The 138,405-nt window shown below is 42.9% G+C and overlaps 2 protein-coding genes across 4 annotated transcripts; one reads left to right on the forward strand and one right to left on the reverse strand.

Annotated features, from left to right (window-relative positions):
• The first annotated feature begins 22,293 nt into the window (after positions 1–22,293).
• On the forward strand, positions 22,294–121,607 carry tnni4a (troponin I4a). 3 transcript variants are annotated; one of them, XM_079494433.1, is made up of 9 exons: positions 22,294–22,348; positions 23,898–24,042; positions 102,628–102,695; positions 108,653–108,685; positions 110,124–110,189; positions 110,382–110,513; positions 116,261–116,350; positions 118,609–118,770; positions 121,445–121,607. In XM_079494433.1, the coding sequence occupies exons 7-9, from the start codon at positions 116,318–116,320 to the stop codon at positions 121,535–121,537; spliced, it is 288 nt and encodes a 95-aa protein (XP_079350559.1). In that variant the 5' UTR covers positions 22,294–22,348; positions 23,898–24,042; positions 102,628–102,695; positions 108,653–108,685; positions 110,124–110,189; positions 110,382–110,513; positions 116,261–116,317; the 3' UTR covers positions 121,538–121,607. The 3 variants fall into 3 exon arrangements, with proteins under 3 accessions (XP_079350559.1, XP_079350558.1, XP_079350560.1); XM_079494432.1 differs by lacking the exons at positions 22,294–22,348; positions 23,898–24,042; positions 102,628–102,695 and adding an exon at positions 105,061–105,151 and having other exon boundaries at positions 108,653–108,689; XM_079494434.1 differs by lacking the exons at positions 22,294–22,348; positions 23,898–24,042; positions 102,628–102,695 and adding an exon at positions 105,061–105,151.
• On the reverse strand, positions 69,034–69,777 carry LOC306916353 (CTD nuclear envelope phosphatase 1A-like; the record flags this gene model as incomplete). Its single annotated transcript, XM_079494187.1, has 1 exon — positions 69,034–69,777. The coding sequence occupies one exon, from the start codon at positions 69,775–69,777 to the stop codon at positions 69,034–69,036; it is 744 nt and encodes a 247-aa protein (XP_079350313.1).
• Positions 121,608–138,405: the final 16,798 nt, after the last annotated feature.

The following is a 138,405-nucleotide window of genomic DNA, read 5'->3' on the forward strand; positions in this document are numbered from 1 at the left end:
AGCCCTGGTTGCACTTTATATTTAATGTAGCATTTGTATCTTGTGATAATGTATACGTATGTCTGTTGTTATGTATGTTGTACTGTTTGTAATGTCTTGAGAGCTTTTATTATCTGCTGTAAAACGAAGTGCCCAGTTTGGGACATATGAATAAACTTGACCTTGACCTTGACCTTGCAGCTGAATGCCGCGACGGCCAGATTCCCGGAAAAGCTTGCCCCAGCGGCATTCTGCCGTGTGGGTGGAGCTTCTTTTCCATCCACCAGCTGTCTAAAAACCCGGAAGAGACTAGGCTATCATGTTTGTTTTAACTTTTTTTTTTTTTTCATGAATGATGTTTTAGCAAATTCAACATAAACAAGGCGGAACCAGGGCGGAACAAGGCAGAAAGAGCCTGCTGGTTGGTCAGTCAGGGACCAATCAGAAGGCTGACAAATGGTGAATTAGGTGACAACTGGGAGGGAAAATGTCAAATTAAAGATTTATTTTTTTACATAACATCATCATGTTTTGATCATAAGTCCAAATAACTGAATGTTTCGTCAGGTAGTGAACGTCTGCGTCATCTTCAACATCCAATGGAACAGATTTAATGTCTTTCTGTTGTTGTTGTAATGGCTGCCAGTTCCCACCTGATGTTGTGTGGGAGTCCAGACTGCTCCAGACCGTTCTGGATAACTGCTAGCTTGCATAACGTCTTCAGGCTAGGACTTAAGTGTAAGATATGTAAGATGACTCCTGTTCCAAAGAGGATGATGTGATCTCCCACCTTGCAACAGCACATGTTACCCGGCCAATCCGGTCCTTTCCCCTTGGGCTCAACCTTCTTCCAGGAGAAGGTCTTGGAATTACATTTCCACAGATCATTGATCTCCCGTCTCAGAACAGAGTTGTGGCCACCAAATATATACAGTTCTTCATTGTAGGAAAAAGCTTCATGACTGTAACGTTGTTCTGGTTCAAGCTGTGCAGAAAGTGTGCTCAGCCAACAGTTGGTCTCTGTGTCAAACACTCTGATGTTGTTGTCCTGGTGCCCATATCCCCCAAATATAAACATCCTTGTTCCAATGATGGTGGCAGAGTGTCTTGATGAAGCAGGTGGTGGAGTTCCTCTGGTGTTAATGACAGACCAGACCATTGTGGTGGTGTCCAACTTGTAGATGTCATAATAGTATCCAGTCAGCTGGTTGTATCCTCCATGGATAAACATGACCTTCCTCAAGACACAGGCTGAGTGGCTCCGCCTCGCCTCTGGAACAGTTCCAGATACGTTGGGCTTTAACCATCTGTGGGTGTCGACATCAAAGGCATAAAGAATGTTGTCATAATCCCCTGTGATGGTAAACCACTTGTTGTCAACCTTTGTCTCACAGTTCACCGCCCCTCCCCAGATGTAGATGATATCTTCTATCAGTACAGCTGTGTGTCTGTAGCGCATGGAAGGAACCTTCTCTCTTCTTCTCCTCTTCCTCTTCACCGGGGGCAACGTCATCCAGCACAAAGTCACTGTGTTGAAGACGTGAACATCAATCTCATCCTTGTTGCTGTAGGTCTTCTCTTTATAGAAGAACCCTCCAAAGGAATAGACCTTGTCCTCCACTGGTCCAGCAGAACAAGCACAGAAGCGCTGGGATGTCTGTGGTCCTCTTTTCAGAGGCACTGACCAGTTCAGCATCTCTATCTCGAGTTTCTCGTATTGGCTTTCTTTGTCTGTCTCTTCTCTGTCTCTTGCTGTTAGTCTCCGTCTCTATCTGCTTATCCCAAACTCTGTTCCTGTCCAACTCTCTGGATGTGAGCGACATCTTATATAGGCTGACACAGCTGTGGTCTGTTGTCACTCACAACACAAACTGACGTCATGCATGTGGAACGACACTGATTTGTGCAGGTGTTCTGTCTTCATACGCATTCATTATAACAACACTCTCTGTAGCGTAGCTGATAACATGGACACGAAATCCACTGTTGTTATTCCGACAGCGGACAGACACACCGCTAGAAGGCCAAGTCTAACAGAGGACAGACACACCGCTAGAAGGCCAGGTCTAACAGACACACCGCTAGAAGGCCAGGTCTAACAGACACACCGCTAGAAGGCCAGGTCTAACTGAGGACAGACACACCGCTAGAAGGCCAGGTCCGACACCTCTCTTCCCGGCCGGTAGTTGCGGTGACGCACAGAAGGAATTTGAGGGACAGGGGCTGGAATTACAAAAGGGCACCATTTTTGAGGGGTGTTTGTTTTTAGTTCAATGTTTGTTTTAAAAACGCCATTGACGATGCAGGGAAAATGTACGTCATATTGTCTCTTTATTGTTAATGGCATTTAATGTTTGTGTTGGCACCGTTTGTTTTACATCACCATTACATCACCTAATCAACATGAGTTACTTTCATATATTAGCGCCCCTCACTTCACACAGGTGTGATTTTATTATTTTACATTTATTCTCCGATGTAGAGGAATATCTCCTTTTAAACACTAGGATTATACTGAGGAAAAATAAAAATAAATAACTGTTTGTTTGTTTTTTGCAACAATTTTCTTCATTGTGTTGAGGAAATGCAGAGTCAGATCACTCATAGCAAGGATAGAATTCTGGATGAGCAGGACATGTGCAGCATTTTGTACAAAACGGGCCACTCCTGAAGACTTTGGAAGGCAATCTTAGCCAATCAGTGTAGAATCTGAGAAATCAAACAGACTCGTCTTGATCACATGACTACAGAGATCATGTATACCGATTTGCATGACATTTGGATGAAATCTGTGCGACTAATATAAACAATGTGTTTTGCAGAAATCGGCCTCATGGTGGCGCTATAACCGGCAGATGTGGAGGGATGCAGGGAAAATGTTTTTCCATGCCTCTAGGGAGTGCGCATACAAAGTTGTACACAGAACGATGCAGTTATAGGTAAAAACAGGAATTGCTCTGTTATAGCGCCACCATGAGGCTGGCTTGGAAAATAAATTGTGTCATGTCGTCCTCAGTCTAGTGGAAATGTATAATTTCACGGAAATTGCACACTGTGTTTGTGATTTGTGGCATTTTGTTCGAAACGGACCAATCATGTGAGCTTTGGAAGCGAATCTTAGCCAATCAGGAAGGAAGATGGGAAATGGTGCAGATCCGTGTTGATCACATGACTATGGAGATAGTGTATACCGAATTGTGTGATGTATGGATAAAATGTGTACGAGTAATCTACAGAAATGTGTTTTGCCTAAATCGGTCTCATGGTGGCGCTATAACAGGCCGTTGAGGAATATTTGGGGCAGAGGTTCGTCGTTGGCATCCAGGGAGTGTGTGTGCAAAGTTTGGCATGGATCGGGCCAACGGTGCCGGAGATTAGCTGGTAACAGACGGACAGAAGGAAGGAAGGAAGTACGGACGGACGCACACACACACACACGGACGGAGTGCAAAACATACTCTCTCCCCATGCCTTCGGCCTGGTGGAGACAATGAGGCGTCTACCTTTCCATGTCTATGGCTCCAACCAATGAGGCGTCTACCTTTCCATGTCGATGGCTCCAACCAATGAGGCGTCTACCTTTCCATGTCGATGGCTCCAACCAATGAGGCTCCAATGAACTGCTATGTTGTTCTTCATATCCATGGCTCACAGCCTGAGAGGGGGAGGGGGGGGCAGTCCCTGTATAATTAAAATCAGTTGTGTTTGGAGGAACATGAGCTATGGCAATCACACCTGTGAATGCACTTTAGTTATATTTGTTCATAAGGGCTTGTATATGTCATGTTTTATTAATTAATGTTTTTATTATTTTTTAACAGGGACACGCCCACCAGCAGGCCTACTGCACACAACACCAAACAAAAGTGTTTCTCCAACATTTCCTAATAGGAGCCCCAGACTGATCCACTGTATTTACTGTATGGCCACAGACCCGTAGCTGAAAAGATGTACCATCTGTCAAACTAAAAGAAAGACAGATGGAAAAGAAGCTCCACCCATGCACCACCCATGTCCACCTGCTCCTCAGAGCAGTGTTATTGATGGCGAGTCAGTAGAGTTTGTAACTAATTACAAATATCTCGGGACAATAATAGACAATCGTCTCAAATTCGACTGCAACACTGAAATGGTGTGTAAGAAAGGCCAGCAGCGCCTTTTCTGCCAAAGAAAGTTGGCCAAATTTCAGGTCGATAAATCACTGATGGTTTTATTTTATAGATCTTTCATTGAGTCTGTCCTCACCTTTGCTGCCATTTGCTGGTATGGTAACCTTGGTGTCAGACAGAAAAATGCCCTTAACGGGGTTGTTAAGGGGGCCAGCAAAATTGTGGGGGAAAAATTCAGCTGCCTGACTTATTTGTATGATGAGCAGGTGTTAAGAAAAGCATCATGTATTAGAGCAGACAGCTCTCACCCCCTATACCGGGAATATGAATTCCTGCCATCCGGCCAATGGTTAAAGACCCCTGTTACAAAAACAAACAGGTACAAATTTTCATTCATACCTACCTCCATCCGAGCTATCAACAAGGGAAGCAGGAGGAGGTAGATGTAGTTACACTCGGTGCACTTTAGCCCTGGTTGCACTTTATATTTAATGTAGCATTTGTATCTTGTGATAATGTATACGTATGTCTGTTGTTATGTATGTTGTACTGTTTGTAATGTCTTGAGAGCTTTTATTATCTGCTGTAAAACGAAGTGCCCAGTTTGGGACATATGAATAAACTTGACCTTGACCTTGACCTTGCAGCTGAATGCCGCGACGGCCAGATTCCCGGAAAAGCTTGCCCCAGCGGCATTCTGCCGTGTGGGTGGAGCTTCTTTTCCATCCACCAGCTGTCTAAAAACCCGGAAGAGACTAGGCTATCATGTTTGTTTTAACTTTTTTTTTTTTTTCATGAATGATGTTTTAGCAAATTCAACATAAACAAGGCGGAACCAGGGCGGAACAAGGCAGAAAGAGCCTGCTGGTTGGTCAGTCAGGGACCAATCAGAAGGCTGACAAATGGTGAATTAGGTGACAACTGGGAGGGAAAATGTCAAATTAAAGATTTATTTTTTTACATAACATCATCATGTTTTGATCATAAGTCCAAATAACTGAATGTTTCGTCAGGTAGTGAACGTCTGCGTCATCTTCAACATCCAATGGAACAGATTTAATGTCTTTCTGTTGTTGTTGTCATGGCTGCCAGTTCCCACCTGATGTTGTGTGGGAGTCCAGACTGCTCCAGACCGTTCTGGATAACTGCTAGCTTGCATAACGTCTTCAGGCTAGGACTTAAGTGTAAGATATGTAAGATGACTCCTGTTCCAAAGAGGATGATGTGATCTCCCACCTTGCAACAGCACATGTTACCCGGCCAATCCGGTCCTTTCCCCTTGGGCTCAACCTTCTTCCAGGAGAAGGTCTTGGAATTACATTTCCACAGATCATTGATCTCCCGTCTCAGAACAGAGTTGTGGCCACCAAATATATACAGTTCTTCATTGTAGGAAAAAGCTTCATGACTGTAACGTTGTTCTGGTTCAAGCTGTGCAGAAAGTGTGCTCAGCCAACAGTTGGTCTCTGTGTCAAACACTCTGATGTTGTTGTCCTGGTGCCCATATCCCCCAAATATAAACATCCTTGTTCCAATGATGGTGGCAGAGTGTCTTGATGAAGCAGGTGGTGGAGTTCCTCTGGTGTTAATGACAGACCAGACCATTGTGGTGGTGTCCAACTTGTAGATGTCATAATAGTATCCAGTCAGCTGGTTGTATCCTCCATGGATAAACATGACCTTCCTCAAGACACAGGCTGAGTGGCTCCGCCTCGCCTCTGGAACAGTTCCAGATACGTTGGGCTTTAACCATCTGTGGGTGTCGACATCAAAGGCATAAAGAATGTTGTCATAATCCCCTGTGATGGTAAACCACTTGTTGTCAACCTTTGTCTCACAGTTCACCGCCCCTCCCCAGATGTAGATGATATCTTCTATCAGTACAGCTGTGTGTCTGTAGCGCATGGAAGGAACCTTCTCTCTTCTTCTCCTCTTCCTCTTCACCGGGGGCAACGTCATCCAGCACAAAGTCACTGTGTTGAAGACGTGAACATCAATCTCATCCTTGTTGCTGTAGGTCTTCTCTTTATAGAAGAACCCTCCAAAGGAATAGACCTTGTCCTCCACTGGTCCAGCAGAACAAGCACAGAAGCGCTGGGATGTCTGTGGTCCTCTTTTCAGAGGCACTGACCAGTTCAGCATCTCTATCTCGAGTTTCTCGTATTGGCTTTCTTTGTCTGTCTCTTCTCTGTCTCTTGCTGTTAGTCTCCGTCTCTATCTGCTTATCCCAAACTCTGTTCCTGTCCAACTCTCTGGATGTGAGCGACATCTTATATAGGCTGACACAGCTGTGGTCTGTTGTCACTCACAACACAAACTGACGTCATGCATGTGGAACGACACTGATTTGTGCAGGTGTTCTGTCTTCATACGCATTCATTATAACAACACTCTCTGTAGCGTAGCTGATAACATGGACACGAAATCCACTGTTGTTATTCCGACAGCGGACAGACACACCGCTAGAAGGCCAAGTCTAACAGAGGACAGACACACCGCTAGAAGGCCAGGTCTAACAGACACACCGCTAGAAGGCCAGGTCTAACAGACACACCGCTAGAAGGCCAGGTCTAACTGAGGACAGACACACCGCTAGAAGGCCAGGTCCGACACCTCTCTTCCCGGCCGGTAGTTGCGGTGACGCACAGAAGGAATTTGAGGGACAGGGGCTGGAATTACAAAAGGGCACCATTTTTGAGGGGTGTTTGTTTTTAGTTCAATGTTTGTTTTAAAAACGCCATTGACGATGCAGGGAAAATGTACGTCATATTGTCTCTTTATTGTTAATGGCATTTAATGTTTGTGTTGGCACCGTTTGTTTTACATCACCATTACATCACCTAATCAACATGAGTTACTTTCATATATTAGCGCCCCTCACTTCACACAGGTGTGATTTTATTATTTTACATTTATTCTCCGATGTAGAGGAATATCTCCTTTTAAACACTAGGATTATACTGAGGAAAAATAAAAATAAATAACTGTTTGTTTGTTTTTTGCAACAATTTTCTTCATTGTGTTGAGGAAATGCAGAGTCAGATCACTCATAGCAAGGATAGAATTCTGGATGAGCAGGACATGTGCAGCATTTTGTACAAAACGGGCCACTCCTGAAGACTTTGGAAGGCAATCTTAGCCAATCAGTGTAGAATCTGAGAAATCAAACAGACTCGTCTTGATCACATGACTACAGAGATCATGTATACCGATTTGCATGACATTTGGATGAAATCTGTGCGACTAATATAAACAATGTGTTTTGCAGAAATCGGCCTCATGGTGGCGCTATAACCGGCAGATGTGGAGGGATGCAGGGAAAATGTTTTTCCATGCCTCTAGGGAGTGCGCATACAAAGTTGTACACAGAACGATGCAGTTATAGGTAAAAACAGGAATTGCTCTGTTATAGCGCCACCATGAGGCTGGCTTGGAAAATAAATTGTGTCATGTCGTCCTCAGTCTAGTGGAAATGTATAATTTCACGGAAATTGCACACTGTGTTTGTGATTTGTGGCATTTTGTTCGAAACGGACCAATCATGTGAGCTTTGGAAGCGAATCTTAGCCAATCAGGAAGGAAGATGGGAAATGGTGCAGATCCGTGTTGATCACATGACTATGGAGATAGTGTATACCGAATTGTGTGATGTATGGATAAAATGTGTACGAGTAATCTACAGAAATGTGTTTTGCCTAAATCGGTCTCATGGTGGCGCTATAACAGGCCGTTGAGGAATATTTGGGGCAGAGGTTCGTCGTTGGCATCCAGGGAGTGTGTGTGCAAAGTTTGGCATGGATCGGGCCAACGGTGCCGGAGATTAGCTGGTAACAGACGGACAGAAGGAAGGAAGGAAGTACGGACGGACGCACACACACACACACGGACGGAGTGCAAAACATACTCTCTCCCCATGCCTTCGGCCTGGTGGAGACAATGAGGCGTCTACCTTTCCATGTCTATGGCTCCAACCAATGAGGCGTCTACCTTTCCATGTCGATGGCTCCAACCAATGAGGCGTCTACCTTTCCATGTCGATGGCTCCAACCAATGAGGCTCCAATGAACTGCTATGTTGTTCTTCATATCCATGGCTCACAGCCTGAGAGGGGGAGGGGGGGGCAGTCCCTGTATAATTAAAATCAGTTGTGTTTGGAGGAACATGAGCTATGGCAATCACACCTGTGAATGCACTTTAGTTATATTTGTTCATAAGGGCTTGTATATGTCATGTTTTATTAATTAATGTTTTTATAATTTTTTAACAGGGACACGCCCACCAGCAGGCCTACTGCACACAACACCAAACAAAAGTGTTTCTCCAACATTTCCTAATAGGAGCCCCAGACTGATCCACTGTATTTACTGTATGGCCACAGACCCGTAGCTGAAAAGATGTACCATCTGTCAAACTAAAAGAAAGACAGATGGAAAAGAAGCTCCACCCATGCACCACCCATGTCCACCTGCTCCTCAGAGCAGTGTTATTGATGGCGAGTCAGTAGAGTTTGTAACTAATTACAAATATCTCGGGACAATAATAGACAATCGTCTCAAATTCGACTGCAACACTGAAATGGTGTGTAAGAAAGGCCAGCAGCGCCTTTTCTGCCAAAGAAAGTTGGCCAAATTTCAGGTCGATAAATCACTGATGGTTTTATTTTATAGATCTTTCATTGAGTCTGTCCTCACCTTTGCTGCCATTTGCTGGTATGGTAACCTTGGTGTCAGACAGAAAAATGCCCTTAACGGGGTTGTTAAGGGGGCCAGCAAAATTGTGGGGGAAAAATTCAGCTGCCTGACTTATTTGTATGATGAGCAGGTGTTAAGAAAAGCATCATGTATTAGAGCAGACAGCTCTCACCCCCTATACCGGGAATATGAATTCCTGCCATCCGGCCAATGGTTAAAGACCCCTGTTACAAAAACAAACAGGTACAAATTTTCATTCATACCTACCTCCATCCGAGCTATCAACAAGGGAAGCAGGAGGAGGTAGATGTAGTTACACTCGGTGCACTTTAGCCCTGGTTGCACTTTATATTTAATGTAGCATTTGTATCTTGTGATAATGTATACGTATGTCTGTTGTTATGTATGTTGTACTGTTTGTAATGTCTTGAGAGCTTTTATTATCTGCTGTAAAACGAAGTGCCCAGTTTGGGACATATGAATAAACTTGACCTTGACCTTGACCTTGCAGCTGAATGCCGCGACGGCCAGATTCCCGGAAAAGCTTGCCCCAGCGGCATTCTGCCGTGTGGGTGGAGCTTCTTTTCCATCCACCAGCTGTCTAAAAACCCGGAAGAGACTAGGCTATCATGTTTGTTTTAACTTTTTTTTTTTTTTCATGAATGATGTTTTAGCAAATTCAACATAAACAAGGCGGAACCAGGGCGGAACAAGGCAGAAAGAGCCTGCTGGTTGGTCAGTCAGGGACCAATCAGAAGGCTGACAAATGGTGAATTAGGTGACAACTGGGAGGGAAAATGTCAAATTAAAGATTTATTTTTTTACATAACATCATCATGTTTTGATCATAAGTCCAAATAACTGAATGTTTCGTCAGGTAGTGAACGTCTGCGTCATCTTCAACATCCAATGGAACAGATTTAATGTCTTTCTGTTGTTGTTGTCATGGCTGCCAGTTCCCACCTGATGTTGTGTGGGAGTCCAGACTGCTCCAGACCGTTCTGGATAACTGCTAGCTTGCATAACGTCTTCAGGCTAGGACTTAAGTGTAAGATATGTAAGATGACTCCTGTTCCAAAGAGGATGATGTGATCTCCCACCTTGCAACAGCACATGTTACCCGGCCAATCCGGTCCTTTCCCCTTGGGCTCAACCTTCTTCCAGGAGAAGGTCTTGGAATTACATTTCCACAGATCATTGATCTCCCGTCTCAGAACAGAGTTGTGGCCACCAAATATATACAGTTCTTCATTGTAGGAAAAAGCTTCATGACTGTAACGTTGTTCTGGTTCAAGCTGTGCAGAAAGTGTGCTCAGCCAACAGTTGGTCTCTGTGTCAAACACTCTGATGTTGTTGTCCTGGTGCCCATATCCCCCAAATATAAACATCCTTGTTCCAATGATGGTGGCAGAGTGTCTTGATGAAGCAGGTGGTGGAGTTCCTCTGGTGTTAATGACAGACCAGACCATTGTGGTGGTGTCCAACTTGTAGATGTCATAATAGTATCCAGTCAGCTGGTTGTATCCTCCATGGATAAACATGACCTTCCTCAAGACACAGGCTGAGTGGCTCCGCCTCGCCTCTGGAACAGTTCCAGATACGTTGGGCTTTAACCATCTGTGGGTGTCGACATCAAAGGCATAAAGAATGTTGTCATAATCCCCTGTGATGGTAAACCACTTGTTGTCAACCTTTGTCTCACAGTTCACCGCCCCTCCCCAGATGTAGATGATATCTTCTATCAGTACAGCTGTGTGTCTGTAGCGCATGGAAGGAACCTTCTCTCTTCTTCTCCTCTTCCTCTTCACCGGGGGCAACGTCATCCAGCACAAAGTCACTGTGTTGAAGACGTGAACATCAATCTCATCCTTGTTGCTGTAGGTCTTCTCTTTATAGAAGAACCCTCCAAAGGAATAGACCTTGTCCTCCACTGGTCCAGCAGAACAAGCACAGAAGCGCTGGGATGTCTGTGGTCCTCTTTTCAGAGGCACTGACCAGTTCAGCATCTCTATCTCGAGTTTCTCGTATTGGCTTTCTTTGTCTGTCTCTTCTCTGTCTCTTGCTGTTAGTCTCCGTCTCTATCTGCTTATCCCAAACTCTGTTCCTGTCCAACTCTCTGGATGTGAGCGACATCTTATATAGGCTGACACAGCTGTGGTCTGTTGTCACTCACAACACAAACTGACGTCATGCATGTGGAACGACACTGATTTGTGCAGGTGTTCTGTCTTCATACGCATTCATTATAACAACACTCTCTGTAGCGTAGCTGATAACATGGACACGAAATCCACTGTTGTTATTCCGACAGCGGACAGACACACCGCTAGAAGGCCAAGTCTAACAGAGGACAGACACACCGCTAGAAGGCCAGGTCTAACAGACACACCGCTAGAAGGCCAGGTCTAACAGACACACCGCTAGAAGGCCAGGTCTAACTGAGGACAGACACACCGCTAGAAGGCCAGGTCCGACACCTCTCTTCCCGGCCGGTAGTTGCGGTGACGCACAGAAGGAATTTGAGGGACAGGGGCTGGAATTACAAAAGGGCACCATTTTTGAGGGGTGTTTGTTTTTAGTTCAATGTTTGTTTTAAAAACGCCATTGACGATGCAGGGAAAATGTACGTCATATTGTCTCTTTATTGTTAATGGCATTTAATGTTTGTGTTGGCACCGTTTGTTTTACATCACCATTACATCACCTAATCAACATGAGTTACTTTCATATATTAGCGCCCCTCACTTCACACAGGTGTGATTTTATTATTTTACATTTATTCTCCGATGTAGAGGAATATCTCCTTTTAAACACTAGGATTATACTGAGGAAAAATAAAAATAAATAACTGTTTGTTTGTTTTTTGCAACAATTTTCTTCATTGTGTTGAGGAAATGCAGAGTCAGATCACTCATAGCAAGGATAGAATTCTGGATGAGCAGGACATGTGCAGCATTTTGTACAAAACGGGCCACTCCTGAAGACTTTGGAAGGCAATCTTAGCCAATCAGTGTAGAATCTGAGAAATCAAACAGACTCGTCTTGATCACATGACTACAGAGATCATGTATACCGATTTGCATGACATTTGGATGAAATCTGTGCGACTAATATAAACAATGTGTTTTGCAGAAATCGGCCTCATGGTGGCGCTATAACCGGCAGATGTGGAGGGATGCAGGGAATCTTTTTTTCCATGCCTCTAGGGAGTGCGCATACAAAGTTGTACACAGAACGATGCAGTTATAGGTAAAAACAGGAATTGCTCTGTTATAGCGCCACCATGAGGCTGGCTTGGAAAATAAATTGTGTCATGTCGTCCTCAGCCTAGTGGAAATGTATAATTTCACGGAAATTGCACACTGTGTTTGTGATTTGTGGCATTTTGTTCGAAACGGACCAATCATGTGAGCTTTGGAAGCGAATCTTAGCCAATCAGGAAGGAAGATGGGAAATGGTGCAGATCCGTGTTGATCACATGACTATGGAGATAGTGTATACCGAATTGTGTGGTGTATGGATAAAATGTGTACGAGTAATCTACAGAAATGTGTTTTGCCTAAATCGGTCTCATGGTGGCGCTATAACAGGCCGTTGAGGAATATTTGGGGCAGAGGTTCGTCGTTGGCATCCAGGGAGTGTGTGTGCAAAGTTTGGCATGGATCGGGCCAACGGTGCCGGAGATTAGCTGGTAACAGACGGACGGAAGGAAGGAAGGAAGGACGGACGGACGGACGCACACACACACACATGGACGGAGTGCAAAACATACTCTCTCCCCATGCCTTCGGCCTGGTGGAGACAATCAAGGCAGCTAGAAATCCAATTCAAACCTATTTAGGTTCATCTTATGGTGGTTTGCCTGAAAAGAAATCTTTGAAATGTTTCATAGTTTTAGAAATATAGTGCTTTCAAATTTGAGAAATTCACAATGGGGCTCAATGGCAGATATTGGCACGTCAAAAAAGCACTTTCATTTGAGCACCTAAATTCAGATTTGGGCACCGTAGCATGTGGTTTTTAAGTGGTGGGCCTGGGGTCATCCTAGGGGCTAGAAGGTCCAGGGAAAGGCCTACATACTCTCCAAGAGTTGGGAAAGAACATATCAAGAGAGTGGAGTGGTAGGCCCTTGGATTGACCAGTGGATGCAATGTACCCCACTTTGAGGTGTCACGTCTTAGGCCTAGATTTAGGGTAGGATTGAACCAGTCGCCCTGTAGCCATACAAAGGCATAGGGTTCCCAGATTGTAAAATGTTGTTCCTCCATCTTGGGAGAGTATGTAGGCCTTTCACTGGACCTCCTAGCCACTAAGATGACCACAGGCCCACCACTTAAAGACCACATGCTAGGGTGCCCAAATCTGAAGTAGGTGGTCAAATGACCTGAAACTGAAGCAATTCAGTAAAGGTCAACGCTTCCTCATGGGGTCATTTTAGGGCCTCTAGTAAAGGGTAAAATACTCTTCTTGGTTGTGGGAACAACATATCCAACGATGAGGACCCCAGGCCCAAAGATGTCCCCCTGGCAACTGTTTCAACTTTGGGTCAGCCTACATGTAAAAGTGCCTAAAGTTGAAGGGCAGAGCTTCAACTTCAGCTACCCAGTACCCAAGGTTGAAGCACCCTTCAACTTTGGGCACTGGATAGCTGCAGTTCATTTGATCATCAACTTTCAACCTTGGGTCAGTCTACATGTAAAAGTGCCCAAAGTTGAAGGTTGATGCTTTGGGTCAGTCTAATAAATAACAATATAACTATGAATCTACTACTGGTGTTTATAATGATAATCAATAACAATATAACTATGAATCTACTACTGGTGCTTATAATGATAATCAATAACAATATAACTATGAATCTACTACTGGTGTTTATAATGATAATCACTAGCTTCAGTTTCAGTTCAACTTTGGGCACTCTTAGACGATTGCTTCGGTTCCAATTAATTTGACCACCTTCTTTCAACTTTGGGCACTCTGCCTCAGTTTCAGTTCATTTGACCACCTTCTTTCAACTTTGGGCACACTGCTTCAGTTTCAGTTAATTTGAACATACGGCTTCAGATCCGGGCACCCGGGCCTTGTGGGCGGGGAGTGGGAAGTTGGCGGAGTTGACCCTTCGACTTTGGGAACTCTGAACATACGGCTTCAGATACGGGCACCCGGGCCTCGTGGGCGGGGGGTGGGCGGGAAGTGGGCGGAGTTGACCCTTCGACTTTGGGAACTCTGAACATACGGCTTCAGATACGGGCACCCGGGCCTTGCGGGTGGGGAGTGGGAAGTGGGCGGAGTTGACCCTTCGACTTTGGGAACTCTGAACATACGGCTTCAGATCCGGGCACCCGGGCCTCGTGGGTGGGGAGCGGGCGTAGTTGTACGAGCCCCATTCCACTTCGGGCACTCGGGCGGGTGCCCGAATCTGAAAGTGGTGCTGCCACCCAGTGGAGGCACTTATATGACAGGGTCAGAATCTGAAATCCGGTAAGTTCCCCAGCTATCCTCAGGGAACGACAGTTTTCTACCTCCGGTCTGCATTGAGGCAGGATTCCAGAGAAGAAGGGAAGATGTAACCTCATTGTCAGCTCTGTAGCAAACTGTGTTCTTCTGGATCGGACTAGTGAAGAAACAGGGGGAAGGTTGTCGTATATTAGAGAAGTTGATGGGTGGCTCTTCCAAGACAAATTTTGCGCTCTCATTAGAAGGCATGCGTAAGTGCCATCCAACTGTCTCAGAGCCATAGAGTAGAATCGGCTCAACGGTCGTCCTAAATATTCCTTACCTATACAGGCACGTGTTAGTCCGACATGCCGTTAGTCAGACTACGTGGCCGGCTAAGACTCACCCGTGGCTTCCACGTGCGGTTAGGGTTATTGTTTGGGGATTGGATTAGTATGGAGCTCTATGGTTAGGGTTATTGTTTGGGGATTGGGTTAGTATGGAGCTCTAATATAAGGGTTATTGTTTGGGGATGGGGTTAGTATGGAGCTCTATGGTTAGGGATATTGTTTGGGGATTGGGTTAGTATGGAGCTCTATGGTTAGGGTTATTGTTTGGGGATTGGGTTAGTATGGAGCTCTATGATAAGGATTATTGTTTTGGGATTGGGTTAGTATGGAGCTCTATGGTTAGGGTTATTGTTTGGGGATTGGGTTAGTATGGAGCTCTATGGTTAGGGTTATTGTTTGGGGATTGGGTTAGTATGGAGCTCTATGGTTAGGGTTATTGTTTGGGGATTGGGTTAGTATGGAGCTCTATGGTTAGGGTTATTGTTTGGGGATTGGGTTAGTATGGAGCTCTATGGTTAGGGTTATTGTTTGGGGATTGGGTTAGTATGGAGCTCTATGGTTAGGGTTATTGTTTGGGGATTGGGTTAGTATGGAGCTCTATGGTTAGGATTATTGTTTGGGGATTGGGTTAGTATGGAGCTCTATGGTTGGAATATTGGGTAGTCAGATTTATCAGTGTCGGATTATTGGGACGTCAGACTAACGCTACACACCCCCAAACTGCCTGCTTCTTGGCAACTGGCCAGTTCTTTGTCTAAAATATATTACAGGTGCATCACATTTTTGGCATCGTAACACAGAAATGCCTCCAAAATAATATTGGGCTCTGCAGCCTGGCATCTCTACTGTGCGATGGTTTATAATGAGACAGGCATTTTTAGATGAACACAAAGTCCAAACACCTAGCCCACAATCCCATATGCTCCGGTAATTGATTTTGACCACACTAGAATCTGGAGTCTCACAGTACCAGCATCAATGACTAATTGAAATGAAAGAAATAAGAAGAAAAAAAGGATGCCCGGGAGTCAATAGTTAGCTGCTTAAATTAACTTACTTGTGAAAATTGTACGAGATGTGATTACCATTTTATAAGCGCTTCTGGCATCGACATGGTGCTGCAGAGAAGCTCATGCATAATGAAGCTTTCTGTAATTGCTAGAACAATATTAATGTAACTCCCTTTAAACTTGTAGGTTTTTTTCAGGGGAAATTTGATGGACATGGTCAATTGTTGGACAGATTTCCATTTACCGGTGCTTCCGAACTACAAACTGTTAGGTGGAAGCGTTTGAAAAGTGTGTGAGCCAACAGTCCGTCTCGAGAGACTAACGCAGTGGCAACGCAGAAATTGTGTGGGGAGGATTAATTGGCCTATAACGACAACTTTGGGAGAAAGATGGAGGTAAAAAATAATTGCTCTAAATAAAATAATATAAATATATACATAAACAAACACAGGCGTGACACTTATCCACCTCTACTTCGCTTCAGCTTCTTCCAACATGAGGCCCAGAGCTACCGCATATCGCCTCTTTATCATGGGCTGCCAAACCTGCACTCTGCATCTTTCCTTTTTTAATCACGGAGGGTCGAATGGAGAGGAGCCCAACATATTATATTTCAGTTTATGACTGCGATTTATTTATTAATGATTATTTTATTTTTTTTGCACATAAGCAAGCAAACGCACGCTGGTGGCCAATAATTATCACGAGCCCATCGTTGCGGTTGAATCATGCATCCAAAGCTATTGTAATCTCTGTTATTCTTGCCAACATCTGCTGATGATGCCTCAAGGTTAAATTTGCCTCCAGGGTAACTATAGTTGTTGAGCATATGTTGTTGTTTATGAGATGTGCTGGAGGTTCCAAGAAGAAGAAGAGAGAGAAAAAAAATAGCCTTTCCTGGAAGGAACATGATTGTCAAATTGTTACAAATCAGGGTGTAAAAAAAGAGAATATGTCACCCAAGAAAGCGTATTAATATTATACTTTCACCTCAGCGCCGATGGTGTCACTGCAAAGGCCTAGTTGCATTATCATCTGTTGGTGATAAATATGTAAAAGAAAAAATATAGTACAGACAGAGTACAGACTTTAAAAACTGCAATTTTGGTAGAATTATGCCTCCAGCCATCCTATCCGAAGCTTGAATAATTCTTCCACTACCGTAATAGATGGCTTCATTTTCCCTGTGTTGCGCAAGTTGTGGGCAGCTGCGCCACCTTTGCCCAGCAGCAGGTTGCGTTCCTTTTTCTCTCTCTCTGTGTGTGTGTGTGTGTGTGTGTGTGTGTGTGTGTGTGTGTGTGTGTGTGTGTGTGTGTGTGTGTGTGTGTGTGTGTGTGTGTGTGTGTGTGCGTGTGCGTGTGCGTGTGTGTCCACGAGTATACCGTATTTAAGAAATAGACAGCAGCTCTGGTCCTAAACAAAGAGAGTCATTGCACACCAGCAGCAAGGAGAATGATGATACGAACAAGCAAGGCTGTTATTTCACATCAAACTTGCATTTTGGTGCATGGTGCCTCATTCATACAAGTTGATGATTTAATTTGTGTTGAAAACTCTGCCTCGTTTGGGAAAATAATTACTTCATCGCCTCGATCGCACTCAGTGTGCATGTGCTCTTAACATAAACAGCAGTTGAGATGAATGTGAATTCATCTTACAAAATAATCGCTCCCGGTGTGTTTGGACCACTAGGATTAGACATTTAGTGCAGTGGTTCCAAAAGTGGGGTCCGAGGACCCCCAGGGGTCCTTGATGGAGTTCCAGGGGGTCCCCAGCTTGATAGTTTGGAACCAAATGGACCCTTATGGGTCTGTAACTCTGAGAGTGTACAAATGGAACCAACAAACTGGGGGTCCTTGAAATGACAGTGAAAATCACTGCTATAGCCGCAAAAATCTTCTCTTATGGACGGTCCCTGGCATGTATTTTCAAATGGGGGTCCGCGGGCTAATGAGTGTCAATGTGGGGGTCCTTGACATGAAAAAGTTTGGGAACCACTGATTTAGAGGTTAGGTTTAGGGATGCATACATGGGAAACTGGCGGCCCGGGGGCCACATGCGGCCCCCACCTTCACTTAATGTGGCCCTCAGGTTCATATCAGAATACTGATATAATATTGGTTTCAGCTGTTACAATTCCACAACATGCAAACATGACCGCTTTAATTACTTCAGTCTAAATTAGTAGCTCAATGCTCAACACAAGTATAATGAAAGGCATTTGAAATTACATAAAAATGTAAATTTTCAGGATTCCAATTCTAAAATAGCAAAAAATAATTCAAGATTTCAATTCGAATATAGAAAAAATAGCAGATCTTCAAGCTCAAAACGCGTCGCAGTGCAACGCGTTTTGAGCTTGTAGATCTGCTATTTTTGCTACGACAGCAATGTGGCCCCTCTGGAGTGAGTGTGGAAATATAGTGGCCCTCTCCATCGTCAAAGTTGCCCACCCCTGGATTAGAGTAATGCCTGTTGTATCAAGGTTCAAAGTTGTGCTTTATTGTTGTCATCTTGTGCAGATGGGCTCATCACCATGTCGGCTTGTGGTGGACATTTGTATCAAAATATATATTATTTTTGCCATGGACATACAAATATGACCAGAAGGTTTCAGAGCTATAGCGCTAAATATAGGCTATAGTCCTGTAGTCCTCAAAGTGCAGGGTTGAGGGACCTTCAACGTTCCTTCAAGGTATTTGAAGGTAATATATGGACCATTACAGGTCCAAAAAATAACAATAATAAACGTCTCGCCGTTACAGGCAGTATGTCACAGAAGATGCAGACAAGAAATGGTGGCGTGGAAAACCCACTGTGTGGTGGACACGTAACAAGGTGTTTGTTTTGCCAATCTCTCCAGGTAGCCATGCAGGTAGCTAGCTACCTTGTTACTCCAGCTAACAACCAAGTGAACGTGTCTTTTCCCAGTGAATAGTCAGGGAATAAGTCTGCATCCTTCCCACGTTGATGCACTATTGACTATAGTCTTCCTTAAAGCAAACCAAAAACAATAAACGAGGAGCCAGCAGAAAGCGAGTGGCCAGCTATCCTATAGAGCGTCGCAGTCCCGCCTCCTACCCTGGACCAGGAAATGAAACCCAATGCATTTTCCTCATAGACATTTCTTAAAGTATTTATTTAAAGACGGTTACGCCGCGGACAAAGCCAACTCGAGTCGTGACAACTCATGACAACACAAACAATATTTTGGACCAAACAAATAATTAGAAAGAAGAAAAAAACGTCAGGTTACAACACTTTTTTTGTTGTTTTTCTTCTTTGTAATTATTTGGTCCAAAATATTGTTTGTGTTGTCATGAGTTGTCACGACTCGAGTTGGCTTTGTCCGCGGCGTAACCGTCTTTAAATAAATACTTTAAGAAATGTCTATGGGAAAAATGCATTGGGTTTCATTTCCTGGTCCAGGGTAGGAGGCGGGACTGCGACGCTCTATAGCTATATATATCCTTGTGTTATTGACCAACATGGTGGATTTATTGTTGTTTAACGAAAGACTGGATGTGGGTTTGAGGAAAGGCGAAATGCTGTTGTTGCTGTTGTACACGTTCTCACTGCATGTGGGATTGTTTTTGTATCCGTTGTCATGGAAACTTAGCTGCTACGCAAAACTCCTCTCCTTGTGTCTTTATAGGTAGTTAAACACAAATCACTAGTCGTGACAGCCCTAGAGTGTATACACATGTGTACACATTGACATTTGTACACTCTCAGAGTTATGGGGGTCCTTGAAAATAAAATAAAAAGAACCACTGTACTGGTACTGTACTGGTACTGTACTGGCAATGCATAGTGTCATGAAACAGTGTCATACATATTCTGAAGAACACCGGCAGACTGACATTCAGCAATTTGGTCTCATGATCAAAATAGGAACAATTATAATGTCATGTTAGTATTGTAATACAAAGGTGTGTGTGTGTGTGTGTGTGTGTGTGTGTGTGTGTGTGTGTGTGTGTGTGTGTGTGTGTGTGTGTGTGTGTGTGTGTGTGTGTGTGTGTGTGTGTGTGTGTGTGTGTGTGTGTGTGTGTGTGTGTGTGTGTGTGTGGTGGTGGTGGTATTGGGGGGGGGTGGGTACTTATGTGAGCTCTGACTAACTAGCCGGTGACAGAAGAAATAACAGGCCGTCCTCGGGTGGGGGTGGGGGGGTAACATCTTGTGCCAAGGACAAGAATGCCACCTGCCGAGAGATGTGGTTCAGGTTTATGGATGTGTCACTGTCGCCTTCACACACACACATGCACGCACACATGCACGCAGAACACAATCTCCTTCCACCTGACTGATAGCTCACCTCTCCGCCGGGACAAATCCGCCCTGCCCAATGCCACGCCTCTGTGCTCGTTCATCATAATGACAGAGGGAGAGAGGGGGGAGAGGGAGTGTGTGTGTGTGTGTGTGTGTGTGTGTGTGTGTGTGTGTGTGTGTGTGTGTGTGTGTGTGTGTGTGTGTGTGTGTGTGTGTGTGTGTGTGTGTGTGTGTGTGTGTGTGTGTGTGTGTGTGTGTGTGTGAGAGAGAGAGAGAGAGAGGGAGAGAGAGAGAATGCATTCTCTGTCCCTGTGGTCTGGGGCCCACTGTGAGGATATTATCTGGGCCCCCAGATAATTGGCAAAACAATGAGATCGTAATGATAATATTAAAAATGTGTGTGTGTGTGTGTGTGTGTGTGTGTGTGTGTGTGTGTGTGTGTGTGTGTGTGTGTGTGTGTGTGTGTGTGTGTGTGTGTGTGTGTGTGTGTGTGTACTGTGTGTGTATATATATATATATGCCATGGTATTTCTGCCTATTTTTGGCGAGTGACACCATGACAAAGTGTACATCAGGGAAATGCCTCGCTGAGATATGGGGGGAGGGCACAGATTGTGTTCCTCTTCAGACGCGAGACAAATGTGCTGTTCTCCCCGTCGAGGTACAAAGACATTCATTGTTCTTGTCATCGCACATATGGGGAGCTCTCACGTGAGGCCTAATACGGTGCAGGCTGCCATCCAGAACATCTCAGTCTGCAGGTATACCATAATGATAATGAGAGCATCAGTGAGATCGAGGCCTACATCAATGACAGCCACTACGCTGTAAGAAGATACGACAAGCGCGACGGTGTGCTGGCTGGGTCTATAATATTAAAACGGAACCTGAACAGGCTGCGGAAAGCCGGCTCTGTTGTCGGTGCTACTCTGGATGGGGTGAAGGAGGGAGCAAAGGTGAAAACAGGGAGGACACGGACAATAACCCTATAGCTGACAATAAACCTTTACTGTACATGTTATTTATTTAGATGGGTTTTTTGCATAGTACTGTACAGTATTATGTAATTAAATGTTCTGATGAATTGAATATGAAGGACCCTAATGGAAACAAGTGTTCTGGGGTTTTAAAGACCTAGTGAAATGAAAAATAAGTTTCTCACACTTTTAGACCATACATGCAGAGTCATCATATGGGCATCCCTAACAATGGATGCCAAAACAATGGGAAAATGTCAATTTGTGTGTATTTTTTATATCAAAAGTCCATAAAAAAGTTACTTCACAAAAGCGTGATGCATGATGACGTGTCGAGCCTCGCATGAATTAAAATGAATCTTGATTTCATTCACCTGTTTTATTCCCCTCTCTGCACGTCCGTCCAGCTGCTTCTGATTACAGAACTACTCCGTTTTTAATCCCATTCAAGGTGACATCCAGACAGTGTATTGCGCATTTCAAACGTAATCAGCACACTAACATATCTGAAAACATTTTAGGTTAGAAATAAGCCATGAGCTTTGCTGCTTGTCTCTCTGTGACTTTGTAATTGCTATATTTGCTAATCAGTTTTCCAGTGTGATAGGGCATGGTCCAGTACAGTTTTGATAGTAGTGCAAAGAAGATCATTGTGAAGCAATCATTACTTACTACAACCTGTGTAGTTTATGTAGTCTTTTTTAATATAGGCCGCCTACTGTATATATTTGATTGTATGTGGGTATTTTTGCATGCTGTATTCTAGAATATATCCCTTGACATGGTGGAGTCCAGGCTCATTAGCTCAGCTGACTACAAAAGGCTGCCAGTGCCAGTTGACTTCATACTGTGCTTTGGGTGGAGAGCTGGACACCACCATGCCAGATGTGCTTTTTGAGCTCATTTCCTTTTTGTTGTCTTTGTAATACTTTGTATTAAATATACCTTGTCGTTGCACTCTACCATGCCTCTGTATACTACGGTAATTCCAGCCACTAATTGGGCCATTCTCACAAGTGGTGTTGGCTCATCAGCTGACCTGGGGGCCATATGGCAGGGGGCTAGTGAAGGGGGGGGGGTTAGATAGCATATTATGTACAGTATAGCCCTAGCATTCTATAGTGTATACTTATTATATAGTTTCATTGTCCAGATAAGCTACTGTTAGACAGATGTTAAATTCTTATAGCTTACTTAGGATCCTTGATTGACTATTTCTATGTATTTGATGTATTACCATGTGTTGTTCTTGCTTACTGTAAATCCCTCTGGATTAAGTCTGCTAAATGCCTAAATTGTAAATAAAACGCAGGCAGCCAGATAGATGTCAGCAGAGGGATAAGGAATCATCTCGTTACACAAGCAGAGACGCAGCTGTGACTAGAGGGCAGCACCAGCTCTCCAGCAGCTCCACCTGCAAGTCGTCAACATGACGACGTCCAGCTCTGGACGTGAGCATTGTGTGGGAGCAGTTTCAGGAGGAGGAGATGAGCTAGACGATCGAGGAAGGCTCCGACGGAGGCCAGGGTGAGGACACTTCTGTTCTTCTTTGTGTTGGTGAATAAATACACCTTGTGCTGTACAGCTATAGCGATAAGGGAACTTAAGGCTGAGGGAACATAATGCTGAAGGAGCATATAGGGCTGAGTGGCCATGGCTATGACCCCGTACAGTACCTGCTACCTATTTCTGTAATAAATATTTCACAATTTACACACACACACACACACACACACACACACACACACACACACACACACACACACACACTATAATATGCCAAAAGAACAACAATGGATATACTGTATATAGGCTATATGCGCTTGAGGCCTTGAGCTCACTTCATACCAGAGTATGTTTGGCCCTTTCCTTACAGAGTCTGTGTTGTGAATTATCTCCATGCTGTCCACATGGCAGCCTCTGGTGGACATTTCCCTTGCTCTGCATCCATAATGAGACACATGTGTTTGCCATCACACCACTTAACTCATTAGCCAATCACAGTCGGGTGCCCTCACTCAGTTCCCAGCCTTCACTCAGGCCACATGCAGCACATGCACTTCTCACTGAGTCTAGTAGTCTACAGCTTCAACCCAGGCAGCCATGCGTACTTTACAAATAAACCATGGCTCATGATCAATGGAGAAATAAACGGATAAGTTAAAGGCGTAGTGAAACGGAAATGGTGGACATTTTATTTTGAAGTTTTAGACGGATTCAAGTTGAAACACCACTCTGAAGTTTCTGAACCAATCAGAGCGTTGCATCCCTTCAGGCGGTGGGACGGTAGCTAACGCTATACGCAGTACGCATGGTTTGTTTGTTTACAAGTCAGATAGTCGGCCAGCTGTACCAGTTTACTGTTATATTGCTTATTTCTACCCTATAATGTTTTCAGATACATATTTTAGCGTGATGATTAAGTTGAAACCGAGTAATACACTGTCTGAATGGTATCTTGAATGGGAATAAAAATGGAGGATTTCTGTAGCAGCAGTAGCAGCTGTGTTGGACGGATGCGCAGATATGGGGAATTAAAAGGGTGAGCTTCATTTTTATTGGCTTTTATCGATGTGGGCCTCGACACGTCATCACGCAGTACGTTTTCGTTTTCAGGAAGTAATTACATTTTTTTATTAGATTTTATGGACTTTTGATATAAAAATACACAAATGAAAATGTACCAATTTTTCTAGCATCCATTGTTAGGTATGCTCATAAGATGACCACGGATGTGGTCAAAGTGTGAAAAACATATTTTTAATTTCACTACGCCTTTAAAAGTATTTTGATGTCACAGAAACCTATCGGAGAACCTTAATTGGGTTAGGGTCATCTCAGATCCAACAAACTAGATAAGTCGTATACTATACTGACACATCCAACTCATGATGGCAACAAAAGCGTACTGACCCACAGAGTGCACACATTATTAAATGGCTCACCTCTCATAACTTACAAGCCCCCCCAGCCACCCCTGATCATTTGAAACGCAATCATGATAATCACGGCTAAGGTCAAGGGACACACACAACACTTCTAAAGCCCCCCCCCCTCTCATCCTTGTCCTTAAAAGCTTTATCGTTTTGATGCCTTTGGACGCGAGCGGGCACGGGGTGGAGTGGAGTGTGGCTGCATGGCTGCATGGCTGCTTTGTAGGACATGGCACCTGATGCGCTGTAGCGTGTTTGATGGTCAGTGCCGCCGCAACGCTGAACAAGGTGAGTGCCAGTGTCCTTTAGATTACAGTTGTTCTCAACCTGTGGCCGGGGGCCCACTGGGTGGTCATGGCCCCCCAAACTATTGGCAATAGTCTCTCTCTAGTCCAGTGGTTTCAACCAGTGGTCCGGGGACCACCAGTGGTCCTTGAGAGGATTCCAGGTGGTCCCCAGCTAAATGATAGAGTTGGTAACCAAATGGACCCTTATAGATCTTTAACTCTTGAGAGCGTAAAATTAAACCAACATTTGGTCCATTTGGTTTAATTTTACGCTCTCAGGAGTTAAATTATTGTTAAACATCTGGATTACTAGTTCATTTATAAGAAGTCTACACAATTAGAGAATGTAGAAGAATTGTTATTTTGATCGACATTCTCTCCTTAATACAGCATAGAATTGTGGACAAAAACAAACAAAAATCTTTAGTTTTGAGTCTGGGAGGCTATAATGTCATCAAATGGTGGTCCGTGGCTCAAATGCTGAATAAATAGTGGGCCCTGGTATCAAAATGGTTGAAAACCACTGCTCTAGTCTATATCTACTGTATACAAAGAGATCCATTTCATTTTGGCTCTCGATAATGTCTCTGAATCGATGGCATTTGATTTGCTCCATTGAAAGCACTTAATTTGCTTCCAACGTGTGAACCATGTGTGTTCACATTATTTCGTACATTTAAACGAACTGTGATAAAATGGTGACATGCCGGTAACTGTTAAAAGTGTTAATGCAATGCCTCAATAGATAGGCCGGTAGATGTTCTTACTGTGTAGGCAACCAACCAGTTGGGCTATAATGTGGTGCTGAAACAATATCATGGTTTAGGCATGCATCCATAGGCTAATACGCAGGCCAATATACAGTAACGCACTGCAGTGGAACCACTGCAAAATAAAGTGTTGCCGCGCAGTTCTACGCCTCGCCTGGGGTAAAAACGTGAGTTAAATGGGTGAAATCGCTGAAGACGGAACGGAGACAGCCAGGATGAGCTCCATAAATACAGATTCCGTGTCGCGACCCGGCCCATTCTGAATTCATAATTGGACAGTATGGCGAGGACGAGGACGGCTAAGCTGCAGTTTTAGTGCCGTTGCTCGGCACTAATAGTGCAGCAGATTAAGTCAATATATCATAAGAATCGTTCACTTGATCATACAAGCACCAAATTTGGCACACAAGTGCTTCAGAACCTACTCTCTCAGAAAAGTACGTTGTCCACTTGAAAAAACAAAATGGCCACCATTTTTCAAGATGGCTGCCTTTCAAAATGGTTTTAAACAGTGTTTGAACTATAGTTTGATTGAATAATCTTATTGTGATGGCCTATACATCGAAATGTATGTTTCTGAGTATGAGAAATCCAATTCTGCATTTAGCAAATCAAAATTATTGAATATTATGATGATACAATGGGAATTAGACGAAAAACTGGGGCAGATTAAGTCAATATTCCATAAGAATCTTTCACTTGGTGGTACAAGCACCAAATTTGGCACACATGTCAAAGGTGTCCAGGATGTACTTTCTATGAAAAGCACCTTATCCAGCTGAAAATCCAAGATGGCTGCCAGTATTCAAGATGGCCGGCTCGTCAAATGCAAGAAAACAAAACAACAAAAAGGTTTTCGAAGTAGAATCTCAATGTGTTAATGATCCAAACATCAAAATGAAAGTATTCTGACTGTAAGAACTTAATGGTGTTGGAATTGAATTCCAATATGGCCGCCAGTTTGCAAGATGCAGCTATTACGTGACTCAAAATTAGCGTTTTCGGAAGCTGTATGATCATAGATATTGTTGAAGGGCAACATCATTCGTTGATCATGCATTGAAATGCTGTGATCAAGCTCTATTGGTTTGTAATTTTGTATATAAGAGTGATGTCAAAGCACAACCAAGACACACTGGTGACATCACTTCTGTGAGACTCCGCATGGGTTTCAGTGTCGGCTTGTAGCGTAGCTGTAGTTGTGGTTTACTAACTGTTGTAGTGTACTCACTGTAGTTTGTTGTATAGGCTACTTTAGTGTCCTAAATGCTAATTAGCCCCTGTATATATCTCCACTAGAAGTTTAGTTAGTTGTAGTATTGTAGTTAGATAGCCGCACCTGAATTGACAAGATGTGCCAGCGTGGGAGAGCTGAGACAAGGGTAACGGGGCTTCAGTTGCCTGGATGGTGTACAGATCGCACAGGACTTAAATGGCACTGGATGAACGGTCGGGCTAGGTGTAGGGCACCAGATGCTTGAACCTAGATCAAGGTTCAAGGTTGGACTTTATTGTTACATCTTATGTACAGTAGGCTACAGGTACATAAGAGTAAAACTTATTTTTGTTTGGCTTCCTTACAGACAATGCAGCGGCATAGATAGCATAGGCTAATATTCAAACAACAAAAACACAGCAAGCACAGCAAAACAAAGGGATAGAATAAAGAGTGCTAGAAAAATAGTAACATATGTACATGTGCATGTTTCCCTGTAATAGCAAAGTTAGGTAAACTCTCGCCCTGGTTCTTATCAGTTCGTTCATGTTCATGATTATTTGGGGAAAGAAGCATATTTGCAGTCTATTTCCAGTGGCTTCAAGACTGCGAAAACGTTTTCCATGTGGCAGCATCTCAAACAGTCTGCGGTTGGGATGGCTTGGGTCCCTCATAATTCCACGACGAGCTTTGCTGACACAACGATCGTCATACAGGGCTTCGATGGAGGGGAGATCACATCCGCTGCACTGCACTCTTTGAATTTTTGCATGTCCTTCACCAGGATCATTCTGAATTTCAGCTGCTCTCTTAGTGGAACGCTGGAGTTTCAGTTGCTAAACATTTGCCCGACAATTTTGGTGATACTTTGTACTGTTTTGCCTCAATGTATCCTGACTGCCACCTCCATCATCCAATCTGGATGAGTCTAACATGATGGGCAACAGGTGTATTGCCTGAAATACGGTGAGACTTCAACTCCTCTTTCGTATCTGTTTGACACTTCCTCCAATCAGTTTTAGTAGCGGAACATCTTCTGTTATACGGTTAAAGGCCGAGGGCTATATCTCTTTACCACCCAACCGTACAAAACATCAAAGCACATTGAAATATGGGATGGATCTAGGTTCAAGCATCTGGTGCCCTACACCTAGCCCGACCATTCATCCAGTGCAAGTCCTGTGCGATCTGTACACCATCCAGGTAACTGAATCCCTGTAACCCTTGTCTCAGCTCTCCCACGCTGACACATCCTGTCAATTCAGGTGCGGCTATCAACTACAATGCTACAACTAACTAAACTTCTATTTGAGATATACAGTATACAGGGGCTTATTAGATAGCATTTAGGACACTAAAGTATACTACAAACTACAGTGAGTACACGACTACAACAGTTAGTAAACCACAACTACAGCTACGTTACAAGCCGACACTGAACCCCATGCTGAGTCTAACAGCAGTGATGTCACCAGTGTGTCCTGGTTGTGCTTTCATCTTATATACAAAATTACAAACCAATATAGCTTGATCACAGCATTTCAATGAATGGTGATGTTGCCCTTCAACAATATCTGTGATCAGACAGCTTCCAAAAACGGGTTCCGAAAAAATTTCCAGTTGCGTAATAGCCCCCATCTTGAAAACTGGCGGCCATATTGGAATTAAATTGACACCATTCAGTTCTTCCAGTCAGAATACATTCATTTGTTTGGATCAATGTGTGGATCACACATTTCTGTTCACTAAAGTTCTACTTATTCATTTGACGAGGCGGCCATCTTGGATTTTCAGCTGGAAAACGTACTTTTCTTAGAAAGTACATCCTGGACATCAATTGTGCCAAATCTGGTGCTTGTACCACCACATGAAGGATTATTATGGAATATGGACTTAATCTGCCTCACTTCATTTTTTAATTCCCATTGTATCATACTATTAAATAATTTTGATGTTCTAAATGCAGAATTGGATTTCTCATACTCAAACATATATTTTGATGTATAGGCCATCAAAATAGGATTTTATAGCTCAATATAACTCAAACACTGTTTAAAACCACCTCGAATGGCGGCCATCTTGAAAAATGGTGTCCATTTTGTTTTTTTCAAGTGGACAACGTACTTTTCTGAGAGAGTAGGTTCTGAAGCACCTGTGTGCCAAATTTGGTGCTTGTATGATCAAGTGAACGATCGTTTCAGTAATCTGCTCCACTATAAGCCCCGCGCCTCGTCTCAGAGTTAAATATATGAATTAAATATAGAAAAAAAATGTCCCCCTTGCGAGCGTGCACTGCAGAGTTCCACCCAGGGGATAATTTATCCTTAAGTGGTACCCGCCGCATGCCACTCCAGGTCTCACAGGCGGGGGGGGGGCTGGGCGCTAGGGGTCTCGGACAATGATATATTATACAGCATTATTATTATGTAGGTTTCTGCATAATGGGGACAGGGAGGGTAGATGATGCGGTGCCCCGCCGTGGTAATGGAATGCAATTGGGATTTTGAGGTTCCCCCTCCCCCTCCTCTCTCTCTCTCTCTCTCTCTCTCTCTTGTTGGTGATTTCTTTGTACTGTAGGCTAGCTGTGCTACATACTTAAGATGTAATTATGCATAGCTCTGAGATTACACTTAGATGCGATTAACCTGTATGAATCATGCACTTGCGGTAGCACATACCGCCATACATTATAATGACAGATCGCAGCGAATGAGAATATGGGCCACGAGTAAACTGTGAAGGGGGTGGGGGTGGGGGGGGGGGGGGGGGGGACTGTTCTTACAGTGCACTGCAGGAACAGTATCCAACTTTTTCCCTGTGAGACTGAAGATGGGTTTATATACTGTGAGACTCCAGAGTAGCCTAAGATTTAGACTCTCGTATATGTATTTTTCGATTCTGACGTCATCCCTCTTTCCCCATCTTAGGCTAACTCCAGAGCTGAACAACAAAGTACACTTACTCAAGTATACATGTGCTTATGCTTATAAGTATAATGTTATATAACTTATAATGTTTTAGTAGCCTACTTTTACTTTATTTAGCATTATATACTTGAACACCAGTGGCAAATACTGTATTTTGTTTTCCCTCCACCACAATTATTTAAAAATGCATTAGATACTGTACATTGCAGATTTTGATTATTATTATTTATTTATTTAAAGAAAAAGGAAAAGAAAAGAAAAAATACATCTGACCGTAGACTTGGGTGAGTTGCTGGAGTCACATGTAGTGAAGTATTATGAAAAAATAATAATGGCTGATCCACGTCCACAACCTCAGTTCGGCTATACACAAATGTTTTTGAAATATTTTTGTGTAATGGGACAATTAGTACTTTTACTTGTACTTGTAACAAGAGTAGTGGCATTGACACTGAAGTTAAAAATAAAACCCTGTACTTCTTCCACCACTGGAGCTGATACTAACAGACCACCATATGGCTGTGACAACTCACGTGTGGCTGATCCACTCTGGAAGCCAGAGGGAAGGAAAGGAGAGCGAGAGAGAGAAAGAATATAGTAGCCAACATGTTTTTGAAGGGGTATCGCTGGCACCTGCCGACCCCCCCCCCCACCCCTTTTTTTCTTTTTTTCGTCCCTCCGGGAATGGAGCCGAATCCGGCTTCCACGTTCTGATTCGCCCACGTGCTCGAAAGTCAAGGCGGGGGGGTGTAGGAGGTGGTTTTAGGGGCTTAGGGGCCTTCCGAACAGCTGCTACTGGAAATATATTAGCAGAAACTTGGCCCCTTTACATGTTATCGCTGTCAGGTGGAAACCTTGTATGTCCAAAACCGTACATTTTCAGGAAATGGGGGGGGGGGGGGGGGGGGGGGGGGGGGGGGGATACCTGTTTTCCATATCTGCATCCAATGTGGTTTTATTTAGTCACACGCTCTTGTTAATACCTTTCATTGGTCAAATATCTACAAAACCCACACTTTACTGTAATTTACAAAATATTCATAAATGGCAAAAATAGGCAATCTACAAGCTCACGATTCGTTGCGGTGCGATACGTTGTGAACTGGTAGTCCAGCTGTGTTTGCTATTTTTGTGCGACATGTACGCGATTATGTAGGCAGGGCATTCATTTATGAAAAGATGTGAACATGGAGATGGAACGTGGTTTCTGCCGGACAGTAATGAAGTGCTCTGTAGTGCTTCGTTTTAACATGACTGTATCTTGGAGCCCACCTCTTTATTCATGAGGGAAAATGGGGCTTTTGATTTGCGGCTGACCTACACCATATTACTCAGTAATGCGGTGTAGGTCAGATAGATTTCCCAGAGTTACTGCCATACACCCAATATGGTTTTCCCTTTAATTAAACATTACAGAGGTTCGATAGTTGAGCCACATGGCTCGTTGTAATTTCATTTGGAGTGTCTGCATGGTTGGAATTACAGGCTTAGGTCAAAACATGTATATATCTTTTCTACCCATAATCTTATTACAACTGAAGAACCCTGAGGTGATATATAGCACCACAACCGTAACGACGAACCGCTGAAGTATTTGTTTAACTTAAAGGAGCATTCAGTGATTTGGGTGATTTGGAAAACCACCCAGTCCGCCCCGGTAACAAAATGTGCACATGCACGCTCTACAGTGGGGGGAAGTGCAACAGGCCAACAGCATGTGCACCAAGGCCCGCCCCCACTCGATCATGATTGGGGGAAGGCCCCTCTCATCCTGATTGGATGAAGGTTTTGCCACCCGCCACCAAAACTGAAACTAGGGTTTTTTGACCCCAGGGGCTCACTGGACAGGGAGGAACTCCTTATATGGTCAGCACACTCTATAGTAGGGAGGATTATCCAGAAAAAAATAAAAAATAAGTGATATTTGAATTAAGTCAAATCACTGAATATACCTTTAAAGTAAATCATTTGACTGTGAAACGTATAGATCTGCCTTAACCTCTGGTGTTTTGAAAAGTGCAGGTGAGCAACATCGCAATGTGTCGGCATGCAAGCTAGTAGGTCAGCTAGCTATTTCAGCCAAACTATAAAACAGCTTACCACTTTCAGCTTCCCATCATCAGGTGACAAAGTGTCAGTGCACTGACACTTTGTCACCTCTTGGTACCCCATACATACATGCATACATACTAGAGACCTGCGGATGAGCTTTTTTGTCACCCCAATCCGCGTGTGCATATTTATAATCCGCCCTGTTATCCGACCACATTAATTAATTATTCCAATTTATGAATCCGCAACCACCCGCGGATTGCGGGTGGTTGTGGATTGCAAGATTTTGCCGAGATTTTGTGCGTTTTAAAAGCTATAATACGCCTATAGATAGAGGCCATTAATTTATTTCCTGCGTTATTTCACCCACGGTTTATACAATATTAATTTATAATATATGTGAATGACCCAAATCCACCCTAAACTGTAGTTAACCGCGGCAACCGTGGTTAAATCCGCCATCCGCAGGTCTCTAATACATACATACATACATGCGGTACCAAGAGGTGACAAAGTGTCAGTGTGCACACTGTGCATGCATACATACATAGGGTCAGACATTGCTGGTCATTGGAGTGGCTGAACCACTCAAAAAACTGTATTATTCACTATGCAGGGACAGGAAAACCACTTATGCTATGGTCCAAAGCCCCTGCAGCGCACACGGTAGATAATGAATATGATGGCAGCTGAAAAGCAGCCGCTGCTGTGTGGTGATAGAGAGAGAGAGAGAGAGAGAGAGAGAGCGCTGATGGAAAATAATGTTCAATGATGTCTCATCGTTGGTGAATTTGTGAACCCATACCCTTCCCTTTTCTTTCACCATACAACAATAAAGGGTCATCAATTTCCACATGTGGGCTCTGTCACAGCTTGAGCGTGCATCACACACGCTTCAGTACGTGGTTTAAATCAAGAACATGAGGAAGGGGCGCGTTCGGAAATACCGCACCGTATACCGCTCGCCTATTAGTTTGCATTGCACAGTGCGCTCAGTGCACTATTTCCGAACGTGCCCTAGATATCACAGATCTCTTTTGGACATTACAAGACTGAATCACTCAGCTGAGGTAATTCATGAATTCATGAATGTATAGTATTTATTTGATTATTCAATTGAATATAAAGCGAATCCATGAAATAATCTCTTAAGACAATAAATTATAGTTGCAGCCCTGAAAGTGACACACTTCTGCATTGCATTGGCAGTCTATCAGATGACCATGAACGCCGAAACATGAGGTGTGTTACACAGTATTGTTTTTGGCAGCAATTTATTATTATTTTCACATTTTAGTCACCTGGAATGTTTTAGTGTTAGTCTAGTTTTAGTCGACTAAATATCATAACATTTTAGTCGACTAAATCTACAGTTGATTCAGTCGACTAAAATGTATTTTGGCGGGCCTTGATGCTGTTGTATTGACTGTTTTTACACTTGCTGAAAATAGCGGATCTACAAGCTCACAATGTGAGCTTGCTATTTTCAGCATGCAACCAATTATGAAATGACTTACTGGAACTCTTGTCCACTAGTAGTCCCTTCCTAACATTTTAGTCTAGTTTTTATTTGTTGACGAAATTGTCAGTATATTTAGTCTTAGTTTCAGTGATCATAGCTTAGTTTTTATTTAGTTTCCATTTAGTTTTCGTCAGTGGAAAAAGGTAGTCGAAGAACATTTTTCGTCTTAGTTTTAGTCGACGAAATCAACACTGTGGCGCCAAAAGGGGTCCTGACCGAGTCACCATATGTGACCAGTTGTGATTGAGAATGTGATGATGGCTCATTGCAAGTGGCACTTGTTAAAAGTGTCACTTCTCCCGCTTAATATACTGTAGATGATCATGAGGCAGGGCTATTTTGCATCTCCAAATTAAATTGAATGCAACTCTGTTTCTGTTTAAACTAAAGGAACCTCATGAATTGTGTATTGCTGACATTTCCGACCACAATACACAGTCGGAGTTGAACTCCATTGAAGTCAAATGGCCGCATAGTGGGCGCTTAACTTGATTTCCATTAATGTCACTTACTTGCCTTTAGGAGAAAAGAAAAAAAAGCACTCTCTTGCTCCAGTTAGTGCTGTGTGACTGATATTGTTTTGGGATGTTCACGTAGTGCGGTAGGGAAACTAGATTGCTTAATGTACTGTGGAGCACGGATTGTTTTGTAAATGTATTATTTGCCTTGATGAGACTGCCACAGGCGTTTGTGTACCTCCTCAGTCTCGACTAGCTCCGGCCATCTTTCAACGGCTCCATTATCACCACTGCAATTTCCTCCTATATTCTTAAAATGCTAAGTGGTTATTTAGAGGGAGGGGAAAAACAAAACGACAACATAGGTAATATTCTCCATTAGTTACCGTCAAATTCTTCTCCTTATAGACTGCAGGCGACTTCAAATAACAGCCTGAAGATCATTTTTCCTCTGCCGAATTGGACATATTGTTTCAGGCAAAAAGATATTCCATGAGTGCAGATCTCGGCACGCCGCACTGACCTTGAGTACCTCCCAATTACACAATACAGTGAAGTAATGATGTACAGAGAGAGAGAGAGAGAGAGAGAGAGAGAGAGGGGGGGGGGGGGGGGGGGGGTGGAGGGAGAGAGAGAAACAAGAGAGTGAGTGAAAACAGAGAAAACGGGAAGGACAGAGAGAGAGCAGGGCACCGGTGAAAGCAGTTGTGCTGAGATATGATAGCCATTACTGGGATGGCAGCTCTGGCCAGGTCGAGGACATGGAGGTCACACACAGTGGGACTTGGCCGCGCGCACACACACATCTGCCAAGGCAGCAGGCACAGAAAAGTTCAATTACCAGGCAGCACACCGCAATAGGGGAGGGAGGGGTTGAGGCCATGCTCGGCTGCAGCGCGTTGGACACTGATCTTTGGCACTCGACCCATGGCAGGTGCTTTTTCTTTGGTCGCAAAAAAGTCAGTGCATGTACAGGTATGTGCTCGTGAGATGGCAGTTAAGGTGAAAAGTTGCAAACATTTGCCGAAAAGTCACAACTGTACTTGAAAAGTGGAGACGGAATGGCAAGGACAGATCTAGTGAACACTTTTGGACTAGAGGTGCAACAGTTACTCAAATTACTCAAAACGAATTGATTTGATCAAAAACATTGATTAAAAAAAATCTATCCTAATTGTGAGTGGTAAATACTTTTACAATAATTCACAAATATAATTATTTGACCAGGGGTATCTCAACTATTGGGGTTGAGTTGCCACATAACATTTGGCAGCTTATTGTATACCCACCAGTGATGGACAAAGTAAACACAATATTCCCATTTTAAAATACAAGACATACTGTATGACCACAAACAAACCATAGGAAATAAAACAAGAGACACTACAGAACAAAATGGTAAACAAAGCGAGCGGAAACAAAACGGAACAGACAATAACATCAGTTTTCTTAATTAAGGAGCAATTCCTCTGCAAACTAATACATTACAGACAGCAGTTATTCTGTAGGCGTTTCCTATAGTCTATTTTTTCTTTTCTTCTGTGGCAGTCATGACGACATGAGGAAGCAGCTAATTCACAATCTTTGTAACGGCTATTGCATAACTGAAGAGGTATCTGTTCCCAGTGGGCATCAAACCCATTGGGCATCAGCCCAGTTGAGTTAAAGTCTTAGCGCCATTGACACTGGCATGAATCGTTGTCACACTGTCATCTGCTGGTGCTGTGGTGCCTGAAAGTTAGCGCCCCAATGCTCCTATAGTTTTACAAACTACTCCCACATTTGAAGTCATGTTGTTCCATGGTAACGGCGTGGACAAAGTTGTCAGGGCCGGGTCATTGCGGCTTGCAGCTTGCAATTAAAAGTAAACTCTTAATGAGGAACTGAGCACATAAAGCATTTACTGTCCTTCACAGAGGTTTATGAACTGGATTGAGGGTGTCAGTCTAGTGGAAAACGGGCCATATAAATGCTTCCAGCGCTGTGCGTGACCATGCCTGTAATTGTCTCTCAAGCGGTTTTTTCTCTCATAACAAATATCCCTGTTATTGTGGCAAAGCTCCACTGTGTCTCAGACATTTTCTTTTTCCTGAGCGAACCTTATTGGGCCTCGGTGGGATTAATGCTCAAAGTCCCGTTATCCGTGGAGCATACAGTATAAATAGAAGACTGATCGTGCTGTGGTCTGGAGTACATCTGTCCTTGAAGCAAGTATCCTACAAGCGGCCTTCCGTCAGACACTGGCGGAGGTGACATTTGGGGTCCCGCAGGATGGCATGTACAGTTTTTTTTTTGAATGAATATTTTCTCCACTTTTTTTATTTATTTTTATGAATCTTTTGTTTGCCTGTCTGTCCTGTGACACGTGACACACATGGCATAGGCCAGGGGTCACCCACAAGGTAGATCACTAAGGTTGTGCAGGTAGACCACATGCATGACATGGCCTAAAGAATATGTAATTTAAATCCAAAAAACTCGACCATTTTTTGGCATCTGCCACTTGAATTAAGGTGTCTTGATTGACATTCAAAAGGAGCCTGTCAGCTCAAACCCCCAATGCAATATGCCTACTTTCTTTTCAAGAGTGTTGCGCACAAACGTGAATAGCATTACAAAGTTATTATACATAATAATAATAACTACGAATTTCAATTTTCCCCCCAGGCTACTGTATGTCACACCAGCGCCGCTATTCCAAAGCCCCGTCAGGTAAAATATTAAACTATTTCCAGCAATGGTATAATATTTGTTTTTGGTGTATAGATCTTGTTGAGCCGGTCATTTTGAAAGTAGCTCAAGTCAAAAAGGTGTGTCCACCCCTGGCATAGGCAATCTGAAACCCACTATTCCAACGCGTTTCCGACGTGTATGTCGCATATACTAACCCTGTCTCTAACCCAAATCTTAAAGGAGAATTGCATGCTAGAAGGCTTTCTTACCCTTATTTGTAGTTGTTACGTCCCCACCAAAGAGGTCCAGGTGTTATTTTGTGCAAAAGCGCATTATTGGCTATTTCCTCTACCATAAGCCCTCAATGAATTGCATTGAATTGAATGGGGCTATGGGGTGTTGTGCTAATTCGCTTATTTCCATCGCTCAAAAATCAATAAACAAATGGCCAATAATGCACCTGGATCTCTTTGGTGGGGACGTAACAACTACAAATAAAGGTAAGAAAGCATTCTAGTGTGGAATTCTCCTTTAACCCTAAACGCACATGGAAGCCATGTAGTTGGAATGGCGGTGCGTCGTAATGCCACTCTGTCCTAGACTCATTAAATATATACATCAATATTGTGTTCTCTGTGGTACAAGGGTGGAGGAATCGAAGAATGAGATGGGGGGGGGGTATACAGTGGTAGCAGAGAGAGTTGTCCTTGAAGCGAGTAACTGTGGCTGGGAGTGGAGTGTAACATGTGTCTCAAGGGCCTGACAATATTAATCTATCTGCCAATCACTGGCAGGCATCGGGGCCTCTGTGACGCCCCCAGAGTGTGTATTAATTAAGATGCTGTCACTACAAACGAAGGAGGCATTTATAACAAGACAATATCTCTAAAGTAATTATCCCGGACACTGCTTGTGCACAAACACGCTTTTGTGTATAATTAAGTGACAGTTTTTTTTTTTCTTCTTCGAAAGCACTTTTTGGGTGACATCTTTCACGCCGAGACGTTTTATGAATTGATGGACTGTGTCTTTGACTGTCGCCCACGGTCTGCCCCGTGTTCTGTATACACATCCGGCTGCTATGAAAATTTAAAAGGAAAAATGATGCGGTTGACCTTCTCTATCACTCCAAATCACTCTTTTGTCTCGAAGCAGACGTTCCTATTTCTGAAAACAGTGCTGGGACCATGTATATATTCCCGTCACATCAAAAGGATGCTCTTAACAAGAGAAGGAATATTGCACGCCAGCTCCTCACAATGTCCCTCACCTCCATATCGCCGTTCGGGGAGATGAAAGTAAGGGACATTGCGAGGTGCCGGCTGACCGTGTTTTTAGAGCTCGACTATATTAAGAACACCGTAATGTGCTCCAGTGACGGGGACTTGGCAGTAAAATGAGGCTACCTTCCTCAAGGGGTCCTGTCCGTTTCAGACGATAATTGAAAATAATGTAAAAATAGTCTCGCCGCCGCGGATGGGGGGTTAACTCTCTGAGGACAAGGTCAAACCTTCGCCTTTTACTTTAATTTTCCGGTGATTAATTACACACCCGAAAGTTGGTCCGAAAGCATGTTTTACAAGTTCCCCAGGAATCTTCTGGCAACGGTTGTCTCACGCCAATTTGATTTTGCCATGATGTGAAACGAGAGAGGAGGGAATTAAGGGCACGCTCCGAGGGCAGAGTAAATGAGTTCCGTTCCATATAGGCCCGCGTGTCCTGTGGGTGTGAGGGAGCCGCGTGCGTCCTCGCCGACATATGATGGACACGCGGTGGGCTAAATATGATCATCTGGGCGCTCATCAGCCTCCGGAGAGACGGAGAACAGACAATCTTGGGCTGTGAAATCGCCCCTCCTCACCCATCAACTGTCAAGTTTTGTTGCTATGGCCACAGAGTCGGGAACGCCACTGGCATTTGATGTAAAAGAATTGCTTTGATTCGTCACTTTCAGACCATTTCTGTTATTCGTTTCCCCCTCTACCCCGCAAAAAAAAAAAATATTTCATCTCTATCAACAATCAATCACAAAGTAAACGGTATTCCTAGATTATAATTACTTGCTTTAGCCCTTAATCTCGTTATAAATCCTCGATGGGAGAAGCAATCCCACTTTGATTTTCTGACTGACCGAGGGGAACGATGATTCATGTGTGTGTGCGTGTGTGTGTGTGTGTGTGGGGGGGGGGGGGGGGGGGGGGATGTCCAATAAGATTAGTTACATAATGGAGATGATTTTACAACAAGACAAGGCCGGCATTCATACAAGTAATTCACTTACAGCATAGCTGGAAACCTGACCCAGACATTGATTGTTCTTGGTGAGAAGAGAAATCTAACAAATAGATGTATCAACTGTATTAATAGAACAGAACTCACCAAGTTAGAACAGGTAATAAATATGTCATGTTATCACTAAGTCTTCTAATGCTATCAAACGATTAAGCCATTATGCAATACCACTGTAATACAATATACTTGACAAACGATGATAGCAAAAATAGCCGATCTACAAGCATTGTGACACCTTGTGAGCTTGTAGATCATTGTATTTATTTTTTGGCCCACTTAATAGTCCTTTTTCTCCTCCGAATGAGACAAACTGCCATCTTTGAGACCTTAAAAAAGTCTGAACTTTGATTACGCTAAGAAAGTGAAAGCGTCCTGCGACGATGCATAGCCTAGAATGAAGATCTGGCTCAAATATGGACGACTACCACTTCCGGGGCGGGCGGAAGCGACCTGTCTTGTAAGCATATATTGTGGATTTATTTGGCACTGGCGCCACGTTCTGGCTTATAGGGGAAGCACACATTGTGTTAACTACATAATATACTGCATCAATCCTCACTACTGTTCTTTATAGGACAGGGCAGGTGAAACATGCAGCAGCAGATGACATTTTTTTTGTATAGACGCCTTAACAGACGACGTCACACTGATGGCACCAGCATGCGCGCGCCCTTGACATTTATAATCCTTGGTTTCTGTTGTGTGTGAAGAATAATAGCAATTCAAAACAGTTGTCCTCAAAACCACACCTCCAGTCGCTGTCATAAGAACGGGAGGTGCGCTCATGTTCACGGCAGGCAGCAGAGCCTGTTTGTGCATGGCTGCACGCGCACCTGCAGCCCATCAAGTATAATTTATACTCTGTCCCGCAGACCTAAGCTCATAACAGTCACGTCTGCGACGCGATGTGAGCTTGTATATCAGCTGTTCTTTGTGCGCAATACTGTTGCGCAATGAAGTAGGCCTATATCTCCTAGGGTGCACCTCACTAGCCAACACAAGAGGAGGTTGAATGAACTGAAACCAGTGCTCCCCAAAACAACAGGTCTGGAGATCTGTTGGGAATTGATTGCATGAAACAATGTCCCAATCCCAATGTTTGTAAACAAATAATTGGTCTATTGATGCCGCAACCATGGCTACTATTTTTGTGCCAATGTTACAGGAATAGAAATTCTGTATAGGTTCTATTATGATTGCCGTGCATGCGTGTGTGCGCGCGTGCGTGCCGTCCAGTGTGTCAATGTAATGCACATTATAAAACGCTTTAGACAAAGGCACTATATAAGTGCACCATTTACCATTTTTATATTGACCATTAGTTTGAAATCCCTGCTGATGCTGTCCTGGGCAGGTCAATTTCCCCTATCCACAGCCAACCTACTGTAACTGTAATCTGTAACTAAAACTACTGTATCGGGTGAAAGCTTGGTGCTTTGATTTCACACCTGTGCCGTCAGCATCAATGCTACACAATTCTACATAAGATGCCATGCAACACAATGCTTGTGAAATGCAAAGAATAGGAAACAAATGTATGACTCTTTAACAAGAACAAGATTGATGTACTGTATTAGCCAGGAGTGATTGTGATTGACAGGCTGTGTCATTCATGTATACCTTCTATGTCTCTCTCAGATGTTTAACCAACCGCACCTCCCCAAAGCTGTGACATGCTGAGTGGAGAATGAGATGCCATTTACCGCAAACCACTGCCATGTTAACGTTCTGTAATGCACTCTCTCTCTCTCTCAAAACTCCATGCACGATTTAAAACGCTCCCAAGCAGTGGTGGTACTCAGATTTGCAACTCAAGTTAAAGTCACAATACCCCAATATAGAAATATTACACTCTGTTACAAGTAAAAGGCCTCTATTCATTTTTGAACGGTGCTCGACTCCAATACGCAGCTATGTATGTCTGTCTGTCTGTATAAGCACGTACAGCGGCACCACGCGGCGCGTTCTTGGGGTCTGGATGTTCAGGGGACCCCCCGGGAACCCCCCACACGGTAACTCTGTCATTTCTCGACCATTTCGGACGCGGGGCAGCTCGCAGGAACTGCGCCGCCCCTCCCCTGGTTGAGTTCCTGGGGATCTGGATGTTCCGTGGATCTGGATGTTCTGGGGAACCCCCACACCGTAACTCTGTCATTTCTCGACCGTTTTCTCATTTCTCGACAAAAGCACAGTATTGAGTTAATGCACTTAGTTACTTTCCACCACTTGTAATGTACTCTATCTCTCAGCACTGTCAGGCTTCATAAATGCTCCCAAGTTGTTCTATTTCATTTCAACGGGACAACTAATGGGTTCTGCCTCTCAGCTGGCAACTTTCCGAACACTTAGCCCTTATTGCATTGCATTAACGGACTTCAGTTATCGGCGTGAGTCTGATGGGTCCATTGAGTGCTTTTCTGAAGGTTCTGCTACATTTGGTTTGTGTCATGTACTCATCTAGTTTTCATAATTTAATATTGGTAGATAGCTGATCTACAACTCGCAACGCATTGCAGTTGCAACTTGAACGGTGCAGAGTTGCCACAGCAGTCGGCTTTGCACCACTCGGTTTCGACCTCTCGCTCAGCTAATGCCTTGGCACCCCGAGGCTCTCGGACCTTGAGCTTGCTGCTATACGGCGCGTATGCCTTGATACATGGAGATGCAATTAACGTGTCCGTGGTTTGCAGAAAGGTACAAAAGCAATATTGTTCCTCTGGAAGTTTGTACTGCTCATTCCTGCTTGCTATGCTGCTGCTGCACACACCTCAAAGACTGCTGCTCACCCGCCAGCCACCACCCCAAATACCACCTGTTGTTGTGGATCTGCTGTTTATGTAGAGGGGATTCGGAGTCCCTGTATGGTCGGGACTGATGCGCTTTATCAGTGACATGAAATGCAGATCCAATTCATCGCCAAACCATAATATTGCTCATTTTATATTCAATGAAAAAATATTCTGTCTATTCATGAGTTGTCCTGACAGAAACATACATTTGTAAAAGCAAAACGGGTATTAACCTGTTTTGTTTTTATGTTTTGTGTGGGGACTGCAAATGTAAACTAGCATCTTTGCTATATCCGGTGTATTTACGTTGCATTGATATGTAATGGAAGCCCGCCAGAACCGTAGACAACTTAGATAAACTTTAGTCTGGCAGCCGCCCAGAACCGTAGGCAACATTTTCTAGGCTTTATATTCTTTAATCTATGTTTTGATCGGTTCGCATCGATAGCTGTCTCTCGTTAGCATCCCAGTGTGAAGATGTGTCATTTTGAAGATGCGCACGCATCCACTTGCACTCTATGTGCTGCTTTCAATGGCCTGTATCTCCAAATCGGCGCAATGATTGTCGTTCCTGGTGAAAACAAGGTTTTTCAAGGGCTGATAGCAGGCGCTATGATACTCGCAGTCGGGTTTTTTCTGCATTGAGTGAGAACAACAACCGGTCAAGACACCACACACAGTATTACGTCATCGTAACATCCGGTTACGGATACTTGGCTCTTCACAATAAGGATTGAAAGGAACCATGGCAATGCGCGATAAATAAAAAGTGCGACAGTGACTTACACTGTACTTTTTTTTTCAGGAATTCCATAGCAGCAGTTCCACAATAAGCCTATAGATATTTTTCATACGTATATACGCCTACGGGGGAAACGGGGAAACATCAGTGTGGGTATGTGTGAAGTAATAAAGTAGCCTACATTTGTGGCTTGGTTCCCTTGTCCCACTGCAAGCGGGACAATGGAGACTGCACGGCTCCATATACATGTGACAGTATATGGAGCCATGCAGTCTCCCATAGGAATACACTGCATGTGATCAAAGTGGGTCTTCACGCCATCCTGCGGAGCACTTTTCAATTTCAACTTCAAGAAGCGAATGAACATTTAAAGACTCTCAGATGATTCTAAAAAATAACTTGTATCATCGCAGCTCTGACCAGCATTTTTATTCCTGGTTGTAATTGTGTTTCATCATTTCCAAACTCGAGGGATTTAAGTAATCAAATGACAATTAAACCTGCTCGGAATGGTTGATGTTTTCCGACGCCCTGCGATGAATGAACACTTCTCCCTGTGTGGGTATTTTCACCACATACCGCCTGGAAGCTATAACAACCTGACGCCATCCGCTTGGCCATATTGTGGATGTGCAATAAAATGGACCTCTAATTGTCCATTAATCTAAGGTTCATCAGCCCTCATTATCGCTCACTTAGGGAGGCCATTGAAAAAAACATGTTGGTTGTGTTGTGCTTTTCACAATGCGGTCTGATGGCTTTGTTTACAAGAAGACTACAGTTATAGGTTCGGTATAATCATTTGTCAGAGAGAGAGACAGACAGACAGACCTGAATGATATTCCCACAGCAGTGCAGTTAGTTATCCAGGGCGAGCTAGCTGGATATTACAGTGTTGGAGCCTAAACGTATGGGCTGGGCTGTGCTTATGTAAAGGAGCCCCTCCTTTACATAAGCATCACACTGCAGGTAGGAGCCAACGTGGACGTGTCAATCCATCCCTTTGCAATAAAAGTGTGCTTGCTCAAACAAGAGAAAGTAAATGAGAGAGAGAGAGCGAGAGAGAGATGCCACTCACAAATCACTGAGAGACAGCTTTACTAGTGCCTCTATCTCTCTCTCTCTCTCTCTCGTATATCAGCGCTGCAGGCCGACCATGGCGGCCTGGTTGCTAGGCAACACCTTGAGGCCTGCTCCCATATAATCTGACCTGATTAGTTAATTGCAAAAAGAAAATACAAAATTAAAAGAGGAGGAAGTGTAAAAGAAGAAGACTGTACAAAGAGTGAAAGATCTAATCACTGTGTCGTTAGTCTTATGTTGGTTGCCACGTACCAGGAAGTGGCTGAACAATCAGATTAAAAGCAACTTGTACTGTATATTGGGGCACCCATGCATGGGCTCATGAGTGTGATGGCCGACCTTTAAGAACCATCTCATTTCAACAATGAGTGTTGAGGGAAACGTTGGCTATAGAATTAAGTAAGTACCAAATGGTTTGGTCACTCCCTGTCTCTCCTTCCTCGTTTCCTCTCCCATTCCACTATTGGTTGATTGATTGATTGATTATGACTTAATAGCAGTTGGCAGAAAAAAAAACACAGGAAAGTTCAATACAAGGTCTGCTAAGTGCATTTAAACCCTGTAAGAAAGCCCATGGCTTGTTTCCATTGGGGTCCTTATGTGGGCCTACTCAATTCATCAAATGGCTATCACTATCGAAATATAGGTGTGTGTGTGTGTGTGTGTGTGTGTGTGTGTGTGTGTGTGTGTGTGTGTGTGTGTGTGTGTGTGTGTGTGTGTGTGTGTGTGTGTGTGTGTGTGTGTGTGTGTGTGTGTGTGTGTGTGTGTGTGTGTGTGTGTGTGTGTGTGTAAAAACTTAAATAATGGAGCCAAAAATGGTTATTCTATGGCATCGCTGAAGATCTCAGTTTGGAGGAAATACAAAAGTGTGAAACATGTTGGCACAAAATCATAATCATGTCTGTGTGATATCAGTCCAACATACTGGATTACAAAAATGCACCATGTCTGTCTATATCTAAGGCTCTGGACCTGATCACCGCTATATCATATGGAGCTGGCCTGTCTCCTGACACAGAACTCCATATAGGGTCACAGAGAGACAGATACATAAATCTCCATATATGGGTGAGGGCACGACATCAAGCACGCTAATACGCTGAGTTGCCGGTAGCCAAGATCGAACCCATGACTTTGCGGTCGAAAGGCGAGCGCTCTACCGACTGAGCTACCCAGACAAACAGCATGGCAAATAACATTGTGTAAACAATTCATTGTGAGCTCTGTTGGTGGATGTCCAAAACGAACTTTTTCAGGATAAAAAAAAAAAAGATTTAGCACATCGACAAGCTCAAAACGTGTCTCTTTGTGCCACGTTTCAAGCTTGTACATCTGCTACTTTAGAAGCGTTTGTGTGACGCTGTAGTATGTTCAAGTAGGGCGTTCATTTAGATAAGAGGTTCCTGCCCGCCAGCAACGATATAGGGCTTAGGTGGTTAACATTTCTGAAAAACAATTTTGTCAAATGTAAGAAGAGAGCCGTGAACCACTGATGTGTATGCAATGGGGATCGGGAGCCAATCGCAGTCCCACTTCATTCGTCCGTCCCTGTAGATTAGTGCAGCGGATTTTCTCGTGGGAGTTAGTTAAAAGAACCCAATTCATGCATTCTCATAAGATATATTCCAGTGTCTCTCAGCCGAGTGCTTAACCAGACCATTCGTTGGAAACGGTGACAGCGGAACACGGAGTGAAATTGTATGTTTCTCGTGGGGATGGAGCAGCAGTCATGCAGGGAGCGTGCCTTGGGAAGGGGAACAGCTTCTTTATCTGTACAATGGACACATATTTCACAGTACAATTGCTTGGGGGGGGGGGGGGGGAAGAAAAAAGAAGAAATTGAGTGGTCTGGTTGCATTGCCAGACCATCCCCAGGGGATGTAGATCCCCTGGGCGTGAACTGCGGCGAAATGGGTTAGCATAGCACTGATTGCGTTGCGGTGACAACGCCGTATGCTTTTCATTGACGGGGAAGGTTTCTGTCGCCTCGGGCGAGAGCAACTGCGCCGAAAGAAAGAAAATAATAAAATTGAAATCTTCCAAGCTAGACAATTTATGAAAAATATAAGAGCTAACCATTATAGACGATGAATTATTGTTAAGCATCTGCATTACCTAATTTACAAGAAGTCTACACAATTAGAATGTAGAAGAATTGTTATTTTGATCAACTTTGCCTGTTATCTCTCCTATATGGATCAATACACATCAATACAGCATGGAATTGTGGACAACATCTTATTCAACAACAAAATATTCTAAGACAAGTTTTGGGTCTGAGAGGCTAAATGTGGCTAAATGTGTATGAGGCTTAAATGCAGAATAAATAATGGACCTTGACATGACAAGGGTTGAAAACCACTGCTATACATCACGCAAATCGGTACACAGTATCTCTATAGTCATTAAACCAGTAAGACGCCTGAGGGTGAGATGCGACCTTGCCCTTTAGGGTGCATCCGCCTGGGTGACAGCAGACTTGCTGGGCGAGCGCTGGCGTTTTGGAATGGGGATCAGGGATATCCATCCCTGAGGATGTCACGTGATGTCACGTGCTCCATCCCTGATGTCACGTGACGTCACATGCTCCATCCTTGATAATGTCACATGATGTCACTTGCCCAACCAACACATAGTCCATAGTTAAGTGCGACCTTCAGTCGCAACAAAAGGTCTTTCAGATTTGTCATATTCCATCCTGATTGGCTAAGATTGGCTTCCAAAATTGTGCTGAACAAAATGCCTCAAATCATGAACACAGCGTGTGATCTCTGTGAAATTGTGCCACCTAAAAATGCCACCTTTTTAACATTGCCCAATTATAGCGCCAACAGGAGGCCGATTTTTGCAAAACATTTTTTTCACCACATGTTGACCAATATATCTCTATAGCCAAGTGATCAAGACGGATCCGTCCGACTTTCCATCCTGGTTGGCGAATTCCACTGGCTAACAATAACCAACCTGACCATGTTCTCTGAGAAGCACTTTTTCTAGTTATTTCTCATTTGATTTTAGTGTTCAGCCAGGCTAACTGATAATCAATGTCTCTGTCCCCTTTTGAAACCCAGGATTAGGACTTGAACCAGAAGCAAATTAAACGACCCATGGAAAATAACAGTTTTGTGTCATTATGGAAATATTTGAGTCAGTTATTCCGTGCCCTGTTGGAACATATGAGAGGACGAGGCTTTTGACTTTACCAGAAAAATGCCCTTTGCCTCAGAAATCCTGACGAGGAGTCGTTGGTAACCCAATTAAACAGAAATGTCACACTGGTAATTGCGTCTCACAATGTGAATCATCCTCAGAGAGTGGCTTCCACTGTGGCGAAGCTGAAAGGGTGATAGGTGACATTGAACCCATCCCCCCACCCCCCTTCCTCTCTCTCTTTCTCTTGTGTGTGTGTGTCTTTTTAGTTCTCCTTGACTGCAGCTCTGAGCTGGCTACAGAATTTAGGGCATTAATAAAATAAACAAAGTTCACAACAACTTTGTACATCTGCTATTCACAACATTTATCTGTGGAACCATTCTGTTGCTTGTCTGGGTGGGGGGTCCCCAGTTCAAATATGATTACTTTGGCGGGTCATAGCCTGAAAAGGCTCCTAAAATTGCTAGCCTACCACCTTGATATTAACAAAAAAAAATGTAACCTGTATTGCGTAGCCTTATGTTACTATTCATTGATTCACTTCGCATTATCTAATGTTTGGCTAGTTGGTGTCAAGGTGATGTGCTGTATGTTTGCTCAGCAGTTGCTGATGTCTGCTCAGAAGGTTGAGTGTTTACTCAGACCGAAAACCAAGTAGAGGGAACATTGCCGCGGACCACCGCACCAACCTCCAAGGGGACCCCCTTATATTAAACACACCTAGATACGGAAGCTGCTGGTTATTATTCATAATGTATGAATCCTTGTTTACTTCATAGTACATTATGTGGATTTTTTTTGGGTGACAAAAGTAACACAAATAATTCCCAGGCTAGTAGGAGTGATCACTTCAAGAAGTTCCAACAAGTTGCAGGACAGCTTTCTGCTCAGTGTGTCCAGGTAGTGCAATAGAAGGGTGTTCTATATTTGGCCAGACCCAAGTATTTAAGTTATTAGGTTGGTTCTTACCAGCGGTGGAAGAACTACTCGGAAGCAATACATTGTTGTTGGGCGGAATTTGAAACATCCTTTCTCCATGTTCTAACATTTTGTGTGTTTTTCGTAAATGAATAACGCTCTATACTTTATTACTTAATCATATTGCAGTGTCACACAATAAGCATCAGAAGTAGTAGATTTGCAAGCTGAAAACATGGCCAGAAGTGTCATGTTTTGAGCTTGTTGTTGCTACGAGCTCAAAACGTATTTGACGAATATCACAATGTAGAAATACTGTTTAAATAGTAAAAGTCCTGTATTCTACCAACGTACAGTATACAGTTAATGTGTAAATGTACTACTTTCCACCACTGGACAGAACACGTGTCTTTCGCTTATGGGATGAAATTGTTTCTTACAGTTGGAGGCCATCGATATTGTCCTTTTCTTTTTGCTGAGGTTTGCGTGATCTGCGCAAAAGGACAGTTATAATTTAGCTATTGAAAAATAGCAGATCTACAAGCTCATAGCGCGCCACCGAGTGGCGCGCTATGAGCTTGTAGGTCTGCTATTTTTGAAAAATCGTGAAAATATTTATTTCAGAAAACTGGAGGATTTAGAAGGATTTTTTTAAATTTTGAGGTCAGGCCTAAATGGGTCAAATGATAAGGGACAATATCGGTGGCACCCAACTGTACACACCTCCACCACTGGACAGAACACGTGTCTTTCGCTTATGGGATGAAATAGTTTCTTACATACTATAACTCAGGTTGATATTCAGCACTCGTACTCACAGCTGAATCCCTGCAAATTATATATATATTTCTTTATATTTTGTCTTTACAGAAGTCGTAACTGTGCCCGAGGCGCAGAAAGTTCTATATTTGACTGAGACAAATGTATCTTTTTGTGATAGTCAGTTCAGTTTCATAATGCACGACTTCTCATACGCCAGCCTGACAGTGTCGTGTCCAAAAAGGCAAATTAAGGATCTATGTTTAGCTTTGACAATCTTCAGTGAACACGTTAAGGCCAGTGGTGGAAAAGGTACTCAAATGTTGTAAAAGTATCAAGTCTGGAATTCAAAATGTACTTGGTTAAAAGTACGAAAGTATTGGTATCAAAATGTACCTGAAGTACAAAAGTAAAAGTACTCATTGTGTAGAATGTCCCATTTCAAGTTTTCAAATGTATAAAAATCTTTTGAAAATAGCCGATCTGAGCTTGCTATTTTCAAATGGCCGAAATGTGCTGAAGTGGTTAATGTATGTTTAGTAATGTAATGGAGTAGAAGTAAAAGTATTGGAAATTGGAAATATTCAAGTAACTCAAAATTGTACTTACAGTAAATCTACTTAGTTACTATTTGTAACTAAGTAGATTAGTCACAATTCAAGCAATGCTAAATGCTTACTTATGTGGAATAATCGTAGTATATTTTCCACCACTGATTATATCAACCATCAGAATTCCATATAGGCCTAGTCTTCTACTAAAATGAAGCTACGCACAAATTCCAATTCCAATTTACGGAATTAGTTCTCCTCATACGATAGTATTGAGTTTCAAAACATAACCCCAAAGCTAGTGGAAACATCCCCTAATGGGGTGAGATAATTCCTGTTATTGGAAACAAGTGGAGTTATCTCAGCTTAAATTCAGGCTTACTCACGTGTAAGAATGATACTGTACAGCTGCACTAATATGGCAAGGTTTTGCTTCTTTTTTTTTTACTACAATTGTAGTATAGTGGTATAACTATCATTTTGGGCTGTTCACACTGTAGGCCTACGACTTAACCCATTTAGACCTGGGATTAGATTGTAAAAATGTCTTCTAAATCCTTACAGTTTTCTGAAAAATGTTTCTATGTCAACCTGCTCAACCTTTTCCATGTCAAGGACCCCCAGAATTATCTGTAGCCAGAAGCAAAGATTTGAGTTAAAAACGTTCGCTCTGAAAGAATATATTCAAAGATTTGTGCCATGCATATTTTCACGATTTTTCAATAGCTAAAGTATGTAGAGAAAAGGCCTTGTGCACACCTACAAGGTCAGGTGCGTAGGAGCCGGCAACCAAATGCGAATCATGAGAAGAAAAAGGCTCCCGCACACTGTCTTCACTTATAGAGCAGTAGTTTTTTTTTTTATCAAAGTTTCTTTATTAATTTTTCAAGTCACATATACTAGGTCGCAGTTTACTATGAAAACCTGCATCTCCAGTTGGTTCATCACGCCTTCATATATGGTCAGCCTCATGATGTCACGCATCGTGACATCACGCCTCCATATATGGTCATGCCTCGTGACATCACGCCACCATATATGGCCGTCTCCATAATGAAGATCACGACACTGACCTCATCAAACCCTGGATAGCTATAGAAGACTGGATCATCACCTAGATTTGCATAGAGCCGGCCAGCAAAATTATTAGTGCAGCCGCGCCCGGCAGCCGTGTCCCCTAGGGTAGGTACCCTCACAAAAAAACATCCTGGTCTCTAAACTGCCTCCTCCTGGCCAGCCGGGGCGCCTGATTTAGGGGGAAAGGAACTGGTCGGAATAACGTGTTCCTTCCACGCGATACTGTACGTCCGGTCGGGGAAACTCCCCCCTGTCAGGTGAAAAGAAGCAGCTTGGACTCCTCATGCATAGAAGGAAGCATGCGGTCTGGCTGGCCAGGCCTTTTTTGCCATAAAAAAGAACACATGTTCTGTGATGCATATTGCATCATTTAGGTTCTGCGATGCATATTGCATCCATTAGGTTCTGTACGTGATGCACATTGCATCCATTAGGTTCTGTACGTGATGCACATTGCATCCATTAGGTTCTGTACGTGATGCACATTGCATCCATTAGAACACAGGTTCTGTGATGCACATTGCATCCATTAGTACACAGGTTCTGTGATGCACATTGCATCCATTAGTACACAGGTTCTGTGATGCACATTGCATCCATTAGTGCACAGGTTCTGTGATGCACATTGCATCCATTAGTGCACAGGTTCTGTGATGCACATTGCATCCATTAGTACACAGGTTATGTGATGCACATTGCATCCATTAGTACACAGGTTCTGTGATGCACATTGCATCCATTAGTACACAGGTTCTGTGATGCACATTGCATCCATTAGTACACAGGTTCTGTGATGCACATTGCATCCATTAGTACACAGGTTCTGTGATGCACATTGCATCCATTAGTGCACAGGTTCTGTGATGCACATTGCATCCATTAGTACACAGGTTCTGTGATGCACATTGCATCCATTAGTGCACAGGTTCTGTGATGCACATTGCATCCATTAGTACACAGGTTCTGTGATGCACATTGCATCCATTAGTACACAGGTTCTGTGATGCACATTGCATCCATTAGTACACAGGTTCTGTGATGCACATTGCATCCATTAGCTTCTGTACGTGATGCACATTGCATCCATTAGAACACAGGTTCTGTGATGCACATTGCATCCATTAGAACACAGGTTCTGTGATGCACATTGCATCCATTAGAACACAGGTTCTGTGATGCACATTGCATCCATTAGTACACAGGTTCTGTGATGCACATTGCATCCATTAGGTTCTGTGATGCACATTGCATCCATTAGAACACAGGTTCTGTGATGCACATTGCATCCATTAGAACACAGGTTATGTGATGCACATTGCATCCATTAGTACACAGGTTCTGTGATGCACATTGCATCCATTAGGTTCTGTGATGCACATTGCATCCATTAGTACACAGGTTCTGTGATGCACATTGCATCCATTAGAACACGTGTTTTGTGATCCATTTTCCTTAGAAGTAACGGTTTTGGTCGTACAAGCTTTCTGCCCGACAGCGACGATATGTAATAATAGTTTTCTGAGAAGCGTATACAGTACACTTTTCTAAACAGTGGCTCCGTGTCATTCTGCCACTTGCAGTTGAGTTAAGAAACATCATAAGCAATTTCACACCTCCTGAAGCCGCTCTCTCTCTTCTCAACAGCACACCCTAGAGAAATGGCACGGCAGTCCTGTCATCTAAAAAAGCCAAAGTTTCCCCAGCTCAGTGTAAATATTCATGCAGATTCAGTCAACAATAGATTGAACGTCTCAATGATGGCTTCTGCATAGAAGGCAGCTATGCAAATAGCCATCTGTTTGTGTTTTTCCGTACTTGATTATACTACATAGTATCAACAAATGGCAGATCTACAAGCTCAAAACACAATGCGAAGCGACACGTTTTGAGCTTGTCGATCTGCTATTTTTGAATTTGAATCCTGAAAAGTAACTGTTTCGGACATTATGAGGTTTCCGACAAAATGCTAAAACAGATTAAAAATCTGATTGTTATTCAAATCGATACTTTAAAGACCATTTCGGATAGCACACAGTATTAGTACTGTGCAGGAGGATGCTAAACGCACACCAGTCTTAGTAGTGGTGCCAGCTCACGGCAGAAACATCTAAAGAGTTAAGGGTGCACTCACACGGTTAATGCAATTCTCTGTGCTCGTTGGATGAATGTTGTGTAGTGTCATGGCCGCCCAATGCATTTCCAATGGAGGTCACATGGTTTGACACAACATTGTGTTGTATGAGGGGGAGGGGCGCAGTCGAAACACAGGTGAAAGCCATACAACAGACCCCTCCCCATATGTTGTGTCAAACCATGTGACCTCCATTGGAAATGCATTGGGCGGCCATGACACAACACAACATTGATCCAACGAGCACGAGAATTGCATTAAAGGTGTGAGCTCAGCCTAAGTCTTAAAAAGACAAGAGTGGCTGCACACACTGATAGCCAAAGTGCCGATTTATTTATTAGGATGCAGAGTAAAAACCAACATTTCGGCAGTACAACTGCCTTCTTCAGGGTATGAGCACACAGTATTAGAACACGGATGGCACCATATACATAATGCCTTCAGTGGTGGAAAGGAACAAAGTACATTTATTCAAGTAGGCCTGCTGTACTTGAGCACAATGTTGAGGTATATGTTTACTTTACTGGAGTGTGCAAATGATTTGGTACTTTTTACTTCTATTCCAATACACAGCAAATATTGTACTTTTTACTCCACGACACAAAACTTTTAAGCTATTTGTTACTTGGCAGATATGGCAGATTAATATTACAAAACATACATTAGCCAATGAAGTGAAATGAAGTTTTATGCTTTGACTACTTGAAAATAGCCAATGTTTTGGGGAGCTTGTAAATCTGCTATTTCTTTTTTATTTTGACATGTTTACATTTTGAAGCCAATAGTTCTGATTACTTCTTGCACCACTGATTGTCTGATAGATAGCAAGGTAATAACTTAAAATGTCTCCCTTCTTAACTCAATGTAGATATTACCCACCTAAAACCCCCCTAAACTTGTAGATCGGCTAATTTTGGTGAAGCTATTTTGTGTGGGCAGAAGAAATCGGTCCATGTAGGCCTATCTATAGAGACAATTAACTCAGGTCCAGATTACTATTAACGTCTAGACAAGAGGATTGAAGTGGTTCAAACAGGTTCAGGCACAGATGGTCACTGCGCTCCTCTGTCCTCCAGCTCAGCAGATGGGAGGTCTGGGGCTCCACAACCTCACATTAATTTTCAAATCAAAGCTACTCTGACATAGCACCCCTAACACTGTCTCTCTCCCTCTCATTTGCAAACGTTCGCCTCTCTTATCAACCTCCACAGTACAGTCTGTAGCTGTGAAAATTATGGCAGAGCAAAGCATGTGATATGCCTGGTGAGGTTCTTTGTGTGAGTTACATTGTATTGTAACACCCTCCATTACTGCCCCTTCCCCTATATAGTCTCTCTTATGTGTACGGTTTCTGACTCCAAGTATAACGAACAAACAAAAATCCGGCTCGTCCTCTCCTTGGCTCTTGATTGATCGTCCTTATTGGGTCTCGCAACCCTGGCACTCCCTTAGCTACAGTCTGTTTACCTTTCATCCTATTTTTAGCAATGCAAACTTAATATTCTATCATAGTAGCACTTGGAAGTCACTGTGTGGATGAGGGCATGTTTAAGATAGATGCCTCAACCGCTTAATCCCAATTAAATAATTAATTGAAAAAAGGTTCAGAAAAACTGTAAATATTCAAACATAATGCCAAAAGTAGGGACATCGGGGTAAAGTGCAAATGTAAAACGTAAACATAATCTCAAAATGGAATTCCAGCAGGTAGTTTCGTTCCTGATGGATTTATTTTGGGTCAGACACGCTTGAAGGCGTTTTCCACAATCTCTATAAGCAAAATCGCCCATGCAAAGTTCTTTCTTATCGTCTTCTTTTTCTTTGCCTCTTTTTATTATCAGAGACACATTTAATATAGCATACTGTACATGGACCAAAAGTGTCTGTAACCACTTTCATTATTGCAAGGCAAACTCCCAAATGTTGAGGTGTACAAACTTGCACGCCCGCCTTGAAATCTCAGCTGTCTCCTGTCTGCAGTCTCAGGGGCCTGACCTCGGAAATGTTAGTGCATTTCTCCTCTGATAGGATTATCTCCTCCATTATTGAGAGAGAACGGAGCCTCGCAACGCGGTGGGTGGCTCTCTTTCATGCATTGTTCCTATCTATAATTGCTTCCTTTTTCATGAGTTTCGCGGGCAAGAGTTTGGTTAGTTGGTAAATGCTAAAGGTGTTGCTCCTTTTCCCACCGATAGGTTATCAGCTGAATAAAAGTGGAACAGATTTGAATACCAGCCATGGAAATGTACAATTTCCATCTCCAGTAGGCAATTTCCAACTCTGGTAGCCTGCTTTGTGTACGCTGGCGTTGGGGAGGGGTGTGACGCGCAGCAAAGGTCGTTGGGATCGGGATTCTCGAAAATCCTATTCTCCATGAAGTCACAACTATGTGTGCTATTAGGTGTACTCCGTACTGTATTTTAAGCTTGTATATCTCTACTATTTGCACTGGTATGGTATAGGGCAGGGCGGCAGGCAAATGTTTCGCCTATACATAGAGCATAGACACCTTTCTTCTTTGGAGCCCCATTCTTACATCTGACAAAAGCTGACAAGTTAAACGAGTAGTTCACCCAAAACATGACTTATGTCCTATCAATTACACACACCCATGAAGCCTTGAATTCATGGAGTTTTCTTAGTTTTCGTCACATTCCTGAGCCAATAATTTGATATCCATGTCATTATAGGAGACTTCTATATCTTGGGCCACCGCTTAACCCTTATCCCTAAACTTATTTGCCATGTTTTACTATTTTGAAAAACCTTTTAGAATTGTTCAATTAGCCAAATTAGCCCAGGTTGAGTCTCCTGACCTACCAGACTCATCAAATCATTGGCTATAAGGAATGCGACAAAAACAAACAAATATCCATAAATGATTTTTTTAGTTACTCCTTAACTACTCAAATCCTATAAACTTGACATAAATATGACGAATAGCAAAAAACATATCCGTTCTACAAGCTCACAACACAATTCATCATCGCAGCGTGTTGTGAGCTTGTAGTTCAGCAATGTTTTGCTATGGTGTAACATTTTGGGCTGCCACCAAACAGACAAGGCGTCACAGTGGCCTATAGGCTTACTGTCATGCCCAAAACATGTACACCAGGTTGAAATTGGTTAAAGATGGAGTGCCACAGTTTTTGTATTTTTCCAGTTTTTCATGTGTCTATGAGGTGACAGTACTTCATTAGACTCCCTGGAGTCGTTTGTATGTGCAATGGTGTATTAACTTTGTATTTAGGGTTTCTTCCTGGAGGCTGAACCCTTGACAGTCAAACGGGCCAATGAAATAGACAGTAATATAGTGACATCACATTATCAGCCCCTCCCCTAACCCCTCCCCCTTTATCATACAACTACAGCTGTGGGTGCGGCTTCAGTTCAGGTGGATCACCACCCATCACCACCCACCAGGCAAACCAGGCATACTTAATGAACTGGTGGGCGTGTCCACATAAAAGCATGATTTTAACAAATACTGTACACTTTTTGGAAAGAGTTCTTCCTCATTATATTATAATAATACCTGATTTTAGGGTGGAAAAAAATCGTGGCACTCCATCTTTAAGTGGTGTACCCCAGAAGCACTTTCTTTGTTGTGACCCTGTGACAAACTTTGCACGGCACACTCTTGGGTCACAACCCACCAGTTGCGTGCCCCACAGGAAACGTGTTCAGTTAATTACTTGGTTCGAGAAGTATTCAATAATTTTGACTCGTGGGCATTGCTGATTCACGGAATGCCCCTTGAAATGTGAGTGAGATTTTTTACTGAAAAATTCATTGTTCTCAGGCGGTGCTGGCAGATGCTCTGTAAAAGGGATTACAGTGGGAGATATGTGAACCCCTCCCTGTTTTAATTAACCGATACCTCTGATAAATATTTAAGACCTTGGCAATAATGACATTGCCACAGGACAGAGGTATACCCATGGGCAGATAAAAGCTGGGAGTTTTCAGAGGGGTTTAATATTACTTTTAAACTACAGCGCCGCTTGCTAAGATATCTTGGGGAACTTAAACAGTCTGAGGCTTTCGGTTTTCCGAAGACTTGTGCTAGGGCTGGAACTCTTTGATGTTTTAATGCAAATGCAAAAGCAACACAGAACAGCATGCTATCCAACGTGGCTAGTGGGGGAAATTAGTCTATTTCCCCATAGATGTTTAGCCAATAAGAAAAACACACATGAAATGTTTCAAATGTGCGTTGCTTGTCAAAGAAATGAAATGAAATGAAATGATTACTATATTTACCCAGGGTATCTGGGCTAAGCTCAAGAACTTGTTTCCAGCCAGGCCCTGCTCATAGAACATTTCATCGTAGTGGTTCAATGCCTTGTTCAAGGGCACTTCAGCGGTGGTAATTTGAACGTGTCGGACCGCTGATTCGAACTGGCGACCTTCCGGTATCAATCCGTTCGGCCACTGCTGCCACTGAAATAGTTCTCTTACTTTGTGTCAAGAAGAAATGTATCTTGAATCTTGCATGGCAAGGCACCGAGTATCAGAGCAGCACTTTACTGCCAAGCGGTGGTTATTTGCAGAGAGCATAGCTCTGAGAAAGTAAACAACCTTCTAAAATCATCCTGTACATGTCCCAACATCTATATTCAATACTAAATCACTGATTAGCGTTGTTTGAAGGGATAAATGAGGCTTGCCGCGCCATGCACGCTCCACCACCTGCCAACTGTCTCATCTCTTTACTGTGCTAGCAACAGAGGAGAGCTGGGACCGCACATATCTTGGGCACCTGGATCGCTACCGGCTGTATGCTCACCACATTTGTAGCTTTTTGCTGCCTGATGGAACCTGTTAAGTGGCTGCTTGCTTGGTGTGCTTTAAAAAAGGCTGCCTGCTTCAATTCAAAACCGTGTAGCCTACATGAGAGATTCAGGTGACAGACAGACAGACGGATGGATGGATGGATGGATGGACGGACGGACGGACGGACGGACGGATAAATATATTGTTCTTATTATTCAGTACAATAGGGTTGCACTGTTGTTCCTTACTTGTAGCCACCTGCCCGAGGCCACATACCATTTTCCCAAAATAATTTAAAGCAAGGGAGGCGTGCCCTTAATTTATCAGAGAAAGTAAACTGTTTATTTTGGCTTAGAGTCTGACTGAACAATTCTCCTCTGCCATTCATTAGCACTGGCAATTTCCTCTGGGCAGATGAGGAAAGTAGCCTGATTGAATTCCTAATAAAACATTAAAAGACAAGTGCTGAGCGAAATGAATGGGCACCTACGGACGGCTGCAATTCGAAACTGGCCCTCGTAAAATCTGACCCCCCCCCCCCCACCGCCCCACCCTTTTTCCCCTCACTGTATATGTTTCTTTTCCCTTTTTACCTCCTTTATGATGAATTCCTGTTCTGTTCTTTGACTATATAGTAGTGTCTATCTGTACGTCTCTAAATGTTTTGATGAATTGAACATGGTGGACCCTCTTGTAAACAAGTGTAATGCTTAATTGGGTCGTCCACTCACAGTTAACAGTCTTTGTATTGAGTTTGTGCTTGAAATGTACTGTAATTCTGCAAAACTGTTAATACATATTTCAATCAATCAATCAAAGACTGCTTGCACTGATAGGCCGGAGGTTGCAGCCGTCCCTGGTATTACACCAGGGACCTCTGAGTGCACGGGTCACTGGTTTTGGGGGGTTTGACCCCCCCAGAAAATCGGAATAGGTGTCCCTTATTTGAATTTCAGGGAGTTGGCAACCCAACATGCAGCAGTGTTTCCACTAGCTTGTCAGATGTTTGGATGCAAGGTCTTATTTTGATTTGAATCCTTAGAATTGTACTGTACTAAGACTGTGAATGAAGCAAGTCATTCGATTGAAAGTTTCACTGAGCTGTATTTAACATGAAATAACTGTCCCGCAGATGCTATTACCCCGAAGACAAATCCAAACTCATTAACCAAATGAATGTGGGGAAACTGCCTCAGAGTATTAAGATATGTGTGATGAAGGACTAAATAAATCGTCTGTGTTTTCCAATGAAGTCTAATGTTTGTCCTTTAATGTTGATTCACTAGTGGTGGAAGAAGTGCTCACATGTGTTACTTATCGTAAGTAAAAGTAACAATAGCCTACTACAATGTAGAAATACTCTGCTACAAGTAAAAGTAACAATAGCCTACTACAATGTAGAAATACTCTGCTACAAGTAAAAGTCCTGCAATCAAAAGTCTTGAGTAAAATAACTTAATGTAATTTTTATCATAGTACAAAAGTAATGGTTTTCAAAACAAACTTGTAAAGTTGCTATTTAAGTGATTTTTTAAATATTTATTTATTTATATATCTAAAAGTAAATTGTAACTAATGTTTTCAAATAATTGCAGTAAAATATAAAGTATTGAATCATGGACACAATCTTTCTGATAAATAATGTGCTATAGCCATCTCCGCTCTCGAAGACAAAGTGTTCCCTGGGAGGAGGGATCCGTCTTTAGCCCCGCGGCGAGGACCAATATTAATTCACCAGCCAATCTATTCCCTTATCACGCTGACAGATGAGAGAGGCCCCAATCAGTTTGGGGGAAAAGTGAGACATTTATCAGTTTAAGTACAGGGGCCATCCAAGCATTCTGAATGTATTAATTTAGAGGAAGGCAAGCGCCACTGGATAACATCATCCGGTTTCCAATCTGAATTCTGAATGTTACAAGAGCTTTCATCTTGTACTTGAAGATATATTTACATTATGTTTTCCTTTTTATTCTCCCAGTTTAGCCGTTATGCCAATTCCCATTTTACCACATACACCTTCTTACCTGTGACAAATTCTGAGACCAAATCTACAAGCCTACAGTATATAGGCTTACATACATGTAGCTATTTACACATTTTGAATAGTTTTTAAAGTAGGAGTAGGCAACCTTTAGCACCGGATACCAACATTGGAACAAAGGAGGGTGATCACTGACACACTGGCATAAGTGTGAGAGAGAGAATTTGTGGTTTTAAAATAAACTATTACAACAACAACAAAATAGTCAAACAAAAACGAAGTCCCTAGCTCACATTTGTATGTAAATTTCTTCCTGCACATAATTCTGCATTCATTAAAACTCTGAACTCTGACTGCGGAGGGAGTCTGGGAGATAGGTGGATTATTGCTCCGAGTCTAATGATCATTATAACAATGTGAAAGAATATATTTAAAAAGAAGGGAAAGGGTTATTGAGAAGGTCAAATATGTTGGAATGTGGTTTCATTGAAATTAACGTTGACATGGCACACTGACTATATCTAGAAAGGAAAAAAACAAAACAACAATGCGCTTCATTTCAAAAGGGTTGCCGGAAAAGTATAAAAATATATAGCAGCGATAATACCAAACAATTAGAAATATCACACCGGTGTGAAGTGAACTGAGCAGTGCAGGCTGTGCAACAACAAAGCTGGCTGGCTGTATAGTTAGGTATATGTGTCTGTCCCTGTGTCTGTCTCTGTGTCCAAGCACAGAAAGCTGCAACATGGTTAACTCTGTCATTTCTCGACCGTTTGGGATGAGGGATGGCTCGCCAGAATTGGGCCGCCCCCCTGGGCGCGTTCCTGGTGGTCTGGATGTTCCGGGGACCCCCCCCCTGGGGACCCCTCACGGTAACTCTGTCATTTCTCGAATATTTTTTCCAAAAATAATCAAAGTACAGTACAGAGCACAGTACAGTATACAATACATGTATAGTTGCACTGCTCAGTTCACACATGTGATTTTTGTACACATTTTCACATACAAACTTCTCTTCAACTGTGATTTCAGATAATGGTCCATAGATTGTGTGTACAAAAATGTGTTTTGCAAAAATCCACCTGTTGGTGGCGTTATAACCAATGTGAAAAGGGTGCGATATATTCCTCAGCCTAGTAGGAAAGTCTGTGAAAGATTTCACGTAAATTGCACGCTGCGTTCATGATTATTTTGAGGCATTTTGTTCCAAAAATGTGTTTTGCAAAACTCCACCTGTTGGTGGCGCTATAACAGGCTAATGTGAAAATGGTGGGATATATTCCTCAGCCTAGTAGGAAAGTCTGTGAAAGATTTCACGTAAATTGCATGCTGCGGTCATGATTTGAGGCTTCTCCTGTCCACTTGTCAAATTGTCCTTGGGCAAGACACTGAACCCCACCTTGTGAATGTGGGAAGTGAGGACGCTGGCGTTGACTGTGTGCCGCTTCACCTCCCAATGTATGAATGAATGGACCATTGCAAATCGCTTTGGCCTCACTCAGACCTTTACTGCATGTTGTGTGTTGTGTAGTGTCATGGCCGTGTAGTGTCATGGCCGCCCCAATGCATTTCCAATGGGAGTCACATGGTTTGACACAACATTTGTGTTGTATGAGGGGGAGGGGCGCAGTCGAAACACAGCCGAAAGCCATACAACAGCTTGTAGTCCAAAATGTGGACTACAAACCATGTGACTTCCATTGGAAATGCATTGGGGCGGCCATGACACTACACGGCCATGACACTACACAACACACAACATGCAGTAAAGGTCTGAGTGAGGCCTTTGAGTAAGCACGTATAGTGCATAGAAAAGTGCTATACAAATTGAATCCATTGTCATTATTAATATGCTGTCTGCTGGCCTATCACAGCTCTGTTTTGCCGTGGGGATCCGCATGTGATCAGGCTAGCCAATCATAGCTCTGTTTGTCATGTGGAATTCTGTAGGTTAGTATATGTGGTGTGGCCCGAAGTAGCTGTTGAGAACATGATGGCGATACATTAATCTGTGTCTCTCCCAATATGCATTTCACTGTGTGACACACGTGATCGACGGGTCGATGGCGATGCTAGGAGTTGATTTTGGCGGAAATTAAGTAGTAGTGCAAGCAAATGTTTGGTGCTTGTAAGGAGTGCACAATGAGGTGAGAGGACAGTGGCTGTGTGGCGCAAGGTCCCTGGAGGCTGTGTGCGCGCCGTGGCGTTGTGAGATGGGCCCCTAAGCGAGCAGCATTCTTGCTCTGTGCTAACTGACGACAACTGACTGGTTTTCTTGAATTGTAATATGATAATTTAAAAAAAAATTGTGTTCGCCACTGCCCCCGCCAGGGACCGGGTGGACTAGCAGCCATGAAGGACTAAAAAAAGCTTATAAAACACAAAAATATCATTGTTAATACAAATACAATAAGGGACCATAGGACATTCGGGCTATTGATGATTGTCAGTCATTTCTTTGTACATTGAAGGTAGTTGTCATTATCTGAGACAAACACATTTTTATGTTCCAGCTTTCAACTAAATGTCATGATCGTGACAGATCACAAGTGTCCTTGAGCAAGACTAACCTCCAACTGCTCCTGGTTTTAAAATAAACGAATTAGCCAGGTTGGATGCCTTGCACGGTTTCCTCTGCCATCTGTGTGAATGCGGTGAATGTAATGGCCACTGTAAAGCGCTATGGATAAAGGTGTTATATAAATGCACCATTGAGCATTTTAAATGGTCATTCTGGGCCCCGGCTCCTTGCTATTGGCAGGGACTGCCCATAAGGCCTACGTCCCGTTAGTCCGACCTTAGCCTCGGTACCCTTCGTTCACGTTCGGCCGAAACATTAAAGCCTGTGGGAACGTGACACATTTCCTGGTCTAGGAGAGTAGGAGTGGGAGTGAACTACAGTGCAGACTAGAGGGCTGTTGCTTTCCTCCACTGATTTCTACCAGGGAGGGGAGGGGCGGAGGGGGGGGCTCTGATCGGTGAACCAATATTCTCCAGCGGTTGCTCCAAGTGCGCCCGCCCCTCTAGACCAGGAAGCACAGTGGCTAGGCCAGGCTAGTCCGACCTACGTGGCCGGTTAAGACTGAGGTTAGGGTTAGCGACCTATACATGGCTGGTTAAGACTGAGGCATGGCCGGTTAAGACTGAGGTGAGGTTAAAGTTAGCGACCTATACATGGCCGTTTAAGACTGAGGTGAGGTTAAAGTCAGCGACCTACGTGGCCGGTTAAGACTGAGGTTAGGGTTAGGGTTTGGGATAGAGTTAGTAATCAGTCGGATATGGTCGGAACAATGACATGTTACCCTATTGGCTGCTTGTTAAATGCTGAGAAATGAAGTTTATTTTGTCAGTCCGGATGAGAACATATGCTAATTGCGTAACATTTAAATGACAGTAGCTCAGAACCCAGCAGTGTGCTGCCAGGTGTGTATAAATCTCTCTCTCCTCTCATAAGAGCGGTTTTATTGAAGCTCATTAATCTGCTGCTCTCAAACTCAAATTACCCTGACCCTCTCTGTGAAGTTGTGACTGACATGTGCAGGACAGCAGTGGTGGGAAGTAATTAAGTACATTAATTAACAAGTTAAGTTTGTATACTTTGGCTATTTGACGATTTCAGATCTACAAGCTCACAACGTGCCACGATGAAAACGTGAAAGACCTTGTGAAACGAGCCATTCTGCATAATGAGTACTTTTACTTTTGATATGCAATACTTGTGTACTTTTACTCATGTAAAATGTGTAATTCACATGTGTTACTTGTACTTGTGGTATTGATACTTTACTTAAGTATTAGAGTACTTCTTCCACCACTGCAAAACAGATTTAGGCCTCACTCAGACCTTTGCAGCATTGCTGCATGCTTGTTGTATGAATGATGTGAGTGTCATGGCCGCCCCAATGCATTTCCAATGGAAGTTTGAGGACTACATTTTGGACTACAAGCTGTTATATGGCTTTCGGCTGTGTTTCGACTGCGCCCCTCCCCCTCATACAACACAAGTGTTGTGTCAGACCATGTGACTCCCATTGGAAATGCATTGGGGCAACACCCTTTGTATACAGTAAGCATACAGCAATCTGTTGTAAAGGTCTGAGTGAGGCCTAATTCACATTTGTTACTTGTACTTGTGGTATTGATACCTTTACTTAAGTATTAGAGTACTTCATCCACCACTGCAAAACGGATATGGATGGAGCTGGAGTCACTTCAGGCCTATATGCTCCAGTAAGATTGTAAAGTAATGAGCACTGCTCATTACTTCTGCTCATTGAGCAACACTTGTAACCAGAGGTATAGCAGAACTTAATAGGCCTGGAACTACATTTCTTGTTCAGCAAGTGAGGAGGAATTCTTATGCGATGAAATGCCCTTCTTTGTCTGCCATGATGGAGTGACATCACGGCATTCTCAAATCTGCCCTTAAATTTGAGGCAAATTTGGTCATTAAAAAAAAAGTAAAACGGCATTTTTGTTCATTTGAACACTTTTAATCTGTAAGATATCATACAGAACAAACTTCATAAAGCTCAGGGAGAGAGAGAGCAGTCTGGCTGATTTGTGTTTTATGAACAGCGTTTAGTTTGACTTCTGATACTAAGTATAGATATACGGTTCAATGAACTGTCTCAGTGACTTCTGATACTAAGTATAGCTATACGGTTCAATTAATATGAGATAATGATAGCCACGAAAGTATAGCTATAGGTCATATAAGATAGACATACTTTAAGCCTTTTTTGTTTTTACTCAAGTACTACTGACTTTCACTTTTACTAGAGTAATGTTCTAATCAAATGTTTGTTTTATTTTTATTTTTTTAAATCCCCTTTCAAATCAAGATCACCTCCAGGCACTTTGCCCGGGGTGTGTGTGTGTGTGTGTGTGTGTGTGTGTGTGTGTGCGTGTGTGCGTGCGTGTGTGCGCGCGTATCGGTGTACCATAGGCGGAGTTGTGGGATGATTCATGTGAGCTTTGTTGATTTTGTCTAAAACTAAGACAAAAAATGTTCGTCGACAACCGTTTTTCACTCAGGAAAACGAAAAGCAATTTAGTCAACAAATAAAAAACTAGACTCAAATGTTAGGGAGGGACTAGTGGAGTAGAGACACAGTTTCATGTTGTTCTACAAGCTCACAGCGCCACTCGTTGTGAGCTTGTAGATCGCAAGTGTAAAGTCAGCCATTACCACGCCATCAAGGCCTGCCAAAATACATTTTAGTCGATTCAATAAACAGTAGATTTAGACGACTAAAATCACACTATATTTAGTGTTAAAACTGGACTGACACTAAAACATTCCAGGTGACTAAAATATGACTATTCAAAAGACTATGACTAAAAATTAGCTGTCAAAATCAACACTGTGTGTGTCCACACTATGTGAGATAATGCTATAGTTTCCACAAAGCTAAATTGCACAAAGCAAATTTTAGTGAGTGCTGATAGAGAGAGGTCAAACACAGCGTTCACAACACAACAACGAGCATGTCATAACTTTAAGCTTTAATTGTCTCAAAAAGACACCAGTGGGGGGAGAAGACTAGCTGTTAAAGGGTCACGTACTAGCTGTCATGCTTTTGATGTGCAATTAACTGAAACCCTCATTTAGCACCTCTAGGCCCATGGCTAATCAACGTATCCAGAAGCACGTTTTAGTTTATTTCTCATATCAACGAATCAACACGAAAATATTCGGATAGATTTATAATAATTGACTAAAACAGTTAGTCTCTGGTTAACTCAAAGTATTTATTTAAAGATCTGTAAGCCTTGAACAAAGCCAACTCATGACGACAAATAATTAGAAAGGAGAAAAAAAGGGCAGCTTACAACACTTTTTTTTGGTTGTTTTTCTACTTTGTAATTATTTGTTTGGTTATTGTGTTTGTTGTCATGATTTATCACGATCCGAGTTTGTTCGAGGCTTTTTGTTGTTTCGTTGGCTTTTGTTCGAGATCTTTAAATAAATTATTTTTGAAATGTCTACGGGAAAAATGAGTGGGGAATTATTTCTTGGGAGAACATCCAAACGGGAAGCACGCACATCTCAAAAATGTTGACGGGTGCAGGACAAAAATATACATGACAGGAAGAAGGTAGGAAGTCTGCACACCGTTCTTTAAGCTCCCAGTAGTTTTATTTAGGAAATCCGGAATCAACGTTTCGACCCCTCCGGGTCTTCATCAGGAACATATATGGCATCAACAACAAAGTAGGCGTGTTTTATATACAGGTCGACAAGCTGTCTTTGCAATGAAGGCAATCAAAGTATTCAAATGCCCCCCCCCCCCCCCCCCCCCCCCCCGCCCACATCTACTGACATACAGTATAAGCTAACATACAACATTTTGAATTATTTCTTGGGCCTGTCGTCGTCATGAAAGGGGGCGGGACTGCGACGCTCTAGTCTATACTCTCTTTTCACTTTATTCGCATTAGGTCGACTCTCTGTCTCTCTGTCTTTCTCTCTCTCTCTCTCTCTCTCTCTCTCTGTCTTCTTTCCTGGCACCTCTCCTTGTTTTGTCTGTTTCTGTCTATTTTATGTCTGCGTAGTGCAGCCGTACCACCCTCTCCATTGCTGACTCTCCTTTTATCTTTACCAATCTGCTTTCTCTCTGTGACACGCCCACTCTCTCTTTTCTCTACATCTCTGCCAACACTGTCACTCTGCCTCTCGCTCTGTTTTGTCTCCCTCGCTGCAATCCATCACTTTATTTACTTCGTTTTCATGCTGGAGATCTTTCCACGGCTTCACACATTCATTCCCTGCCCAAGAGGAGTTTGCCATACTTTTAATAAACTTGCAATCTAGTCCCTACTAAGCTGATGTCCGTTGGGAACGATGCCCGCGGGGAACTCATGTGCCTCCCCGTGTTGTACAAGTTGTGAAAGTACCCAATGTACTCGCACCCGTCTGTCTGCCCGTGTCCCTTTTATCCCCACGTTCCATGTCGGCTTTGCACAAAATAGTCCAGGCCAGTCTATGACGTCAATACTGTGAAATCACATCGACGACTTCCGACTCAGCGCATCGCCACATGTCGTGTTTAAAGGCGGTTGGTTGGCCTGTTCTCGAGTTAATTGAGGGACAGACGGACAGACCGACGGATTGACACGCATGCAGATTCAGTGCATTTATAGTTACATACATTTTTTGTGAATTAAAGAACCATCGCAGTTATTGTGCAGCTATATTATCTGCTGTTATTTTCTTCTTTAGGTAGACATTTCATTTTCAACATTCTCCGAGTTACAGACCCATAAATGATCCGCTTGGACTGTTGAGGACCAGTGTGTTTATACTCTGCTATATCGTAGGAGTCACACTGCATGGCAGGTGTAACCGTGGCTTGATGGATGCTGTTGTTGAATTCAAAAGCGCCTCCCAGCACTTTGCTACTAAAGGTGGCTGCGGTTTAAATGGCTCCCTGCCCATGCTCCAACTATTGAGTTGCATGGGGGGGTGACTTCTCCGACCTCTACGGGTGCCACTGCTGCCGCGTTACAAAGGCAACGGAAAACCCTGAAGCCCCATTTATACTCACGTGGTGGAAAGTAACTTAAGTGAAAATATACTCAAATAACTGTACTTTTTAGGTACTTTTTGAGTACGTATAGCTAGGTCGGGAGTGGCTTATTGTTGGTATCAGCTGGTAACACGCAGGAGTCTGTCCCCGTTACAATGCGCTAGACCCCTGGCCCTGGGAGATGTAGTGCCACACCTACCATCAGCTCCCTGTACTTGCTGCACCCAAGACGTGCTACTCACACATTGAGTTGGCGGTGCCCGAGATCGAACCTGTGGTTCGATGGTTTGAACTTGTGGTTCAAAGGCTCTATACCGACTGAGCTACCCGTACATTTTTGATATTTTAGGCACTTGTTGGTTTGATTGTTAATCCATTAATGACTTATATCCTATTTTATACTACAGCTATTTGACAATTGTCAATCTACAATGGGGCGCTTGCAGATCCGTTATGTTTTAAGGTTGCCAAATTTAGAAAAATTGTAGTAGCCTACTTTTCTTCTGGTGCTGTAAGTATATTTTGACGCCAATAGGCTACTTATGTATACCTTTACTTAAGTAAAAGGTTGAATACAGGCCTGAGTAAGTAACTGATTTCAGTGCCAGGGTCCACCGTTTGAATTATACACAGGGAGAGCTAGAGTACACAATCTAAGCCACAAACAGTGCCCTTGTTAAAGGGTAAATCCACACTGGATCACACTGCTGTTGCAGAGAGAGAGAGAGCTCCAGTCCATTGTAATGCCAACACATGATGAAGAGATTTGGTGTAGAGCAAAATATAAGCGGACCAAGTGTAGAGCCCTGGGGGACACGTGCTGTTCAACTATAGGGTTTAAGCGGGTAACAAGATATTGTTCAGGACGCATGCAGACGGCCAGTTGAACCAAACTAGTGAAAAGGCATGTAAAAAACGGAAAAGGGAAGGCTGAAAATTTGGATTGAAATAGAAAACTAAGAAATTAAGTTCCAAGCCCTGTTATATAACATTTGGATGGTATGGAAAACAAGATGTCCACATGGCGTCCAGATTGAATAATTGTTGTACATTAACTGACGAGTCAATTTGTAACTTTACATGGTAAATGGTGCATTTATATAGCACTCTTATCCAAAGCATGTTACATGTACAATATTATTGTGCATTACATTCACCCATTCGTACACGCATACGGTACATACACCGATGGTGGAGGAAAACCATGCAAGGCACCAACATGCGCATCAGGAACAATAAGGGGTTCAGCGACAGATGTATCATATGAGTGACTGACTGTCGTACGGAGCCACCTGCAGATACATCTTGTTTATTTTTGGACCACAATGCTTATATGAAACGATTTGAAGATGACCCCATTGTCATTCTCCATAGAGAAATTACTTCCGTGAACCAGGCAGAACCATGGGGATGAGCGAGTGACGTCAGCACTTCGTCGCTCTATACCCCTAAGCCACTATATAGGCCTGCAGACTCGGGGCCGATGCACGTCGAGAAAGATGCAAGATGCAATCCCATTGCACTTGTTGTCAGAGTAGACGTTGTATAGGGGATCCCTCATGTCATCTTAAACTGCTGAAGTCGTGTTGATGATGTGGGTGGCCGTCATACTGATGACACACGTTGATGGCTAAATATACAGACATATACAGCAAGATGTGTACATGGCACTGTAGACTAATAGATCGAGTTCTAATGTGGATGGTACATTGGTACCACTTATTTATTATTGGTGCACTGGCACAAATGTGACGCAAAGCCCGGGAGAGAGAGAGAGAGAGAGAGAGACACACACACACACACACACACACACACTTTCATGTGGGCATCGCTTCCTGTAGTTAGTCATTCAACTAATTTGAGTGATCCGTGTCAGCCGATAATCATACGGAAACACAACCTGACAGAAATCATAAAGGGGTCATAGTGATGTCCATAATTGACTCAAACCCCTTTCCCCGACAATATCCTTGGGAGACTTGTGGTATAGGGATAGTGTGACGAATCTGACGATTGTGGCCATTTATACCTGACTATAGATTCTACAAATGTCTTCTAAATCATGAAAAACCATGTTTCTATGTCAGTGGTTCTCAAACTATTTAATGTCAAGGACCCCAGAAATTATATGAAATTGGCCACCGACCCCAATCTGAAAATATGTAGTTCCAGGGACCTCACCAGAAGCAAAGATTTGAGTTAGAAACGTTCGCTCTGAAAGAATATATATTCCAACTTTGTGACACATTTTCCAAAAATAGCAGGTCTACAAGCTTGTAGCGCGGCACTCGGTGCCGCGCTACGAGCTTGTAGATCTGCTATTTTCCAATAGCTAAAGTATAACATAATGCTTAAAACACCAAAAGGGGCTCCCGTCCAGAATGGGTTAAAAAAGATGTACATATAAGGCTGCACAGGTTGTTGTGCCACGATGTCCAGAGTGATGCCTGCATGTGGATGGTATAATGAGAACGCAAAGAGTCCCTTGCATCACATCGAGAGCCTCTGTCGGGTGGAAACCTCATATTTCAGGATTCAAATTAAATATCACACTCGTGTGAAGTGAGGGGCGCTCACGTTTATCATCATACACCATCATACATCGTCACATTCCGTGCTCAGCCAATCAAATCATCACATTCCGTGCTACGCGGACACACAGACACACAAAGCTGTGCATATAGGAGGGGGGCTAGCGGCCCTCAACAAGTATCAGAAATATATACGTCAAAACAACATTTAGATCTTGCAGATCCGCTATTGTCAATACTTTGTACTTAAAATGGTTTCTGGCTGGTAGCAACGATAATCCGTTCTAGTGAAGTAAAAAAACGTAACGCAGTAATTCACCCAAGACCCAACAAATTGACATTGTTGGGTTGTGTGCGGGTTCGTCTAAAAAGGGGTTGGCCATATATCTTCCACTGCCCAGTTGGCTTTGTGGGATTTACGAGAGTGAAACAAGGAGTTAGTTCTCTGTTGACATACTGACATAGTGCTGCCGAACGACGCAGGAGCGCAAAGCACCAACAAACCGGCCAGATGCATGGAGAACCTGCATGTCTGGAAGCGAGGATGGAGGGCTCGTCTGAGGACGACCTAGAGATAGAGATGATGCAACGTTCGAGATATGGCAAGGGGTCGAGAGGAAATCATGAGAGAAATGTCTTGACTTGCAGAGAAGCTCCATTTAGTTTATTGGGGGAAAACGTTGCAAATGAAGAATGAAGAAAAAGAACGGCTTGGCCCACCAGTAGTTTAATATAGGCTCAAGTACTATTCATCCTATATTAGCTAGGCCAGTGGTTCTCAAAGTGGGGTCAGCTGAACCACACGCGGGTCCTTGAGGGGTCTCCACTGAATTATTGATAGTTGGGTGTTACACTCACACCCAGGAATTTATGTATAGACCCAAAATGCAGGAAAACAGCCACAGGGACATGAGGGCATGGGGCACGCTTCTGGGAACAGCGCGTGACAGTTAGGAACCAACATGGACCCTTAGGGATATTGAATAGAGGCTTCTAAAGGGGTTGGTGGTTCGGTGGTGTGGAAATGGAGGCCAGAGTGGAAGCCATCCCAATTCAGCCAATCGCCAAAGCCCGTATCTGGGTGCGATTTCGACAGAGGACGGAGCGGACGTCGGCCGAGAACCTCAGTGAGTCCAGCGTCGGCAGCAAGTTAAGAAGCGCCGTGTCGCCGGCCTCGCCGACCCAGGATTTGATGGGTATGGCGTTGTCCGGCTGGCTGCGATATGCTCTGGGCGAATTGTCCAGGATGACAATACTGGAGAGGTCGTCGTGTACTATGGACAGATCCTTGATATAGCTACCGCGATCCAGCGTGCAATGCTGCCTGTAGTACCGGCGTTTCAGAATGTCCCTGTTGTTGTCGAGCCGGTCCGCGACCGCCGATCCGTAGACCTCCATGCTGGCCGTGAACACGACCAGCTCGTACCAGCGGCTCACCACCTCTAAAAAGAAGTCGACGTGCGGCCGCTTGTGCACGCAGAATCGAACCGGGTGCTTGCTGTCGGTGACAAACTGGAGGATGAAATCCGGCAGCTGTGGTCTCACTTTGGGCTGGGCGACGACGCCTTCGGGGTAGGAGTGGATGAGTGTCTCGTCCAGGTCCAGAACGAGGATCTTCCTCTTCTTGGCGGCGGCGAGTCTGTCGTCTCCGGACGTGGGCGACGGAGGCAACGGGTCGTGCCGCCGCGGCCCGTAGCGGAACATGGACGTCCGCAGGTGCTTCTTGAGCATGTACAGGACGAAGCCCCATATCGTGGATGTTATGCCTATGCCGAGCAGCGTGCAAGTCTTCAGCATGACCCGAGCGGGTATTCGATTTACAAGTAACGTGCTTGCTTGTGCTAACTCGGTCCCTCTGTGGGGACGGCAAAACCCTCTAGTGTTCCTCTCGTGTGAAGATTCAGATGAGGAGGCCAGTCGGACGTCCGCATAGCTCGCCGCTGCTCTGCACACTTGTGGCCCGATCATCTCTCATGTCGCACCTCTTACCACATCCAGTCGGTGATGTCATGGATCTGACCACACCCATTCAGTGATGTCACGTTGTGACATCACGGGCTGGGTGGGGTCAGAGCTGTGATCACTTGATTCCATGGGTGCGTGACAAATACTGTATGTAACCCTAAATAAAGTATGATGAGGCATATTAAGACCTGATAAGATAAGGTAAACCTATCCCGGGTAAGAGTCAATAACCAAACCAATATAAGAAAAGGTAATTGTAGTAAAAAAAAATCACACCCGTGTCAAGTGAGGGGCACTCTTATCTTACAACATCGAGGAGGGAATTCTAAAAACAATACAAAAAACAATGTATCAAGGTGTAAAACATGAAACCGCTGCTTTGTACATAGGGTTTATAGCCAAGGCTAATTTGCAACCCCAGTCCCTTGTTAGGCCTTTCTGTAAAAATATGATCTACCTATACTAAAAACAATCGTTTACAAAAAATATGTGCAAATGCATCGTCTAATAATATACTATACTAATACTATTCAATTATGAATTGAAGGGGCAAAACCATACCTATATTAGATTGTTATCACCATGAAACTTCCCCAGTTGATTACTTACACAGTTACACGAAGACAATGATTTGTTGTGTTACAAATTTTACACCTTTTAAATATGCAAATGAGGCATTATATAGGAAATTATGCAAAAAGCTACTATGTGGAAGGGTTATATATTAATTTACTTATATTGATCGTATAAATAATTTAATTTAGGTATAGTTTTGCCCATTCAATTGATAATTAACGTTCCAATTTTGGAGTTCTGGCTCATGGACTAAGAACCAAAAAGAACTGAACCGGTGGAAAAGGGGTCTGAGAGTGTACCAAATGAACACTGTGCACCTGTATGTTCCCACAGGGACAGAACACATGGACAGAAACACTGGTCTAGAATGGGCCAGGTCCTAGTGGGCCTGTTATGTCAGGAGGCGCTGGATCATGTTCATTGCCTGCCCTATCTGTCCAAGAGCTACTCAAGCAAAACCCAGGCCCACACATGTCTGTAGTTTGCTCCAGAGTCCAGACACTTATTGATCAGAAAAAGCAGACTTGTGTACACCTGTGGCCTGGCTAACCTGCTCTGTCTTGTGTGTGCGTGTGCGTGTGCGTGTGCGTGTGCGTGTGCGTGTGTGTGTGTGTGTGTGTGTGTGCGTGTGCGTGTGCGTGTGCGTGCGTGCGTGCGTGCGTGCGTGCGTGCGTGCGTGCGTGCGCATGCGCGCAACCAGCGATGTGGCATTATTTTTGCTGTGGAAGTTTAAAAGAAAATCCATTCCACTCCCCACACACACCTTCTCTAAACGACAGCTCCCATCACCTGTGGCAATCACACTTTTATTACTGCCCCGCTTCGTTTGTGTGCTCAAACTATTTTAATTAGCTCGGAGTTAATTGGTGCAGAGGGATCGTCACGGAGCACCGGACCTGTGGGCAAGTTTAGGCACTTTTCTGACAGTTTACAAATAGGGCTTACATCAGATGGCGGGGTGGGGAGGTTATAGCCTGCGGCAGACAAACGAACCGGCACGTTGCAAGTGGGTGGTTTTGGAAACACACAGTGGTGGAAGACGTACTCACATGTTTTACTTAAGGTAAAAGTACCAATACCACAATGTAGAAAGACTGTTGCAAGTAAAAGTTTCGTATTCAAAGTTTACTTGAGTAAAAGTACAAAAGTAGTGGTGTCAAAATGTACTTAAAGTACCAAAAGTAAAAGTTTGCATTATGTAGAATGTCAAGTTTTGAAAATGTTGTAAAAATATTTTGAAAATAGCAGGTCTACAAGCTAACGTGTCGCCATGTGAGCGTATACCAAAGTTTACCGTAAGTGTGTAATTAACTAAAGATTTAAATTAAAATTTGGGGGCGTAAAACTACAATGTCAGCCTCTGAGATGTAGTGGAGTAAAAATATTGACAATACATACAGTATATAGTTACTTTACACCAGTGGAAACGCTCTGTTCCAATGTGACGTTGCAATGGGTGGTGGTAGTCTATGCAGAGACTATGTTTCAGGAAATATAGCTATAAAAGGACGGTGTACTATGGAGCCCCTGAATGGCCATGCATTCAAAATATATTTTATCTCGTCCGTACAAGCTAATATCTCGTCCGTACAAGATATTATCTTGTCCGTAAAAGATATTATCTTGTACGGACAAGATAATATCTTGTACGGACGAGATATTATCTTGTACGGACAAGATCAAATGCATGGCCATTCAGGGGCTCCGTAGTGTTCCAATGGATCCATCCAATAGTTATTTGGTCAAAAGCTCTTAACTTAATATTTGGTTGGTTGGTTGGTTGGTTCAAAACCCCACAGACCAACCCTAGAAAATAGGGCATGAACTTAAAAAACAAACAAACAAAAACAAAAAAACATTTGGAGTTTGGACACAATATTCTGCCCGAGAGTTGACAACAAGCGCCTGTCTTGTCTCTTTTTCTTTTTCTTCTTCTCCTCTCTCAAAACCATGTTGCTTGCTCTTGCTCTCTCTCTCTCTCTCTCTCTCTCTCTCTCTGACAGGCAAGCCTGTCATTTCTCCTATATGTGCCATGTGTATGTCAGCCAGTTAAAGGAGTGCAGGAGGGTGCGCGCAGGGGTTCGGTTCAGAGAGGGGGTGGATAGATTCAGATTTTCACCCCTGACAGTTTCACGAAGACAAGTTATTTGTGAGCGTTTTATCAGCGCCTGTCACATTGGACACACGGCGCGGTTTATCTGCAAGCGGTCACATATCTAGAGAAGTGTGACAGGGATGAGTCTGTCAGATGGGCACGCACACACACACACGCACACACACACACACACACACACACACACACACACACACACACACACACACACACACACACACACTCTGAAACAGTGCCACGCATAGATGCCAAGTGCAGAGTATAAACGCTTAATAACTTTTAACCCAATCGTATACGACCACAATGCCTATTTCTCGTTCTACTATTCTTGTGGGAGACATTTGGCCCTCGCAAGTATAGTAACACAGGCACACGCACGCACACATCCAGCCCGTCACAAGCGCGCACACTCATCAATCCTATTGAGCGGCCGGCCTGCATCCCTGCCAACATTATGTAGAGATGAGAGATGATGGATCTTTGGTGGCTGAATATAAACAGAGCTCAGCGTTAATATTCTCTCTGGGGTCCCTTGGTTTTATTCACTGCACTCACTCCCTTTATAGTGGGCGCCGTCGGTCCGCCCTCAACGCTCGTAAAAAAGGTTCCGAGGCTGGAACGTTTGAACAGAACACAGGCCATAGTAAAAAATATATACAGTGTGTATATATACTGTAATAAAGTTATTACGAAGGTGTTTCAACTTCCCTGGACCATTGGTTCTCAAAGTGTCAAGTGTCAATGTCGAGGACCCCCAGAATTATCCGTATTTGGCCGCGGACCCCTAACTGAAAATATGTTGTTCGAGGGACCCCCCAGAAACAAAGATTTGACTTAACTCAATGGGTGCCAAGGACTTATTTAACTTCTTTTTCATGATGTCCTGGAGTGCCAAGGATGTGTTTTTCAACATGGTAAAAAAAATGAAAAATGAAAATGAAAAAAGATATATATGGTGGCGGTCTGGGACTTTTGGCGCCCCCTGGTGGCGGTGAATGTTAAAAAACATTCGATGTGAAAGCATAATATTATATTCAAAGATTTGCGCCACATTTTTTGTTTAAACTAGCAGACCTCTCGCCAGAAACGTTTACATGTCGGGAGCGACGCGGTACAAAGTCACAAATGACATTCTAACTTTGGATGGCTGAAGATCCACCAAGGATTCTGACCTATGGAGGTTTGAAAATCCTCCTTTGAACCAAGGGGCCAGTGAGGCACTCCAACGTTGAAGCACTGGGCCCTAGTGGTAAGAGGAGGGACTACAGGCGGACCTGTGGATTCATGACCGGGAAACCCCGTGCAGCTGGGCTTTAACATTGAGCGCTCGGTTGCACTTCCGCATTGGACCACCAAAATGTGGTGGTCCAATGCGGAAGTAGACGTTTTGAGACGGTCCTTCCGGGTTCTTCAAAACGCCACTGAGCAACTTCCACTGACATGAATAGCGGGGGGGGGGGGGGGGGGGGGGGGGGGCGGAGCTTCGCGCCAGATCAGTCTCTATCCTTTTAATACTCTATGCTTTGAACCGAGGTAAATGAGAGAAGTTGTAAAGATCCCATAGCTGGTGTTGACGGAGGCGTTGCATAGCAACCGGATCAATGTTAAAAGCTACCGTGGGGCTCAACCCTGCATGTACAATTATAATTTAGTAGGCTATAGTAGGGGGGGATTAATTTCTCCCAAAAAAGAAATTGCATTATGAAGATACAAGTGTTACGCCTCAGCCTAGGGGAACCGAGACGAAACATAAGGTGTGGCAAAACGACCTTCCCAGCTCCCAAGAACCGCCGTCCAAAATAGTTTACTTTTCGATATTTTCTTTATTCTCCTCAGGATTGGGTTACAAAACTCCATGATCGAGTGGAGGACTGATTTGAACAACAAAACCAAACTATACAGAAAAAGGGAATTCCTGCTTACACCCAAATTAAAAACAAAATACAATTGCTATCGTCCCTTAGCAGAAAACAAAGCCCAAACAATATAACGAAAAATCTTCCCCCCCTCCCTCCCATTAGCTGAGAGCCCTATTCAATAGCGGAAACACTTGGCGTATGGCTGAGTTAGAGTCGGACTGTTATCTTTACCTACATGTTGATTCAAGTGCAGTGCTGCAATGATTTGATTAAAGGCTACATACTGTATCTGTTCGGCTTCACATGCACAAATGGCTACACAGGTAACAAAATAAAGGAACGGAGGAGTTGCGAGTCAGGATGGAGCGGGTTTGCTGCCGCCACCTCTCTGACAGTCTTTTAAAGTTAAATGGTAACTGGTGCATTTATATAGAGCCTTTATCCAAGGCGCATTACATTCACCCATTCACACACACACTGATGCCGGAGGTAACCATGCAATGCACCAACCTGCTCATTGGGAGCAATTCACCCTTTGTCAAGTCCCGCCCGTGGTTGTGCCCCTCTTCGCACCCATTGGTTGCCGTTTCGATGGTTTCTCTCCATCCACCACCATTGAAATAAGGTGTTTTTCAGTTGCTTTGTATTGATATTCTGTACGTTCAATTCTTATTTTAAACTTGGTGTCAGTAAAAAGGAACATCACAGGTGCCGCATGGTGACTGAGCATATCATGTTTGTTTTTAGTTTTTTCCAAAAAATATGTTTTTGCAAATTCAACATAAACAGGGCGGAACATGGCAGAAAGAGCCTGTTGGTTAGTCAGTCAGGGACCAATCAGAAGGCTGACAAAGGGTGAATTAGGGGTTCACAGTCTTACGCAATAAGGACACTTTGACACTAACTCTGGGGGAGCCCAGGTTCGTATATTGGCAACCTTGAATTGCGGTTACCATCCGGCTACTGTACCCTTGAGCCACTGCCGCCTGATCTACGTGATGCGATAATGTGCATTATCGCATCATGTTCTTGATCTGCTATTTTCTCTGCTTTTGTGCAATACTCCAGTACAATATAATTAAGTAGTATAGGGGGGATTAATTTCCTCCCAAAAATAAATTGCATTATGAAGATACACGGTTTAAACAATAGTTTAATGCAGGTTCATTGTGTTATTGAAGCTTTTACTTAACACCTTTTGTGCTAAGGAATCAAGGAAGCACCATGGGGTGCCAATGACGTGTATACTGTAGGTGTCTTTAGGTCATTTTTAATGATATCAAACGGCTATCAAATCGCTCTTTTTTTATGCCATTCCTTCTTCAGCGATGCACACTGCCGTTCACTTCCTTGTTTGCGGCCCTAAATCTACGGCGTTCCATGGTTTTGATCAAAATGGCAATGTTCTGTCTTCATTTTCTTCAACCTAGCAACTCATTTGGAATATAAACGCTTAGAGAGACTTTAAGATGTGACAGCGCGAGGTAGTATAGCGGAAGATTGCGCCTCCCGGACCGTCCCGGTTGCTTTCTCCCAGGCCCTACGGCAGCGTTGGCAATGTTTGCCCACAGAGGTCGCCCAACTGTCAAGAGGGTTGAGCTGCAGTGAGTTTGACCTCTCCCTGGTGCCACCAGCTCTCTGTATGCCAATTACCGGGCAGGCGTAGTAAATTGAACTAATCATCGTTGATTAAGTACGGACTCCGGGGGCTGGCAATGTGGCAACAACCAAAGGTCATTCTTCGTAATGCGAAATGACGTCGCGTCGAGGCAGAGGCAAATAGGGACAGTCACTGTGCATCATTCATCCAGATATGACCGACTCGGTGGCGGAAGTTAGCCATGCGCGGTCAGCGCACGTCAGCGCACGCCTCTGAACAAGCGGTATATCCTGTCTGTGAAAAGCTTATAGAAAGATATGAAAAGCTTTTATTTTATTTTGTATTTATTTTTGCTGCAAGCTCCTTTCTGCCATGCACTTCTATGGTAAAGTCTTTCTGAAATGCACTTCTATGATAAAGCCTTTGTGAAATGCACTTCTATGGTCAAGTCTTTCTGAAATGCACTTCTATGATAAAGCCTTTCTGAAATGCACTTTTATGGTAAGTGAAGTCTTTCTGAAATGCACTTCTATGATAAAGCCTTTCTGCCATGCATTTCTAAAGGTGCGCTGGAGCGTTCCTTTTCCCAGATCCTCCTGGCTCTGTCTGACAACACGGGCGGGCAGTTATGACCTGGCTGTGTATTTTTACCACAGCCACGAGGAGTCCGTTGTGCTAATGACACAGATGCCATGCACACACACACACACACACACACACACACACACACACACACACACACACACACACACACACACACACACACCAGCAGTACTCTAGTCTAAAGTGACTGGTGTCTGTCTCATTTCTCTCCAAAAGCCCTTGAATTTGATAGAATATTACTGTCATTATTTCACACATCAATATTCATACTGTATATATTGAATATTCATACATTGGGAGGTTAGTTGATTCTATTAAAAAAAAAGTATAGCTTAACTGATTCATGCATAATTCTGTCCCCCACCCCACCTCTCCGCCCCTGCCTGCTGTCATCGGGGTGAGGTGTGTGTGTGTGTGTGTGGGGGGGGGGGGGGGGGGGGATGAAGACCTTGCACTCGGCTCGGCAGTCAAACGTCAAACAGATGCTGGTGGAATCCTAAGCAGACAGCAGACTGCATGGCTGGGAAATGCGCTGCTTATCAATATGCCATGTATTACTTTCTTTGGCTGCTTTGGCGGAGGGGTTTCTGTTGAGATGGAAAGAGCAGGGGATTCTCTCCCCTCCCCTGCCCTGCCCTCCCTTTACTGTGCCTCATTAAAAACGGCTGGGTGATGCCGCCTCGTTTCGTCATCTGTCGAAACGGCAACGCTGGGGAATTGCCGGGTCCACTTCGATTACTATACGTGACTTTGGCCATGTTGTCTTCTGTTTAATGTTGCTTGTAAATATTGGCATAGTTGCAGGTTGCAGTTTTTGGCGGGCTTGTTTCAAAACTGTAGTTGCTTATTTGGACTTCTTTCCTGATGTTGTTTAAACGAGTGTCATGCATTTGGTACCCCCCCCCCCCCCCCCCCCCCCAAATTAACAAATGTATTTGTCCTCAATCCCGATCTGAAAATGATTTGTGCCAGGGAGCCCGGATACCAGATTTGTGGTGTTAGAATGTTTCAAAAATCTCTATTCAACATCTGGCCTCGCCCTAGTCGCTGCTTTTGGCCTTGTTTTCATAGACCGTCTCCTGGTTGCTTATTTCCAGTGGTGAACAGTAAAAGTACATTTAAGTACGTTTTGAGGTATTTGTACTTTCAGAATCAGAATCAGAATCACTTTATTTGTCATTTTCCTATGTACTTGCCTACAAAAGAACATGAAATACCGTTTCCCCTCAGTTATTGGCAGTGCAACATAAAACATAGAGCCTATTTAAAAAACACAAGCTAAAAACTAAAACAAAACATGGACAAACATTTAAAAAGAGCCCCAGTATGTATGATGACGTGCAATTCATATGGAAAAGTTAAGAGTTACCAACACCACGCACAACCTATAAATAAATAAAGTGGCATGGTGCTATCCTTAAAAACAAAACGTTACCAGCACCGTTTTGTGCTGTTGTGCATCCATTTTTTGTTCAGTTCAGTCCAACGCTTCATTCAGTTTTGCCGGGGGAGGGGGGAGAGGCGCAGTTCGTTTACGAGCCTCACTGCACTTGGGAAAAAACTGTTTTTCATCCTAGTTGTCCTTGCCCTAATACTCCTGTACCTTTTCCCTGAGGGTAGGAGCATAAACAGGCCGTGGGAGGGATGATGGGGGTCCCCAATGATGCTGGTGGCTCTTCTGGCACAGCACTCTTTATAGAGCACCGGAACAGAGGCACCAATGATCCTCCCAGCTGTCTTCACCACCCGATTCAGCTGGTATTGTTCCTGTGCCTTGAGGCTGCCGAACCAAGAGGTGAAGCTGTAGGTCAGGATTGACTCAATGGTGCCCCTGTAGAAGGTGGTGAGGAGGGGAGTGGGAAGGCCCGCCTTCTTTAGCCTCCGGAGGGGGTAAAGTCTCTGCTGAGCCTTCTTGATGATGGCCGTGGTGTTGATCGTGGAGGTCAGATCATCTGCCAAATGCACCCCTAGGAACTTGATACTATTGACCCTTTCCACAGGGGCACCACCGATGGTCAGTGGTGTATGATGGCAGCCGCTGGCTCTCCTCCTAAAATCAACCACCATCTCCTTTGTTTTGTCCACATTCAGAAAGAGGTTGTGTGAACTGCACCACACTGTAAGTAGATCCACCTCCTTCCTATAGTCAGACTCATCATTTTTGCTAATGAGCCCCACCACAGTAGTGTCATCCGCAAACTTGAGGATGTGATTACTGCCAAATTTGGCAGTGCAGCAGGGGGCTCAGGACACAGCCCTGAGGCGATCCTGTGCTCACTGTGATGGTCCCAGATGTTTGGCCGTCGACTTTGACTCTCTGTTGCCTCTGAGACAGGAAGTTGAGGATCCAGGTGCAGGTGTGCCATGGTCCACATTCAGCAGCCGCAGCTTTTCCACCAACTGTTGTGGAATGATGGTGTTAAATGCTGAGCTAAAATCAATGAACAGGAGCCTGGCGTAGGTGTTCTCCTTCTCCAGATGGGACAAGGTGAGGTGGAGTGCAGTTGAGACGGCGCCATCTGTGGAGCGATTGGCTCTGTATGCAAGCTGTAGTGGATCCAGGTCTGCAGGCAGGCTGCTCTTGATGTGTTGTACAGTTGGAGGCCATCGATATTGTCCTTTTCTTTTTGCTGAGGTTTGCGTGATCTGCGCAAAAGGACAGTTAACCCATTTTGGGCGGGAACCCCTTTTGGTGTTTTAAACATTATGTTATAATTTAGCTATTGAAAAATAGCAGATCTACAAGCTCATAGCGCGCCACCGAGTGGCGCGCTACGAGCTTGTAGGTCTGCTTTTTTTGAAAAATCGTGAAAATATTTATTTCAGAAAACTGGAGGATTTAGAAGGATTTTTTAAAATTTTGAGGTCAGGCCTAAATGGGTCAAATGATGAGGGACAATATCGGTGGCACCCAACTGTAGGACAAGCCGCTCAAAACACTTCATCACCACAGGTTGGAAGTCATTTAGACCAGTTGGGTTTGGCTTTTTAGGCACTGGCACGATACTTTACTTGAGTACTTCCAATTTCCAGTATTTTTACAGTTTTACTTATACTCCACTACATCTCGGAGCCAAAAATGTTTCTTCGTTGGCTCTGAGACGCATCGTGACGCATTGTGAGCTTGTAGATCTGCTATTTTCAAAAGATTTTGTACACATTTTGAACTTGTGAAATGGGATATTCTGCAATATGAGTACTTATACTTTTAGTACTTGTACATTGATACTGAAACTCTTTCTAATATTATATTATCAATCTTTAACTCAATTTGAGTGTTCAGCGTTTTTTTGTTTACCAAAGACCATATATTTAGGTTTTTTTCAGATTAAGTGATAATTTATTTAAACCATATTTTCAATTTGTCCAGTTGTGACCACCTCTAAAAGCTGCTGGATGTTCTTTTCAGAGCAGAAGATATTAGTGTCGTCAGCAAATATGACACATTTCATGATGCTTGATACCTTACATATATCATTAATGTATAATATGAATCATTTTGGCCCTAATAAGACCCCTGTTAACAAGTTAACAACCACTCTAGCGAATCATAGGGCTATTTATAAAACTATGGAATACTTGCAGCAACTTAAATTCTACTCAAATTCACATTAACATTACTAAATGTACCCTTGAGCCATACCATGCCATGCCATGCCATGCCATGCCATACCATGCCATGCCATACCATACCATACCATACCAAATGTATGTATATAGCACATTTAAATAACAACAAAGTTGTACCAAAGTGCTTTACAATAAAAACAAAAAAACAACATCACACTATTTCATTTAAAAACATACAACATACACAGTGCCACTTTAAACATAAAAAACAACTCATGCTGTGCATGGAAATGTCAAAGAATAAAGATAAAACTTGAGGCGTGATTTAAACACCTGAAGGGTGGGGGCTTATTGTCTTATGTGTAGAGGCAGCTCATTCCAGAGCTTGAGAGATTCCACTGCAAAAGCCTGGTTCCCTCTGAGCTTCAGCCTGGTTTATTATATCTATACAGTGAATGAACAGGAGATTTTTAGTGTCGTCAGCAATTATGACACATTTCATGATGCTTGATACCTTACATATATCATTAATGTATAATATGAATCATTTTGGCCCTAATAAGACCCCTGTTAACAAGTTAACAACCACTCTAGCGAATCATAGGGCTATTTATAAAACTATGTAATACTTGCAGCAACTTAAATTCTACTCAAATTCACATTAACATTACTAAATGTACCCTTGAGCCATACCATACCATGCCATGCCATGCCATGCCATGCCATGCCATGCCATGCCATGCCATACCATACCATACCATACCACGTGTATGTATATAGCACATTTAAATAACAACAAAGTTGTACCAAAGTGCTTTACAATAAAAACAAAAAAACAACATCACACTATTTCATTTAAAAACATACAACATACACAGTGCCACTTTAAACATAAAAAAACAACTCATGCTGTGCTTGGAAATGTCAAAGAATAATGATAAAACTTGAGGTGTGATTTAAACACCTGAAGGGTGGGGGCTTATTGTCTTATGTGCAGAGGCAGCTCATTCCAGAGCTTGAGAGATGCCACTGCAAAAGCCTGGTTCCCTCTGAGCTTCAGCCTGGTTTATTATATCTATACAGTAAATGAACAGGAGATTTTTAGTGATTTTTTACTGTGGGTTTTTAGCCTGTGTAGTGCAGGGGTTCTCAACCCGTGGGTCGCGACCCCTCGGGGGGTCGCCAAATTATTTTGGGGGGTCCCCAAAATATTTTCAAAAAAAAAAAAAAAAAAAAAAAAATCACGATTTTTCAAAAATAGCAGACCTACAAGTTCATAGCGCGCCACTCGGTGGCGCGCTATGAGCTTGTAGATCTGCTATTTTTCAATAGCTAAATTATAACAATGCTTAAAACACCAAAAGGGGTTCCCGCCCAAAATGGTTTAAGGTTATTGTAGCAGTCAATTTATATTGGGGGTGGGGGGTGGGGGTGGGGGGGGCGGGGGGGGGGGGGGGGTCCCGAGACGTTGCCAAAGCATTTTCGGGGGTCCCCGGCCAAAAACGTTGAGAACCCCTGGTGTAGTGTGTAGTGCTGTTGCTCAGGCTCGGAGAGGGATCGTTTGGAGATCTTACGTCTAACGACTGAAAATACCAATTTGCTGCACCACAGTCGAAGTGAAGTCCAGTATTTACCGCAGAGCTGCTAAATTGCGCTGGCTGGACCCAAGAGAAATATTTGGATTTATAGGTTTTCCTTTCTAAATCGGATGAGAGAAAGTTGGCCTTGCTACCACCGCACGGCAGTGGTGGAAGACATATTCATATTTGTTATGTAAAAGTACCTATACACACAATAACAGTATTTTCCTTAAGGCAAAGTAAAAGTATTATCGTCAAATTAAGCAGCAAAAGTAAAACTACTCATTATGCCGAATTGCCCCATTTCAGAATCGTATCATTTTATTTGATTATATATTGATGATTGATCAACCACTTGAGCACTGTTTTTTACTTAGCTATCTGAACATAGCAGACTACAAGCTCACAATATGTCCCATTGTGATGCATTGTGAGCTTGTAGATCTTCTATTTTTGAGATGTAGTGGAGTGGAATTGTAATCAAGTTAATTTGAACTACTCAAGTAAAGTAATAGCACATTGAAATTGTAATTAAAATATTAAATACAGTAGCCTACTTGAGTAAATATGCACTTGGTAGCTTTCCGCAACTGTCGCACGGTACCATGTCTGTAATTTGTTTCCTTTCACTTACCACAACAAGACCGTTCAATTAAGTCAATATCAGACTGTCAGAACAATTACCCGATTTGTTCTTCACAATATTGTCGAACGCACCCTAATCCATTTATTATATCTTTGGCCATTAACTTCTCGCAAACAACAATAAGCTCATTCAGGCATCAATTTGTGTGCTTCCGTTCCGGGACCCAAATGTTTGCAAAGCTACTTACCAACACTTCAGGGAACGCCAAGCTCTCCTTGTTTATATAGTAAAAGACGAGGGTATGGCAGAAATAAGATTTGAATAAGCATTGAATCTACATGTGGAGAGATGATCCAGGGAACTGTGCTGATTCTACTTGCAATTTCAGGACCCTGTCTCCTTACTATGATGGGACACTGTGATTATCACTTTTACAAATGTGTCATCAAACAAGGATGGAGCGCTCAGGTGGCGCGGTGGCAAAGTACCTGCCCACCACCACCACCGGAGCCTAGGGCTCTATTTTCATCCATGCTAAACCCCTTATCCCTAAACTACTTTGCCTTTTTTTTTTTTTTTGCTATTTTGAAAAACATTTTTTAATAGTTAAAATAGCCAATCTACAAGCTCACAACGTGTCAATGTAGATTGGCTATTTTAACTATTCAAAATGATTTTCAAAATAGTAAAAAAGGCAAAGTAGTTACGGATAAGGGGTTCAGCATGGACGGAAATAGAGCCCCCTGAATCAGGAAATTGAAGGTCACACAGAAGAACAAAATGAACTGCAGTCCCCTGCAGATGTCGCCATTTCCCCTCCTGCTGCCTGCAAAAGAATTTACATTCCATTCAAATGAATGAGGGTTTGGCCAGACTTTACACTTGATTTCCACTTGATTTTGACTTAAATATTTATCCCACGATTTTGTAACCAAATTTTTCACCCGGTGCCAATGCCTAAGCTAAACTGTCATCTGGTGCTACTACTCTCCCTCTGCCAACCTGGGGAGAGCCCCGAACTGAGCTCATGCTTCCTTCAATGCATGAGGAGTGAGCAGGCGCTTCTTATCACCTGACTAGGGGAGGCAGTATCTAGACCAGGATTACCTACCCTGGGGGACACGGGGAGAACATGCAAAGTCCACACATGAGACAGACACCAGTCACTTTAGACTAGAGTAGTGTGTGTGTGTGTGTGTGTGTGTGTGTGTGTGTGTGTGTGTGTGTGTGTGTGTGTGTGTGTGTGTGTGTGTGTGTGTGTGTGTGTGTGTGTGTGTGTGTGTGTGTGTGTGTGTGTGTGTGTGTGTGTGTGTGTGTGTGTGTGTGTGTGTGTGTGTGTGTGAGATATGTTAATGCACTGTCAAATACTGTAGGTCTACATCTATTTTATGGTATCATATACTAGACATATCACCCTGTGCTCATATACTGTGCACAAATGTATTACATAAATCTTTGTGTTTGAACACAAAATGCATTTTGAGAACCCCCAAATTTTGCGGCCCCTCCACACACAATCATTCTACAGTTGTGGCCCCCGGCCTAATCTAGTTGAATACCCCTGACCTAGGGTATGGCCACTGATGACGCGGAGGAGAGAACACGTCCCCAATGCCCACAGCGTCCCCAGTGGGAATTGAACCCAGAACCTTCTAGCTGCGAGGTGACGGCGCTACCGACTGCGCCACCGCGCCCCCTTTAGGACATATTTTCATAAATACTTTGTTATCAATAGCTAGTTTAAAGTTTTTTCAACAACCAGTGGGGGCTCCTCCCTGGCAGGTGAGCCAGTAGGGCACGATAGCAGTGACAACACAGAAATCTGTGCGGGGAAGAATCAATTAAATGTCATAGCGACAAGATGGGGTCCCCAGACTTTACTCATCGGATGCACTGTGTGCTACTGTATTGACAGGACTTACCACGACGTGTTGTCACTGTAATTCTTCAAACTTGGCATGGGACCTAAACACTGTCTCTCCCAAAGACGGTGCACAGCCGTGAGATGCCTGTTTTGTTCATTAGCTCGCAATGTTTTGACAGCCTGGTGACAAATTGCTGGAAAAGGCTGACTCATGCAGATGTGGTGCTGTACCTGCCTAATTACTCCTAGGAAAATACAATAAAAACTCCAACTTTCAACAAGAACTTGAGACAAGAGACTGTTCAAATGCACCCACAATTGTGTCATTGCGCTATCAAGTTCACTCATCCTGCAATGAATAAACACAAATAATTATGTATTTGCACACGCACACACAAAATGGCACTGCTGTGCTACCATGGCCAATAATATGCCAAATAGCTGGAGGCCAATTTTATATGTCTGTTTGCAATGACTAATACCCGTTGCAACATCACCCATATGCAGAATGCACCACAGTATGGGCTATTTGTCTCTAATAGCACCTCAAGGATATATCATACTGTACATTGTCGGGTGGCTTATGTCCATAAGTGTTACTTTTCAGGAAATGAATAATAAATAAAAACGTTGCTTTCAATTGATCCACATAAGCTCTAATAATGCTCTTTCTTTTGTCAAAAGGTTTATTAAAGCCACAATACAGACGCACTTGACGTGCACTTTGAAAATGTTTCATAATTATTAAGAAGTGAAAATAGCCAATCTAATGTACGAGTAACAAAGTAAGGCATCAATTTAAAAAAAAAAAAAAAAAAAAAACTAAAACAAAGTTGAAATATGAGATACAAGTTTTCTGCCCGACAACTATGATATTACTTCCACCCGGCAGGTTTCTGTTGATCCGACTCCATCACCCCCACCCACATCCACCCACATCCCGAATCATCTATACACGCTTCAAGGCTGCATGAGGAAATACACTAAGAAAAGAGTGGCTAGTGGTTAAAGTGTGCGTGCGTGCGTGCGTGCGTGCGTGCGTGCGTGCGTGCGTGCGTGCGTGCGTGCGTGCGTGCAGGGCTATTAAGCACGACAAGTAGGCCTATACTTCTAAGCTGCAGCTTTCAAAGTGGCTGTGTAGTGTGGAGCACAGATTCTCTACAAGGTTGAACATAATAAATGTTGAGAGAGAACAGACCGGGTCTGTGATAGTCTTCCCAGACTTTATTCTCTGCCATAACGGCCGGGGGGTGAGGGGGGGGGGGATAAAGGGCTTGTTTAATAGGCTGTTCTGTCAGAACTGAGCCATTGAAGCAGGACCGCAAAAGGTTCCTTGACACCGGATACAAAATAAAAATAAAAAGTCTTCGGATAGCTCTGGATCTGGAGCTTCACAAACTTTTCAGCACGAGATCCAAAAGATACATTTGATGTCAAACGTAGGAAAAAAACCCCAAAAAACAAAACATGAATGTATCACTTGGGTGGCGGGCCCTATTTGAAAGATTTTGAAAATAGATCAGTTAAAAATGCTGGATTCTGGGATTTGAACACTTTCAACATGGTGTCATTTTCATTCTATATTAAGATTGGCTAGAGTTATTATAGGGGCATGGTGGCACAGTCGGTAGCGCTGTCGCCTCACAGCTAGAAGGTACTGGGATCGTGGCATATCTTATTATTTCATTTTTATTTTTAGATTGGCTAGAGTTAGGACCGGCTGGTAGACCTCTGAAATCACACTCATTATTATAAGGAGTTGTCAGTGGCGGAAAACAACTCGGTACCGATCCAGGGAGATGACCACATGATCAGCCCCCCTTGCATGAACCTGACCCAGCCGTCGTAGAGATTCCACCATATGTTTAACATAATTCCAAAGTGTGTACATCGTTGTGTCTTGTGTGTTTGTCTATTGTACTTTACTAATTTATTTGAGAGGAACAGCATATTAATGAACAATGCAGTCCAATAGAGCAGAGGTTTCCAACCACTGGTACTAGTGGTAGTCGCCCAAAAAGACAAAAAGTGGAATGAAATAATTATATAACTACAGGTAGTTCTTCTGACCAAACAATTGGTTGAAAATGGCTATCCAGCCGTGCTGAAATGAGCATGACAGCACACCTAGCTGTTAATTGAAGATTTGAGAATGGACATATCATTAGAAATATCATCAGTTGTGCTGATTAGTGATTAGACAGAGTTTTGTCAGAGCAACAGCATTATTGGCTCAGGAATGGAACAAAAAGGGCAGGTATACGCGCCTCCTGTATTTGTTATAATAACATCAGTTATTATGGTGGAGAGACAAATATTGTCTGAGGTGGTACTTCAGTATGAAATGGTTGGGACACAATGCAATAGAGCACCGACGTCTGACGTCAATATTGGTAGAGGCCGCAAATCCACGGGTTCATGTACTTTTTATTTGCATTGTAATCCCCTTAGGGGGATTTTAGACCGCCTCATATAAGAACTGTGTTTGAAAAATAAACCTGTCATCCTGGCCGTTACACTCATATGGATAGTAAGAATCAACTGACTGAGAGAAAACGTTATTGTTACTGCTGCTGAATTAGTTACATTTTTGCTAGAAACAGACTGTATCATATATGAGTGGCTGACTGTGGCAAACGATACAGAGACACCTCCCTGACAATAACACCGAGACAGCTTGTTTATTTTTGGACCACAATGCTTATATGAAATGATTTTAAGATGACCCCATGTTATTCTCCATAGAGAAATTACTAAGTACTATTAATAAGTACAAGAAAGACAGTTTAATTAACATAAATGAAACTTTAATAGACTCATCTGTTTTAAGAACAGATTAAAAGATTGCAGCATTTAAATAATGCTAATACATTGCTGTGTGTGTGTGTGTGTGTGTGTGTGTGTGTGTGTGTGTGTGTGTGTGTGTGTGTGTGTGTGTGTGTGTGTGTGTGTGTGTGTGTGTGTGTGTGTGTGTGTGTGTGTGTGTGTGTGTGTGTGTGTGTGTGTGTGTGTGTGTGTGTGTGTGTGTGTGTGTGTGTGTGTGTGTGTGTGTGTGTGTGTGTGTGTGTGTGTGCGTGCGTGCGTGCGTGCGTGCGTGCGTGCGTGCGTACGCAGGGGTGAACCATGACCACCACGGCTGGTCCCCATGCCTCACCACAGCCAATTAAAAAACAGCTAATTATGTCAAAGTCCCCTGGCTTGACGCTGGACTGTGTGCTCTCAGATTGATAAGCCTTGCCGCCGCTGGTAGCTGTTCCTCGCTGTGTGGTGCCTCTTTTATATTTACACAATGACTTTCTCTTTTCTTTTCTTTCTTTGTTTAATTTTTTTCCCCCAAGGTTATGAGTTAATTAGCTTGGACCTTCCAGTGGTGGACAAAGTATATACTCATGTATAGAACATTTACACACAGACACCAAAACTAAAATTATAATCTGAAATCCACCTCCCACAAAAGGGAAATAGTAGATTCCAAGTTCAAAATCCCAAGAGACCCTTCATAGTAATATAGTGGAGTATGCTTAAAGCATATTATTTTTGTGAGAGAAATCAGCAACCAGGTATAGCCTAGGACAGGGGTTATTATCAAAAGAGTCACTTTTGGACCAAAAGATTATTACTATTCCATTTGGAGCCGCAAAATATGTTTGCTTTAATAAAGCAAACTTAGATTTGTTGTGATTTTTATGGTCTTTCAATATTACATTGTATTGTTTGCTAATTTCTCAAAGCAAATCAAGTATACCAGTAAGCCAGCAGCATTGGTGGTGAAAACAAACAAAGATGTCTTAGCATTAATCCATTCTTCATTTTCCTTCATTACATGTGTTTCTTATTTTTATCTTTGTGCAATATCAAAGTGAAAGAATAGCTTCATGCCTACTACAATATTAAATTATGATTAAAAGAAAAAGAAAACCTCTTATTCCTTTTCATACTTCTTTGCCGTAGCAACTGGGAGCCACGGGAGAGGGCCCATAAGAGCCACATGTGGCTCTAGAGCAGCAGGTTGCCTACCCCGGGCCTAGGGAATGAAGTTAGTAGTATAGGCCACATGACCACTTTAAACCTATACACCTGATATTTTAAAAAGAAAATCTTGAAAAAGTGAGATATTTGGAATATTTTTGAAACATTGTATGGGATTTTGGGGTCCGGCTCAACATGGTTTCAGATTGCAATCAATCAATCAATCAATCCATCAACCAATCAATGAACTTTATATGCATAGACTCAGGCGTCCATTAAAAACAAACAACCTAAGAAACTATCCAGCATGTGTATTTAAAATAGCAGGGTGTTTTTTCCAAACATACAGTACTGCATTCAATGGTACGATATAGTTGCATGTACATCCTCTCTTGCTCTCCCTTCCTCATCCACATCAGGGTTGGTCTGGATGTATAGCCAGGGATGTTCGCTCACATGTATCTTGACAGGCCGGGGGTGCAGCAGAGTGGCGGGTGGGGGGGGGGGGGGGGGGGTAGGTCAGCGTAGGTCAAGGGGTCGTGACAGCCCTGCTACAGAGCCATCGTACGCTGTCAGCGATCTGACCGTGGGCCCGCCCACGTCAATCCCCTTGACGATGTTATCAGTGCGCCGGGGGCCAGTGGAAGACCCGCCATGAGTCCACTCGTGTGGGCATGCAGTGCACGCATCTGTGCACCCGTGCATCCATCCTTCCTTCCGTGCCTCCAGTAAGGGCGAAATCCATATGGATTCTGCCCTCCCTCCGTGCTTGCGTGAGTGCTGGATGGCTGATTGTTGACACACTAACGGTTGGAGTGCTCCAATAAATAAAAATGGAAATCATTCAATATTAAAACGCTGGTGTGTGCTGATATTATGGATGGATGTGTATGGTGATATGGTCACAACATTCAATATAGTGCACGGTTCCACCGCACAAGCCTATTTTAGGCTGGCCCGGTGCATCTCGGGAGCAGGACTGGTATCGGGTAGAAGGAATGCACTGGAGCAGGACTGGTATCGGGTAGAAGGAATGCACTGGAGCAGGACTGGTATCGGGTAGAAGGAATGCACTGGAGCAGGACTGGTATCAGGTAGAAGGAATGCACTGGAGCAGGACTGGTATCAGGTAGAAGGAATGCACTGGAGCAGGACTGGTATCGGGTAGAAGGAATGCACTGGAGCAGGACTGGTATCGGGTAGAAGGAATGCACTGGAGCAGGACTGGTATCAGGTAGAAGGAATGCACTGGAGCAGACTCGGACACGTATAGCCCTTTATTTTTGCAGGGTGCAAGTCAAAACGAAGCGTTTCGATGTATCTGTAATATCTTCATCAGGGCAGGCGTGACATGACAGACAGACAGACAGACAGACAGACAGACAGACCAAGTGTGCATTCTTAATAATGCCCTGGCGTGCATCAACACATGTTGTTGTACCATATTATGGTACATTAGGTACGTACAAGGGAGAGGTTTCCACTGAACACCTTCTGCCAGGAAAGTAAACGTGGCCACGTTCTTCCTTGTGGCCAACTATCTTTCACTTTTTCACTTTTGCAACTATGCCAAACGAACAGTCTGACAGTCATTAGTCCGACACCCCACCCCAAACTCTAAGAACTAGGGGTGTAACGATATAGTAACAGCATCGAAAAATCGATTTTAATTTCAAGAATCGAAGTATATCGAAATGAAAACATTGACTTTGTATCGTATCGTATGGTTTTGCAATGCAAATAATCGGTATCGAATCGTTTTGCTATGCAAATTATCACGCACATTTTTGTGCGTGGTATTTTTGTGCGTGGTAGCAATTTTTTGAAGAAAAAAGAAAAAGAGGGGTTTAAGTACTTAGTTTAAAATAATGTCAATGTATTTTAAATAGTGTATCGACTTCCAATCATTGTATTGTGTCGGATCGCCATAATGAACCAATATCGTCCATGTATCGTCTCGTCAACCATGTATCGTGATACGTATCGTATCGCTGTTAAAATGTATCGTTACACCCCTACTAAGAACCCTAACCGCAAGCACGACGCAACGCATGTTGGACCAACGTATGGAGCAACGGGTGATTTGCGCATGTCGGACCTTTGATGTGTGGGATAAGCGTGCGCACGCCACAACGGCAATGCCTAACCCTAACCTGAACCCTAACCTTAACCTCACAAAAATGAACCCCTAAACCGTAACCTTACCCCTCACAAACTAAATTATATGCCTAGCCTTAACCTCACAGTTAAAGGTGGAACAAGGATGCTGTTCCAACATTGTTTTGGATATTACGAGAGAAGACGACTGCCCCCTTTTTCTAGCAAAACGCCCTCAGGAGAATCTTCTCCCTCCTGCAGGTATGCATCCCAACAACAAACTGAACCCCCCTGACAGGCTTGAGTGACAGATGCGTGTGCGGAAGCAAGTGACTTGGCAGACTCTCTGCCGAGTGACAGCAATGGGGAGTTCTACAACAATGCAATTAAAGTCTACATGATTGGGTGGGTGGTGTGTGTGTGTGTGGGGGGGGGGGCTGAGCGTCTGTTAAGCTGTCAAAAGAATGAAGGATTTATAACAGTGGTTCTCAAAGTAGGGTCCGGGGAACACGGCAGGGGTCCTTGAGGGGCAACTATATACTTTATTATATTCGTACGCATTCGTAGCAGATCCACAAGCTCATAACCCGTTTTTGAATTTTTTTTAAATTATACAAGAGCTGGACTATAGTGTCCATTTATGGGAGTCCCTGCAAAAACTTTCCGCCGGCAAAATACAGGAGGGTAGTTTGTTCTTTATCTAATCAGGATAAGAATGAGATGTTTTATGTGATTTTAGGAATGTTTCGTTCCTGAGCTATTGAGCCCGGAAGATCGAATCTGTTGTGAATCTGTGAATCTTTTTCCATCTTTACTCAAGTTGAAAACGTTTGAAGACGGAAGCATTGCGTATGTCAATAACGCCCGACCACCGTTTATCAGAGTTACCTCTGCTTAGTACACAACCCGGGCCCACCACCTTTATGCATATTGGAAAATGCATTAATTCGGCTGTGCACTCCGGCAAACCCCCGGTTTTCATGACCATCTTTAACAACTGTCCGTGACATGTTTACAAGGGCTCTCATTTGGGAACAAGGCTGATGGCTCTTCCATCCTCTTAGCCTACCCAGTGATGCTCCACTGATGCTGCTGGGTGCAGGGCCCGAGCAAGAGGAACTCCTGCCCCCTTGTGGACGATGGCGGTACCGCACCCCAGGGCTGGTTCAACAGCACCTGTGTTGATGTTCATATATAATATAAGTAAGACGCCTTAAGGGCGATAAGCGACCGCAGGTTGCGGGGAAACAACAGACTTTAAAAAATAGTCAGTGTAAATCTGGCAACGTACACACACACACACACACACACACACACACACACACACACACACACACACACACACACACACACACACACACACACACACAGTGTCACACACACACAGTGTCACACACACAGACACTTCGAGACACTCTACCAAACTGATCAGAGTTTCAGCTGTGCTGGACATCAATTGAGCTGATGTACCACAACTGAACTGGCTTAACACTAATTGTGCGTGTGTGCGTGCGTGCGTGCGTGCGCAAGAGATTAACACGGAGCGTTAACAGGAAGTGCGTGACAGCAGGAAGTGCGTGACAGCTTCCTGATGGTTTTCATAGTAACTGCGACCTGCGGTCCCAATGAACAAAAACACGGGTGCTGTTGAACCATGCAACCAAATATATTATATTTGGCTGGTGGGGAAACCCCCGGAATACCAGACGACTCGCCCCTTTACCAACTCGCCCCCGCGAAATGTGTTAATGTAGTTAACAGTTAATTTAGTATTTCCCTCCCTCTCTGAAATCTGATATTTTCTTGTATACAGATGTATTTGATTGTAGTAGTTGATGAAATGAAATGAAATGAAATGAAATCTATATTTACCCAGGGTATCTGGGCTAAGCTCAAGAACTTGTTTCCAGCCAGGCCCTGCTCATAGAACACATTTCATCGTAGTGGTTCAATGCCTTGTTCAAGGGCACTTCAGCGGTGGTAATTGTAACGTGTCGGACGGCTGATTCGAACTAGGAACCTTCCGGTATCAAGACCGCGCCGCTATCCGTTCGGCCACCGCTGCCACCTACCTGATCTCTATACTCTGTAAAATTAAGAAAGAATAACATGAGACAGAGACGGTGCACTGCTTAATTAAGTTAATTTAGGACCTTCTAGCAGTTAATTTCGTTTTATTAAACACATTTCTTCCATGTAGCCCATGTTTTGTAATGGCATCATCATGCTATTATGCCCGTGGATATACAGAGTGAATAAATTAATATGATAAATAATACCTTTTATATAATCACCAACATGAAAAGGGCCGACCGTACCTGTTACCAACTCCCGCCACACATGAATGGCACGGGCATCCAGAGATTTCCCTGTTACTGTTTTCATGGTGATCACCATAGGAAACCAAGTCAGCTCAGAGATCACCACGAAATCAGAAACAGGGACACCTACCTACTGCGGTGTCTTCATTTGAAATATTGATATTTCAAATGAACACAGAGGAGACTGCAGTATCCCCCAAAATTAGGAGGAGTTTTATTCAGCAATGGTGCACTCTGGAATCTTTTTTTTTTTAAATAAAATCGGTATGGTATGGAGTATGTTTATACATTATAACTACATATATTTGGTCTTACATATATACTCTCTCTATGTACTGTATCTATACGACCTTTGACACAAACCTGTTTCTGGTTTGACACAAATCTTGACCTTCAGGTCTGCTCCCCAGAGCAAGCACTGCAGGCAGGCTCTATTAGCTCAGTAGTTAAAATGTCAGGACTTGTGCAGGCAGGGACGTGCATAGAATGGGACAGGGGGCTGAGACTTCTAAAAAAGGACGGAAATACCATAAGTAGTTTCACAGCGCGTTGTGAGCTTGTAGATCGGCCAGGGACGTGCACACATAGACATCAACTGCCCTTTCCAGACCACGAATGCAGCATTTACTACGGTGAAAGAAATGCAAATGCCACACTCCTTTGTCCTTTCCATGCCATGCCGGAAGGTTAGCATTCAGGAGAATTCCTTTTTTCCCGAAGTCTCCTGGACTTGAACACAGTATTTTGCGTGCGCCCCGAACATAGCTGATCTACAAGCTCTCAACACGTCGCAGCGCGACGCGTTGTGAGCATGTAGATCTGCTAGGTTCGCTATTTTTGTCAAAGTGCCCCTCTAACACTCTCTGCATATGAGAGTCTCCACTCTGAGAATGGCTATTCTGTGCGTGACACTGTACTCAACTGATATAATCAAAACCTTACTGGAGATGTGGTGTATATATATACGGCATGGATTTATAGAGGGCAGCAGCTCTTTCAACATAAAATGCTGCATTCAAGTTCCTGCAGAGTTCAGAAAAGGCAATTCTCGCCAATTGCATTCCTTTAACCATGTAAATGCACTTTTTACAGGTAAAAGGGCACCTTTAAGAGGTAAAGAGACAGGTGCTCAAGCCCCCTTTGACGTCAATGTGTGCCCGCCTGTGTGCAGGAGACCAGAGTTGAGATCAGGGCTAACAGGAAATTGACATTAACCCCAGCTTTAACCCCTCACCTACCGCCGTTTGCCTGACAAGCACCATAATTGTGTGGAATTGAGCTGCAGGGCTTAAAGGAGTATTAATTACACACTCCATGAATCCTTGAATTCACAGATTCTTTCGCATTTCTAAGACAATAATTGGATGACCTCAAAGAGTCATTGGGCCCCTTACAAAAATAGTTATAAAAATGAATTGGAGTGTTTTCAGTGGGTCCATGAAAACCAGGGCCAATGACTCCATTGGGCCTGGTTTTCATGGACCCACTGAAAACACTCCACTCAGTCCTCACTCAATTCATTTTTTTATAACTATTTTTGTAAATCTCTATGGGAAAAAATGACACCCGTGTGAAGTGATCGAGGGGCGCTCTTATACTTCACCATAAGTCTCCTGTTGACCGATAACCCGATCATCAAATTACTGGCTCAGGAATGCGACAAAAACGGAAGAATCTCCATGAATTCAAGGCTCCATGGGGTGTGTAATGGATAGAAAAGTCATTTTTGGGGTGAAATACTCTAATACTTCTAATATTGATTGCGTATTCTGATCATACATTATGCACAATGTTGTCACATGATCCAGAGAGCATCCGTCATGTGTCTATAGGACGTATACCACATAGACCAGGGGTTCTCAACCCGTGGGTCGCGACCCCTCGGGGGGTCGCCAAATTATTTTAGGGGGTCCCCAAATTATTTAAAAAAATAAAAAATAAAAAGATTTTTATTTTTTATTTATTTTTCACGATTTTTCAAAAATAGCAGACCTACAAGCTCGTAGCGCGCCACTCGGTGGCGCGCTATGAGCTTGTAGATCTGCTATTTTTAAATAGCTAAATTATAACAATGCTTAAAACACCAAAAGGGGTTCCCGCCCAAAATGGTTTAAGGTTATTGTAGCAGTCAATTTATATTGGGGGTCGGGAGGGGGCGGGGCGGGGGTCCCGAGACGTTGCCAAAGCATTTTCGGGGGTCCCCGGCCAAAAATGTTGAGAACCCCTGACATAGACCAGTGTTTCCCAACCCGCGGTCCGAGCACCTGTTTGGGGTCACCAGAGATCAATTCACGGGGCATGAGGACTTGTCTGTTGATGTTATCCCATTCAGGACGGGAACCCCTTTTAGTGTTTTAAGGAGCATTATGTTATACTTTAGCTATTGAAAAATAGCAGATCTACAAGCTCATAGCGCGGCACCGTGACCGAGCAGATCTACGCTTAGCAGATCTACGCTTGTAGATCTGCTATTTGTTTTTATTTATTTTTTAAATGTGGCGCAAATTTTGGAATATATAGTTTTTCAGAGCTAACGTTTTTTTAACTCAAATCTTTGCTTCTGGGAGGGTCCCTGGAACAACATACAGTATTTTCAGATGGTGGTCGGCGGCCAATTACATATATTTTTGGGAGTCCTTGACATGAAATGGTTTGAGAACGACTGACATGGAAACATTGTAAACACCCTTTACAAACCCTTTACAAATGGGTTTGTAAAGGGTGTTTCCAGCAGTGGTGGAAGAAGTGCTCTGATTATTGAGTGAAAGCAGCAACGCCACAACGTGGAAATACTTTGTTACACGTAAACATCCCATATTCAAAATGTTACCCGAGAAAAAAGAACTGGCAGTGGGCATTAAAATATAGTCAAAGTACCAAAACGTAAAAGTAACAAATTTGTCTTGTTTTAATTAAAAAGAATAAGCTACTACTACCCACCACTGCATGAGAGAGGCAGCCATAGGGCTTGTTGAGGCCTATACTGTTGCACAGATGCGTTTGAAAACCTTCTCAAAGACCTTTCAAACGCTCCAACCCCCCCCCCCCCCCCGCCCCCAATGCGCACGCTGATCAGGGAGTACAGCTTTTTGGTAAATATTTGATAGGGTGGCCTGCTGTCTTGTCGACGCAGAGGAGATCCTCAAGGAGTTGTTTATAGGTCAAACCCATGTTGCTCATCTCTCTCTCTCTCTTTCTCTCTCTCTCTCTTTCGCTCTCTCTCTCTTTCTCTATCTCTCTCTCTCTCTCTCTCTCTCTCTGGTGTAAGAATGTCTGGTATGGAGCAGTGTTGATTTCGTCGACTAATACTATGACGATAAATGTTCGTCGACTATACCTTTTTTCACTGAGGAAAACCAACTGGAAACTAAATTAAAACTAAGCTATGATGACTAAAACTATAAGACTAATATATTGGCATTTTCATCAACAAATAAAAACTAGACTAAAATGTTAGGAAGGGACTAGTGGACAAGAGATCCAGTATGAATTATGAATTAAAGACAAGTCATTTTTCACTTGAATGCATGCTGAAAATAGCAGATCTACAAGCTCACAAGTTCAACTGTAGATTTAGTCAACTAGTCAACTAAAATCATGTATTTAGTCGACTAAAACTACACTAACACAAAAACATTCCAGGTGACTAAAATGTGACTAAGACTAAATGAAAACTATTCAAAAGACTATGACTAAAACTAAAATAAAAAATGTCAGTCAAACTCAACACAGGTATGGAGGGCATACCAGAGGAAGCCGTTCGCCCAGACATAAAGTCATCAATGGTGCACGCGCAACCTGCGTCTTACATTTAACTCTGAGAGCGGTACGTCCATCTGGTTCGATCTGCACAAGGACACAGGACGTGGTGGGTGACGGAGAATCGTTTGAAATCTGGCCCGTGCAGTTCAGAGCGCGACCGTCGCGACGCCGGCAGCCTGGGTATGTGGAAGTGTGTCGGGAGATAACGGAGACGCAGCTTCCTGCCTCCTGCCATCCTCCCTGCGGGGCACACAAGGGATGCAGGGCCTTTGATCCTTTTAAATAAAGTGCCACCCTCTGGGACAAGGCATGAGTATAGGGCTGCAACTATCAATTATTTGCTTAGCGACAGTGTCGTCTGAAAATAGCTAAAATAGCCGATCTGCAAGCTCACATAGTCAAACGTTTCGGCTATCCAGCCTTGTTTGATGTAACTTAAAGGGGAATACCACTCATTTTCAACATTTTATTATGTCATTAATATACCTTGGAGCTGTTTATTCTATATATATATATATATATATATATATATATATATATATATATATATATAGAATATTCTATATATATATATATTCCAAAAGTTTCCTAGAACTGTAGGTCTGAAAACAATCATTAACATTGTGAATCACATCTTGATGATGTCATCAAGGCTTGCACGTTTGCAAGCAGTGCCGGCACTGAGCAATTTGTTGCCCTATAGGCAGTATTTTCCGTGATGGCTCAGAGGTGCTAAAAATCTTTGAAATCTTTTCAGGGCGATTTCTCTACTTTGGGTTATCTTTCTGATTTAAAAAGCTGAACAATTACCATGGCCCCCTTGTGTCCTAAAGCACTGTACTTGGTCACATATATGAGTTAGGAAAAAGAAGAAAAATAAAAACCCTAGCCCTAGGCAAGGGGTTCTCAACCTGTGGGTCGCGACCCCTCGGGGGGTCGCCAAATTATTTTGGGGGGTCCCCAAATTATTTAAAAAAATAGAGAACTTTTTTTTCTTTTTTTGCAACTGAATGGCTGGAAAATGGAAATGAAGAGTTGACATGGTACACATAGTGCATGCATACACCTCCCTAATGATTATATCTGGTTTCAGTATTTATTTATGGTGTATTGTCTCTATTATTAAGGTTATTGTACCAGTCAATTTATATTGGGGGTCGGGAGGGGGCGGGGCGGGGGTCCCGATACATTGCCAAAGCATTTCCGGGGGTCCCCGGCCAAAAACGTTGAGAACCCCTGCCCTAGGCAACTAACTGCCTGTTCTGCCTGATGGGGCCCTCCCTATCCAAGTATTTGGTTGTGGCTTTGCATTGGCTGCACTGTGCTGTTTCAGCCGCGTTTGGTGTCAAATAACTGTAGTATGCCCAGTGTCGGGTTGAGCTCTTCCTTCCCCGTCACCCCGTGAGTGTGACTGTGATCATGCTTCTCTGCTGCGTTGCTCTGCACTGTCTGTCTGTAAAACTCCCGCCAAGGACGCCATCTGCTATACAAATACAGGCCTGCAACGTGGGTGGGTTTTGTTTTGTTTTGTGTTTAATTAGATGCCGGCTTAGGTATATTTTGTTATTTTAAAGGTTGAATGTGATTACATTAATTTTGTATTGGGTTTTTTGTATTAGTGTATTGTATTTTATTTTTCCCCTATTCCCTAAATCCAATTACCTTTTTCCCTGAACTAAATCAATATTAGTCTAACTAAAGCATTTAAAACCTATATCCTGGTGTCTGTTTAAATTACTTCAAAGGTTTTCATCTTTAAGTGGTATTATTTATGGTTTTAGTTAAGTGCTGATATTAGGAATTAATTGCTTCACAACTCAAACTAATAGCAAGACGAACTTAAAGCCTTCCTCTATTATTACGGGGATCAGATGGGCTACACTTTTTTATTACTTTCTTTCGTTTTAGCGACTTTAGCTATTTTTAACAGGGAGGCGGAGGCATCGGGCTACATATGTTTTGTTTTTTTTGCGAAAACGTATGGTTTATTATGTACTATAGTCCTACTAGACCCCAAGAAATTACATCTGGCCACAAAAGATCACGGGATCTATTAATCGTTTACCCGCCAGGAACATAGGAATATTAACACGTAGAATCTTGTAGCCTGCCACAAACGGAAAAGCCGTTTTAACAGCGATGTATTCATTAATGCATGTTTTAATACGATCGTATCGAAATCTACCGTCCGTTAGCTTTGTTATGCTTCTGACACAATGGGCGCGGCCATTTTGAAAATGCGCGCGCATCCACTAACATTGCCGGCTCTGTTTTCAGACGGCTTTATCTCACAGAAGCGACATTGCAGAGGACGCTTTGTCCCAGACAAGCGTTTTCAACGGCCTGTAGCAGGCGCTGTGATACTCGCGGTCCACTTTTTCCACCACCGACCGAGAGAACGAGCACCAGCTTCGTCAACACACACGGAATGGTTTCATAGTAAAATGCGATACGGATATTTGGCTCTTCAAAGTAAGTGTCACGCGTGATTAAACCATGGCAATACGCAATCGAGGGATTAACTAGAAAAAGTGCCCTTCTGGGCACAGGTCTCCACCAGGAGGATAGGACTGTGTGAGATGTTTGGCAAAATGTTTAGGATTAATATAAACATGTTTTTGAGGCATTTTGTTCCAAAAATGTGTTTTGCAAAAATCAACCTGTTGGTGGCGCTATAACAGGCCAATGTGAAAAGGGTGGGATATATTCCTCAGCCTAGTAAGAAAATGTGTGAAAGATTTCATGTAAATTGCATGCTGCGTTCATGATTTGAGGCTTTTGTTCAAAACGGGGCAATCTTGCAAACTGTGAAAGCTAATTATAGCCAATTAGGATGGAATATGAAATATCGGACAGATCCGACTTGAGCACATGACCATAGAGATAGTGTGTAACGATTTGTGAGATTTTTGGACAGAATCTGGAGGAGTAATATCAAAAAATGTGTTTTACAAAAGTCGGCCTCCTGGTGGCGCTATAAAAGGCAGATGCGGAAAATGCAGGTCAACGGTTTGTCCTTGGCCTCTAGGGAGTGTGCATGCAACGTTTCACGCAGATCGGTGCAGTTTTAGGTAAAACATGTGAAAAGCTGCCTCATGGTGGCGCTATAACAGGCCGTTCTGGAAAATGTGGGGCAGAGGTTCATCGTTGGCATCCAGGGAGTGTGTGTGCAAAGTGTGGCATCGACCGGGTTAACGGTGCCGGAGATTAGCTGGTAACGGACGGACGGAAGGACACACACACGGACACACGGACGGACACACACACGGACGGAGTGCAAAACATACTCTCTCCCCATGCCTTCGGCCTGGTGGAGACAATTAATGGCGGCAGGCTAAGAGTTAAATCCGAAGGGGGAAGTGACAAACTGACATATTGAGCATATGACACGTGCACAGTATGGCATCCCCCTATACCTCTAGCTTCACATTCAGTATAGATCCTGTGATCTTTTATGGCCAGATGAGGAATATTATCATATTATATAAAACTATAGAATACGGCAGTATTTGTCAGCTTGAGCCCAACTCAGCAGGCAACGATGCATATCTACTGTAGGCTATGAATTCTTATGAGTTGGTTATTAAAATACATGCACTCAGTCTTAACACCTTTTTATGTGCCACATTATCACACTTGTACTGTCTGTTAACCATGCAGTATCATCACCTTGCACGCAAAGTCAACATGTGTGTGCATGTGCGTGCGTGTATTAGTATACTGTATATGAGGGACAAATGTCCAAGTATAGTCGAATTTGAGAAATACCGTGTGTGTGTGTGTGTGTGTGTGTGTGTGTGTGTGTGTGTGTGTGTGTGTGTGTGTGTGTGTGTGTGTGTGTGTGTGTGTGTGTGTGTGTGTGTGTGTGTGTGTGTGTGTGTGTGTGTGTGTGTGTGTGCGTGTGCGTGTGCGTGTGCGCGTGCGCGTGCGCGTGCGCGTGCGCGTGCGTGCGCGCGCGTGCGTGCGCGCGCGTGCGTGCGCGCGCGTGCGTGCACATTCGTGCACGTGTCCTGGAATCTGTGACGTAGATCGCTTTATTAGCGGCGTGGCGCTTCGGGCGCCAGTTGGCGCCATCAGGAAAGGGGTCGCCGGGGAGCGGGTTAATGGGAAATCGTTATGTAAATCCAATCTAATTAAAATTAGAGCCAAGCTAGTGAAGTCTAAGGTATGCACGCGGGGGGGGGGGAGGCTGGCGGGTGGTTGTTAAATCATATTATTACCAAAGACTCATCTGCATAACCCGGTCTGCCTTCGCCAGGCATCTCTCTCTCTTGGCACTCATATCGGCCTGCATCTAACAACATACTGTAATGTCACTGTCGGCCAGAAACCTTGAATCTCCATATTTCAACATTAAGCTTTTTTTCCCTTTTTTTGGGCAAATGACTTCATCGTACAATATACATAGCTTAGTTTTCATATAGTTTCCATTTAGTTTTCGTCATGGGATTAGTCGACAAAATCAACACTGATCAGTTGAAACAGCAGTAATTCCTTTTTTCCAACACTTTTGGACATACAAGGTTTCCGCCCGGCAGCAACGGCGAAGAAGGTTTTGATCTCACGCATGCACATTTGGAGGCACGCCACGAAGCGCCGGGCAATTCCGTTCGGTTCGGATCCATCTGATGACAGTTTAAGCTTCAATGAAGGCGGAAATGACAGTGCGTTATACGCGCCTTCCTGCATTCAGTTGATCCTGTCCCAATCCTGTCCTAAAGCCAAGGTAAATTCAAGCTTTAGCCTCATCTCTCCGCAATTCATTATTTTCCCCTTAAATCCCCCGTTTTATATTTTCCCGGTGCAACGAAATCCTATTAAAAGTGGGATTTTGCCTGGCGCTAATTCCCTTCTCTTTCATGTCCGGTGCAGGAGCTTTCTCCTCCCAACAAGTTTTCTGGAGAAGCTTTCCCGCTGGACGTCGCCAATCTACAAGCTCACAACGTGTTGTTTTACGACACGTTGTGAGCTTGTAGATCAGCTATTGTCAGGTGGGCATGTGAATCAGGGAGAGTATAAATCAGGCTTAAGTAGCCGGCGTGTGCTGTCGTGTCATTCTATCCATCGACAAAAGCCGCGTGCAGATTATCGCAGAGCGTTTGCACCTGTGACGTGGGATTGGGATCCTGTTCCGGTCCGCCGGCACGAATTAATGTGCGGTGATCCAGGCCCTCCTGTGCATACATGCAGCTGGCGGCATGTCACATCTCCTCGTTTTCCTAAAAATGGGATTAGCTTTATAGTTGGCATGAATCAAGGCCTAGCAGTTAAAATATCTGCCTGTCTTTTGTGATGAGGACAGATTAACGGCCTCTTCATCAAGGTGCGTGCGTACACGCGTGTGCGTGCGTGTGTGCGTGAGAAAGTGTGTGTGCTGTACATGCATTAGGTGGCGTCTCTCGTGGCTGCGGGGTTTCAGTCAGCTCAGAGAGAATAAGCCGCGGTATTGGGTTGCCGTGCATCGCTGAATGCACAGCGGTGAGATGGATATTCCTGTTCACGGAACAGGGCATTGTGTGGATTTGTGCCGCGGGTAAATCCGCCGTGTGTCAGAGAGGTAGATGTGCATGTACATCTGTTATTTAAAAACACATTGAGAAATCGAAATATCGAAATAATCGAAATATTTTAATAAAAAATGCACAACATTTTTTCAGATCGATGTCTGTGGACGATTACATATTAATCTGGGGTTCCTTGATGTGAAGAAATGTGGGAACCACTGGTTTAAACAACATTATAAGCAAGCCCAAATAAGCAACTACTGTACACTTTAGAATCAAGCCCCAAAAAACATCAACCAGCAATTACCAATAATTTATTTGCAAGTGACTTTACAGAAAAAACAAGTCAAAGGTTGCTTATAATAAGCAGACATGGCAACACTGCCTGAAGGAAGCAAAGCGCGCACACACAAGGAGCCCCAGTACCTTGGCGGGGAAAAAAGGTGGATAGCCTGAACGAATGTAGATCTCAACCGTGCGTGCGTGCGTGCGTGCGTGCGTGCGTGTTCCTGGGTTCATCTACAGAATTTACGAGCCCGCGGCCCGTCCCAAGGCAGGGGACTCTGGGGGAGGGAGGGGACAGTGTGTCCAAATATTCTCTGTGACGCCTGTGTGTACTGTCTCACCCCCTGTGTGTACTGTCTCACCCCCTGTGTGTACTGTCTCACCCCCATGCAGACAGAGAGCTCGGCCTGACTGCGGCATGAAGATGGACAGCAACAGCCATATACCCTGTGGTGAAAAAAGTACTCAGTGCTCTTTAAGTAAAAGTATCATGCAATGTAAAAGTGAACGAGTCCTGTGTTAAAGATGTAGGCCTACTTGAGTAAAAGTTTAAAAGCATTATTGCCATCAAAATCTAATTTTACTTAAAGTGTACCCCAAAGTAGAAAGGACTCATTATGCAGAAGTTCAAATGTATAACAATCTTTTGAAAATAGCAGATCTATAGACACTAAACCGAAATGTATATAGGGCTGAAGTGGTTCTGTAATCCTAATCCATTCCAAATCCAAGTAACTAGTATAATGTTTTCCAATAATATTGTAGTATAAAGTACAATATTTCCCCCTGAGATGGCGATGTGGAGTAAAAGTAAAGGCATAAACAATTGTAAATACTCCAGTGAAGTAACCTCAGTCAAAATTGTACTTACGTAAGTACAGTAAATGTACATACTTACAGTATAGTTACTTTCGACCACTGGCCATACCCTGGATGCTCTCCATCTTTCCGTCGTTTGTCCTCACAAACACATAGGCTACACACACACACACACACACACACACACACACACACACACACACACACACACACACACACACACACACACACAGCCTCCCCGACAGCTGTTCTTGGCTGCTTACCTCCCACCTGTGATGGTCGCCACCATGGTCCACATTATAATCCCCAATCCCAATTTGACTTGTCCGGAATTCGCGGCGCCTGTCAGCAGCTCGTATAAAGCACGCTGTTAAGCGATTATTATGAGCCTTCATTACAGCGTGCGCCACCAGATGCAATTAAACTACGTGATGTGGAAAGGCTGGCACGAGACTCCACAAAGTAGACCGCTTCACAAATACAGTATTTACAGTATATGTATTTACCTCCCAACTGTGCCATGCAGTGTTGATTTTGACAGCAAATTTAGATTTGAGTTTTAGTCTATAGTCTCTTGAATAGATTTCATTTAGTTTTAGTCACATTTTAGTCACCTGGAATGTTCTAGTGTTAGTCTAGTTTTGGTCGTCAGTTGATTTAGTCGACTAAAATTATTTTTTTGGCGGGCCTTGATGCTGTCGTAATTTTTTTTTAAATATTTCTAAACTGTTGGTATTGCTTCAATACTTTTACATAAATCTACATAAATGTACTTCCACCCACTGACCCCAACCAGAGTTATGGGACAGAGCCTCTATACGGCTCCCAGCAGGGCCACAGTTTTCATGGGCTACTGTACTGTACAGTTGGAGGCCATCGATATTGTCCTTTTCTTTTTGTTGAGGTTTGCGTGATCTGCGCAAAAGGACAGTTAACCCATTTTGGGCGGGAACCCCTTTTGGTGTTTTAAACATTATGTTATAATTTAGCTATTGAAAAATAGCAGATCTACAAGCTCATAGCGCGCCACCGAGTGGCGCGCTACAAGCTTGTAGGTCTGCTATTTTTGAAAAATCGTGAAAATATTTATTTCAGAAAACTGGAGGATTTAGAAGGATTTTTAAATGTTTTGAGGTCAGGCCTAAATGGGTCAAATGATAAGGGACAATATCGGTGGCACCCAACTGTATGGGACAGAGCCTCTATACGGCTCCCAGCAGGGCCACAGTTTTCATGGCGTACTGTACTGTACTGTATGTGGGAGGCTGGCACACTCTATTCACGTCTGGGATATCCAAATAGGAACAGCTTGATAAGTGTTATGGCCGCGACGGCTCATTATTTTTTAAAAGAAAGGACATTGCGGTTGATTTGGAGATGCTGTCTGCGTTTTATGAAGAGACGGGCGCGCACGGCCATCAGAACGCAGCATTAGACCGTGACCTTCATCGCGCGTGTGCTAGTGTTTTATGTCCTGCAGCCGCCCCCAAATAACCCCCCCGGGTAACTCTATCCGTGTGGGCAACCTCGCCAACCCTCGCAATGAAACAATGTGCAATCATTGGCCCATTACGCATTGTCATGTGCAGCGACTCTCCATCTAAATCGGGTTACTGTGACACAGGTCTGTGGTGGAAATAAGTACTCAGATTTTACTCATGCTAAAGCTATCAAATGATTGTAGTGGAAAAAACAATTGAGTTGTATAGAGTAGAGGTATAAAGTTTATAAAAAAAAGAGAGAAAGGGGAAAAACTAAAGTAAAAGTACAACAAAATTGTACACAAGTGCAGTACTTGAGTAAATATACTTAGTTAGAATCCACCACTGCCAGAGGTATAGAGGAGAGAATAAGGTCTTTTCTTTTTTAGGCCTGCAGCGCGCCAAGCAGGGCTCACAGGTGTGAGCCCTGTGCACACAATGCGACCAATGTGGGCACGAGAGAGGGCGTCGCAGTGGGCCCTATTTAGCCAGCCACTCATGTGGCGGGGGGGTCCGTACGTACAGTACCACCCCATGAATCAATCACACTTTACTGTATAGCTGATATCACAACCAAAACGCTCGACCTCCAAACTGAATTGCCTCTCAATAAAAAGGTAAGTTCTCGGACCACGATGGCGTGCTTACTAGGCCATGATTGCTTGCGGAGGAGGGTTTCGTTGCGTATGGGGAGGGGGGGGGGGGGGGGGGGGGTGTTCAGATGCAGAGTATAATTAGATTAATAGCGGTGTTAATAGTCAGTATTAACACTGGTGAGTGATGGTTGCTGAAACCTGTGTCATTCTCTGCTTGTGTTTGTTTGAAGTTTCTGCAGGCGTCCTCTCCTGAGTCTTGTGGAGGTCACAGCTCATATCTTCCTCTTGTATTTACAACGAGAAACTTGCCCAATAAAATCGCCTTTTATAGGTGTCACATAGCTTGATCGTAAAACGAAGCATTTCCTCCGTTCCCCTCCCTCCCAACCATATAATTCGTACTCATTTGCAACCTGAGATGCTCCTATAATGTGTGTGTGTGTGTGGGGGGGGGGGGGGTGTGGGCGTGCGAGCGCGAAACTTTTATTTGGCATATAGAAATGATTGACCTGGGCGACCTCGGGGACCCCCTACAAGGGGAAACAGAGCTGAGTTACAACTCTACGTGGACAGCTTTTTCCTGTCTACCAAATCTCTTATCCAGTCTAGAAGCTCGTAATCAAGCTTGTAGATGTTCTATTTTTGGCAAATGTTCCCCACCAGAATTGGGATGCTGGGGCTCAAGTGCTTAACGTCAGGGCTAGGTGTGGTAAGATTATGGTTAGTATAGAGAGACTCTGTGGACAATTGCTTTTCATGTCGCCACAAACATAGTAAGACAAAATGTACTTGTTTGAGATGGGAAGCAAATAATGCTCGTTGCTCACACAGGTGGCCATGTGTCATAGAGATGACATATACAGTTGAGGTGGGTGGAGGCGTGTGTGCATAAGAACACTCACTGTAGTTCCCTCAGCCCCGGACGGCGCGCTTTAGTGGCATGTGCCAGATACACCGGAGCATGGTGTAACACAGAAGGTCACTCTCTGGTGTAATTTCACCCTGGTGATTTTAAGGTCCATTAAGGTGGACATAGCCTCTTTACTCAGACAAGATGGCGGAGACGCGTGGCCAGACGAGATCACGATTATTACGTTTTGTGTCGCATCTCCTATACAAGCTGCGTTCGACCCCCTTCCAGTCCATCTGAAGGACCTCAAAGGAGCAGAAGGGAGTTCCAACCGCGCCTATATGGCAGGCCAGTCTGGTGCATCTCAGAGGCAGGACATGTTGAAGGAGGAAGGGAAGCACTGGAGCAACTCAGACAGTTTAAGCCCTTATTTTATTATCAGGGTGCAAGTAATGTATCAGTCACATCTTCGTCACAGGAGCTAAGTGGAATTACGAGGGGAGGGGACATTTGCAGGTTCATTTTGGGGAAACTAAATGCATTATTCTTTTTCGTCTTCTTCACCTCACACACTCTCTCTTCACTGTCATTCGATTTCCTCCAAGGACCCAATTAACCCCGCCGAGTGAACCTTCGTCCCTCTCTCAAGTAGCCTCATTTGTGCGTGCAATGAGAGATACGAGGTCAGACCGAGGCCTTGTCCGTACAACTCCCAGTGGTAATAACGTTTCCTTGTCGATATTATAGGATACCGCACGGCCACGGTGAGGCCAGCGTGCATGTGTGAAAGACAGCGAGGTGGCTCCATGAGGGAGAAATAATGACCTCTTAATTATTTACCTTCTGATCGTCTCCGCTGCGTCATTGTGATCCACGTTCACGCATTGTCAAAACACAGCCCTCCATAGCAGTCGAAGGGGCCAAAATCGATGGTGCCAAAATTGCATGCAACTATAGATTTTTATTTTATTTATTTTTGCCACTTATTCTATCTATTACTTTTGATTAATCGATTACTCGAGAAGCACCTTTTATGAAACCTTATTTAATTTTTCGGTCAACAAATCAACAACAAATAACTACACTATTTTATACTTTGTCACCTAACAATAGAGAAAATTGCCGATATACAAGCTCACAAGACATCATCTGTACTGAATATCTGCGATTTTCAGAATTAACAAATAAAATAAAACCCTTTTGGTGTTTTAAGCATTATGTTATACTTTGGCAATTGAAAAATAGCAGATCCCCATGTCCCCCATATATGGGGACTAGGTTGGCGGAGGGTGTGTAGAGCCCAGGATCACATTAGATAATTCACACAGGGGTGAAAAATGGGTTACAAAATCTTCATAACCCATATTATCACCACGGCGTGTATTATTAACGCAGCACATCATGCTTACATTATTACATTACCATAATATCATTACACATAACACATATAATCATATTCATTAGAGTACAGTAATGGATAAGTTAATAAAAAACGATGAAAAAAATAAATCACGCACCGCAACATGGTCTTCCATTAAGAGCCCTTAAGAACGATGTAATGGAACCTAATCAAATCTCATGATCTTGCACTGCATGCGTGCCATATGGTGTCCCGATCCTCAGCGTCAATTTAGCTCGGAGAGTCTCCAAATGGGAACCAAATGGACCCTTGTGGCTCTCAGTTGGAGACTCTCCGAGCTGAATTACGGACTGAGGATTTGAGTGTGTGTACTGTGTATTAAGCTAAGGTACCACAGCTGTGAATGTAGGGCGGCCAATTTCAGTGGTGGAAAGTACAAGTACATCTGCTGCTCGAGTGCTGCACATAAGTACACCTTTGTGGTACTTTTACTTCACTTGAGCTATTTCCATTTTATATACTTTATACTTCTACTCCCCTATACATCTCAGAGGCAAATATTGTCATTTTGTGTGTGTGTGGGTGGCTGGCTGGGTGGCTGGGTGGCTCGGTGGGTCTGAGTACGAAAACAGCATGGTTGTTTTTCACCACCTGTGCGCAACCTAACGCACACACAAACACACACGCACATATTAACTGTATACTGTATATAATGATTTTGGGTGTGCCAGTACAGTACAGTACAGTACAGTAGAGGGACCCCCACACGGTAACTCTATCATTTCTCAACCGTTTCGGACGCGGGGCGGCACGCCGGAACCAGCCCGGTCCCCTGGGCGCGTTCCTGTGGGTCTGGAACTCCCATTAGTGGTATGTGTGCCTTATCAGCAGTCAGCACACATACCACTAATGTACTTTCTTTATTATTATTACAAAATATACGTTAACCAATTATACCGTATTTGTTATGTAGGCTATTCGAAAATAGCATATCTACAAGCTCACATCGCGTGACAATGCCACACATTGTGAGCTTGTAGATCTGCTATTATTTCAATATCTCAGAAAATTCGAATAAAATCTGTGACATTTGTGATTCATATTTCAGTTTATATATTATATATTGTTTACTTTGGTATACTGTACATTTTGATTCCAGCACCTCAATTTACGTTTTGAATATTGGCGTTTTACATCCATATTGTGTAATTTAAGTAGGCCTACTTCTCCCACCACTGATGTAGGGCAGCCAATTTCTCGATCAAAACCCCCGCTCTTAACCACGGTTATGTTGTCTCTCCTCCCCCACCAGGAACATCTGAACAAGGGCAGCCATGTCTGAGGGGTGAGTGTCACGTCTACATGCCTGTGCATCTCAAAGCCGTCTATCAACTTAACTATGTCCTTGTCAGTTTGGAATTGAGGGCACAAAGTGACATGTTCTCTCTCTCTCTCTCTCTCTCTCTCTCTCTCTCTCTCTCTCTCTCTTTCCCTCCCTCTCCCTCTTCCCCCACCCTCCCCATTCATTTCGGTGTCGTCGGCCATCTTTAAATGCAGACCCGTAAGAAGAATTTCTGGCTCTTTGGCATGCCGTCCCTAAACATTGCACCTGCTGCATGTTCAATCTTATGACTGTTTGGGTGCCAAAACATACTGATTAAACTCCCTACAGTATACTGGCTTCAGTGTTGTAACTATATTTAGGCCTATATGTGATTGATGGCTGTCTGGCATAGTAGTTCTCAACAGTGTTGATTTTGTCGACTATATACTATGACAGAAAATTATACCTTTTTTCCACTGACAAAAACTAAAAAGAAAATAGACTAAAATGGTAGGAAGGGACTAGTGGACAAGAGATCCAGTATAAGTCATTTTACACTTGGTTGCATGCTGAAAATAGCTGGATCGGCTATTTCCAGCAAGTGTAAAATCAGCCATTACGATACCATCAACTGTAGATTTTGTCGACTAAAACTAGACTAACACTAAAACATTTCAGATGACTAAAATATGACTAAAACTAAATGAAGTTTTATTCCAAAGACTGACTAAACTAAAATCTAAATTTGCTGCCAACACAACACTGGTTCTCAAACCGTTTAGTGTTAAGGAACCCCACATTGAAATGTGTTTAGTTTGGCCACGGACCCCCATCTGAACATATTTAGTGCCAGGGGACCATTTGTGCTGTGACCTTAGAGTTTTATATCAACTCTAAGGTCAAAGGTGCGATGCTGATGTTGAATGATTAACTACAGTACGATAATTTCCCCCCCAGGGGTAACAGAACCCCACTTTGAGAACCACTGCTCTAGCAAAACTCTAGCTTGTCATTTCAGAATAATTGCATGGTGGTTAATGGCATTTTGAGTTCAACTCACACTTAGTAAACTTGCAGTAATTATTTTTTAAATAAATAAGTGGTGATGCAATTGGCAAACCATCTGAACATGTTTTTATTATTAGTAGTATTAGTATTAGTATTAGTAGTATTAGTAGTAGTAGTATCAGTAGTAGTAGTAGTAGTAGTAGTAGTAGTAGTAGTAGTAGTAGTAGTAGTAGTAGTAGTAGTAGTAGCAGTAGCAGTAGTAGTAGCCTAGTAGTATTCCCCCTGTTTATGAAAGAGCTAAGAGACAAGGAGACTCCTGTTACTGATCACAATGATTACCCTACTATCAGAAAGTTGAGCTGAAGACAAACCTTTTATCAAAGAGTGTGTGTAGCTCTCGACAGCTGAATTCATAAAACAAAAACCAAGAGCTTTCTCCTTTTTGTTTCAGAGAAAGCAAAGGAAAGAAAAACTAAAAGAGAAATTGTACACAGCATCCCGCAGACTACTGCTGAAGGTAAACGCACTCCGTCACGGACATTCAAATGTGTACCGGTACATGCATTTAGCCATAGACCCCTATTTCAAAAGAAAATGTGTGCCAGGGACCCCCATCATGTTTGTGTTGTTATAGAGGTGACGCCAAAAGAGATGACTAAAATTAATGTTGCGTATGACTTGAATAAATGATCACTTTCTTAATTGACAGGGGAAGCTTCTGAAGAGAGCTGAAGTCTTGTTGGCCGAGGAGCAAAAAGCAAAGGCTATCGAGAGGGAAGCAGCTATAAATGAAGCAGCGCCACACCCCAAAGTCTCCGGACTGTCTGTCAATGAGCTCCAGGTATAGGCCTGCTCGAGGTTGCACATGGTTGAAATCGTTCAGCAGAACTCCCTATAGTGCAGGTCAGGGTCTTCAATGTTTATCAGGCCTATAGGACCACTTATTAGCTGAGAGCGAGACGAAGCAGGGATCACCACTACCTATTGCGTAAAATTATGTTGCATATCGTCACTGTCCGGGTGGAAAGTACAGTTCATTTTTAAATGTTATTTTTAAAACATTTTAAAATGTCTACAGGTACAGTTTAAAGGTCAAGGGGGGCTGCTGCTGACCCAGTGTCTCATCTGTCTGTCTCGTCTGCTGTTATTTTATGTTGTTTTAAGTGATCGCACCCACATTCTCTTTGTGGCAAAGTTCAACGTCGGTATGATACTTTGCCTGGCTGTGTGCCTTCTCAGTTGTTTAATCGCTGAAGTATGGAGTTTAAAGCATGGGAAGGTCTAAATGTGATGATGGGCAGGGAAACTAAGCAAAAGCGTACCCCCCTGTGATGTCACACCCCTTTCCATATTTTGCTATTGATCTCTTTTTCAGCCATTTAATAAGAATGACTTCAGTGTGATAGTGTGTGTAGGTCCATTCCGGAGTATGTCCCTATTTCACTCAGTGAACATGAAATTGTAGCTAGCCTGTCCTGTATTAAGCCCAACTCGGCCCCTGGGCCAGATGGCCTTAGAGGTAGAGTGTTGAAAGAAAATGTTCATGAACTTAAACTTGTGTTGAAGCTATTACAGTATTTTCTTGACTCTCTAACAATGCCCAATTTATGGAAAATGTCCCCAAGAAGCCCGGAGCCACTGAATTAAAAGACTTCAGGCACTGCATTGCTCTTATACTTAAAAATGCTTATACTTAAATATAAATACTAAAATGTTTTGAAAGAGTTATAAGCAGACTAATTACAGCGATGGTTTCTAACAGCTTACATCATCTCCAATTTGCTTATAAAAGCCAGAGAGGAACTGATCAGCCTGTTTAACACCCTGTCAAAGCATCTCCATTCCCCTCCCACTTTGCCAGGGTCCTTTATATTGATTGTACCTCTGCTTTCAACAGCATGCAGAGTGCAGACACACACACACACACACACCCTTCTGCAGAGACTCATTGACATAGGGGTAAATGGAGGTATTATCCATCGTCCTCAAGAGGTCCGTGTGAATGATACTCGGTCCGACATCACTGTGCTTAACACTGGTGCTCCGCAGGGGACTAACTTATCCCCCTTACTTTTCTCCTTAATACACAAATTAATTCCAGTTAGACCAAGATATGTTTTGTTTGTTTAAGTATGCGGATGATATGGCCCTGGTTGCCTTACTGAAGAAGGGGGACACAGCGGGGGAGGAAGCATACAGAGCATATGTGTCATCTCTGCAGAACTGGTACGATAAAAGCTCCGTACCTTAGGGATCAATGTGACAAAAACAAAATAACTTGTCATTCATGAAAAGGAACCTGTGCAGTTACAATTAGTGGACAAATAGTGGAGGTAGTAGACAATTTTAAGGCACATACAGTGTATTGACAGCAAACTCAATTTCAGTGAAAATACTGACCAGATTTTTAAAACTTGTAGCCAACACCTCCACCTACTACGCAAGCTCAACTCCTATGCAAGCATATCATGGACAGAATCTATAAGAACCTGATAGAGGGAATCTTGACTTTTAATATGGCAATGTGGTATGGCAATCTTAATGTAAAAGGAAGAAGCAAAGCAGCAGGGAATAGTGAACCTAGCCTAAAAAATAATTGGGAAGCGAGAGAAACAATTACGTTGTATATCTACAAGGAAGTACAAATGACCCACTCTGCAGGGAGTTCGAACTACTTCTCTCTGGTAGACGGTACAATATACCAAAAAGCTATCTTTAAAAATGCCTTCATTCCTAATGCCATACTCTCCCAAGATGGAGGAACAACATTTTACAATCTGGGAACCCTAGGCCTTTGTATGGCTACAGTGCGACTGGTTCAATCCTACCCTAAATCTAGGCCTAAGACGTGACACCTCAAAGTGGGGTACATTGCATCCACTGCATCTCAATGGTATCTCAAAACAGCCTATAAAAAATAAATTGTATCGGCCTAAACAGAATTAAGGAATGTGCTCCAATATTGTTCTGCTGGTGAAATAGAGTATACATTTGTTTCTTCTCATTTTTGGTGGAAAAATTAAAAATCACCTACCACTCCACTCTCTTGATATGTTCTTTCCCAACTCTTGCAGAGTATGTAGGCCTTTCTTCTATGCGGCCAAAAGGTCCAGGGAAAGTCCTACATTGTAGGACTAGTAACATGCCAAAGTTTGTGCTATTGCCATTGAGAATGCATTGGGCGTTTAAGTTAAATAAACTACAGAAACTACAAATCAACTACAAACTACAAATCATTTCAAAGTAAAAAGTTCCAGCATTTGTCTTCACAGTAAGCTGAATTATAAAATATGTGAATGGAGTTTCTAGGTGAAAGTGATTTTTTACGTGCCATTGAGCCCCATTATAAATTTATCAAATTTGAAAGCACTATATTTCTAAAACTATGAAACATTTAAAAGATTCCATTTCAGGCAAACATGTCCACTGTTCTAGCCCCTAGGATGACCCGAGGCCCACCACTTAAAAACCACATGCTACGGTGCCCAAATCTGAATTTAGGTGCTCAAATGAACTCAAACTGAAGCAATTCAGTAAAGGTCAACACTTCCTCCTGGGGTCATTTTAGGGGCTGGGACCTCCAGTAAAAGGCCTAAATACTCTCCAAGAGTTGGGGAACAACATATCAAGAGAGTGGAGTGGTAGGCCCTTGGATTGACCCAGGACCAGTGATTAAATGTACCCCACTGAAAAATAGCAGATCTACAAGCTCGTAGCGTGGCACTCGGTGCCGCACTACAAGCTTGTAGATCTGCCCAAAGTTGACGGGCTTCAACCTTGGGTACTGGGTAGCTGAAGTTGAAGCTCTGCCCTTCAACTTTGGGCACTTTTACATGTAGGCTGACCCAAAGTTGAAACAGTTGCAAGGGGGACATCTTTGGGCATGGGGTCCTCATCGTTGGATATGTTGTTCCCACAACCACGAAGAGTATTTTACCCTTTACTGGAGGTCCTACGTAGGCCCTAAAATGACCCCATGAGGAAGCGTTGACCTTTACTGAATTGCTTCAGTTTCAGTTCATTTGACCACCTAACTTCAGATTTGGGCATAATTACACCATTGTTTCAGTTCCAGTTCATTTGACAACCTTCTTTCAACTTTGGGCACTTTTACATGTAGGCTGACCCAAAGTTGAAACAGTTGCCAGGGTGACATCTTTGGGCCTGGGGTCCTCATCATTGGATATGTTGTTCCCACAACCGAGAAGAGTATTTTACCCTTTACTGGAGGTCCTAGGTCCTAAAATGACCCCATGAGGAAGCGTTGACCTTTACTGAATTGCTTCAGTTTCAGGTAATTTGACCACCTAACTTCAGATTTGGGCACCCTAACATGTGGTCTTTAGGTGGTGGGCCTGTGGTCATCTTAGTGGCTAGGAGGTCCAGTGAAAGGTCTACATACTCTCCCAAGATGGAGGAACAACATTTTACAATATGGGAACCCTAGGCCTTTGTATGGCTACAGTGCGACTGGTTCAATCCTACCCTAAATCTAGGCCTAAAACGTGACACTTCAAAGTGGGGTACATTGCATCCACTGGTCAATCCAAGGGCCTACCACTCCACTCTCTTGATATGTTCTTTCCCAACTCTTGGAGAGTATGTAGGCCTTTCCCTGGACCTTCTAGCGGCTAGAAGGTCCAGGGAAAATCCTACATTGTAGGACTAGTAGCATGCCAAAGTTTGTGCTATTGCCATTGAGAATGCATTGGGCGTTTAAGTTAAATAACTCAGAAACTACAAATCATTTCAAAGTAAAAAGTTCCAGCATTTGTCTTCACAGAAAGCTGAATTATAAAATGTGTGAATGGAGTTTCTAGGTGAAAGTGATTTTTTACGTGCCATTGAGCCCCATTATAAAATTATCAAATTTGAAAGCACTATATTTCTAAAACTATGAAACATTTCAAAGATTCCATTTCAGGCAAACATGTCCACCGTAAGATGAACCTAAATAGGTTTGAATGGGGTTTCTATAGGTGTAAGTATGTAGGACTAGTAGCATGCCAAAGTTTGTGCTATTGCCATTGAGAATGCATTGGGCGTTTAAGTTAAATAACTCAGAAACTACAAATAATTTCAAAGTAAAAAGTTCCAGCATGTGTCTCCACAGTAAGCTGAATTATAAAATGTGTGAATAGAGTTTCTAGGTGAAAGAAATGTTTGACGTGCCATAGAGCTGCCATTGAGCCCCATTATACATTTCTCAAATTTGAAAGCACTATATTTCTAAAACTATGAAACATTTCAAAGATTTCTTTTCAGGCAAACATGTCCACCGTGAGATGAACCTAAATAGGTTTGAATGGGGTTTCTAGGTGTAAGTATGTAGGACTAGTAGCATGCCAAAGTTTGTGCTATTGCCATTGAGAATGCATTGGGCGTTTAAGTTAAATACGGGGAGGACATATTTTGACAGCCCCCCCCCAGGTACATTATATTGAAACTAATTTCAGCAATGGTACACTTATTTTTTCAGTGGGTAGATCTTGTTGAGCTGGTCATTTTGAAAGTAGATCTCACGTCATAAATGTGTGCAGGCATAAATGATACCAAAATCACTAAAATATTTTTTAATGTATTTGCCACTGTTGTCCTGCTTTTTTTTGCCATGAAGATAATTGTGTGTAAGTGTTGTTGCTGTTGTTGCTGAGACCAAAGACAAATTTCCACATTGTGGACAATAAATGAAACTAACTATCTAACTAACTAACTACTAGTGAAAATAGCACTTTTATGGTGCACTTTTATTTACGTGCTGTGATGTTAGCAGTATGATATCCACTCCCGAATATTGCATTTCTGTGTCAGCATGGTCCCCTAACAGTAAAATAACACTAGCTAAACTTCACAATGCCAATAGCCATAAAGAAACACCTGCAGTACGTGTTCTCAACCTGTTAAAGCTTGTGTAAGTGCAGGTATTCTTTCCAATTTTGTCTGCTCATTTATACGCTCGTTTATCCTGTAGGCGGCCTATGACTTCTCTTCCCTGATTGGATGAAATTGATATTCCAACCTGAAAACGCATTTTTTCGGTTTGAGAGAAAATGCATTACAGGTGGATTTCGGCGGGGAGACCCCTGTTACTGAACAGACCACTTTCTGCCACTTGAAGCCTTATTATTTGTCTTCGATGGTAATGCACGCCACAAATAGCCAATCTACAACTTGTACAATAGGCTACATCAGCTCTCTTTAGCACAATTATATACATTAGCTGTTCCCTGTATACCTCCTGCAATGTGACATGGGTGTATTTGTTCTTTTGTAGAGATTTCAAACATTTTCCCCTCAAAAATATATTTTTTCCTGTATAACTGGTAAACAACACATACATTTTTTTTAAATATATATATATATATATATATATATATATATATATATATATGCATCCTGCCACCTGCCTCACTGGTTCAAAGCCAATACTTTTACATAACGGTGTTATGTAGAACACACACACACACACACACACACACACACACACACACACACACACACACACACACACACACGCCTACCTTATTGCCTTCAACATTTCTTGAAGGAAGGCTTAAAGGAGATTGCGTCTGTTCTCTCTCTGCACAGGAGCTCTGCAAGGATTTGCACCAGAAGATCGACACGGTGGATGAGGTGCGCTACGATATGGAGCTCAAGGTGGCCAAGAATGACAACGAGGTATATGGGTCTTTGTAATGGAAATGAGACACAAAAAGCCCCATTTAGACTGCCGCATAACGCAGGGGTTCTCAAAGTTTTTGGCCGGGGACCCCCGGAAATGCTTTGGCAATGTCTCGGGACCCCCGCCCCGCCCCCTCCCGACCCCCAATATAAATTGACTGCTACAATAACCTTAAACCATTTTGGGCGGGAACCCCTTTTGGTGTTTTAAGCATTGTTATAATTTAGCTATTGAAAAATAGCAGATCTACAAGCTCATGGCGAGTGGCGCGCTACGAGCTTGTAGGTCTGCTATTTTTGAAAAATCGTGAAAATATATATATATATTTTTTGAAAATAATTTGGGGACCCCCTAAAATAATTTGGCGACCCCCCGAGGGGTCGCGACCCACGGGTTGAGAACCCCTGGCATAACGGATGCTCTACAACGGTGGTTCCAGGGGGTCAGTCAACCACTTGAACTCTATTTTGTACATGGACTATTGGGTGGCACGTTGTGAGCTTGTAGATATGCTATTTTCCAAAAATCTTGAAATACATAAACACAAAGTCTTGTACTGTCACAAAATCTTTTTTCAGATGGGGGCATATTCATTTGGGGGTCTACATGAAAACGATGTACAAGCTTAGAATGTGTCCGCGGCACGTTCTGAGCTATCGTGTATTTTCAGAGTGCGAAGCCGTCATACGACAAATTGTAAATCACATTTTAACTGTGTTATTGATTGCCGCTAACTGCACTTGTGGCTCACCTCAGGTAACCCCTGTGTGCCCGCTCTCTCATTTCAAAGATTATATATATTTATGTCTCTCTCTCCGAGTCCGACCCAAGCGGAATTATGACTTTCCATTATCTGAACTCATTGGGAAACGCATGAGGATCACATCAATCCTACGTATAAAAGCCCACGTGTCATGTCGGGTATTCTTTATTGCATAGGCTCAGTGATGTGAAATAACACGGCAAAGACCAGGTTATTTTTTTTTTTATTATTACTCAGGCTTGCATAGTGATGTGTTCCAAGGACACAATCACTGACGCTGACACTTGTATTTGACATGGCAAAGGGCCAATGAGAACTAGAAATATAACATTGTGGTTGTATATCCTAGGGGTGGCTGGGTTAGAAAAGATTAGAAAACTGACAGTTATAACTGCTAACCAATCTTGCTCATGTAGATTAATCAACTAACCGAGAAGCATAGGTATTTTCTTATTTCTTATATACTGTATCAATGCATCGACAATTATGTTACCCCTTTTTCTCCTCAGTTTAGTAGTTAAGACAAAAGATTCCTCCACACGCACGCATGCACACACAAACGCACGCTACCCTACTGGCTCACCTGCCAGTGAGGGTGGTCATTACCAATAACAATATAATTCGTTATTTTCATTGTTTTGAACAAGATTGTAGGTAATGGTATTGTATTGTTTGGTGTTCATTGAGGTTTGGCCTTAGATGGAAATGTGGCTTTTTACTGTGTTTCCTTGATTTTTAGACTAGTTGTGTAGTCTGTATACATTTGTAAACGTTTCAAAATAATACTGACATTTTTAGCTTGCAGCCCTTGGACTTTTGGAATTTTGCTGAGTGGCCCCTGAGCCATCTTAAGTTGAGTAGCCCTACCCTAGATGGACCTCCGTCCATCCGGTTTCCGGTTCTAGTGTCTTTTCTGTTTTCTCTCTACATTAAATAGCCTATAGCTTCTCTGAAAATCGCCAGTCTTCCCTACAATAAGGATGCTGGGGTTTAAGTAGTTAATAGTGTTATGTAGTGAATGATGTCTTTAAAGGATTTTTACGAGCTGTTTTGTGAGGTCACGGTGACTTTGACCTTTGACCAGCTACTCTTAATCAGTGCATCCTTGTGTCCAAGTGGATGCTTGTGCCAAATGCCATGAAATTCCAATTCTCAAGGCGTTCATGAGATGGCACATTCACAAGCTGGGTGCATACACATGCATGGGTGCACGGATGTAGGCTATACTGTTTGGACAGAAGTATTATGGACGGATGGACAGCCCAAAAACAATGCCGTCCACATGCTGGCGAAAGGCCACAGGCATAACAACATTGTATTCCAATGTACTAATACCATGCTCTACCTCTGGTGACAGAGTGTAAAAAATACTTTTAACACAAATATCTTCCTTGGAACACAATATTTTCAGATGGGGGTGATCTGGGCCTCCACCTTTCCTATGGAAAAAAAATCCAAGACCCAAATTCTCTCCACCTTGTTGATCCCCAGATCGAGCAGTTGACTGCCAAGGTGCTGGCCATGAAAGGCCATAAACGTCCCAACCTGAAGCGTGTGCAGAAGGCTGTAGACCTGAGTTTGGAGGCCAAGAAGCTCACTTCCAAGGCTGACTTCAAAGCCAACCTGAAGACCGTCAAGAAGGAGGAAGAGAAGGTGAGTTTATAGGGCAATGGTTATTACAGTAAAATGCTGGCTAATCAATAAAATACTGTGAAAATACTGTACTGTACTGTACTGTACTGTACTGTACTGTACTGTACTGTACTGTACTGTACTGTACTGTACTGTACTGTACTGTACTGTACTGTACTGATACACCTGAAATCATCATATATAAAGTTAATATGTATGTGTGTGTTAGGCTGCACAACAGTGACACTTTGTTTTGAAAACCAACCAAATGCTATTTTCGTGCTCGGACACAGCCAGCCAGCCAGGCAGCCAGAGAGACAAACACAAAGCTCCTTAATGAAGTGGTTGCACCACTTAAAAACAGAACTACATTATACCGGTAATTGGGCTTTCTCTTAAACACTAAGTATGTTTTAAATGTTGGAAAAAGGTGTTTGAACAGTAAAGTCTGCCCACTCTGTTAATATCATTAATATATGTATGATTCATCAATATCTCAATATTCTAAGCATAATCATATACTGCATATAATAAAATAAGTAGGCCTACGCATATCCTGGAAATATGTAGTTTCATTATCCTTGAATTTGAGTTATTGGTTATTATGGTCAGGAATGTGCATTAATTTTGGATAAAGTGCTGTAAAAATAGATACAGAAATGATTGTAATCATTGTGACATGATGATTGCAATCTGAAAGTAATATCTTAAACGGACATCAGCTTTATCCAAGCTTCCCTCAGCAGATACATCAAAAACTAATATCTAATATAGTGTATGTGAAGTGTATGGATTAGACAGTTCCTCAAATACAGACATCAAATAGCAGCAGAGAGCAAATATGCAGATGTGACATTTGAAATAGTGCAGTGCTTTGCTAGTGCAATGAAAATAGCTACCAGCTGTGAGCTTGCAATTAAGCTATTTTGGAACCCCTTTTGGTGTTTTAAACATTATGTTATAGCCTACTTTAGCTATTGAAAAATAGAAGATCTACAAGCTCGCGCTACGAGCTTGTAGATCTGCTATTTTTGAACATTCGTGGCGCAAATCTTTGAATATATATTCTTTCAGGGTGAACGTTTTTAGCTCAAATATTTGCTTCTGGGGGGGTCCCTGGAACTGCATATTTTCAGATAGGGGTCCGCAGCCAAATTCAGGTGATTCTGGAGGTCCTTGACGTGAAAATGGTTGAGCACCACTAACATAGAAAATAGGTTTTTCAGAAAACTGTTGGGATTTAAAAGCCGTTTTTTTTTCGTCTGCCTCAGGTCTAAATGGGTTAAGCTGTTTTGGGTGGTCACAGTGGTGTGTGACTTAAGTGTAAATTTGTATTTAAATTACTTAAATAGTACAGTACTTGTGTTACCACCACTGCTCATTGGAAGTATATCCGCATGCGGCATGAAATATATATATATATTTTTCTCCGGGAATGACTCACTCACTTCCGTGTTTTTTCTTTCGAGGCAGCACGTTTGATAAGATGCAGCCACGGTTAGCATTTGAAATCAAAGCCGCACACAGTATTTTCTACTGACCGCCCCCCCAACACCTCCTACTCGCCCTAAAAAGGAAATGACATTTGAAAAATATGAGGATTAAAGGGGACCTTGCCCCCAATTCTGAGAATGTCAACGTGTAATGGAATTGGCATACATGCGGTTTAAATGTAATGTAGTGCCATTCTCCTTTGGTCGCCGATCCTTTCTCGTATAGAAGGTTATTACTGAGGTGCTTGTGTGTGCAAATGTACTAATCAAACATGTTGGCGGCGCTGAACGCCCTTCCGAGAGAAACTTTCATTTAGCATGCCATCGTCACTGCCCGGAGGAATCCTTGTATGTCCAAAAGCGTTATGTTTCGGGAAATGGGGAAGAAAATAACCCGCTGTGTTCAAAAGGCTTCAGTGTCGTTATCATTGAGTCACAGCTCACAAGCTCTTGTTTCATTAGTTTGATATTTATAAAACCTAATTCCACTTTCAAAAAGATTTCAGAGATAGCAAAAATGTCAGATCTACAAGCTCACAACGCACCACGGAAAAAAAGAAAAAAAACATACAAAGGTTGAACAATGGAGATACAAGGTTTCTGCATGGCAACGATATAATTGATTCAAATGTTTTGCCATTATGCTCAAATGTTCTGCTAAGGAGACATGCAGTGTAGCTGTCCCTGTTTCCATGACTCCTACTACTACTCAAAGTCACCCTAAATGTCACACGTCCACACACATACACACACGCTCGCTCGCTCGCTCACTCACTCACTCACGCACACACGGCACACAGACATGCACAAATAAATGTTATGCACATAATGTATTATGTGGCTCGCACACAATGGCACACATCCTAACACACATGCGCACATGTCACACACTAACACATACAACATGTTTGTTAAGTAGCTCACCATATATCCCTGATCTCTCTCTCTCTCTCTCTCTCTCTCTCACTCACTCACTCACTCACTCACTCTCTTTATCCGTCTCTCTGCCACTGTCCCTTCACTTTCTCTCCCTCTCCTGCCTCTCCCTCCCTCCCTCCCTCCTCTGCTCTCTTTCTCTCTCTTCTATTCTGTCTCTGCCTCACCCTGGCTGTGGCCTTGAATTGTTTCACATTAAAATGCAGCTAGAAAGAATGGTATAAAAGCATGTGCGTGTGCGTGTGTCCTCTCTCTCACCACCACAGAAGGAGGAGGTGACAGATTGGCGTAAGAACGTACTCAACGTAGAAGCCCTGTCTGGTATGGAGGGCAGGAAGAAGCTGTTTGCCCAGACATAAAGACATCAATGATGCCCACGCACTGTCAAAACCCTACATGTTCATTTAACTCTACTTTTCTTTTTTACACTTTCAGTTAAATTTGCACTCTGAATTTTTGTCTCCTTTCTATGGTGTGTGCAGTATAGTATACGCCGACTAAGTAGTCAAATAAACATCCTTTCTTTTTTCTTTTGTAAGATTGCGTGCAGTTTGTTTTCAGTGGAGGTGGCTTTTCCATGTTTGTGTGTAGGGCTGCCGCCTGCAGATTTTACACGATTATAATGAAATATGAAATTAATAATCAATCCCTATATTGTGGGCAAGTCATTAAAGGCAAAAAGTGTGAAGACATGTCAGAACTAGTGAAAATAGCATGTGCACGCTCACAAGCAACCAGCTATTTTTGCATGACACTTTTGAGCTTAAAGTAGGCTATAAAAGTGGTTAATATTCCTCTCAATTATTTGATTAATCAAAAAAGGATTTAATAAAATAATCATTAAGAAAGTAACTGATAATTGCAGCCTTATTTGTGTGTGATGTTCCATTTCAATTCCATTTTCATTCAGAAACCTGAATGAAATTGAATTCCACAACCGGGTGGTTTAACCCTGGTAGGCCTATTTCCCATGCCATACAAGACCCTCTCTGATGTGGCAACATGCATTTCAGTTCTACCTATGTGTACGTGTATTATACACACTAAAAGAGCTGGTGAAATATTGTAGCTTCAGTGTTAATCATTGGTAAATGAATTGTTATTCATAATACCAAAGTTATCTGTTCACAACGCTTTCTTACATGCACTACTAACCTTCGCCTGTGGGTGGCAGTATAGGTTAGGATGCTGAAGCACCTCAGCACAATCACCGTCACCTGCTGCTCCAGACCACTAGCTGCTCAGTATCTAAATGGAACACACAAGGTAAACAAAATGACTTACCGTAGTCAACTTTATCATGTATTGTATACTAAATACCGTTCAGTTTAATTGAGGGCTGAGGCGTGGGGACTTTAGTCTTATGCAGCACGAAGGCACAGGGTGCAGAATGCAGATATGAATATAAAGCATACAGTATAGTTAGTAGCTACTGCTACAAATTGACACAATGGTGGAAGAACTGGCGTGCTACTGTATAGCAAATCAGGTTGGGATACCAATTATTATCCAATCAGGAACGAGTACTCATACAGGATACAGGATCAAGAAGTGAAATTGGAAGTGATGACACAAAATAAATATTAAAGCAGACAACATTGGTAGCCTACTTGGAACACTATAAATTGAAGATGATAAATAAACGAGTACTCTCTCCTGTTTGCATGAAATTGCAATGGCAACCCACCTGGACATTTTTTGGTGACCTTGCAACTGAACAGTATAGCACAAAACAATGCCACTTAAGTAAAAAGAAAAAAACAGCTTTCTCAAAGTCACTAGTTGAATTCATTTTGGCCAATAGGCTACACTACCAAACTGGGGGTCCTTGAATTTAAAAGGTTTACAGCACTGGTTCTCAAAGTGGGGTCCAGGGGCTCCCAGATGGTCATGAGGTGGTTCCACGGGTCCCCAGCTAAATTATCTGTGTGTGTTGTTTTTTTACTTAAATTTGTGTATTTATCATAGCAGGGCCTTGGGTTGGACTCAAACCTGCATGGACCAGCCTTCATATAGTACGCTCTCTACCAGGTGAGACCCCCCTCCCAATGGTTATATTTACACTATATTGGAGTCCAAGAGATCTTTTTTGTATTTATTCAGATATGGCTCTACGGCCCAAAGCATACATTTTGGGGTCCTTGACATGGAAACGTTTGAGAACTACGGCAATCAATCATACAATATAGAGTTGGTAGTTTAAGCAGTTTAGCAGCCAGAAAAATTGTAAGACGGACAGACAGAGAGAGACAGATTCTTCTGGCATCACATAGCTCACACAACAACAGCAATTTATCACAATGCTTTACAACACAGGTATGAGTTGCAGGAATGCTCTCTGGTTGTCGACAAAAATGCAAGCAATGCCGATTGCACTTATCTATTATATTCACAATTTCATTAACATCGCCCTCGAGTTCAAGTTCATGTCGGCGTGTCTTTTTTTTCCCTTTCTTTTTTTACTTGCTGTTCATGAGTTGAACACATGGCCCCCGGCTCTGATTGGACACAGATGGGGTCTCCACTCTCCACGGTAATATCAAACATCCCCGTGCAATGTTATATTTCGTTGCTGTTGGTTTGGAAACCTTGTATGTCGAACACTGTTACTTTTCAGGAAACGGGAGGGAAGATAAAACCTTTGTGCCAAAGGGTACAATGTAGTTATTAGTCACACGCTCTACTTCAATAGTAACTCATAAAACCCACACTTGACCACTTTCACAATATTTCAGAAATAGCTAAAATAGCCGATCTATAAGCTCACCACTGTGAGCTTGTAGATGGGCTATTTTCACTACTTTTGCGCAACACTCTTGAACGATAAATGAGGCCATTAATTAACAAGCAAAACACAAAAATATTGGATATGCGAGGTTTCTGCCCACGGCAGCAGCAGCAGCGATGTGACCCTCCTCTGACTCTGTTGGCAGTACGCTTTTCAAAGCGTTATTGTGTGTCAGTGTAGCTTACACTGAAACAAGCAAGAAACTAGCAGTGGTTACTTGAGTACTGTACATTTTTTCGGAGTATCTGTACTTTACTTGGGAATTAGTATTTTTAAATAGGCTACTTCATGACTTTCGCTACACTACATTTCAAATGCAAGACAAATAGTGAGCTTTGATTCCACTACATTTCTAAGAAGGGAAATGCATACATTTTAACTAAATCAAAAATGATATACTGTATACTTTTTTTATTCTTTCTTTTTTTATTGATTACATTTCAACACAGTAACAGTGATATTAAAAGAGAAAATGGTACTTTGTAATTTGTACTTTTGAATACAGTAATTTAACAAAAAATTGACTGAGCAACCTTCACTTGTATTTGAGTAATATTTGAGCAGGCGTATTAATGCTCAAGGACTGGGGTTTGAGTACTTTGTCCATCTCTGGAAACGTGCTTCTAGAAAGCCCTATAGTTTGGGTCTAAATGGTTGGTAATACAGGCTCATCATGAAGTGTGTATCGTGTATCAAAGTCTCCGCTGTGTGAATCACACATCAAGGGGCCAACCGTGACATGTTGGAATCTTCATTATGGTGGAGGGGGATGTCAGACTTTGGGGGCCTTCTTTGTATGTCAGTAGCTCAACATAGGGTCTGGGTAGCTCTGGTCCTTAGCCCTAATGCCACGTTGCTGCCGTTGCATTAGAGCTATATATGGGACTTTCAATGCATTGCCCTCGTATTATATGCAGACCAGCCTCTCGACTTCTGCTAAAATAAAAAGAACGTTTTCGCTACTCACCAATACAAAGACGGTTTTGGTCATTAGAAAGCCTACTTTTCCCAGACCTGTATGAGTGGACGCACTCTGAGCCCCCCACCACACGTATAAATGCACTTTTTGGCCAGAAGGAAAAACCAGAAGGAAAACTCTTGTCTATGGGATTTTCTCTTGGCAATAATATCGGTAGAGGTCGCAGTGGAGTAACTAAAAGTATTTTTCTTCCGGTGAAAATAAAATCCTTTTCTTGCCAAGAAGTGCATTTTATACGTGTGGTGGAGTGCATCCACCGGGGAAAGTAGGCTTTGTAATGAAGTCTTTGCACTCGTAGCGAAAACGTTCGCCCTTCATCTGAGGGCAATTCATAGAAAGTCCTATACAGTAGCTCAAATATATAGCTCTAATGCAACAGCAGCAACTGCATTAGGGCTATGGACCAGATCTAGTGTCTGGGGACCCCCGGGGGTTTTTGAGGGGGTTCCAGGGGCTAAATTATTCATTTTCAGTTTGTGCACTCTTGAGTAGGCTATTTATTACACTGAGGATGTTACAGTGTAGATTGGGGTAAAACATAGGGCTCCATTTCCATCACCGCTAAACCCCTTATCCCTGAACTTCTTTGACTTTTTTTTACTATTTTAAAAAACATTTTTGAATAGTTCAACGAGCCAATCTACATTGACACGTTGTGAGTTTGTAGACTGGCCATTTTAACTATTTAAAAATGTTTTGCAAAATAGTAAAAAAGGCAAAGAAGTTTAGGGATAAGGGGTTTAGCGGTGACGGAAATGGAGCCCTAAATCTTATTAAAATTCCATCAAATCCGTTGGTAGTCCGCCCCCTGCTACTAGGCATGGGTCCCGGCCGGAAAGACATAACATTTCTCTTTTTGGGTCTCAAACTAAAAGGTTTGTCCTAATGCACATCAAACTGGGGGTCCTTGAAATAAAAAACATTAACTGATGTATGTACAGTAGTACAGATCTGAGAACATCAGTGTTTATGCATCTCGATCCGTCTGTGCACTGTAGTGTAGATAGGGACATTGTATCTCTATTCATCACAATGTCTACTGACAGATGAGAAGTCATGTCCATCTACAGTATGAGCCATGTTCATGTGTTTTGGTGCAAAGGGATTTCCAAACATTTTAATTCCATGGGTCCCCAGTTTGATATGCACTGATTAGATCACGGATTTGATACCACTTGTATCTCTGGGACCCCAGAACGTACACAGTAAAATCCTCAGTGTTCATTCAACCATTTGAAGCGAAACGTCCCTATTCAGGGGCTACTCAAAAGTGGGGTCCGGGGGTGACGGGGGTCTTGAGGGGGTCCCTAGGTAAATGATTGATTGTTGGGAACCAAATACGCCCATACGCGTCTGCAAGTGTGAGAGTACACTCTCGGTGTACTTTCAGACTTACAGACCTGTATGGGTCCATTTGCAGTTAAATTAACACTGCTATGAGGTTCTTGGATTGGAAAAGGTTAAGAATCACAGACTTTATTGATCTTCTCTAACACCCCTGACCCTTATTGAATCTGTCTTTATTACGAGCAAGTGAAACCGGAATGGGAATAGATGAAACAATCTTCTGTTGTGTTGCTGCTATTTTTGTTTGTTTGTTACCAATAGGCTACAGATTTGCACCAATGGCGAATAACCTGCAACTGCTACAGTATGTAGCTGCTGTTGGGTGCCATAAGGGTGACATCAGGACAGCACTGAGGGGAAAATCACATGCCATCATTACAAATGACCATAATAACTGTTCTCTAGTAGTACTTTGAGAGCCATGCAAACTGCTAAATCTGTTGACGGGCTTTCTAGTGCTTACACAGCCTATTGTAACTGCAAACTGCAATTAGTGTGAGTTAATATACAGTATAATGTAAGAGTTGGAGATATTGCGATGTGAACCCATGTGGATTACTGCAAAAGCCTCTTTTTTTGCCTTTTTTTTTTTTTTTCTTCTACCAAAGCCTCATTTATGGAAAGTGTTCAACGGCACATGATCAATATGACCTTGAACCTTTCCCCTGCCCTATAGCCCCGATGACATCCTTCCATGCATCATTTCTATTTCACATTATGTAAAGTGATTTATTACGATTCTATTGCATGTAGCATGCATCAGCCTGTCAGGCTCAAATAGGGATTAAGAGCCGGCCTGATGCATACTTGATAGCATGACGCACGTTGAAAATAGCCAACCTATAAGCTCACAACATGCAGATGCAACGCGTTGTGAGCCTGTATGTCTGCTTGTATTTTCAGCACACAAAAAAGAGCATATAAATTAGACTTGACTGTCACCCACCTGCATGGCTCAAGTTTCTCCAGCTCTTTGACAAGTCCAGGGGCCCCAGTACAGATCCCTGGGGGACTCCATGTCGCTCCAGCGTTAAGTCCAACCCAAGCACTTTGTTGACTTTAACTAACCTACCTAATCTATACTGGGGAATATGATGACCAGTGAAGATTATACATACCGCACTTATGTGAAGATTGTTGTTCAAAGGTATTTGATATTATTCTTCATATAGTACTCAAATAGCTCTGGGCTGAATTCCTGTTAGGTGCTATGCTGTCTGCGGACATCAGCCATGGTTGAACACCCCACTAGCTCTGGTCCATAGCTCTAATGCACCCCACTAGCTCACAACCCACTAGCTCTGGTCCATAGCTCTAATGCACCCCACTAGCTCACAACCCACTAGCTCTGGTCCATAGCTCTAATGCACCCCACTAGCTCACAACCCACTAGCTCACAACCCACTAGCTCTGGTCCATAGCTCTAATGCACCCCACTAGCTCACAACCCACTAGCTCTGGTCCATAGCTCTAATGCACCCCACTAGCTCTGGTCCATAGCTCTAATGCACCCCACTAGCTCACAACCCACTAGCTCTGGTCCATAGCTCTAATGCACCCCACTAGCTCACAACCCACTAGCTCACAACCCACTAGCTCTGGTCCATAGCTCTAATGCACCCCACTAGCTCACAACCCACTAGCTCTGGTCCATAGCTCTAATGCACCCCACTAGCTCTGGTCCATAGCTCTAATGCACCCCACTAGCTCACAACCCACTAGCTCTGGTCCATAGCTCTAATGCACCCCACTAGCTCTGGTCCATAGCTCTAATGCACCCCACTAGCTCACAACCCACTAGCTCTGGTCCATAGCTCTAATGCACCCCACTAGCTCACAACCCACTAGCTCTGGTCCATAGCTCTAATGCACCCCACTAGCTCTGGTCCATAGCTCTAATGCACCCCACTAGCTAAAAAACGTTTAGTTACTCCGCTGCGCCCTCTACTGATATTACCCAGATAATTGCCTCATAGAGAATATTTTTCCTCCGGTTAAAAAAAAATCCCTTTCTGGCCAAAAAGTACAGTTTATATGTGTGGTGGGGGGCTCAGAGTGCGTCCACTAAGGAAAGTAGGCTTTCTAATGACACGACTCGCCTTTGTTTTGTTGAGTAGCAAAAACTTTCTTTTTATTTACGCTAAAAGAGGAGAGGCTGGTCTGCATTCATGCGAGCGGCGGAAGTTGAGAGTAACATAGCTCTAAATGAAACGCATTAGAGCTATGGACCAACTATATGTAAGGTAAAACATGGCAGCATTGCACTGTAAGCCTGTGTGGATTTCAAAAGGAATTTATTGGCCAGTGCCACACACACACACACACCTCACTCACTCACTCACTCACTCACACATGCACACAAGGTTATTAGATATTTTGTATAGAGGAATGCGAGGAAGTCATTGCCATACATGTATAGCATCCATCCAATATGGACCATATTTAATTTTAAAGTATGAATGACAAGCCCCGACTCTAGAGTGGTGCATATTATCGTCCCTTGGCAGAACCCAGCAACTAAAGACATCTATCTGACAAGGTGGAAGGTGTAGTAGGCTATCATGGTCTCGGGGGAGCCAGCTCAGCATGTCTGAGCCGTCCTCTTAAGCTCTCCTGGCCTAAAGGCGCTGTCAAGTGCGATAGCCCTCTGGCACACGGCCAGATGACTTCTGCAACATCCTGTGGTGGTACTCTGATTTTTAATTACAGTTGGGTGCCACCGATATTGTCCCTTATTTATTATTTGACCCATTTAGGCCTGACCTCAACATTTTAAAAAATCCTTCTAAATCCTCCAGTTTTCTGAAATAAATATTTTCACGATTTTTCAAAAATAGCAGACCTACAAGCTCGTAGCGCGCCACTCAGTGGCGCGCTAAATTATAACATAGTTTAAAACACCAAAAGGGGTTCCCGCCCAAAATGGGTTAACTGTTCTTTTGCGCAGATCACGCAAACCTCAGCAAAAAGAAAAGGACAATATCGATGGCCTCCCACTGTAAGTACAAGTAGCAATACCACAATTTAGAAATGCTCTGTTACAACTTACAAGTAAAAGCTATCTATACACAATTTTACTTAAATCAAAGTAGAAAAGTATTAGTATAATATTTGAATAACACACCATTTGGTTTTAGTCATCTGAAATTGCCTGGTCTTAGTCTAGTCTTAGTCGACTAAATACAAAAATACTTTCTTTTAGTCTTGGTCTTAGTCAACAAAATGAACACTGTGTGTGCTTGTAGATCTGCTATTTCACTACTTTTGTGCAACAAATGGCACTATAAGCACACTGTAAGCCAGCAGTTCAAAAAGGGGTCTGGGGACCCCCAGGGGTCAAACAGTGGCGTGCATAGAGGGGCAGGTGCTCAAGTGAAAAGGGCACCTTGTGCGGCGCGTGGAACCGGCCGGTTGCCTTAATACTGTGAGATTTATAGAATTTGGGGCTTAAATAAAATATTAGAAGCTTTTAAACCAGAAATGATCAATGTCACCATGGGCCACGTTCCGTTGTGTACACTGTACAAAACCAGTGTGCGAGTTTGTAGGCCCTGTTGTCAAAAATTGGCAAAATCTTTGAAAATAGCAGATTGTCAACGTATTCAAAAAAAGAAGATCTACACAAGCTGGTGTGCGTGTGTAGATCTGCTATTTTTCTGACCGTGTTGAATCTCGCCCCAAATAGGCCTATCTCACAGCCCCCTTTCCACCCCCCCATCCGGTAGCTAGTGGTGTCATTTAACATTAGGCATTTACACTTTTTTTCTCTGGAGAGTACATTTCCTAATGTTAAAATGTCAAAGACCGATAATAATATGAAGAAAACACAATGGTATAACAACTCAAATAAGTAGAATAAACCTTACCTTTACAAAACGGTAGTTTGTGGCTTGTGAAAATACCTCTTTTAACATGGAAGTCTATGGACTGCAGAAAAAATAACACCATTAGCTCCAAAAGGGGGCGTGGAAAGGGGGGCGGGAAATGCTGTGAGATAGGCCTATATTGAAAACTACACTGAAAACAAAGTACCAATGAGTGAAAGATTCTAAACTAAAATGACCAAAAGCTCTGCATCCTACGGAGCCCCTGAATGGCCATGCATTCAAAATATATTTGATCTTGTCCGTACAAGATAATATCTCGTCCGGACAAGATAATTATTATCTCGTCCGGACAAGATATTATCTCGTCCGTACAAGATAATTATTATCTCGTCCGGACAAGATAATTATTATCTCGTCCGGACAAGATATTATCTCGTCCGTACAAGATATTATCTCGTCCGGACAAGATATTATCTCGTCCGGACAAGATATTATCTCGTCCGGACAAGATATTATCTTGCATTCAAAATATATTTTGAATGCATGGCCATTCAGGGGCTCCGTAGCATCCACCTCCGGGTTATAGCCCATACATAATACCCCACAGAGATCGAGGGTGTGTTAGTTAATCCAGGGGTGGGTAACTGTGATGATGGAGAAGGCCACTATATTTCCACACTCACTCCAGAGGGCCACATTGCATATTACTGTCTTGGCCTGAGTCTTTGTATTGCATTTAATTTCAAATGCCTTTCAAATGCCTTTAATTGTAGTTATGTTAACTTTATGAACTAAATACAAATACATTCGACATAAAAAAAACTAACATTTTAATACTACTCATTAAGCTACTAATTTAGACTGAAGTAATTAAAGCGGGTCATGTTTGCAAATTTAAAAAATGTATCGGTATTCTGATATTAACCTGTGGGCCACATTAAGTGAAGGTGGGGGCCGCATGTAACCCCTGGGCCGCCAGTTGCCAGTGGATCAGGGCTTGTGCTTGTGATAAAGTGTACCCTGGCCTCATTGTCTTGATCGCTGCCATCTGGCAGCACACTCAAGGTCCTGCTTACGCTAGTCAAATCCTCAGTCAGTGGTGGAAAGTACATTTACTCAAGTGATGTACTATATCGTTGCTGTCGGGCAGAAACCTACTTATCTCCATATTTATTTATGTTGGGGGTTTTTTGAGTGGTGCAAACCACTCAAAAAGTACCCGTGTGTGTGTGTATGTGTCCCCAGAAAAATGAGCATGGTTACTATGGTCACTGACATTACGTCAGACCACAGCTGATCAGGCTATATAAGACCTTGCACCACTCAGTTCACACAGGTGTGATTTTTTGTAAATGAATGCCCTACTTGATCATACTACAGCGTCACACAAAAGCATCAAAAGTAGCAAATATACATGGTCAAAACACGACGCGAAGTGAAACGCTTTGAGCTTGTAGATCTGCTACTTTTGCTATTTAATTTTAATCTTGAAATGTAACAGTTTTGGACATATGAGGTTTCCACCCAAGAGATGATATGCAAGTACTTTTACTTCCCATCAGTATTAAAATTGTTCTATATATCAGACCAATTATTGTCCTTCTTACTCCACAAAATGATTTGACTGCTTTACTTTCTAGTGTAATTATATATAATCACACACACACACACACACACACACACACACACACACACACACACACACACACACACACACACACACACACACACACACACACACACACACACACACACACACACACACACACAGTATGCACAGTATGTAAAATAATCTGTATACACTGAAGCTATACTTGTAAGTTATAGGATGCCTAGCTGTTCAACAAATTAACATGGCATCTGTCTATAACATGCCATCTAAATGATATTCTTAACCTTGCATAAGCCTGCAAGGTCGTCAAGGCTAGGGCAAGTGCTATGGCCTATTTTATACTTAGGCTATTTGGAAATCTAGATCTACAACTAAGCTCAGCTCAGAGTCACAATATTTTGCATCCATAGGTTGCATTGCGATGTGTTTTTTGAGATTGTATTGGCATGATACTACGCAGTAGTACTGTACGCACACCACATTTTATCAAGCCCTTATCGGTCATTATTGACCTGAAATACGCTAGTGGCCCAGTGCTCAGAACCACTGATCTATAATTCAGTTCTTACTTTATCCCACCTTCCATGTTAAACTCATTTTATATTAACTGATATAGTCTACTGATTGTATGAGCGTTGAGCACACACACATGTAATATTTGCTAATTATGATGACTGAACCAGGCTAGGTGCACTTCCCCTTCTTGAGATTCAAACTCCCTTTTTCTGTGGAATTTCTTCACCTGCAACTTCCAAGTAAATTACAACATTGAGGCCTCAAATCATAGGTCACCAGGTCATTAGTTTCTCAGGGGAAAATAAATAAATAAAGACAGTCTTCACTTTCCTATGTTTCTAAATGCATGATCAGGGACCATAATGCAATTCCTTCACAGACCACCAAGTATATAGATACTCCCGGTCAAATATTTAAGTAGAAGTTACTCCAATTGTACTTGTGAGTGGTACTGTACTGTACTGTACTGTACTGTACTGTACTGTACTGTACTGTACTGTACTGTACTGTACTGTACTGTACTGTACTGTACTGTACTGTACTGTACTGTACTGTACTGTAATGTACAAGCCCTCCTCCCTGGCCTGTGTGTGTGTGTCTGTGTTAGGCTGTGCAACAGGGACACCTGGTGGTGAACAAACTATATATTTTCATGCTCGAATTGCTCGAACACAGGGACACAGGGACAAAGGGACACACACACATAGCAGCTGTATCGGAGTGGTTGCACCACTCAAAAAATATACATATATTTAAAGTGTGTGTGCGTGCGTGCATGTGTAAGCATGCGTGCATAAACTGTTAGTGAATCTAAAGATGCACATTCAGATAGGCCAGGCTGGGTCTCATTGCCAGCCCTGACAGCTGTTGTAAATGCAAATGCACCATGTTAACAAACAGCCAAAAGCCATAAAGTTCCCTCAGTTTGTGGCCAGATAAACATGGAAAAAACATCTCTGTACGCAGTCCCCAATCCCTGCCACAGTCAATGCAGCCGTCACCATCTGTGGTGGACAGTATTTCAGTACGTTTCACTCAAGTACACATTTGATCCGAGCAAATTTCACAATATTTGAGTAATATTTGGCTCAGGACTCCCAGGAGTATCTATACTTGGACTCTATAAAGTACTTGCGGTGTTTGAGTGCCTTGTGTGCCACTGCAACATAGCTCACTCACACAGCGACAAGCACACTCGGATGCAACAGCGCTCTGTTTACGTATCGCTCTTTTTTGTTTTCCCAGTGGAGGCAGCGGAACCCCAAACATGAAGTAAAGCTAATAAAATATGTCTCACGCACGACTACAACCCTGACAAGACGAGGCATAAACTCAGTCTTATTTTATAGCTGAAGTAAACACCTGAGAATGTAAATACAGCAAGTGAACAACGTTCTGGAACAGCGGTTCTCAATGTGTGGTCCAGTGGCGAGGACATTGCAAGTGGGTCCCTAAATAACTGGCAAAACACTAAGATTTTAATGATAATAATATAGCTGCAAGCAGCGAAAAGACGTGACCCAGCAATGAGACAAATCACACCTGTGTGAACCGAGCGGTGCAGGCTGCTCAACAACACCTCTGGCTTGGCTGCGGTTATAGTGCTCTGTGTGAATGGCCCTTTTAGGCTGCTCAACAACAGTGCCACTTTAGGTCACCCAGCGGTATTGCAGCTGTTCGTACCCCAAACATACATACATGCAAGGCATGCATATACACAGACAGACAGACAGACAGACTGATGCGGCCAGTCATTGGAGCAGTTAGGCACCGCTCGAAAAACTACAATATTCACAATAATCCATAGAAACATAGAACACTGAAGTTGAGAGAAAGAAGACCATACAATTTACAAATGAGCATGTTAAAGTGACAGATGTGTTCCGCATTAGTCAAGGCACATAATGTTAAACCAGTTCCATGGTATTTGGCCAAACGAGGCATGAGTTATGCCTGTCACTGCTTGCAGCTATATTATTTCACACATTTTCACGTAAAACTTCTCTTCAACTGGGATTTCAGATAATGGTCCATAGATTGTGTGTAGAACGTTTCACGCAAATTGTTAAAAAAGATCCTGACAGAAAATCTGGTTTAAGCATTTTGCAAACTGCTCAAAATGTCGGAAGATCTGAGGGCGGAGCTTACTGGTCAAAGTGACAGATGTGTTCCACATGAGCCAAGGCATGTGTAAACAAGGTCCATGGCTTTTGGCCAAAGGAGGCATGAGTTATGCCTGTCCAAAGTTTTCATTTTCAAACGATTGCTATAGGCCAATTGGAGTAAGTAAGTATTAGGGCAGGGGTTCTCAACGTTTTTGGCCGGGGACCCCCGGAAATGCTTTCTCGCGACCCCCGCCCCCCTCCCCACCCCCAATACAAACTGACTGCAAAAATAACCTTAATAATAGAGAAAATACATCATAAATGAATACTGAAACCAGATATAATCATTAAGGAAAGTATGCATGTACTGTGTGTACTATGTAAACTCTTAATTTACATTTCCAGCCATTCACTTGCAAAAAATATATATATTTATTTATTTATTTATTTTTATTTTGAAAATTATTTTCCTAAAACCGCAATTTCCATTTACTCATAAAACCTTCATAAACAAATAATAATAATAATAAAAATCATTACACAAAGTTTGTGTAGAAATGTTTGTGAATTTTGATCAAAGATCCCGGCAGTATATATTTTAACTGTTTTTCATATAATTCAAAATGATGTGTGCTCTAAAGGTCAGAGGTCAAAGTTTTGAACACGAAAGTTCGGCATGAGGAGACGCATATGCGTATCCGTTGTATTGCTGACGGTCAAGCGGTTCAAGTTCGCATTTTCAATTGAGTGCTATAGCGCCACCCTTTGGCCAATGGTTGTGGGCCCTCTACCATATTGTCAAGTTTCGCGAAAACCGACTGCACAATATATATGCAATATTTGGCGGAAGGAGAAGAACAAAACAATCATACAAATACAGTAAGCCATAATAGAGCGTCGCAGTCCCGCCTCCTACCCTGGACCAGGAAATGAAACCCAATGCATTATTCTCATAGACATTTCTTAAAGTATTTATTTAAAGACGGTTACGCCGCGGACAAAGCCAACTCGAGTCGTGACAACTCATGACAACACAAACAATATTTTGGACCAAACAAATAATTAGAAAGAAGAAAAAAACGGCACGTTACAACACTTTTTTTGTTGTTTTTCTTCTTTGTAATTATTTGTTTGGTCCAAAATATTGTTTGTGTTGTCATGAGTTGTCACGACTCGAGTTGGCTTTGTCCGCGGCGTAACCGTCTTTAAATAAATACTTTAAGAAATGTCTATGAGAATAATGCATTGGGTTTCATTTCCTGGTCCAGGGTAGGAGGCGCGACTGCGACGCTCTATAACATAAAATAATGTACGAGAAGAAATTGTCATGCACTGTACAGTATGCCTACTATTACGTTGCGTCGACTGCAAAACGTTTTCTTTGTGATACTTTGTGAGGTTGTATATCAGCTACAGTATTTCACTTTTCTTTTTCTTTTCTTTTTTCTTTTTTTTTTACATTTGGCCTATATGACTTGTCCAAAATTAGGGATGCCAGGTAAAGTGCTTATGGACATTTCACCCACTGTAAACACACCCTATCCAAAAAGCATCACTTGTTGCAATTGAATTAGGCTGTGGAGAGATTTTGCATCAGAATAACACTGGGCTTTTTGGGCCAAGAGACGTTGCGTGCAAATGCACTTTGGTAACGCAGGAGACTGCACAAACTCTGTGAATAAAGGATGACAGGTTTATCGTGACTAGGCATCATATTTCTGAGGAATAGAAATAAACAAATGTTTCAGATAATGGTTTTAAATTGAACCACCTCAATGCAATCTCTCTCTCTCTCTCTCTCTCTCTCTCTCTCTCTCTCTCTCTCTCTCTCTCTCTCTCTCTCTTCTCTGTCTCTCTCTCGTATTGTGTGAGTGTATCATTATTGTGAGGACATCGGCATTTTAACCCATTTAGAGCCAAGGCGGATTCTAAAAGACCTAACTGTAATTTTTCTTTCGTATTTTTCTTTTTCTTATTCAGAAAAAAATAAAAATAAAACAATTAATATATATATATATATATATATATATATATATATATATATATATATATATATATATATATATATTCGTGTCAAAGTGTCCTTGAGCAAGAAGCTGAACCCCTAATTGCTCCCGATGTGCAGGTTGGTGCCTTGCATGTCATCGGTGTATGAATGGGTGAATGTAATGCACAATCTCTGTAAAGCGTCTTGGATAAAGGCACTATATAAATGCACCATTTACCATTCATGTTGCTACATGTGTAGCAACAACTAATGAGACACAGAGGTAGAACCCGGATTCAAAGGTATAAGAACGTTGCGCCAGGTCTAAATGTGTTAAACTGTAAACGGCCAAATTGGCACGTATCTACAAGCTAAGAACGTGAAACGCTGATACTGACTGAGCTTGTAGATCTTCTATTGACCCCTACATGGAACCAAGTACAAATCAGGCATACCTTTAAAACCTAAGTTAGGTGAGTTAGGCCAGGGGTTCTCCACCCGTGGGTCGCGACCCCTCGGGGGGTCGCCAAATTATTTTAGGGGGTCCCCAAATTATTTTCAAAAATAATAATTTCACGATTTAAAAAAAATAGCAGACCTACAAGCTCGTAGCGCGCCACTCGGTGGCACGCTATGAGCTTGTAGATCTGTAGGCCACTGAACCAGCCTGACCTCTAAATGACAAATCCAAACCCCAACCTGAATATTTGAAGTCCAACGTAAATCAGTTTCAAGTCATGTTGTGATTATCAGGACGATTGGAAGCCAAACAACCATGAACCTTGAATCCTCACAATTCTCAAATTCTACTTTTCACTGTTCTTGCAGGAACAATTTGGCCCTCAAAAGTATAGTGATACACGTGCACACTCGCTCGCTCGCATGCACACACACACACACACACACACACACACACACACACACACACACACACACACACACACACACACACACACACACACACACACACTCTCAATTTGCCTAAGCCACACCACTGTGTGTGCAGTGATGGTCTTAATGCTCTTAAATCCATCCTTTGTTCCCATCATCATTGTTTTAAGGGGAAGACAAAGGGTGGGGGAGTATGTCACCACAGGGGGTGGGGATGGGGGGGTTATGTATTTCATAGTAGCATGTTGAACAGTGCAACTATTGTACTTTGCATTGGGTAACTCAGCATCCTCAGCAACCTCACTGACAACAAACACTAAATAATAAAAACTTAAACTAAATAAAGGTCACACAAAATAACAAAGTGTGTGTGTGTGTGCTTTTTTTCTTTGTAAAGAAAAATCACACCCGTGTGAAGTGAGGGGCACTCTTATCATGAGCTGAATTAAAACGGTTGCACCGTTTTAAAATAGCCGATTTGCTCAGACACATGACGTAAATTCTCCTTTCATTGTCAATGGCATTTAATGTTTGTTTTGACACAAAAAGCTGATTTGTTCAGACACATGACGTAAATTCTACTTTCATTGTCAATGGCAAATGTGACACGTGTTGTGACAAAGCAGTATATAGGAGGGGCCCCTCAAAAAGTTTTTTTTTAATTCAATTGTTGAAACTGATTTGAACACGTTTTTATTTGTGAGCAACCTACTATCTGGAGTTGCACCAATTTGAGATGCCCATGTATGGAGTTCTATGTATCTGTCAGTCCTTGTGCCTTAAGTTTACAGTATTATATCCTGTGGCATCAGTAGGCCTATATGGACATGCCCCTTTTGTGCCCATATATGGAGCTCAGCTGACTAATTTGTCTGTGCCTGATGCCATGATGACACATTGAGGTTAGACAACACACTCCATATTTGGTAGCTGCATTGAGAACTCCATATGGTTATGGCTGGGTTTCCTGCCAGCTGGCCCTCCCTTAAGCCAATTTTATTATATAGGATATAGGATAAGCTAATGAATAATGCAAATAATTAATAATAAAAAAATACACTGACTTTTTGAAAGATCATATTTTTTTGGTATTTTTGACAACCTACACATATTCACTGGATAATCACTATTATATACACGTCAGCAAAATTGTGCAAAAATGACCAATATTGAGG

Source organism: Electrona antarctica (genome assembly GCF_951216825.1).
Source record: "Electrona antarctica genome assembly, chromosome: 23".
NCBI lineage: Eukaryota > Metazoa > Chordata > Actinopteri > Myctophiformes > Myctophidae > Electrona > Electrona antarctica.

Excerpts from the sequence above, each read along its gene's own strand:
- tnni4a (XM_079494433.1), top strand. The coding sequence starts at position 116,318 with ATGGAGCTCAAGGTGGCCAAGAATGACAACGAG. Across the intron at positions 116,351-118,608 it reads TGGCCAAGAATGACAACGAG|ATCGAGCAGTTGACTGCCAA; the intron begins GTATATGGGTCT and ends GTTGATCCCCAG. Across the intron at positions 118,771-121,444 it reads TCAAGAAGGAGGAAGAGAAG|AAGGAGGAGGTGACAGATTG; the intron begins GTGAGTTTATAG and ends TCACCACCACAG.